This window comes from Hyperolius riggenbachi, chromosome 6, assembly GCF_040937935.1.
Source record: "Hyperolius riggenbachi isolate aHypRig1 chromosome 6, aHypRig1.pri, whole genome shotgun sequence".
NCBI lineage: Eukaryota > Metazoa > Chordata > Amphibia > Anura > Hyperoliidae > Hyperolius > Hyperolius riggenbachi.
The window spans coordinates 384,440,220-384,584,398 of NC_090651.1; the positions used below are offsets into that span (position 1 = coordinate 384,440,220).

Below are 144,179 nucleotides of genomic sequence, written 5' to 3' on the forward strand. Positions count from 1 at the left end.
ACGTTATTGCACGAATGCAAATGGTAACACTCGAAAAATTTGTGTTTTCATGCGAAAACGCGCTATAACGTGCAAAAAGCCGTGCTAACAGCCATGCTAACAGTTAGCACCATTTTGTGAATCAAGCCCCATGTATGGCACCAATATTTTATTTGGAAATAAAGGTGCATTTTTTCAGTTTTTTTGTCCATCACTATTTACAAGCTTATAATTAAAAAAAATATTAGTAATATACCCTCTTGACATGCATATTTAAAAAAGTTCAGACCCTTAGGTAACTATGTTTTTTTTGTTTGTTTGTTTGTTTTTTAGTTAAACATTTCATTTGAGTATTTTTTGTAGTGTGGGAGGTAAACAGTTAATTTTAAATGTAATTGTTAGTGATTTTATATAAAAAAAAATAAAGAATCTTTTAAAAAAATAAAATGTATGTAGATGTAGTTTTACAAGTTGGTCAATTTCACTCTTGCTTCCATGAAGTATAAGGAGGATACAAAACTTTTTTTTTCTTTAGAAAAATCACAGCTTTTAATAGAAGCCATCGGTCTTTCTAACAGGGACTTTCCAATTCTCCGGGCTAACGGATGGCTACACGGGAGCATGCGGGCGATCGGGCCGCAGGAGCGCGCAGCTGCAGCCTTTTGGATGTATCAAATACATCTAAAAGGCTAAAGTAGTTAATATTAGTCTTAGCAAAACTACAAGAGACATATGTGGTGACATTTTAACCCTGATAAGTTGTAGAATGGAGTTTAGAGAGTTTTAGGGTTGAGGGCGAGGCCCATGTCTTGTGTATTCTTTTTAGTCACAAACTGAATCCAAAGCAATTCAATTTTTGCATATTCTGTACCAAAATAAAAGACTTGTAAAATGAAAACAAAGTGACAGAATATAAGAGAAAAAAAAACATGTATTGTTGCCATAGGGACTTGGCTTTTTAAATATGTATGCCATGAGGGTATATTACTATTATTTTTGCAAATAAGTTCTCGTAATCATCAATGGTGTACAATGAGAAAGCAACAAACACAAAACAGAAAAAAGACACCTTTAATTTCAAATACAATATTGTCACCCATACATTGTGCTAGGAACATATTCTAAATGTTATAATAACCAGGAAGGATAAGCAAATAAAATTTGTGGGTTTAACTTATAGTTAGCACTGTTTATTGTAAAGCTATAATGGATGTAAATGGGGTAACAGTAAAAAAGGGCGCAGGAGGCTAGTGGACAAATCGGGCGCCGCCATTCACTCCCATAATAAATATTGTTTACTGGGCGCCGAACGGGAAAAAAGGGCGCCCGAGAATAATAACGTTTTCCAACGGCGCCCGAAGATTTTTCATGTTTTATAACTGCTTGTGATGATTTACGTTTCCTATTTCAATAAAACATTATTTTAAATGTTATCCCTTACTGTTTGTAAAACATTATTATTCACGAAACAAAGCGATCAGTACGTAATGTAAATTGTAATATATTTTATCCCTTACTGTTTCTAAAACATTATTCTACACACAATACAGTGATCACTAAGGAGGGTCTTAGGTTTAGGGACCATCAGGGGGGTCTTAGGTTTAGGTACCATCAGGGGGGTCTTAGGTTTAGGCACCAACAGGGGGGTCTAGGGGTTAGGGATAGGTACAGGGAGGGTTATTTAGGCACCAACAGGGGGGGTCTTAGGTTTAGGCACCAACAGGGGGGGTCTTAGGTTTAGGCACCACCAGGGGGGTCTAAGGTTTAGGCACCAACAGGGGTGTCTTAGGTTTAGGCACTACCAGGGGGGTCTTAGGTTTAGGCACCATCAGGGGGGTCTTAGGTTTAGGCACCAACAGGGGAGTCTTAGGTTTAGGCACTACCAGGGGGGTCTTAGGTTTAGGCACCAACAGGGGTGTCTTAGGTTTAGGCACCAACAGGGGAGTCTTAGGTTTAGGCACTACCAGGGGGGTCTTAGGTTTAGGCACTACCAGGGGGGTCTTAGGTTTAGGCACCAACAGGGGGGTCTTAGGTTTAGGCACCATCAGGGGAGTCTTAGGTTTAGGCACCACCAGAGGGGTCTTAGGTTTAGGCACCACCAGGGGGGGTCTTAGGTTTAGGCACCACCAGGGGGGTCTTAGGTTTAGGCACCACCAGGGGGGTCTTAGGTTTAGGCGCCACCAGGGGGGTCTTAGGTTTAGGCACCACCAGGGAAGTCTTAGGTTTAGGCACCACCAGGGGGGTCTTAGGTTTAAGCACCACCAGGGGGTCTTAGGTTTAGGCACCACAAGGGGGGTCTTAGGTTTAGGCACTACCAGGGGGGTCTTAGGTTTAGGCACCACCAGGGGGGTCTTAGGTTTAGGCACCACCAGGGGGGGTCTTAGGTTTAGGCACCACCAGGGGGGGTCTTAGGTTTAGGCACCAACAGGGGGGTCTTAGGTTTAGGCACCAACAGGGGGGTCTTAGGTTTAGGCACCACCAGGGGGGTCTTAGGTTTAGGCACCACCAGGGGGGGTCTTAGGTTTAGGCACCACCAGGGGGGGTCTTAGGTTTAGGCACCAACAGGGGGGTCTTAGGTTTAGGCACCAACAGGGGGGTCTTAGGTTTAGGCGCCACAAGGGGGGTCTTAGGTTTAGGCGCCACCAGGGGGGTCTTAGGTTTAGGCACCACCAGGGGAGTCTTAGGTTTAGGCACCACCAGGGGGGTCTTAGGTTTAAGCACCACCAGGGGGTCTTAGGTTTAGGCACCACAAGGGGGGTCTTAGGTTTAGGCACCACCAGGGGGGGTCTTAGGTTTAGGCACCAACAGGGGGGTCTTAGGTTTAGGCACCACCAGGGGGGTCTTAGGTTTAGGCACCACCAGGGGGGGTCTTAGGTTTAGGCACCACCAGGGGGGTCTTAGGTTTAGGCACCACCAGGGGGGTCTTAGGTTTAGGCACCACCAGGGGGGTCTTAGGTTTAGGCACCACCAGGGGGTCTTAGGTTTAGGCACCACAAGGGGGGTCTTAGGTTTAGGCACCACCAGGGGGGTCTTAGGTTTAGGCACCACCAGGGGGTCTTAGGTTTAGGCACCACAAGGGGGGGTCTTAGGTTTAGGCACTACCAGGGGGGTCTTAGGTTTAGGCACCACCAGGGGGGTCTTAGGTTTAGGCACCACCAGGGGGGGTCTTAGGTTTAGGCACCACCAGGGGGGTCTTAGGTTTAGGCACCACCAGGGGGGTCTTAGGTTTAGGCACCACCAGGGGGTCTAGGGGTTAGGGGTAGGTACAGGGAGGGTTACTTACTAATTTTTTTTTAAAAGTTATTATACATTTCACTTTTTAAATGGAAGATTAACGTTTTCACAATTGCCGATTTCATGAACATTATTTAATGATTTATACATTTATAAAAACGAATATTTAAATGAAATATAGTACATTATATTTTTAAACGTTATCCATGCTTATCGTTTAAAACCCCGCGCCCTTTTTTCCCAGCGTCCCTTTTTAACGTGCCCTGTAAATGGAGAAATAGTGTGTTTTTTCAATTATTTACCTTAATTTCCCTTTAAAATGCATAGAAAATAAGGTATTTACTATACAAAATTTTTACACTCTAAAAGCCTAATTTGTCCTGAAAACCAAACAAACAATATATAGCTGTGATAAAGAGTAATAAAGTTATTGGCAAATGAATAGGAGCAGCGCTGGTATGTGAAAATTGCTCTCGTCCTGAAGTGGTTAACCACTATGGAATAACAGCTACGTTTAAATAATGTTACAACTAATCAAAAAAACGTATTGCAATTCTCGATTTAAAAAAGAAATGTAAAGAATTGTAACGTTTGTGCCCACTATTTTCTTTTGGTGCTTTACAATAGCTCCATCTGGTGGTAGAATGGTGGCATGGCGCATTCATTTGCTAGTACTACTGTAATCTGTATCTGAATTCCAACACAGGATTCTAGCTAAAAAAAATACTGATGTTGCTCCGACAGAGAAACTAGTGAAAATAACATGATGAATAAAACTGTTTTTGTTTTTTTGTTTTTTTTACAACACTCATTTATAATTGATGTAGTCAGTGCTAGCCCATTGCAAATCTTTCCTCTCCCTGATTTACATTCTGTAATGTATCATAGATGGCAGCATCTTCAGTCCTGTCAGGTGCAGCTCTGCCGAATGTTTGTTTCTGAGAGTTCCGCAGCCAGTGAAAATAATGCCTTTTCTCCCAGAATGCCCTGGAAGGAGAGTTCCGTATAGCTAAATAGCCTAGGCTGTGTCATCACTGGGAAGGCGGGGCTACATACCAATCTACAGCAATACATAGATATAAGAGGTGTTTCTGATGCTGAAGCCAGGAGAATTACCATAAAATTGAGTACCCTAAATAATTTACTGCATTCTAGTATGTGTCACTACAAGGCCTCTTTACTGCATTCTGAAATATGTCACTACAGGGCCTCTTTACTGCATTCTGCTATATGTCACTACAGGGCCTCTTTACTGCATTATACTATATGTCCCTACAGGGCATCTTTACTGCATTTTAGTTTATGTCACTATAGGGCCTCTCCACTACATTCTTCTATATGTCACTACAGGGCCTCTTTACTGCATTCTACTATATGACACTACAGGGCCTCTTTACTGCATTCTACTATATGTCACTACAGGGCCTCTTTACTGCATTCTGAAATATGTCACTACAGGGCCTCTTTACTGCATTCTGCTATATGTCACTACAGGGCCTCTTTACTGCATTCTACTATATGTCCCTACAGGGCATCTTTACTGCATTCTAGTTTATGTCACTATAGGGCCTCTCTACTACATTCTTCTATATGTCACTACAGGGCCTCTTTACTGCATTCTACTATATGTCACTACAGGGCCTCTTTACTGCATCCTGCTATATTTTTCTACAGGGCCTCTTTACTGCATTCTGCTGTATGTCACTACAGGGCATCTTTACTGTATTCTGCTATATGTCACTACAGGGCCTCTTTACTGCATTCTGCTATAAGCCAATACAGGACCTCTTTATTGCATTCTACTATATGTCACTACAGGGCCTCTTTACTGCATTCTGCTATATGTCACTACAGGGCCTCTTTATTGCATTCTACTATATGTCACTACAGGGCCTCTTTACTGCATTCTACTATATGTCACTACAGGGCCTCTTTACTGCATTCTGCTATATGTCACTACAGGGCCTCTTTACTGCATTCTGCTATATTTCACTACAGGGCCTCTTTACTGCATTCTACTATATGTCACCACGGGGTCTCTTTACTGCATTCTACTATATGTCACTACAGGGCCTCTTTACTGCATTCTGCTACATGTCACTACAGGGCCTCTTTACTGCATTCTGCTATATGTCACTACAGGGCCTCTTTACTGCATTCTGCTACATGTCACTACAGGGCCTCTTTACTGCATTCTGCTATATGTCACTACAGGGCCTCTTTCCTGCATTCTGCTACATGTCACTACAGGGCCTCTGTACTGCATTCTGCAAGGCCTCTTTACTGCATTCTAGTACATTTCACTACAGGGCCTCTTTAATGTCATCTTGTCTGTTTTCCTGCAGATCACTAACTGTCCAGTGGGCTTCAGCCTTTATTCCTACAAGTTTTGGTAAAATATATTACCTTCTTAGAACCAGGGCCGGCGCTACAATTAAGGCAAGGGGGGCAATTGCCCCCAGGCCCCAGAGCCCAGCCCCCCCCCCCCCCAAGCCTCTCACATTTTAATCCATATAAATATGTAATTAGTCAGGCTGAGCTGCTGGGTACTGCGGCCGTTGGTGGGGGAAGCTGTGGCAGCTGGCTGGCAGGTGAAGGAGGAAGTCCCCCCGCGTCCTGTCCATATGCAGAGTGATTGCGAGCGGAAGCGACAAACTCACATATCAGCACTGCCGGGAACTTCCACAAGTCTTCTCCCAGCTGTATCAGTAAAGGACCCAGAAAACAGAGACAGCTACCACACTCCTGATTACAACCCCCAGCCAGGAGCTAGGAACACAGGCCTCAAAGTTAAGGCAAACAACATTAAAGCAGTACTCTGCAATGCCAGGTCCATAAACAACAAAACAGCAGTTATTCATGATCTAATAGAGGCTTCAGATCTGGCTTTAATTACAGAGACATGGTTGGATCAGAACTCAGGACCCACTCTTGTGGCTGCGGTACCAGACAATTACTCAGTTTTACACTGTGAAAGGCAAAACCGCAAGGGAGGAGGATTAGCTTTGTGCTTCAAATCCAGTTTGAATATTAAACCCCTTGCTGTAGCCCCCACCCACTCCTTTGAATGTCTGGCAGCCCAGCTCTCAGCTGAGAAAAAAATAAACATACTGCTTGTCTACCGACCCCCTGATGCTGGCTCAGCTTTTCTCAAGGAAATAGCAGAACTTGTATCTTGCATAACACTGAAACACCCTAGGTGGATAATTCTGGGAGACTTTAACGCACGGGTCGATACATACTCTTCCCAATTTGGAACTGAGCTACTTCTCTCCATGAATGAACTGGGCTTCTCTCAAGCCATCAACCTCCCTACCCACAAAAAAGGACACACTCTGGACCTCATTTTCCATTCAGAACTCCTAATATCCAATGTGGAAATTGATCCAGTAGTTTGGTCAGACCACCACACTGTCCACTTCTCCTTTACAGCACCGGCTACAAAACACCAAGTGAAAGAACTAATAAAATATCGTTCTTTGAAAGGTTTGACACCACAGCACCTTCAGAACAGCCTCAATCTAGGCGGACTGACAGATCACAACTTAGGCCTTGAATCCATGGTCCTTAAATATAACCACAATGTCTCAGCCGCTTTTGACGCCATAGCTCCATGAAAGATAAAACGTTCCGCACCATTACATCACGCTCGCTGGTTTGACAACTCTATAAAGGAATTAAAGAAACAGGGACGCAGACTGGAATGAAGGTGGCGCAAACACCAGTCCCCTGATGACAAACTTTCCCTAACTGCTCACCTCAAAAAATATCAAACGGCGATTAGCAAAAAGAAGTCCTTATTCCTGTCTCACGAAATTGCAAATGCAGCCAACAGACCTGCCCAACTATTCCGCACGGTTGACAGTCTCTGCAATCCATCTTGCAGGAAATCCAGCATCAGACCTTCACAGGAACTGTGCGAGAAATTTGCCCACTTCTTCTCAGACAAAGTCTCCTCCATACGATCTGCCATTCAATTCACAGCCCCAGAAACCCATGCAGAGCCATATAACAGGTGCAAAAATAGCCTACCACCATGGTCTGATTTTTAAGGTAATCACTGAAAAAGACATCTTGGACATCCTCTCAAACCTTCGCCAGACTGCTGCGATCTGGACCCTGGCCCCACTAAGTTCATGTTGAAATGCCCTGAACTTTTTACACCGGCATTCCACAAAATAGTCAACTGTTCCTTACAAGAAGGGTGGTTTCCCTCTACTCTGAAAGAAGCAACCGTCAGGCCACTACTCAAGAAACCATCCTTAGACCCAGATGCTCTAAACAGCTACAGACCTGTCTCTAACCTCCCCTTTCTGGGAAAAGTTATTGAAAAGGCTGTCTACCTCCAACTTGAAGACAGGCTCTCCAGAAACAACATCCTTGACCCTCTTCAATCTGGCTTCAGGAAATATCACAGCTGTGAAACAGCCCTCACCCAGATTTGCAATGATCTGCTCATTGCAAGAGACAAGGGTCAATGTTCCATCCTGATTTTGCTCGACCTCTCAGCGGCTTTTGACACAGTCGATCATGGAATCTTGCTCAACAGGCTACAAAAGTACTGTGGCATAGATGGCATTGTTCTCCAGTGGTTCAACTCCTTCCTGGCTGGCAGAACACAAAGGGTAGCCTTAGGGCCCTTCCTCTCCAACCCTGTACCACTAAAATACGGTGTACCTCAGGGCGCAATATTATCCCCTTTACTTTTCACCATATACATGCTGCCACTTGGAGAAATCATACAAAAACATGGCCTGACATATCATTGCTATGCTGATGACACCCAGCTATATTTGTCATTCAAACCTGGCATCACAGACCCTACTCCACAAATAAACTCATGCTTAGCTGAGCTTCAGGAGTGGATGAATATTAATTGGCTGAAACTTAATGCTGACAAAACTGAGGTACTTGTTATCGAGGGCCAGGGCTCAACAGCAAAGCAGCCCCAGTCTCAACCAACACCGCTAAGGATAGGGAGCTCAGACCTGAAAAACTCAGACTGTGTGCGCAGCCTGGGAGTACTGATTGATAGGAAATTAAGCTTCAGGAATCAAATCTCAGCTGTTGTGAAACATTCCTTCTTTCATCTAAGGAATATTGCAAAGATTAAACACCTAATTCCTTCAGAGGATCCTCCAACCCTAGTTCATGCCTTCGTCACATCAAGGTTAGACTACTGCAACGTCCTCTAAACAGGCCTGCATAAGAAAGACTTACGCCGCCTGCAATTAGTACAGAATGCCGCCGCAAGGCTGTTAACGAGCCAACCTCGCCATTGCCACATAACACCAACCCTGAGCTCACTCCACTGGCTACCAATAAAATGGAGAATTCTGTTTAAGATTGGCTTACTGACATTCAAATCCTTGCACAATCTGGGCCCTGGATACCTAAAGGACTTGTTGCAACTGCATCACACCCCCCACAATCTTAGATCAAAAGGACGCAAACACCATGGTCACCCCCAGAGTCCACCTCAAAACCTTTGGAGACAGAGCCTTTTGTCATGCTGCCCCTACACTTTGGAACTCCCTGCCACACCCAATCAGGACAGCTCCATCCCTGGAAGCATTTAAGTCTAAACTGAAAACCTACCTCTTTAGTCTGGCATTCATGAACATCTGACTATCTCCTCCGTAACACAACCCAGCCTGCAACGCTGTATTAATCTGAGACACAACTATGCGCTTTGAGTCCTATGGGAGAAAAGCGCTTTACAAATGTATTGTATTGTATTGTATTCTCCCCATCACCAGGCTTGCTTGCACAACAAGTAATCATGAGTGATTACTCATCAGAGCAAGCCTGCTCATCACACAGTTCTGTGTCTTCTCTCTGCTGCCCCCTAGTGGCACCTCTCATTACTGCACCACTAGAGGAGTCAGCGGAAGATAGGGAACTGTACGATGGGGAGAAGACTTGCAGAAGGTGGGTTATACTGTCACGTCCGCTGCCATTGCTCTGCATATGTGGAGGGGGGACTACTAAAACAGGAGCATCTGGCTTTACATACTAGGGGAGCCAATGGGGGCGTCTGGCTTTATACGGTGGCGTGGGCAGCACGGTGGCGTAGTGGTTAGTGCTCTCGCCTTGCAGCGCTGGGTCCCCGGTTCATATCCCAGACTGGGCACTATCTCATGGAGTTTGTATGTTCTCCCCGTGTCTGCGTGGGTTTCCTCCGGGCACACCTGTTTCCTCCCACACCCCAAAAACATACAGATAAATTGGCTTCCCCCCTAAAATTGGCCAAAGACTACAATAAATACACTACACAATATAGTCATATGCCTATGGGAGGGACTAGATTGTGAGCTCCTCCGAGGGACAGTTAGTGACAAGACTATATATACTCTGTGCAGCGCTGTGGAAGATGTCGGCGCTATATATATATATACTAAATAATAATATACTAGGGGAGACAATGGGGGTACAGCTTTGCTCCCTCCTCTGCAGAGTGGCGAGCAGAGCATTACCGATACAGCAGAAGAAACTCTCCGGCTTCCGACGTGCCAGCGTTAACGTCTTTCCGTAGCAGCGTCCAGCTTCCTCTCCCTGGCAACGAAAGCTCTAGTCATGTGACGCATGCATGTCTGCGTCACATGACATAAGCTGCCATTGTCAAACAGAGGAAGTGGCCGCTGCTGAAGAGAGAAGTTATCGCTGCTACGTTGGAAGCCGGTGAGTATCCTGTGCTGTAATTCTCTGCTCGCTATTCTGCAGAGGGAGGGAAGGGCTTTACTGGGCTGGGGCTGCCGTCCTGGACAAGGTCCCCTCGGCTATGACTACTGGCTGCCTGCAGTACATCAGGGAGGGAGGAAGGGAATGGCTTTACTGGGCTGGGGGCTGCCACTGGGGAACAAAATTTTAAGCCCTCCCTGAAAATAAGACCTAGCATGGTATTTGTGGCTGAAATTAATATAAGACAGTGTCTTATTTTCGGAAAAACACGGTATCTAATTCCTGGGGTCCCATCTGGTTATATATACCGGGGGGTTACCTAATCCTTGAGGCGAACATCTTGCTATCTATACTGAAGTGGAGGCTACCTACGGCAGCGCAGAGATGGAAGCGGGCCGGGGGTGGTCAGGAGGGTCCCCAAGTTACTTTTGCTCTGAGGCCCCATTGGAGCTAGAACCGGCCCTGCTTAGAACACCAGATATTTGCTAATATTGAACTCCACAGGAGTAAGAAGTTTGTCCCATGATACATTTCTTTATTGTCCCTGAGAAGACAGTCACATGACCAGAGTAGCTGGTTCTCAGCATGCCTATAGCCTACGTTACAGAGCTGTATAACGCACCATGCAGAGAGCAGATTCAGGCTTGGGTGGCCTTCATCAGTGAATATGGCTTCTAGGGGTTGGACGTAGGATGTGTTACAGAATTCCAGCTACATAATGGGAACCAGAAACAAGTGTTCCCCAACCCTGTCTTCAAGGCCCACCAACTGTGCATGTTTTGTGGAAATCCACAGAGGTAGTTAAAGTGAACCTTAAGTGAAAAAAAAACGAGTTCTACTCACCTGGGGCTTTCCTCAGCCCCCTGCAGCTGATCGGTGCCCTCGACGTGTCTCTCCGATCCTCCTGGTCCCGCCGGCGACCACTTCCGGTTTCGCCGTCAGGACCCGACAGGCTGGGAACGCGAGTGATTCTTCGCGTTCCCAGCCACAATAGCGCCCTCTATGTTGCTATAGCAGCTCTCTATGCTGCTATAGCAACATAGAGGGAGCTATTGTTGCTGGGAACCGATCAGCTGCAGGGGGCTGAGGAAAGCCCCAGGTGAGTAGAACTCAGTTTGTTTTTTTTCCGCTTAAGTGCCTCTTTAATCAGCTCTGCTGAGACACTAATTACCTCACCTGTGCATGTTTGGGGTTTCCTGCAAAACATGTACTGTTGGTGGCACAGGAGGACAGGGTTGGGGAACTCTGCTTCTAGAGCACAGGTGTCAAACACAAGGCCCCCGGGCCCGACGTGGCCCTCCTTGCCATTTTATGTGGCACTCGAGAGTTTCAAATGTGCATTCTTGTAAACAAAGGGGAAAATAGGCGCCCAACGTATGATAAAATTGCATCAAAACCACTAAAATGAAAGAAGTGTGAGGTGGCTTACCTCAATCAAGACAAATGTATATAATAAACAACGAACTATACTTTGCACTGGCAATGCATTTCGTGGGTCTTTGTCCCTTTCCTCAGGCCAAATACAGTGCCTAAGCAGAAGGCTTCATTGAGGCTTACTAAGGCACATTACACTTTTTTCATTTATTTTACCACATATCCTCGAATACAAGTCGACCTCGTGTATAAATCGACTCTAAAGGTGGCCACACACGATACAATAAAATGATCTAATTTTACAGCAATTCGATAAATATGATCAGATCTCCCCAAAAAATTGAAAGCTTTTTTTCATTCGACTAAAAAATCCGATCGGATTTCCTGGGTTTTTTTTTTCGATTTTTATCAATCCGGAATGCTGAAAATTTTTCTTCAATTTTTCTAAAGATTGTATGGTGTGTGTTAGATTGGCAGTTTATTTATATACACACTCTAGCAATTTTCGCAGAGTTTCCAATCATTTGTATCATGATTGGGGAAAAAAATGAACATACTGAACGTGTGTGGTACATTGGATATATTTTTGAAATGAAAAGCCGCATCTACACGCGTAGATGCGGCCGCGATGTTGCTTATCAATTGAGCCGCTGATGCGGCTCGATTGATAAGATCCGACAGGACGGATCTCCTTACCGCCGATTCCCTGCTCGCTCCCCGCGAGGGGACAATGGCAGGGAATCGAGCGGAAGAAAAGCGGCGCCGGCGGGGACGAGCGGGGAATCTAATCCGGCGCACGCGCGGCGAGCGGGGATGCGGCGGGGACGCAGAAGAGGCGATCCGGCAGCTAATCGAGGCCGCCGGATCGCGGCCGCATCTACTCGTGTAGATGCGGCTTTACAGTCAGAAAATTGATTGCAATTCTTAAATTGAACAGATATTTAAAAAATTGTATGGTGTGTGGCCACCTTAATATTTGACCTTCTTAAGCTGGAATTTTTAATTGATTTCAGTATAAGTCTACCCAGCAAAGTAAATGGCTGCACTTACAGCCTACACTGGGGACCAGGAAGAATTAACAGATGCACTTGGGGATCAGGAGGGATTACACTACATACAGGATCTTCTCAAATAATTAGCATATTGTGATAAAGTTCATTATTTTCTGTAATGTACTGAACAAACATTAGACTTTCATATATTTTAGTTTCAAATACACACAACGGAAGTAGTTCAAGCCTTTTAATTGTTTTAATATTGATGATTTTGGCATACAGCTCATGAAAACTCAAAATTCCTATCTCAAAAAATTAGCATATTTCATCCAACCAATAAAAGAAAAGTGTTTTTAAAACAAAAAAAGTAAACTTTCAAATAATTATGTTCAGTTATGCACTCAATACTTAGTCGGGAATCCTTTTGCAGAAATGACTGCTTCAATGCGGCGTGGCATGGAGGCAATAAGCCTGTGGCACTGCTCAGGTGTTATGGAGGCCCAGGATGCTTCGCTAGTGGCCTTAAAGGGAAGGTTCAGGGAGGGGATTAAAAAAATAAAAATAAATTTCCACTTACCTGGGGCTTCCTCCAGCCCGTGGCAGGCAGGGGGTGCCCTCGCCGCCGCTCCGCAGGCTCCCGGTGGTCTCCGGTGCCCGACCCGACCTGGCCAGGCCGGCTGCCAGGTCGGGCTCTTCTGCGCTCCATTTCCTGGCACTTCTGCGTCCCACGCCGGCGCGCTGATGTCATCGGACGTCCGCCGGGTTGTACTGCGCATGCGCAGAACTACTGCGCCTGCGCAGTACAGCCCGGCGGACGTCCGATGACGTCAGCGCGCCGGCGTGGGACGCAGAAGTGCCAGGAAATGGAGCGCAGAAGAGCCTGACCTGGCAGCCGGCCTGGCCAGGTCGGGTCGGGCACCGGAGACCACCGGGAGCCTGCGGAGCGGCGGCGAGGGCACCTCCTGCCTGCCACGGGCTGGAGGAAGCCCCAGGTAAGTGGAAATTTATTTTTATTTTTTTAATCCCCTCCCTGAACCTTCCCTTTAAGCTCATCCAGAGTGTTGGGTCTTGCGTCTCTCAACTTTCTCTTCACAATATCCCACAGATTCTCTATGGGGTTCAGGTCAGGAGAGTTGGCAGGCCAATTGAGCACAGTAATACCATGGTCAGTAAACCATTTACCAGTGGTTTTGGCACTGTGAGCAGGTGCCAGGTCGTGCTGAAAAATGAAATCTTCATCTCCATAAAGCTTTTCAGCAGATGGAAGCATGAAGTGCTCCAAAATCTCCTGCTAGCTAGCTGCATTGACCCTGCCCTTGATAAAACACAGTGGACCAACACCAGCAGCTGACATGGCACCCCAGAACATCACTGACTGTGGGTACTTGACATTGGACTTCAGGCATTTTGGCATTTCCCTCTCCCCAGTCTTCCTCCAGACTCTGGCACCTTGATTTCCGAATGACATGTAAAAGTTGCTTTCATCCGAAAAAAGTACTTTGGACCACTGAGCAACAGTCCAGTGCTGCTTCTCTGTAGCCCAGGTCTGGCGCCTCTGCCGCTATTTCTGGTTCAAAAGTGGGTTCATGCTTCCATCTGCTGAAAAGCTTTATGGAGATGAAGATTTCATTTTTCAGCACGACCTGGCACCTGCTCACAGTGCCAAAACCACTGGTAAATGGTTTACTGACCATGGTATTACTGTGCTCAATTGGCCTGCCAACTCTCCTGACCTGAACCCCATAGAGAATCTGTGGGATATTGTGAAGAGAAAGTTGAGAGACGCAAGACCCAACACTCTGGATGAGCTTAAGGCCGCTATCGAAGCATCCTGGGCCTCCCTAACACCTGAGCAGTGCCACGGGCTGATTGCCTCCATGCCACGCCGCATTGAAGCAGTCATTTCTGCAAAAGGATTCCCGACCAAGTATTGAGTGCATAACTGAACAAAATTATTTGAAGGTTGACTTTTTTTGTTTTAAAAACACTTTTCTTTTATTGGTCGGATGCAATATGCTAATTTTTTTAGATAGGAATTTTGAGTTTTCATGAGCTGTATGCCAAAATCATCAATATTAAAACAATAAAAGGCTTGAACTACTTCAGTTGTAGTGTAATGAATCTAAAATATATGAAAGTCTAATGTTTATCAGTACATTACAGAAAATAATGAACTTTATCACAATATGCTAATTTTTTGAGAAGATCCTGTACTGCACTACACTAGATACAGAGTTGCAGCCATCAACCCCTCCTGCCCCTCAAGTGCAGCCAATACCTCCTCCAGGCCCCCAACTGCTGCAATTATTCAATCCCCTTCCTGCAGCCCAGTATTCAGCTGCAGTTCCTGTCTCATCCACTGAACTGATTCGGTTCAGTGTGATGAGCCGGATCACTCAACTCACTTGGAAGAAACGACTCAAATGAACCGGACATCGCTACTTACACAGCACTTGGAAGGAGGTAAGTCCTGCCGCTGCCAGCCACCTGCAAACTTTAGTTCTGGAGGGGGAGAAGGAGGAAAGGGGAGCCCTGAGGGGGGGAGGAGACGTTCCCCGCTGTGCCCACTGTGACGCCAGTCGTCCAAAACGCATAAAAATCGCAGATCCAGCAGTTGTTTTTGATCACCGCAATCGATCGCACATCTATTGCAAGGCTCAGAATGACAAACTTAGGTTTTTAGATAGACAGTTCTGGGAAAGGTAATTAATTGCGTTTAGCACTTAGCTGTAACAAGCTGGTTCCCCGGCCCCCTGGAGAGCTAATGGCCCCTCTCAGAGGATATGTCAGCTGTTTCAGCTCTGATAAGGAGGCCTAGATTCAGCCAGGCAGGCTACAAATCCCCGGGAGGTCTTGACACTTTGCTCCCTGGTAAGGATCAAAGGGAAGCCAGTTGCCAGCACACACCCTGAATGACCTGAGGCTCATAGCATAATCCATAACTTCCCAGATCTGTCATATTTCTGGGGTTCCTGAGATGGCAGCTTCGCCAAATGTGGGGAAAGTGTAGCATGAGTCCCGGTGCTGGTTCTGTGAAATTCCCAGAACTCTGTCCCCTAAACTCTCATAGCAATATGGGTTTGAAGAGATGGGGGGTAAATTCTCATGATAGACCTGTCATATTTCATGTCCTAGGATTCGTAAAATCATGCTGAGTGTGAATATGCGGTATAGGTTTTAACTGCCCCCACGTGCACCCCAAGATGGGCCGACCTAGAATTCTGCCAGTCTGAGGGTCTGTAAGGATGGGACAGCCCCTGCTCCATGCTCCCGAGGCTGGACTTGTGCCTGTCATAGCCACTCCCTGCAGCGAGGGGTGATAAAACTAGTGACAGGCTGAAACGCAAGTGTCCTCCACCTTGAAACACCATCTTGATCACATCTGTGCCAGCTTGAGGATATGCTGGCATCCACCTGCTCTGAACTCTGAACTTTGAACTGAAACAAAAGGAACTCTACAAGTTTTTCCCACAAAAGGACATCTTTCCACGAATCTAAGAATTTTTTTATCCCTTTTAGTTTCTTTTATACTGTGTTATCATTTGTCTCTATAATTGTTGATTTTAACGATTTTCTGTATATATTAATTATTTATATTGCACGTAAATAAAGACTTTATCAATGTAGTTTACTGTTCCGCTACACCTGCTATACAGCCATACAAAGAAACTGAACTCAGGTCTCTGAGGAGTCGCTACTATTATTGATATCTAGACAGGATACAGCGTGTTTTAACCGTTTTATTTTCAGGATCAGTCAGTCAGTCGGTAGGGACAACTGGCCCATACCAGTGGTGGTGGCAGATATACCCTGAAATAGTGTGTAAAGTGTATTTCCGTAACCCACAGGCTCCCTTCTGCTTGGTCTGCGGCCAATTCCAAACGGTTTCTGCGCATTGACTGCGACCACAGTTTGCACGTTCTGTGCGCTGAAACTGTTTGGGAGGCATTTCACGTTCCAGCCACCAGGGCTCCTGTGACACCCACCAATCCCTCTTCTCTGCGCTGCCTCCCCTCCTTGTGGGGACATATAGCTACCTATTCTGGGGGCACCTATAGACCTGGCTATACTGGGGGCACCTATAGACCTGGCTACATATACTGGGGACACCAATACACCTGGCCACCTTTTCTGGGGACATTATACACCTGGCTACCTATTCTAGGGACAACTATACTTATAGCTACTTATACTGGGGACACCTGTAGACCTGGCTACCTATGCTGGGGGTACCTATTTTGGGGGAACTGCTGTCAGATTATCTGTATTTTTGAGGAACCGCTGTTAACAGATTAAGTGTATTTTGGGGAACTGCTGTCACATTGTGTATGTTTGGGGGACCACAGCTGCCAGATTACATGTATTTTGGGTGTTATGTGTATTTTGGGTGATCCACTGCCAGGTTTCGCGTACTTTGGGGAACTGCTTCCAGATTGTGTGTATGTTGGGGGAACTGCTGCTGCCACATTGTCTATTTTGGGAGAACCACTGCCATATTATCTGTATTTTGGAGAAACTTCTGCCAGATTATGTCTCTTTTTGGTGAAATGCTGTCAGATTACAACTAATTTTGGGGGATACACTACGGCAGAGCTCAAACTTCCCTGGCAGACCTTTTATACCACTGTTAAGGTCATGTATATTTGGCCCCACCCATGTCCACGCCCACAATATGCTTGACTGCACCCATTTTTGGCGCAGGGGGTTTTCGGGTGAGTCCACTCACCTCTTTTCCCAGGACTAGACCCCTGCATAGGACTATGGTAGGGATTAGATTGTGAGCCCCTCTGAGGGACAGTCAGTGACAAGACAATACTCTGTACACAGCGCTGCGGAAGATGCCGGCGCTATACAAATACTACTAATAATAATAATAATAAAAAAAGTATCACCACTTTAGTATTGTGGTTTCAAATGAAAAGAAACAGAAAGTGCCATCTAGTGGTAGAATTAAACAACTGATGTTGAATTATCTGACAGAAAAGCATACTGGGTTTTAGTATTTTTAGTATTAAGCATTTTCTTTCAGCAAATTTTTGCACTGAAAAATTGTATTATAAAGCAGAGCAATGTTTGTGAATGGGCTAGTTCCCATATAATGCGATTTTTCCTTTGTGGTTGTATGTGGGGGGAATACTGACAGCCTGCTGCCTCTTTTCGCATTCCCTAAGTAACATTGTGTGGGATTATTAGGCCCATTACAAAAAATGTCTGTGAAATTTTGCATTAAAACCCATATAAGACGCAATGCTGTTATTTTTCTCAAAAAACTTGCATGCGATTTTCCTTGTGCAAAAACACAACCGTAAAGTGGAAACATAGCTTAAAGAGTAACTGTTAGCCCCCAAAGTGAAATTTAAATCTGTACAGCAATGTTTTATTTAGTATTAAAGTGATCAAAAAAGCCAATGCGTTCTGCAAAAATCAATATAATTTTGCTACTATGTAGCCTTTTGCCCACGCTAACGACGCAAAGCCGCAGTGCCGGGCCGAGGCAGAGGCTGGAGAGGCTCCAGCCTCAGGGCGCAGTGGAGGAGGGGGCGCACAATTCATTTAGCGGTCATTCCCAATTGTGTTTGAAGCAGAAAGAAATAAGAAAAGGGGATACATAGCAGTGACTGCAAGCCAGATAACTAGATATTAAGGTGTTGGGGAGGTTGGGGGCCTTGTGGCACCTATTAGTCTAATAGCAATCAGTGTGTGACGGCTGGGGTGGGAGGGATGGAGGGGTGCCTCTTAGTGTAATAGCAATCAGTGTGTGACGGCTGGGGTGGGAGGGATGGGGAGGGGCCTCTTAGTCTAATAGCAATCAGTGTGTGACGGCTGGGGTGGGAGGGATGGAGGGGTGCCTCTTAGTCTAATAGCAATCAGTGTGTGACGGCTGGAGTGGGAGGGATGGAGGGGCGCACTTTGGTGTCTCAGCCTTGGGTGCTGAAGGACCTTGTCCCGCCTCTGCAAAGCCGCATATCAGATACTGATGACGAGCATGCAGAGCATGCCTGCCTATGTTTGCCCTCTCCCCCTCTCCCCCCTCTCCCCCCCAGGACCAGGTGCCGATCTATTTGCACCACAAACAGCTGACCGCTCTGACACGGAGACAGAGCGGCAGCACTTCCAGCCGGAGCACCGCAGAGCAGCCGCCGCCGTGCATCTCTCACATGTGATTCTCTCACATGTGACTCGGAGGCGGCTGCTCTGCAGTGGCTGCACTGGAAGTGCTGCCGCTCTCTCTCCCTGTCAGAGCGGTCAGCTGTTTGTGGTGAATAGATCGGCACCTGGTCCTGGGGGGGAGAGAGGGTTGGGCAGACATAGGCATGCTCTGCATGCTCGTCATCAGTATCTGATATGCGGCTTTGCGTCGTTAGCGTGGGCAAAAGGCTACATAGTAGCAAAATTATATTGATTTTTGCAGAACGCATTGGCTTTTTTGATCACTTTAATACTAAATAAAACATTGCTGTACAGATTTAAATTTCACTTTGGGGGCTAACAGTTACTCTTTAACAAATATGCTGTATTTGCAGACATGACGTCCCTTTAGGCGTGATTCCTTTCAAAGCCTGACACTGCCAAGGATATTTTTTTCTTCACTTATAGGACACCTGAAGTGAGAAGTATATGGAGGCTGCCATATTTATTTCCTTTTAAAGTGTAACTATTGGGCATAAAATCAAAGATTAAAGATTCATTTTTATCTGGTAAACAAGTAACAAGGATGTTAATCAGGCAATCCAAAAGTTAAAATCACTATTACTTTTCTTGTTGATAAATTATCATTCCCCAGTTTACCTCTTATTTGGTACACACAAAATTTGGTACAAAAAAGGAAGTTGCAGGGCATGCTGGGTTGTCCTTATTTGCTTCTCTACTTCCCCTCAGACTTAACTAATGCAGCCTGATTGGCTGAAGCCACTTTCCCTCCTGTTTTCCCCTCCCACACCTCTGTTCCTCTCTGATTGGCCAATATTTCTCATGCTGAGACAATGCGGTTTCTATAGTGGAGGACAGGCTATGCGTTAATTTGCATATATTCAGCAGTGTTGCTCTGGGAGACATCTCAAGCTCACTCCAACCTGAATTATCGCAAATTCTTTCTGTTTTAAGAAAGCAAACTTTTGTTTTTCATACACAATCAGGCAGAGGAGATAGGGCCTGTTCAGACTATCTGCGTATGAAGAATGCGTTTAAAATCAAAGAAACGCAAGTTGAAAAACGCATGCGTTTTTCTTGCGTTCTAATGCGTATTCTATTGCGTTTTGCACACACACGTGACCCAGGGGAAAAAAAAGAATTATGGGAACCGCAGAGGAAAACGGATGCTAAAAACGCAATAGTACGCGTTTTTGATACGCGTCCATAGACTTTCATTGCGTCCGTTTCTATGCGTGACGCACAGAACTGCGTGCAGCAATGCGGATAAGAAACGTATGCGTCTTATACGCATACATGTGAACTAGCCCATTCAAAAGCATTAGGAGCCGTTTCTATGCGTTTTTGGTATCCGGACACATTCCCTGAAAACGTCTAGGAACGCGCATAGTCTGAACAGGCCCTAAGGGAGGAAATTACATCAGAATTGGCTTTAAAATAGCCACACTGAAAATGGGAAATGCTAAGCAGGATTTTCTCTTTTTTTCGGCAGAAAAATCACTGAAATCAAAATGTGGACAGTGCAATAGATCTGTTATGCAAGTAGAGCAAGTATTTATCTACTTATATACAGGGCCGGATTTGTACTCTTTGCTGCCCAAGGCCATTATCACCAGCCGCCCCCCTTCAGTATAGGTAGCCAGATAACTCCTCCCCCTTTCCCTCCAGTATAGGTAGCCTGATGACCACACCCCTCCCTCCAGTATAGCTAGCCAGATAACTCCTCCCCCTTTCCCTCCAGTATAGGTAGCCAGATAACTCCTCCCCCTTTCCCTCCAGTATAGGTAGCCTGATGACCCCACCCCTCCCTCCAGTATAGCTAGCCAGATAACTCCTCCCCCTTTCCCTCCAGTATAGGTAGCCAGATAACTCCTCCCCCTTTCCCTCCAGTATAGGTAGCCTGATGACCCTTCCTTCTCCCTCCAGTATAGGTAGCCTGATGACCCCTCCCTCTAGTATAGGTAGCCAGATGAACCCTCCCCCTTTCCCTCCAGTATAGGTAGCCTGATGACCCCACCCCTCCCTCCAGTATAGCTAGCCAGATGACCCTTCCTTCTCCCTCCAGTATAGCTAGCCAGATGAACCCTCCCCTTTTCCCTCCAGTATAGGTAGCCAGATGACTCCCTTAATCCCCCCCCCCCCCCCTTCAGTATAGGTAGCCAGCTCACCTTCACACCGCAGCAGCCATCAGTGACACTCATTTCTCGGCTAGTCTCCAGTGCAGAAGCTTCCTCTTACTTTCCGTCTCTAATGCTGCCCCTAGTCCATAGCCACCAGCCACAATGCAAACGTGCACAGAGAGCAAGGTGGCTGCTGCACAGGTGGCTAGCAGCAGAGTACTGTGGTCAGGCACTCACCTGATCTCCCTGCATTGCACCATTTGCAAGCTTGCAAATGCTGCATAGGTTTAGCCTGCTGCTTTGGTGCCCTTGCTCTTGTAATTCCCTAGGCCATGGCCTAGGTGGCCTTGACCTAAATCCGGCCCTGCTTATATATGTGTTTTTTTTCTGAGATAGTATGGCTGACAGGTCCTCTTTAACAGTTACTGTTAAAAACAAAAAAAATTACAAAGTCTCAATGACCAGAGAGAGATCTTTATTGTTTTCTTGGGTCAGTAGGAGAGTCGTGGTTGCAGAGTGACTCGGAGCAGCATGTGGTGCTTGTCCATCCCGGGATGGGGACTTTTGGGGAGAGCCCTTCGCAGAAAGCCTCAGTGGCACACCCGCTCATCAGAACGTGGTCGGAGGAGGAGCCTGATGGGAGAAATAAAAATAATCAGAAACCAGGAGAGTCAAAGCAACCAGCAGACCCAACAGACCCACATTACAACATTCTGTAGGATTACCCTGAGCTGGAAGAGGCAAGAGAAATATTAGACCAGTGTCATAGCCATACAGGGTACACAGGTTGTGACCGCACAAGGGCCCCTGGATCTGAGGGGCCCACATGAGTCCCGCCTTCATTAGCTCTTTATTGGTCCTGTAGTGGTAATGATCACCCCTCTGTGTGCATTGAATAATGAAATTATTAACATTTACACTGGGGCCCATGGCTCTGTAACTGATCAGACTATACTGTATATAATAGAGCAAAGTCACATCTCCATGATATGTGCATAGCTTAGTGCCTGAGAGTACCCAAACATCCTCCCCCCCTCCCCCCCCATTAATACTAAATAATAAAGACCAGGACTGCTTATTAACGAATGGAATTATTTGTTAAGGCCAAAGCAGCCCTTACTTGTAATAACAAAATAATTCTGTATAAAATATATATAACTTTAATAAGTAGAACACCAATACTGTAAACATATTAAGGGCAACAGCTCCGGGATATACTTTATCAAACTTAAAGGGATACTGTAGGGGGGTCAGGGGAAAATGAGTTGAACTTACCCGGGGCTTCTAATGGTCCCCCGCAGACATCCTGTGTTGGCGCAGCCACTCCCCAATGCTTCGGCCCCGCCTCCGGTTCACTTCTGGAATTTCAGACTTTAAAGTCTGAAAACCACTGCGCCTGCGTTGCCGTGTCCTCGATCCCGCTGATGTCACTAGGAGTGTATAGCATAAGTCCAGTATGGTCTGTGCCTGCGCAGTACACTCCTGGTGACATCAGCGGGAGCGAGGACACGGCAACGCAGGCGCAGTGGTTTTCTGACTTTAAAGTCAGAAATTCCAGAAGTGAACTGGAGGCGGGGCCGGAGCATCGGTTAGTGGCTGCGCCAACACAGGATGTCTGCGGGGGACCATTAGAAGCCCCGGGTAAGTTCAGCTCATTTTCCCCCGACCCCCCTACAGTATCCCTTTAAGGAAGAACCACCTTTTGCAATGCAGCCTGCAGTATGCCGGCCCCCGCCGCATGGACCGGCTCAGGGACAGCTGCATGCTTGCTCCTCACCGTTTCTCTTAGCAGACGCCCTTCAATAACCTTCAAACCAGAGATGGGAAGATTTTTATTGCCACCACCATCATTAACTGTACCAATCTCCGGAGCCCTACACCCTGCCAGCTGCAATGACAAAACCACCACCAACATATAGACCCAGAAACACATAACAAAAATAGGGAGGGTGGGTGGGAAAACACGTCCGTCTGCCTCACTGTCCCCTGTGCGTCTGTTCCTTCCCCCACTGACGTCACTTCCTACTAGCGCGTCACTTCCCCCGCTCCCTCCACCGAGTGTCACATCTATAGCGCGCTCCCGGCCACTGCTGAAACCCAACCCCTCCAATACATTAACCCTCTACCTGCCAAGCTAGCCCTATCATGGTGGCCCTGCGCTCTATTGCGCTTCGCTGAGGTCGCTACAGGCCATGCTGGAAGGCTGGGATAAGACCTTTACTGCTCCAACACTATGGAGCTCCCTACCTCCACCCATTAGGGCAGCCCCCTCCTTCAACATCTTCAAGAAGGTCCTCAAAACTCACCTTTTTACTCTGGCCTACTACCCCTCACAAGTGCTCCAAACCCACAGCTGAACTCTGGTCCCCTACCTCTCGTGTCCCTACCTCTCCCTCTAGATTGTAAGCCTTTGGGCAGGGTCCTCCTCCTTTTGTGTCCTACCTGATCATGTAACTCCATTACTGTGCACCTATGCTATGGATCTGAGTGAAGCTAACTTGCCTAATCTCCATGCTCCCCTCCAGTGACTGGCTAAGCATTACCTGGTACTCATACTATGGTGTGTGATCTGGTCTTTCTTGTATTCCTGTATTGTCATATTGCTGTATGTCACCCTTCCCTAAACTTCATGCCCCATCCAGTGACTAAGCATTACTTTGTACTCATACTGTGCTGTGTGATCTCCATGCTCCCATCCAGTGACTAAGCATTACCTTGTACTCATACTGTGCTGTGTAATCTCCATGCTCCATCCAGTGACTAAGCATTACCTTGTACTCATACTGTGCTGTGTGATCTCCATGCTCCCCTCCAGTGACTAAGCATTACCTTGTACTCATACTGTGCTGTGTGATCCCCATGCTCCATCCAGTGACTAAGCATTACCTTGTACTCATACTGTGCTGTGTGATCTCCATGCTCCATCCAGTGACTAAGCATTGCCTTGTACTCATACTGTGCTGTGTGATCTCCATGCTCCCCTCCAGACAGTGACTAAGCATTACCTTGTACTCATACTGTGCTGTGTGATCTCCATGCTCCATCCAGTGACTAAGCATTACCTTGTACTCATACTGTGCTGTGTGATCTCCATGCTCCATCCAGTGACTGAGCATTACCTTGTACTCATACTGTGCTGTGTGACCTCCATGCTCCCCTCCAGTGACTAAGCATTACCTTGTACTCATACTGTGCTGTGTGATCTCCATGCTCCCCTCCAGTGACTAAGCATTACCTTGTACTCATACTGTGCTGTGTGATCTCCATGCTCCCCTCCAGTGACTAAGCATTACCTTGTACTCATACTGTGCTGTGTGATCTCCATGCTCCATCCAGTGACTGAGCATTACCTTGTGCTCATACTGTGCTGCGTGATCTCCATGCTCCCCCCCAGTGACTAAGCATTACCTTGTACTCATACTGTGCTGTGTGATCTCCATGCTCCCCTCCAGTGACTAAGCATTACCTTGTACTCATACTGTGCTGTGTGATCTCCATGCTCCCATCCAGTGACTGACTAAGCATTACCTTGTACTCATACTGTGCTGTGTAATCTCCATGCTCCCATCCAGTGACTAAGCATTACCTTGTACTCATACTGTGCTGTGTGATCTCCATGCTCCCCTCCAGTGACTAAGCATCACCTTGTACTCATACTGTGCTGCGTGATCTCCATGCTCCATCCAGTGACTAAGCATTACCTTGTACTCATACTGTGCTGTGTGATCTCCATGCTCCATCCAGTGACTAAGCATTACCTTGTACTCATACTGTGCTGTGTGATCTCCATGCTCCATCCAGTGACTAAGCATTACCTTGTACTCCTACTGTGCTGTGTGATCTCCATGCTCCATCCAGTGACTAAGCATTGCCTGGTACTCATACTATGCTGTGTGATCTCCATGCTCCCCTCCAGTGACTAAGCATTACCTTGTACTCATACTGTGCTGTGTAATCTCCATGCTCCATCCAGTGACTAAGCATTACCTTGTACTCATACTGTGCTGTGTGATCTCCATGCTCCCCCCCAGTGACTAAGCATTACCTTGTACTCATACTGTGCTGTGTGATCTCCATGCTCCATCCAGTGACTAAGCATTACCTTGTACTCATACTGTGCTGTGTGATCTCCATGCTCCATCCAGTGACTAAGCATTACCTTGTACTCATACTGTGCTGTGTGATCTCCATGCTCCATCCAGTGACTAAGCATTACCTTGTACTCATACTGTGCTGTGTGATCTCCATGCTCCCATCCAGTGACTAAGCATTACCCTGTACTCATACTGTGCTGTGTGATCTCCATGCTCCATCCAGTGACTAAGCATTACCTTGTACTCATACTGTGCTGTGTGATCTCCATGCTCCATCCAGTGACTAAGCATTACCTTGTACTCATACTGTGCTGTGTGATCTCCATGCTCCCATCCAGTGACTAAGCATTACCTTGTACTCATACTGTGCTGTGTGATCTCCATGCTCCCCTCCAGTGACTGAGCATTACCTTGTACTCATACTGTGCTGTGTGATCTCCATGCTCCATCCAGTGACTAAGCATTACCTTGTACTCATACTGTGCTGTGTGATCTCCATGCTCCATCCAGTGACTAAGCATTACCTTGTGCTCATACTGTGCTGTGTGATCTCCATGCTCCATCCAGTGACTAAGCATTACCTTGTACTCATACTGTGCTGTGTAATCTCCATGCTCCATCCAGTGACTAAGCATCACCTTGTACTCATACTGTGCTGTGTGATCTCCATGCTCCCCTCCAGTGACTAAGCATTACCTTGTACTCATACTGTGCTGTGTGATCTCCATGCTCCCCTCCAGTGACTAAGCATTACCTTGTAGTCATACTGTGCTGTGTGATCTCCATGCTCCATCCAGTGACTAAGCATTACCTTGTAGTCATACTGTGCTGTGTGATCTCCATGCTGCATCCAGTGACTAAGCATTACCTTGTACTCATACTGTGCTGTGTGATCTCCATGCTCCATCCAGTGACTAAGCATTACCTTGTACTCATACTGTGCTGTGTGATCTCCATGCTCCATCCAGTGACTAAGCATTACCTTGTACTCATACTGTGCTGTGTGATCTCCATGCTCCATCCAGTGACTAAGCATTATCTTGTACTCATACTGTGCTGTGTGATCTCCATGCTCCCATCCAGTGACTAAGCATTACCTTGTGCTCATACTGTGCTTTGTGATCTCCATGCTCCCCTCCAGTGACTAAGCATTACCTTGTACTCATACTGTGCTGTGTGATCTGGTCTTTCTTGTATTCCTGTATTGTCATATTGCTGTATGTCACCCCTAAGTATTGTCTGTAACCTAAACTAATGTCCAGCGCTGCGTAATATGTTGGCGCTTTATAAATACAATAAATAAATAATAATAATAAATAAGGAGCAAAAAGATGGAGCAAAGATTATGAGCAGATTAGGCTACATTCCCGCTGTACTGCATGATAAACTGATCATGTAAAAACTCGTCAGTTTTCTGTTTACAGTAAACGTGAACCAAAAAAAACAAAACAAAAGATATACTTACCAATGGAGAGGGAAGGCACTGCGTCCTATAGAGCCGAGTTCCCCAACCCTGTCCTCAAGGGCCACCAACAGAGCATGTTTTGTAGGAAACCACAAACATTCACAGGTGGGGTAATTAGTGTCTCAGCAGAGCTCATTTACCAGATCCGGACCGACGCAGTTGAAATCTGCGTCCTGCTTGTGGCTGTGCAGAACCAAGACGTAGATTTCAAACGTCGTCGACATGCGGTTCAGCCGCTCCCGCCAATCGTGCTGCTGTCTCCCCACCGCAGATCACTCGCCCTGCCGTCTCTATGACGGCAGAGCTGTGTGGGCTGGTCAGGAGCCAATTTCATTGGCTCCTGGCCCTGTCATTACTATAAGCCAATCCCATTGACTTACATTGATTGACAGCATCAGGAGACAATGAAAGCAGCACCAGACCTGCTCACACAGCTCTGCTGTCATAGCGACAGCAGAGGGAGGGACCTACGTCGGGGACAGAATGGCGTGACTGGCGGGAGCAGCGGATTATTGTGGAGATTCGTCAGTCTCTGGTCCTTCAGGAGGCAGAGACTGCTGGTACAGAAGTAGTTAACTACCTCTGTGGATTGCCACAAAACATGCAGTGTTGGTGGGCCTTGAGGACAGGGTTGGGGAACACTGATTTCCTGCCCCTCTCTTGGTCCCCGCATTCCAGCGCTGGCTCCCCCGGTAGTGGTATTCCATAGATCAGTGGGATATTGCTCTGTGTCACCTCACTAAGCCCGAGTGCTCCTGAAGGCGAGCGGCCCCATACTGCGCACACACAAGTACGCGCTCTCTCACGCTCTCTCTCACGCTCAGTCTGGAGCCACCTGTCTTCAGCAGCACTCAGGATAGCAAAAACTTCCAAAACTTTCCGTGGCGGGGGATTCAAACGGGGATGACATTGCTGAGACGCAAGGATCGTGTGAGGAATGGGAAGGCTTTAGGACCCAGAGTCTACCCTCTCCATAAGTATCTGGTTGTTTGGGGCTTTTTCAATTAGCATTAGCTTTAAAGCGGATCCGAGATGAAAAACTAACTATAACAAGTAACTTGTCTACATATCTTATCTAAAGTTTAGATGGTTTACACAGCAAATCTAGCTGCACACAGCTTCAGCGGTATATGATTATTTCTTCCTGTGATACAATGAGGGCAGCCATGTTCTGTTTGTCACATTACACAGGCAAGCTGCTCTGCATCTCCAGCCCTCAGCCTGTGAAAACTCCATTCCCCTCTCCTCCCCTCTGCCTCTGAAATCTCTGGCTAGTAGCACCTCCGCCTCCTCCTGCCCAGACTGAGCTCCCATAAGCCCTTGCTACATGGCTCTCAGAGTGCCTAGTCGCTGGAGAAGCTGTGGGTGAGACTTGTTTAGTGTACAGGGAATTAGGGTATTAAAACCATAAAAAAAGAGTATTTGGCTTGAGGAATGCCCTATAAACTATATGAAAGGAACACAATTATGCAATGAGTAAAAGTCTATCTCGGATCCGCTCCTTGCATTGATCAGATCCTTACATTGTGCATCAGATATCCACCTGGTTCCATCTGTTCTCTTTTCACATCACTTCCCACTTGGCAAAGCTGGTGGTTTCGGGCACTCAACGCTCAGCATCGAAACCAGGCGCCCCGTAGCAGAGATGTAATGCTGCGCTGGGCGCGTAAAAGTAATTTGGAGCATCAGCAATCGGCAGACTCTGAATTACACCTCCCTCTGAGCTGTGACGACTCGGAGGGGAATGACATTTAACGCCGCCGGGAAGTTTAGGGGCAGCAGAGAGCAGTGGCGTAGCTAAAGCGCTTTGGGCCCTGATGCAAGTTTTACAATGGGCCCCCCAAGCACTCTATACATAACAATTGATACGGCGCACCTAAACCTGCCAATGGCAGCCCCAGTGTCAGTGGCAAGAATGGGATGAGGAACAGCTTGTTACTGATTACCACTATTCAAAGCGTCTATGGAAGTGATTATTATGAGCACAGGACCAATAGAGAGCTAATTCTGCAGTTGAGGGAGGGTCCCTAGGGCCCCAATGCGGTCGCTACCTCTGCAACCCCTATTGCTACGCTCCTGGCAGAGAGAGCCCACTTGGTAACTGTCGCGTCACGTTTCAGTTCCTCTGCCCATGCCGCCAGTCAGTTCCTCTGCACGCTGGAATCCCCAGTATACCGATCCCAGAGCCCCATTAGAAGCAGAAGCAACAGCTTCATCTGGGGAATCCGGAAAAATCCTGCAGGACCTGAACTTCTGCGTGTCGGGATGGAAAGAACAGGTGTATTGCTATTGCTTTGCATAGGATCCGTTCCGTTCCCAGAACGGACTTACCTTTCAGTATCAGGTCATATTAGTACAATCCTATACTATAAAACCTCTGTGTCTCTGCGTCCCCTCCTGTGTGTGTGTGTCCGTGCTTTTGCGCTACTGCGCATTCACGTCACTTAGAGCTGGAGGAGTACGGGGCCAAGGGGGGTGGGCGTGTGTGCGGCCTGTGCATGAGGGAGAGTCAGTGCGGGGGGTCGCGGCCAGAGCCTAGCACATGTTTTTTAAACAGGCCTTTGGCTTAGTACATTATAAATACCCAGCGCAGTGCAGAGCCCTTCTCCTTTGATGGAGGAAGTGACTGATTTACATTGACATAAACAAAGGAACTTTTTGGGAACTTTACTAGAGGTAATTAAAACATACAAAACTGAGTGGAGCTGGTTTGTGAGGTGATGGAAGGTCTGGAGATAACAGGGCCTCTTACCCATAGTTCCCAACTGCCCCATTTTCGGAGGGATAGTCCCTCTTTGGGAGCCCTGCCCCTCTGTCCCTCTTTCACCCTCATTGGTCCCTCTTTCAGGACTTTGTCCCTCTTTCTATGTAAATATATATATTTCTCTACTAAAAAAGTGTTCAATTGACTGTAAACTTTATTCCCAACCTTTAAATTGATATATTACTTAATTTTAAAATGTTACTATGAAGGAAAATGAACCAGGATAAGAAGGACCAGTGAGGTTTGAATTATAAAACAACATATGTTTCTTATGAAATCTTTATGGTATGCGTGACTAGAGGCGTGGTGAGGGCGTGGCCAGGGTTGTGGCAGGGGCGTGGCTTAAGTGTCCCTTTTTCTCATCTCAAAAAGTTGGGAGGTATGCTCTTACCCATCAGATCCGCACAGCGATTCATCTTCCCCCTACACCGCATGGTGCTGACCTCTGCTGGAGAGGAGCGGTTGTGGCACTCTAATCCGTTCTCTGCTCCGGGGTCTTCCACTGCCAGGGGAGAGAAGCACACGCTCGGTTTATTTCCATAAATGTTCATTAGAAACTTGTTACTTTATGAAAACTAAAACTTTTGCCTCCACTAAATGATAGTGCTTATTGTCACGTGTGTGGACACCGTCAGGTTTAAAAGGAAGGAGAGGTCCACTTTATAGGACAACTCAAGTGAGAGGGATATGAAGGCTGCCATATTTATTACCTCTTAAACAATGCCAGTTGCCTGGCAGTCCTGCTGATCTCTTTGGCTGCATTAGTGTCTGAATAACACCAGAAACAGGCATGCAGCTAATCTTGTCAGATCGGACATCTGCTGCATGCTTGTTCAGGGTCTATGGCTAAAAGTATTAGAGGCAGAGGATCAGCAGGACAGCCAGGAACCTGGTATTGCTTAAAAGGAAATAAATGTGCCAGCCTCCATATACCTCTCAGTTCAGTTGTCCTTTAGGTGCCAAGAGTCTGTAAGCCATGTTGGGTTAAATCAGACAGTTGTGAGAATTCCTGAAATGTTAGTTATTTAACAGTTGTGTGGACAAAAAGATTGGAAAACCCCCTATTTCCGATCAAACAAAACTCCCACCATCCTCACAGCGGATACTGTTTTATCACAAATGCCTAGCTGTGACAGGTTCTCTTGAAAAGGACTGCAGTGTAGGATGTAGCCAAGGGTGGATCTAATGTCACCCTTCGGAGCTGAGATGATTAGCATAACGCGGGTGGCGGAATAACAGATGGCGTTCAGCAAAGGCACCTTGCGGGACACGAGATGTCAGTGTGTGCCGGAGACGCCAGTGACAGGTTCCCTTTAAAAGGTGAGAGGGGTTGATTTTAATTAGACGGTAGAGGTTGTGCCTTGAGCGGCTCGTGCCACCATGCATAATTCATGCATAGAAATGACGTTACCTGCGAAGCGTCCTCTATTGCACAGGCTGCCGGTACAGCAGTGCTGGCTGGAGGAGACAGTGACCGGCTCCTGCCCATTGCTGAAGGCCGAGAGCCCGGGACAGCATGGATAATTAATGGGCGGAAATGACGTTACCTGCGAAGCGTCCTCTATTGCACAGGCTGCCGGTACAGCAGCGGTGGCAGGGCTGTATTTAGGGTTTGTGCTCCCCTAGGCACCCCAAACCTATGATGCCCCCCCCAGGAGGAGGACGTTGGCGGCGAAAATTGGGCGTGGCCACATAATGCAGTGGGCGTGTCCATAACACAGTGGGTGTGGTCAATTAAAATTTCCTAGTAAGAGTGCAGCCCAAAGTCGGTGGAGCCATGTTTTCTCCCCAGGTATGAGTAAAGTGACCCTAAAAAAGCAAGTAGGAAATGTCCCCCCCCCCCAAACCCGCCCCCCCCACACACACACACATTAGCCAGTGTTCTCTCGCACAAAATAGTGGTAGGTATTAGATTGTGAGATCCCCTGAGAAAAGTCAGTAACATGACTACGTTCTCTTCAAAGTGCTGCAGAAGATGCCAGTGCTATATAAATACATAAGAATATGGTAGGACATTAGACTATGGTAGGATTAGATTGTAAGCTCCTCAAAGGATAGTCAGTGACATGACTACATACTCTGAAGTACTGCTGAAGATGGCAGTACAATATAGTACAGTAGTATGGCAGCACGGTGGCGTAGTGGTTAGTGCTCTCGCCTTGCAGCACTGGGTCCCCGGTTCAAATCCCAGCCAGGTGAACATCTGCAAGGAGTTTGTATGTTCTCCCTGTGTGTGGGTTTCCTTAAGACACTCTGGTTTCCTCCCACATCCCAACAACATACAATACAGATAAGTTAATTGGCTTCCCCTAAAAATTGGCCCTAGACTACGATACTTACATACACATATGACTATGGTAGGGATTAGATTGTGAGCACCACTGTAGGACAGTTCGTGACAAGACAATATATACTCTGTACAGCGCTGCGTAATATGTTGGCGCTATATAAATAACTAGTATAAGTACAGTCAGTGGCGGCTCCAGGGTTTTTTGGGGGGGTGCTATGCAGGGCTGGACCAGTTTTTGTGGCTATAACCTGCAGCGCGCGAAAAAAATGGGCATAGCCATGACCAGATGAGGGCGGAGCTAACTGTAATTTAAAGTGAACCCGAGGTGAGAGTGATATGGAGGCTGCCATATTTATTTCCTTTTAAAGGGACACTTAAGCCAAATAAAAAAAATAGTTTTACTTACTTGGGGCTTCTACCAGCCCTCTGAAGCTGTCCGGTGCCTACATAGACTCGCTCTGATGCTCCTGGCCCTGCCGGCAGCCACTTCCGGTTTTGGCGACAGGAGCAGACAGGCCGGGAACGCGAGTGATTCTTCGCGATCCTGGCCATAATAGCACCCTCTATGCTGTTATAGCATATAGCATATATCATATAACAGCATAGAAGGCGCTATTACGTCCAGGAATGCGAAGAATCACTCGCGTTCCCGGCCTGTCGGCTCCTGTCGCCGAAACCTTAAGTGGCTGCCGGCAGGGCCAGGAGCATCAGAGCGAGTCTACATGGGCACCGGACAGCTTCATGGGGCTGGTAGAAGCTCCAGGTGAGTAAAACTCATTTTTTTTATTTGGCTTAAAGGGATACTGTAGGGGGGTCGGGGGAAAATGAGTTGAACTCACCCGGGGCTTCTAATGGTCCCCCGCAGAAGTCCTGTGCCCACGCAGCCACTCACCGATGCTCCGGCCCCGCCTCCAGTTTACTTCTGGAATTTCAGACTTTAAAGTCTGAAAACCACTGCGCCTGCGTTGCCGTGTCCTCGCTCCCGCTGATGTCACCAGGAGCGCACGGCGCAGGCACAGACTATACTGGGTCTGCACAGTACGCCCCTGGTGACATCAGTGGGAGCGAGGACACGGCAACGCAGGCGCAGTGGTTTTCAGACTTTAAAGTCTGAAATTCCAGAAGTGACCCGGTGGGGCCAAAGCATCGGTGAGTGGTTGCGCGGGCACAGGATGTCTGCAGGGGACCATTAGAAGCCCCGGGTAAGTTCAACTCATTTTCCCCCGACCCCCCTACAGTATCCCTTTAAGTGACCCTTTAAACAATACTAGTTGCCTGGCAGCCCTGCTGATCTATTTGGCTGCAGTAGTGAACTGAATTACGCCAGAAACAAGCACGCAGCTAATCTTGTCAGTTCTGACAATATTGTCAGAAACCCCCGACCTGCTGCATGCTTGTTCAGGGTCTGTGGTTGAAAGAATTAGAGGCAGAGGACCAGCACGGCAGCCAGGCAACTGGTATTGCTTAAAATATTACTCTCACCTCGGGTTCGCTTTAAAAGTGCAACGCAAAGACAGTGGGCCCAAGTTTTGGTCACCCTTTCCCCAGAAAATTCACATAATTGTGCAGGTTTTCTCAAGAAAATACACGTAATGTGAACAGATTTGATCAGAAATACGAGCAATAATGTCAGCAGGTTTGATCAGAAATACGTGCAATAATGTCAGCAGATTTGATCAGAAATACGAGCAATAATGTCAGCAGATTTGATCAGAAATACGTGCAATAATGTCAGCAGGTTTGATCAGAAATACGAGCAATAACGTCAGCAGATTTGATCAGAAATACGAGCAATCATGTCAGCAGATTTGATAAGAAATACGTGCAATAATGTCAGCAGGTTTGATCAGAAATACGTGCAATAATGTCAGCAGATTTGATCAGAAATACGTGCAATAATGTCAGCAGATTTGATCAGAAATACGAGCAATAATGTCAGCAGATTTGATCAGAAATACGAGCAATAATGTCAGCAGATTTTATCAGAAATACGAGCAATAATGTCAGCAGATTTGATCAGAAATACGAGCAATAATGTCAGCAGATTTTATCAGAAATACGTGCAATAATGTCAGCAGATTTGATGAGAAATACGAGCAATAATGTCAGCAGATTTGATCAGAAATACGAGCAATAATGTCAGCAGATTTGATCAGAAATACGTGCAATAATGTCAGCAGATTTGATCAGAAATACGTGCAATAATGTCAGCAGATTTGATCAGAAATACGAGCAATAATGTCAGCAGATTTGATCAGAAATACGTGCAATAATGTCAGCAGATTTGATCAGAAATACGTGCAATAATGTCAGCAGATTTGATCAGAAATACGAGCAATAATGTCAGCAGGTTTGATCAGAAATACGTGCAATCATGTCAGCAGATTTGATCAGAAATACGAGCAATAATGTCAGCAGATTTGATCAGAAATACGAGCAATAATGTCAGCAGATTTGATGAGAAATACGAGCAATAATGTCAGAAGATTTGATCAGAAATACGAGCAATAATGTCAGCAGATTTGATCAGAAATACGAGCAATAATGTCAGCAGATTTTATCAGAAATACGTGCAATCATGTCAGCAGATTTGATAAGAAATACGTGCAATAATGACAGCAGATTTGATAAGAAATACGAGCAATAATGTCAGCAGATTTGATCAGAAATACGTGCAATAATGTCAGCAGATTTGATCAGAAATACGAGCAATAATGTCAGCAGATTTTATCAGAAATACGTGCAATCATGTCAGCAGATTTGATAAGAAATACGAGCAATAATGTCAGCAGATTTGATCAGAAATACGAGCAATAATGTCAGCAGATTTGATAAGAAATACGTGCAATCATGTCAGCAGATTTGATCAGAAATACGAGCAATAATGTCAGCAGGTTTGATCAGAAATACGAGCAATCATGTCAGCAGATTTGATAAGAAATACGTGCAATAATGTCAGCAGGTTTGATCAGAAATACGAGCAATAATGTCAGCAGATTTTATCAGAAATACGTGCAATCATGTCAGCAGATTTGATAAGAAATACGAGCAATAATGTCAGCAGATTTGATCAGAAATACGAGCAATAATGTCAGCAGATTTGATAAGAAATACGTGCAATAATGTCAGCAGGTTTGATCAGAAATACGAGCAATCATGTCAGCAGATTTGATAAGAAATACGAGCAATAATGTCAGCAGATTTGATCAGAAATACGAGCAATCATGTCAGCAGATTTGATAAGAAATACGTGCAATAATGTCAGCAGGTTTGATCAGAAATACGAGCAATCATGTCAGCAGATTTGATAAGAAATACGAGCAATAATGTCAGCAGATTTGATCAGAAATACGTGCAATAATGTCAGCAGATTTTATCAGAAATACGAGCAATAATGTCAGCAGATTTGATCAGAAATACGTGCAATAATGTCAGCAGATTTTATCAGAAATACGAGCAATAATGTCAGCAGATTTGATCAGAAATACGTGCAATAATGTCAGCAGATTTGATCAGAAATACGTGCAATAATGTCAGCAGGTTTGATCAGAAATACGTGCAATCATGTCAGCAGATTTGATCAGAAACACGAGCAATAATGTCAGCAGATTTGATCAGAAATACGAGCAATAATGTCAGCAGGTTTGATCAGAAATACGAGCAATAATGTCAGCAGATTTGATCAGAAATACGAGCAATCATGTCAGCAGATTTGATCAGAAACACGTGCAATAATGTCAGCAGATTTGATCAGAAATACGTGCGATAATGTCAGCAGATTTGATGAGAAATACGAGCAATAATGTCAGCAGATTTGATCAGAAATACGTGCAATAATGTCAGCAGATTTTATCAGAAATACGAGCAATAATGTCAGCAGATTTGACCACAAATACGAGCAATAACGTCAGCAGATTTGATCAGAAATACGAGCAATAACGTCAGCAGATTTGATGAGAAATACGAGCAATAATGTCAGCAGATTTGACCACAAATACGAGCAATAACGTCAGCAGATTTGATCAGAAATACGAGCAATAACGTCAGCAGATTTGATCAGAAATACGAGCAATAATGTCAGCAGATTTGATCAGAAATACGTGCAATAATGTCAGCAGATTTGATCAGAAACACGAGCAATAACGTCAGCAGATTTGATCAGAAATACGAGCAATAATGTCAGCAGATTTGATGAGAAATACGAGCAATAATGTCAGCAGATTTGACCACAAATACGAGCAATAACGTCAGCAGATTTGATCAGAAATATGAGCAATAACGTCAGCAGATTTGATCAGAAATACGAGCAATAATGTCAGCAGATTTGATCAGAAATACGTGCAATAATGTCAGCAGATTTGATCAGAAATACGAGCAATAATGTCAGCAGATTTGATCAGAAATACGAGCAATAATGTCAGCAGATTTGATCAGAAATACGAGCAATAATGTCAGCAGATTTGATCAGAAATACGTGCAATAATGTCAGCAGATTTGATGAGAAATACGAGCAATAATGTCAGCAGATTTGATCAGAAATACGAGCAATAATGTCAGCAGATTTGATCAGAAATACGAGCAATAATGTCAGCAGATTTGATCAGAAATACGTGCAATAATGTCAGCAGGTTTGATGAGAAATACGTGCAATAATGTCAGCAGATTTGATCAGAAATACGTGCAATAATGTCAGCAGATTTGGTCAGAAATACGAGCAATAATGTCAGCAGATTTGATCAGAAATACGAGCAATAATGTCAGCAGATTTGATCAGAAATACGAGCAATAATGTCAGCAGATTTGGTCAGAAATACGAGCAATAATGTCAGCAGATTTGATCAGAAATACGAGCAATAATGTCAGCAGATTTGGTCAGAAATACGAGCAATAATGTCAGCAGATTTGATCAGAAATACGAGCAATAATGTCAGCAGATTTGGTCAGAAATACGAGCAATAATGTCAGCAGATTTGATCAGAAATACGAGCAATAATGTCAGCAGATTTGATCAGAAATACGTGCAATAATGTCAGCAGGTTTGATGAGAAATACGTGCAATAACGACAGCAGATTTGATCAGAAATACGAGCAATAATGTCAGCAGACTTGATCAGAAATACGAGCAATAATGTCAGCAGATTTGATCAGAAATACGTGCAATAACGTCAGCAGATTTGATCAGAAATACGAGCAATAATGTCAGCAGATTTGATCAGAAATACGAGCAATAATGTCAGCAGATTTGATGAGAAATACGAGCAATAATGTCAGCAGATTTGATGAGAAATACGAGCAATAACGTCAGCAGATTTGATCAGAAATACGAGCAATAATGTCAGCAGATTTGATCAGAAATACGAGCAATAATGTCAGCAGATTTGATGAGAAATACGAGCAATAATGTCAGCAGATTTGATGAGAAATACGAGCAATAATGTCAGCAGATTTGATAAGAAATACGTGCAATAATGTCAGCAGATTTGATCAGAAATACGAGCAATAATGTCAGCAGATTTGATGAGAAATACGAGCAATAATGTCAGCAGATTTGATCAGAAATACGAGCAATAATGTCAGCAGATTTGATGAGAAATACGAGCAATAATGTCAGCAGATTTGATCAGAAATACGTGCAATAATGTCAGCAGATTTGATCAGAAATACGTGCAATAATGTCAGCAGATTTGATCAGAAATACGAGCAATAATGTCAGCAGATTTGATCAGAAATACGTGCAATAATGTCAGCAGACTTGATCAGAAATACGAGCAATAATGTCAGCAGATTTGATCAGAAATACGTGCAATAATGTCAGCAGATTTGATCAGAAATACGAGCAATAATGTCAGCAGATTTGATCAGAAATACGTGCAATAATGTCAGCAGATTTGATCAGAAATACGAGCAATAATGTCAGCAGATTTGATCAGAAATACGTGCAATAATGTCAGCAGATTTGATCAGTAATACGAGCAATAATGTCAGCAGATTTGATGAGAAATACGAGCAATAATGTCAGCAGATTTGATGAGAAATACGAGCAATAATGTCAGCAGATTTGATGAGAAATACGAGCAATAATGTCAGCAGATTTGATCAGTAATACGAGCAATAATGTCAGCAGATTTGATGAGAAATACGAGCAATAATGTCAGCAGATTTGATCAGAAATACGAGCAATAATGTCAGCAGATTTGATCAGAAATACGAGCAATAATGTCAGCAGATTTGATGAGAAATACGAGCAATAATGTCAGCAGATTTGATCAGTAATACGAGCAATAATGTCAGCAGATTTGATCAGAAATACGAGCAATAATGTCAGCAGATTTGATGAGAAATACGAGCAATAATGTCAGCAGATTTGATCAGAAATACGTGCAATAATGTCAGCAGATTTGATAAGAAATACGAGCAATAATGTCAGCAGATTTGATAAGAAATACGAGCAATAATGTCAGCAGGTTTGATCAGAAATACGAGCAATAATGTCAGCAGATTTGATAAGAAATACGAGCAATAATGTCAGCAGATTTGATCAGAAATACGTGCAATAATGTCAGCAGATTTGATCAGAAATACGAGCAATAATGTCAGCAGGTTTGATCAGAAATACGAGCAATAATGTCAGCAGATTTGATAAGAAATACGAGCAATAATGTCAGCAGATTTGATCAGAAATACGTGCAATAATGTCAGCAGATTTGATCAGAAATACGAGCAATAATGTCAGCAGATTTGATCAGAAATACGTGCAATAATGTCAGCAGATTTGATAAGAAATACGAGCAATAATGTCAGCAGATTTGATAAGAAATACGAGCAATAATGTCAGCAGATTTGATCAGAAATACGTGCAATAATGTCAGCAGATTTGATCAGAAATACGAGCAATAATGTCAGCAGGTTTGATCAGAAATACGAGCAATAATGTCAGCAGATTTGATCAGAAATACGAGCAATAATGTCAGCAGGTTTGATCAGAAATACGTGCAATAATGTCAGCAGATTTGATCAGAAATACGAGCAATAACGACAGCAGATTTGATCAGAAATACGAGCAATAATGTCAGCAGGTTTGATCAGAAATACGAGCAATCATGTCAGCAGATTTGATCAGAAATACGAGCAATAATGTCAGCAGATTTGATAAGAAATACGTGCAATAATGTCAGCAGATTTGATCAGAAATACGAGCAATAATGTCAGCAGATTTGATAAGAAATACGAGCAATAATGTCAGCAGGTTTGATCAGAAATACGTGCAATAATGTCAGCAGATTTGATCAGAAATACGAGCAATAACGACAGCAGATTTGATCAGAAATACGAGCAATAATGTCAGCAGGTTTGATCAGAAATACGAGCAATAACGACAGCAGATTTGATCAGAAATACGAGCAATAATGTCAGCAGATTTGATCAGAAATACGAGCAATAATGTCAGCAGATTTGATCAGAACTACGAGCAATAATGTCAGCAGATTTGATCAGAAATACGTGCAATAATGTCAGCAGATTTGATCAGAAATACGAGCAATAATGTCAGCAGATTTGATCAGAAATACGAGCAATAATGTCAGCAGGTTTGATCAGAAATACGAGCAATAATGTCAGCAGATTTGATGAGAAATACGAGCAATAATGTCAGCAGATTTGATGAGAAATACGAGCAATAATGTCAGCAGATTTGATCAGAAATACGAGCAATAATGTCAGCAGATTTGATCAGAAATACGTGCAATAATGTCAGCAGATTTGATCAGAAATACGTGCAATAATGTCAGCAGATTTGATCAGAAATACGTGCAATAATGTCAGCAGATTTGATCAGAAATACGAGCAATAATGTCAGCAGATTTGATCAGAAATACGAGCAATAATGTCAGCAGGTTTGATCAGAAATACGAGCAATAATGTCAGCAGATTTGATCAGAAATACGAGCAATAATGTCAGCAGATTTGATGAGAAATACGAGCAATAATGTCAGCAGATTTGATGAGAAATACGAGCAATAATGTCAGCAGATTTGATGAGAAATACGAGCAATAATGTCAGCAGATTTGATGAGAAATACGAGCAATAATGTCAGCAGATTTGATCAGAAATACGAGCAATAATGTCAGCAGATTTGATGAGAAATACGAGCAATAACGACAGCAGATTTGATGAGAAATACGAGCAATAATGTCAGCAGATTTGATCAGAAATACGAGCAATAATGTCAGCAGATTTGATGAGAAATACGAGCAATAATGTCAGCAGATTTGATCAGAAATACGTGCAATAATGTCAGCAGATTTGATCAGAAATACGTGCAATAATGTCAGCAGATTTGATCAGAAATACGAGCAATAATGTCAGCAGGTTTGATCAGAAATACGAGCAATAACGACAGCAGATTTGATCAGAAATACGAGCAATAATGTCAGCAGATTTGATCAGAAATACGAGCAATAATGTCAGCAGATTTGATCAGAAATACGAGCAATAATGTCAGCAGATTTGATCAGAAATACGTGCAATAATGTCAGCAGATTTGATCAGAAATACGAGCAATAATGTCAGCAGATTTGATCAGAAATACGAGCAATAACGACAGCAGATTTGATGAGAAATACGAGCAATAATGTCAGCAGATTTGATCAGAAATACGAGCAATAATGTCAGCAGATTTGATGAGAAATACGAGCAATAATGTCAGCAGATTTGATCAGAAATACGAGCAATAATGTCAGCAGGTTTGATCAGAACTACGAGCAATAATGTCAGCAGATTTGATGAGAAATACGTGCAATAATGTCAGCAGATTTGGTCAGAAATACGTGCAATAATGTCAGCAGATTTGGTCAGAAATACGTGCAATAATGTCAGCAGATTTGATCAGAAATACGAGCAATAATGTCAGCAGGTTTGATCAGAAATACGAGCAATAATGTCAGCAGGTTTGATCAGAACTACGAGCAATAATGTCAGCAGATTTGATCAGAAATACGTGCAATAATGTCAGCAGGTTTGATCAGAAATACGAGCAATAATGTCAGCAGGTTTGATCAGAACTACGAGCAATAATGTCAGCAGATTTGATCAGAAATACGTGCAATAATGTCAGCAGATTTGATCAGAAATACGAGCAATAATGTCAGCAGGTTTGATCAGAAATACGAGCAATAATGTCAGCAGGTTTGATCAGAAATACGAGCAATAATGTCAGCAGATTTGATAAGAAATACGAGCAATAACGACAGCAGATTTGATCAGAAATACGAGCAATAATGTCAGCAGATTTGATCAGAAATACGAGCAATAATGTCAGCAGATTTGATCAGAAATACGTGCAATCATGTCAGCAGATTTGATAAGAAATACGTGCAATAATGTCAGCAGGTTTGATCAGAAATACGAGCAATAATGTCAGCAGATTTGATGAGAAATACGAGCAATAATGTCAGCAGATTTGATCAGAAATACGTGCAATAATGTCAGCAGATTTGATCAGAAATACGAGCAATAATGTCAGCAGATTTGATCAGAAATACGAGCAATAATGTCAGCAGATTTGATCAGAAATACGTGCAATAATGTCAGCAGATTTGGTCAGAAATACGAGCAATAATGTCAGCAGATTTTATCAGAAATACGAGCAATAATGTCAGCAGATTTGATCAGAAATACGAGCAATAACGTCAGCAGATTTGATCAGAAATACGAGCAATAATATCAGCAGATTTGATGAGAAATACGAGCAATAATGTCAGCAGATTTGATCAGAAATACGTGCAATAATGTCAGCAGATTTGATCAGAAATACGAGCAATAATGTCAGCAGATTTGATCAGAAATACGTGCAATAATGTCAGCAGATTTTATCAGAAATACGAGCAATAATGTCAGCAGATTTGATGAGAAATACGAGCAATAATGTCAGCAGATTTGATCAGAAATACGAGCAATAATGTCAGCAGATTTGATCAGAAATACGAGCAATAATGTCAGCAGATTTGATCAGAAATACGAGCAATCATGTCAGCAGATTTGATCAGAAATACGAGCAATAATGTCAGCAGATTTGATCAGAAATACGAGCAATAATGTCAGCAGATTTGATCAGAAATACGTGCAATAATGTCAGCAGATTTGATCAGAAATACGAGCAATAATGTCAGCAGATTTGATCAGAAATACGAGCAATAACGTCAGCAGATTTGATGAGAAATACGAGCAATAATGTCAGCAGATTTGATCAGAAATACGAGCAATAACGTCAGCAGATTTGATGAGAAATACGAGCAATAATGTCAGCAGATTTGATCAGAAATACGTGCAATAATGTCAGCAGATTTGACCACAAATACGAGCAATAATGTCAGCAGGTTTGATCAGAAATACGAGCAATAATGTCAGCAGATTTGATCAGAAATACGAGCAATAATGTCAGCAGGTTTGATCAGAAATACGAGCAATAATGTCAGCAGATTTGATCAGAAATACGAGCAATAATGTCAGCAGATTTGATCAGAAATACGAGCAATAATGTCAGCAGATTTGATCAGAAATACGAGCAATAATGTCAGCAGATTTGATCAGAAATACGAGCAATAATGTCAGCAGATTTGATCAGAAATACGAGCAATAATGTCAGCAGATTTGATCAGAAATACGTGCAATAATGTCAGCAGATTTGATCAGAAATACGAGCAATAATGTCAGCAGATTTGATCAGAAATACGAGCAATAATGTCAGCAGGTTTGATCAGAAATACGAGCAATAATGTCAGCAGATTTGATCAGAAATACGAGCAATAATGTCAGCAGATTTGATCAGAAATACGAGCAATAATGTCAGCAGATTTGATCAGAAATACGTGCAATAATGTCAGCAGATTTGATCAGAAATACGAGCAATAATGTCAGCAGATTTGATCAGAAATACGAGCAATCATGTCAGCAGATTTGATAAGAAATACGAGCAATAATGTCAGCAGATTTTATCAGAAATACGAGCAATAATGTCAGCAGATTTGATGAGAAATACGAGCAATAATGTCAGCAGATTTGATCAGAAATACGAGCAATAATGTCAGCAGATTTGATCAGAAATACGAGCAATAATGTCAGCAGATTTGATCAGAAATACGTGCAATAATGTCAGCAGATTTGATCAGAAATACGAGCAATAATGTCAGCAGATTTGATCAGAAATACGAGCAATAATGTCAGCAGATTTGATCAGAAATACGAGCAATCATGTCAGCAGATTTGATGAGAAATACGAGCAATAATGTCAGCAGATTTGATCAGAAATACGTGCAATAATGTCAGCAGATTTGATCAGAAATACGAGCAATAATGTCAGCAGATTTGATCAGAAATACGAGCAATAACGTCAGCAGATTTGATGAGAAATACGAGCAATAATGTCAGCAGATTTGATCAGAAATACGAGCAATAATGTCAGCAGATTTGATCAGAAATACGAGCAATAACGTCAGCAGATTTGATCAGAAATACGAGCAATAATGTCAGCAGATTTGATCAGAAATACGAGCAATCATGTCAGCAGATTTGATGAGAAATACGAGCAATAATGTCAGCAGATTTGATCAGAAATACGTGCAATAATGTCAGCAGATTTGATCAGAAATACGAGCAATAATGTCAGCAGATTTGATCAGAAATACGAGCAATAACGTCAGCAGATTTGATGAGAAATACGAGCAATAATGTCAGCAGATTTGATGAGAAATACGAGCAATAATGTCAGCAGATTTGATCAGAAATACGTGCAATAATGTCAGCAGATTTGACCACAAATACGAGCAATAATGTCAGCAGATTTGATCAGAAATACGAGCAATAATGTCAGCAGATTTGATGAGAAATACGAGCAATAATGTCAGCAGATTTGATCAGAAATACGTGCAATAATGTCAGCAGATTTGATCAGAAATACGAGCAATAATGTCAGCAGATTTGATCAGAAATACGAGCAATAATGTCAGCAGATTAGATCAGAAATACGAGCAATAATGTCAGCAGATTTGATCAGAACTACGAGCAATAATGTCAGCAGATTTGATCAGAAATACGTGCAATAATGTCAGCAGATTTGATCAGAAATACGAGCAATAATGTCAGCAGATTTGATCAGAAATACGTGCAATAATGTCAGCAGATTTGATCAGAAATACGAGCAATAATGTCAGCAGGTTTGATCAGAAATACGTGCAATAATGTCAGCAGATTTGACCACAAATACGAGCAATAATGTCAGCAGATTTGATCAGAAATACGTGCAATAACGTCAGCAGATTTGATGAGAAATACGAGCAATAATGTCAGCAGATTTGATGAGAAATACGAGCAATAACGTCAGCAGATTTGATCAGAAATACGTGCAATAACGTCAGCAGATTTGATGAGAAATACGAGCAATAATGTCAGCAGATTTGATGAGAAATACGAGCAATAATGTCAGCAGATTTGATCAGAACTACGAGCAATAATGTCAGCAGATTTGATCAGAAATACGTGCAATAATGTCAGCAGATTTGATCAGAAATACGAGCAATAATGTCAGCAGATTTGATCAGAAATACGTGCAATAATGTCAGCAGATTTGATCAGAAATACGAGCAATAATGTCAGCAGGTTTGATCAGAAATACGTGCAATAATGTCAGCAGATTTGACCACAAATACGAGCAATAATGTCAGCAGATTTGATCAGAAATACGTGCAATAACGTCAGCAGATTTGATGAGAAATACGAGCAATAATGACAGCAGATTTGATCAGAAATACGAGCAATAATGTCAGCAGGTTTGATCAGAAATACGAGCAATAATGTCAGCAGATTTGATGAGAAATACGTGCAATAATGTCAGCAGATTTGATCAGAAATACGAGCAATAATGTCAGCAGATTTGATCAGAAATACGAGCAATAATGTCAGCAGATTTGATGAGAAATACGAGCAATAATGTCAGCAGATTTGATCAGAAATACGAGCAATAATGTCAGCAGGTTTGATCAGAAATACGAGCAATAATGTCAGCAGATTTGATCAGAACTACGAGCAATAATGTCAGCAGATTTGATCAGAACTACGAGCAATAATGTCAGCAGATTTGGTCAGAAATACGTGCAATAATGTCAGCAGATTTGGTCAGAAATACGAGCAATAATGTCAGCAGATTTGATCAGAAATACGAGCAATAATGTCAGCAGGTTTGATCAGAAATACGAGCAATAATGTCAGCAGATTTGATGAGAAATACGAGCAATAATGTCAGCAGGTTTGATCAGAAATACGAGCAATAATGTCAGCAGATTTGATGAGAAATACGAGCAATAATGTCAGCAGATTTGGTCAGAAATACGAGCAATAATGTCAGCAGATTTGATCAGAAATACGAGCAATAATGTCAGCAGATTTGATCAGAACCACGAGCAATAATGTCAGCAGATTTGATCAGAACCACGAGCAATAACGTCAGCAGATTTGATCAGAAATACGTGCAATAATGTCAGCAGATTTGATCAGAAATACGAGCAATAATGTCAGCAGATTTGATCAGAAATACGAGCAATAATGTCAGCAGGTTTGATCAGAAATACGAGCAATAATGTCAGCAGATTTGATGAGAAATACGAGCAATAACGTCAGCAGATTTGATCAGAAATACGAGCAATAATGTCAGCAGATTTGATGAGAAATACGTGCAATAATGTCAGCAGATTTGATGAGAAATACGAGCAATAATGTCAGCAGATTTGATAAGAAATACGTGCAATAATGTCAGCAGATTTGATGAGAAATACGTGCAATAATGTCAGCAGATTTGATCAGAAATACGAGCAATAATGTCAGCAGATTTGATCAGAAATACGAGCAATAATGTCAGCAGATTTGATCAGAAATACGAGCAATAATGTCAGCAGATTTGATCAGAAATACGAGCAATAATGTCAGCAGATTTGATGAGAAATACGAGCAATAATGTCAGCAGATTTGATCAGAAATACGAGCAATAATGTCAGCAGATTTGGTCAGAAATACGAGCAATAATGTCAGCAGATTTGATGAGAAATACGAGCAATAATGTCAGCAGATTTGATCAGAAATACGAGCAATCATGTCAGCAGATTTGATCAGAAATACGAGCAATAATGTCAGCAGATTTGGTCAGAAATACGAGCAATAATGTCAGCAGATTTGATCAGAAATACGTGCAATAATGTCAGCAGATTTGATCAGAAATACGAGCAATAATGTCAGCAGATTTGATCAGAAATACGAGCAATAACGTCAGCAGATTTGATGAGAAATACGAGCAATAATGTCAGCAGATTTGATCAGAAATACGAGCAATAACGTCAGCAGATTTGATGAGAAATACGAGCAATAATGTCAGCAGATTTGATCAGAAATACGAGCAATAATGTCAGCAGATTTGATCAGAAATACGAGCAATAATGTCAGCAGATTTGACCACAAATACGAGCAATAATGTCAGCAGATTTGATCAGAAATACGAGCAATAATGTCAGCAGATTTGATGAGAAATACGAGCAATAATGTCAGCAGATTTGATGAGAAATACGAGCAATAACGTCAGCAGATTTGATGAGAAATACGAGCAATAATGTCAGCAGATTTGATCAGAAATACGAGCAATAATGTCAGCAGATTTGATCAGAAATACGAGCAATAATGTCAGCAGATTTGATCAGAAATACGTGCAATAATGTCAGCAGATTTGATCAGAAATACGAGCAATAATGTCAGCAGATTTGATCAGAACTACGAGCAATAATGTCAGCAGATTTGATCAGAAATACGTGCAATAATGTCAGCAGATTTGATCAGAAATACGAGCAATAATGTCAGCAGATTTGATCAGAAATACGAGCAATAACGTCAGCAGATTTGATGAGAAATACGAGCAATAATGTCAGCAGATTTGATGAGAAATACGAGCAATAACGTCAGCAGATTTGATGAGAAATACGAGCAATAATGTCAGCAGATTTGATCAGAACCACGAGCAATAATGTCAGCAGATTTGATCAGAACCACGAGCAATAACGTCAGCAGATTTGATCAGAAATACGTGCAATAATGTCAGCAGATTTGATCAGAAATACGTGCAATAATGTCAGCAGATTTGATCAGAAATACGAGCAATAATGTCAGCAGATTTGATCAGAAATACGAGCAATAATGTCAGCAGATTTGATCAGAAATACGAGCAATAATGTCAGCAGATTTGACCACAAATACGAGCAATAACGTCAGCAGATTTGATCAGAAATACGTGCAATAATGTCAGCAGATTTGATCAGAAATACGTGCAATAATGTCAGCAGATTTGATCAGAAATACGAGCAATAACGTCAGCAGATTTGATCAGAAATACGTGCAATAATGTCAGCAGATTTGATCAGAAATACGAGCAATAATGTCAGCAGATTTGATCAGAACTACGAGCAATAATGTCAGCAGATTTGATCAGAAATACGTGCAATAATGTCAGCAGATTTGACCACAAATACGAGCAATAATGTCAGCAGATTTGATCAGAAATACGAGCAATAATGTCAGCAGATTTGACCACAAATACGAGCAGGCCCACGGGTGCCTCTTAATAGATACGGCCCTGAGCGGTGGCTGGAGGAGACAGTGACCGCCTCCTGCCCGTTGCTGAAGGCTGAGAGCCCGGGACAGGATGCATAATTCATGGGCGGAAATGACGTTACCTGCAAAGCGTCCGCTATTGCACAGGCTGCCGGTACAGCAGCGGTGGCTGGAGGAGACAGTGACCGCCTCCTGCCCGTTACTGAAGGCCGAGAGGCCGGGACAGCATGCATAATTCATGGGAGGAAATGACGTTACCTGCAAAGCGTCCGCTATTGCACAGGCTGCCGGTACAGCAGCGGTGGCTGGAGGAGACAGTGACCGCCTCCTGCCTGTTACTGAAGGCCGAGAGCCCGGGACAGCATGCATAATTCATGGGCGGAAATGACGTTACCTGCAAAGCGTCCGCTATTGCACAGGCTGCCGGTACAGCAGCGGTGGCTGGAGGAGACAGTGACCGCCTCCTGCCCGTTACTGAAGGCCGAGAGCCCGGGACAGCATGCATAATTCATGGGAGGAAATGACGTTACCTGTGAAGCGTCCGTTATTGCACAGGCTGCCGGTACAGCAGCGGTGGCTGTAGGAGACAGTGACCGCCTCCTGCCTGTTACTGAAGGCCGAGAGCCCGGGACAGCATGCATAATTCATGGGCGGAAATGACGTTACCTGCAAAGCGTCCGCTATTGCACAGGCTGCCGGTACAGCAGCGGTGGCTGGAGGAGACAGTGACCGCCTCCTGCCCGTTACTGAAGGCCGAGAGCCCGGGACAGCATGGATAATTCATGCATAGAAATGACGTTACCTGTGAAGCGTCCTCTATTGCACAGGCTGCCGGTACAGCAGCGGTGGCTGGAGGAGACAGTGACCGGCTCCTGCCTGTTGCTGAAGGCTGAGAGGCCGGGACAGGATGCATAATTCATGGGCGGAAATGACGTTACCTGTGAAGCGTCCTCTATTGCACAGGCTGCCGGTACAGCAGTGCTGGCTGGAGGAGACAGTGACCGGCTCCTGCCCGTTGCTGAAGGCTGAGAGGCCGGGACAGCATGCATAATTCATGGGCGGAAATTACATTACCTGTGAAGCGTCCGTTATTGCACAGGCTGCCGGTACAGCAGCGGTGGCTGGGGGAGACAGTGACCGCCTCCTGCCTGTTACTGAAGGCCGAGAGCCCGGGACAGCATGCATAATTCATGGGCGGAAATGACGTTACCTGCGAAGCGTCCGCTATTGCACAGGCTGCCGGTACAGCAGCGGTGGCTGGAGGAGACAGTGACCGCCTCCTGCCCGTTACTGAAGGCCGAGAGCCCGGGACAGCATGGATAATTCATGCATAGAAATGACGTTACCTGTGAAGCGTCCTCTATTGCACAGGCTGCCGGTACAGCAGCGGTGGCTGGAGGAGACAGTGACCGGCTCCTGCCTGTTGCTGAAGGCTGAGAGGCCAGGACAGGATGCATAATTCATGGGCGGAAATGACGTTACCTGTGAAGCGTCCTCTATTGCACAGGCTGCCGGTACAGCAGTGCTGGCTGGAAGAGACAGTGACCGGCTCCTGCCCATTGCTGAAGGCCGAGAGCCCGGGACAGCATGGATAATTCATGGGCGGAAATGACGTTACCTGCGAAGCGTCCGCTATTGCACAGGCTGCCGGTACAGCAGCGGTGGCTGGAGGAGACAGTGACCGCCTCCTGCCCGTTACTGAAGGCCGAGAGCCCGGGACAGCATGGATAATTCATGCATAGAAATGACGTTACCTGTGAAGCGTCCTCTATTGCACAGGCTGCCGGTACAGCAGCGGTGGCTGGAGGAGACAGTGACCGGCTCCTGCCCGTTACTGAAGGCCGAGAGCCCGGGACAGCATGCATAATTCATGGGCGGAAGTGACGTTACCTGTGAAGCGTCCGTTATTGCACAGGCTGCCGGTACAGCAGTGCTGGCTGGAGGAGACAGTGACCGCCTCCTGCCCGTTGCTGAAGGCTGAGAGGCCGGGACAGCATGCATAATTCATGGGCGGAAATTACATTACCTGTGAAGCGTCCGTTATTGCACAGGCTGCCGGTACAGCAGCGGTGGCTGGGGGAGACAGTGACCGCCTCCTGCCTGTTACTGAAGGCCGAGAGCCCGGGACAGCATGCATAATTCATGGGCGGAAATGACGTTACCTGCGAAGCGTCCGCTATTGCACAGGCTGCCGTCACAGCAGCGGTGGCTGGAGGAGACAGTGACCGGCTCCTGCCCATTACTGAAGGCTGAGAGCCCGGGACAGCATGGATAATTCATGGGCGGAAATGACGTTACCTGCGAAGCGTCCGCTATTACACAGGCTGCCGATACAGCAGCGGTGGCTGGAGGAGACAGGGACCTTCTCCTGCCCGTTACTGAAGGCCGAGAGGCCGGGACAGCATGCATAATTCATGGGCGGAAATGACATTACCTGCGAAGCGTCCGCTATTGCACAGACTGCCGGTACAGCAGCGGTGGCTGGAGGAGACAGTGACCGCCTCCTGCCTGTTACTGAAGGCCGAGAGCCCGGGACAGCATGCATAATTCATGGGCGGAAATGACGTTACCTGCGAAGCGTCCGCTATTGCACAGGCTGCCGGTACAGCAGCGGTGGCTGGAGGAGACAGTGACCGGCTCCTGCCCATTACTGAAGGCTGAGAGCCCGGGACAGCATGGATAATTCATGGGCGGAAATGACATTACCTGCGAAGCGTCCGCTATTACACAGGCTGCCGGTACAGCAGCGGTGGCTGGAGGAGACAGTGACCGGCTCTTGCCCGTTGCTGAAAGCAGAGAGCCCGGGACAGCATGGATAATTCATGGGCGGAAATGACGTTACCTGCGAAGCGTCCGCTATTACACAGGCTGCCGGTACAGCAGCGGTGGCTGGAGGAGACAGTGACCGGCTCTTGCCCGTTGCTGAAAGCAGAGAGCCCGGGACAGCATGGATAATTCATGGGCGGAAATGACGTTACCTGCGAAGCGTCCGCTATTACACAGGCTGCCGGTACAGCACCGGTGGCTGGAGGAGACAGTGACCGGCTCTTGCCCGTTGCTGAAGGCAGAGAGCACGGGACAGCATGGATAATTCATGGGCGGAAATGACGTTACCTGCGAAGCGTCCGCTATTGCACAGGCTGCCAGTACAGCAGCGGTGGCTGGAGGAGACAGTGACCGGTTCCTGCCCGTTGCTGAAGGCCGAGAGCCCGGGACAGCATGTATAATTCATGGGCGGAAATGACGTTAGCTGCGAAGCGTCCGCTATTACACAGGCTGCCAGTACAGCAGCGGTGGATGGAGGAGACAGTGACCGCCTCCTGCCCGTTACTGAAGGCCGAGAGCCCGGGACAGCATGGATAATTCATGGGCGGAAATGACGTTACCTGCGAAGCGTCCGCTATTGCACAGGCTGCCAGTACAGCAGCGGTGGCTGGAGGAGACAGTGACCGGTTCCTGCCCGTTGCTGAAGGCCGAGAGCCCGGGACAGCTTGGATAATTCATGGGCGGAAATGACGTTACCTGCGAAGCGTCCGCTATTACACAGGCTGCCGGTACAGCAGCGGTGGCTGGAGGAGACAGTGACCACCTCCTGCCCGTTGCTGAAGGCCGAGAGCCCGGGACAGCTTGGATAATTCATGGGCGGAAATGACGTTACCTGCGAAGCGTCCGCTATTACACAGGCTGCCGGTACAGCAGCGGTGGATGGAGGAGACAGTGACCGGCTCCTGCCCGTTGCTGAAGGCCGAGAGCCCGGGACAGCATGTATAATTCATGGGCGGAAATGACGTTACCTGCGAAGCGTCCGCTATTACACAGGCTGCCGGTACAGCAGCGGTGGCTGGAGGAGACAGTGACCGGCTCTTGCCCGTTGCTGAAGGCCGAGAGGCCGGGACAGGATGAACTGTTGCTGCAGCTCTTTATCATGGTGTGATGGATGTCTGTAATAACCAGAGAGATAGAAAACAATATAAGAACCAGATTGGCACAGCTGGGGACGCTACATCAAAAGAAAAACGCAATTTACAGAAAATAACCAATTCTATAAATATCGTATTAAAAAGAAACTACAGTAGAAAAGTACAAAAGAAAACAAAAGCAACATATTGGACGGCTGCATAATGACGATGGGAGTTAGAGAAATGAACCACAATACATTTGTCATACGCCAGCCGCATTTAAAAGCCAAATAAACCGAAAGCTGAGCAAAGTCATTTCTCAAAGCAATAATATTGATTAGTTTAAAGTGAAAATAAATGTATGAGATAGTGAGTTGTATGTGTACTACGGGTAATAAATACAACATTAATAGCAAAGAAGAGAGTCTATTTTTTTGGCCTACAAACTATACACAAGTCCTTCCCAACCTACATCTCTGACCTGGTCAGCAGATACACACCTGGCCGTCCACTTTGCTCCACCAACAACCTTCTCCTAACCACCCCACACATCTTGCACTCCCATGCTTGACTACAGGACTTCACTAGAGCTGCCCCCATCCTGTGGAACTCTCTCTCACTGCCTATCAGGCTTGTCCCATCCTTCAACACCTTCAAACAGGCCATCAAAACTCACCTCTTAAAGGAAGCCTACCCCACCTCAACGCTGCCCTAACTCTCTCTGCCGAGAACCTCTCGACCCAGCCCCCCTCCTATCGTGTCACCACCATCTCCCTCTAGATTGTAAGCCTTTGTTAGAGCCCTCTTCTCCTTGTGTATCATACTTGAGTGTGCACTCTACCCAGAGTAATGTGAACTTGAATTATTGGGACTACTACTGCAGTGTATGATCTAGCATTGTATTACTACCGGTATTGTGTTGTTTCTTATTACTTAGTATCTGTATTGTGCTGTCAGTATTCTGTATTGTGCTGTCAGTGTTGTGTATTCATCTGCAGATCAGACAATCATCTGCAGATCTGAAGATCTATTGTAACGATTGTGGAACTTTCTCCGTGATCAGCGCACAACGCGTGCGCTGACACGGCGGAAATCCTCCACAAGCGTATATTTGCAGGCACCCAGCAAAAGGTGCTACGCACCCGTAGAGGGAAATTCCTGTCGGCAGATGGCGCTGAGGAGTGCAGAGGAACCAATCCTCTGTACCTCCACAAATGCCAGACAGGAATTGTACGAAGCGCAGAACGCAATCGCAAGAGAGGCGATTGCGAATGAGAACGAGCAAAGGGACAGGTTGTATGTGTGTGCGCCAATTCAGTCACCACCCCGCGACCGCGCACACACAACAGCAGATATGAAATAGGAACGCGATCGCAAGAGGTGCGATCGCCAGACGTGACATAAGGCAGATCAGGACAGAATACGAGGTTAGCAAAGGCTCAGCAAATAATACAATGAGGAGATACGGAAAATAACAAACGCTAGCTAACCGTGAACACCGCACTCATTTGCAACAGTGCACGCGGTTATGCGCGGTCTCCACGTGTTAAGCACAATAGAGACAAGCACGCCTAACTAACTAACAGACAAACATGAAACAGAGGACGCGAGCGCTTGCTTAACGGTTACCTCACCGAGCCTCCAGCAAGCGTAGCGGACAAGACAGACACACGAAAACAGGGACAAGCGAGAGATAGGATCCACAGCACTAGCGAAAAGTGGCTAGCGCGATCCAGGTACAGAGTAGCAGAACAGAAGGATCCCCAGCGCTAGCGAAAAGTAGCTAGCGCGATCCCAGGAGACAGAACAGAAGAGATAGCTGGTAGCAACTGCTGCACCAGCTATACTCCAAGAACAGAGATCAGAACCATTTCCTGTCGACCACCGATGGGACAGGACAATGGCAACAGGCAAGACAAGACAGAACAGGCAATACAGATAATACAACCTGACTGGGCTAGAAGGGGAGCCTAAAGCAACCCCCAGGAATTAACTATACTAGATAGCAATGGCTGACACTCCAGCAGTGTCCATCAGGAACAGACCATGGAGGGGAAATGACCAGCAAAGCCTTCTGGGAAACATAAAGCTCTTATAGTGCCAGTCATCAAAGAAGGCAGGTAGGGGATTTGCATAACGAATGTATGCAAATTCCCCAGCAAGAGAACAGACCAGAAACTTGCAATGGAAAGACAGGTCTCTGTTCCAGAGTCCTGCAGCCCACAGACTAGAGGAATGGACAAACAGCTGTCTGCCTGTGCAGCCAGCTGAGCGGATCATCACATCCATCCTGGTGGATCTGATCTGCAGGTGATTGTCTGTTAAACAAGGTGTGAATGGGATCTGCAGATCTCATAGACTATGAATGCATTTTGCAGGAACAGATCTTTTGCAGATACTGATCTGTTGCATGTGTACAGCATCTGTGTGTGCAGGGTCTTGCAAAGGATTTTATCTGATGGGGAGTTCAGCTCCATATAATAGACTGTGTAGGTGTGGCTCTCATACTACATGGAAGGGGGTAAGATTTCTGTCTGATGGGGAGTGCAGCTCCATAGAATAGACTGTGTAGGTATGGCTCTCATACTACATGGAAGGGGGTAAGATTTCTGTCTGATGGGGAGTGCAGCTCCATAGAATAGACTGTGTAGGTGTGGCTCTCATACTACATGGAAGGGGGTAAGATTTCTGTCTGATGGGGAGTGCAGCTCCATAGAATAGACTGTGTAGGTATGGCTCTCATACTACATGGAAGGGGGTAAGATTTCTGTCTGATGGGGAGTGCAGCTCCATAGAATAGACTGTGTAGAGTATGGCTCTCATACTACATGGAAGGGGGTAAGATTTCTGTCTGATGGGGAGTGCAGCTCCATAGAATAGACTGTGTAGGTGTGGCTCTCATACTACATGGAAGGGGGTAAGATTTCTGTCTGATGGGGAGTGCAGCTCCATAGAATAGACTGTGTAGGTATTGCTCTCATACTACATGGAAGGGGGTAAGATTTCTATCTGATGGGGAGTGCAGCTCCATAGAATAGACTGTGTAGGTGTGGCTCTCATACTACATGGAAGGGGGTAAGATTTCTATCTGATGGGGAGTGCAGCACCATAGAATAGACTGTGTAGGTGTGGCTCTCATACTACATGAAAGGGGGTAAGATTTCTGTCTGATGGGGAGTGCAGCTCTATAGAATAGACTGTGTAGAGTATGGCTCTCATACTACATGGAAGGGGGTAAGATTTCTGTCTGATGTGGAGTGCAGCTCCATAGAATAGACTGTGTAGGTATGTCTCTCATACTACATGGAAGGGGGTAAGATTTCTGTCTGATGGGGAGTGCAGCTCCATAGAATAGACTGTGTAGGTGTGGCTCTCATACTACATGGAAGGGGGTAAGATTTCTGTCTGATGTGGAGTTCAGCTCCATAGAATAGACTGTGTAGGTGTGGCTCTCATACTACATGGAAGGGGGTAGGATTTCTGTCTGATGGGGAGTGCAGCTCCATAGAATAGACTGTGTAGGTATGGCTCTCATACTACATGGAAGGGGGTAAGATTTCTGTCTGATGGGGAGTGCAGCTCCATAGAATAGACTGTGTAGGTATGGCTCTCATACTACATGGAAGGGGGTAAGATTTCTATCTGATGGGGAGTGCAGCTCCATAGAATAGACTGTGTAGGTGTGGCCCTGATACTACATGGAAGGGGGTAAGATTTCTGTCTGATGGGGAGTGCAGCTCCATAGAATAGACTGTGTAGGTGTGGCTCTCATACTACATGGAAGGGGGTATGATTTCTGTCTGATGGGGAGTGCAGCTCCATAGAATAGACTGTGTAGGTGTGGCTCTCATACTACATGGAAGGGGGTAAGATTTCTGTCTGATGGGGAGTGCCGCTCCATAGAATAGACTGTGTAGGTATGGCTCTCATACTACATGGAAGGGGGTAAGATTTCTGTCTGATGGGGAGTGCAGCTCCATAGAATAGACTGTGTAGGTGTGGCTCTCATACTACATGGAAGGGGGTAAGATTTCTGTCTGATGGGGAGTGCAGCTCCATAGAATAGACTGTGTAGGTGTGGCTCTCATACTACATGGAAGGGGGTAAGATTTCTATCTGATGGGGAGTGCAGCTCCATAGAATAGACTGTGTAGGTGTGGCTCTCATACTACATGGAAGGGGGTAAGATTTCTGTCTGATGGGGAGTGCAGCTCCATAGAATAGACTGTGTAGGTGTGGCTCTCATACTACATGGAAGGGGGTAAGATTTCTATCTGATGGGGAGTGCAGCTCCATAGAATAGACTGTGTAGGTGTGGCTCTCATACTACATGGAAGGGGGAAAGATTTCTGTCTGATGGGGAGTGCAGCTCCATAGAATAGACTGTGTAGGTGTGACTCTCATACTACATGGAAGGGGGTAAGATTTCTGTCTGATGGGGAGTGCAGCTCCATAGAATAGACTGTGTAGGTGTGGCTCTCATACTACATGGAAGGGGGTAAGATTTCTGTCTGATGGGGAGTGCAGCTCCATAGAATACACTGTGTAGGTGTGGCTCTCATACTACATGGAAGGGGGTAAGATTTCTGTCTGATGGGGAGTGCAGCTCCATAGAATAGACTGTGTAGAGTATGGCTCTCATACTACATGGAAGGGGGTAAGATTTCTGTCTGATGGGGAGTGCAGCTCCATAGAATAGACGGTGTAGGTGTGGCTCTCATACTACATGGAAGGGGGTAAGATTTCTATCTGATGGGGAGTGCAGCTCCATAGAATAGACTGTGTAGAGTACGGCTCTCATACTACATGGAAGGGGGTAAGATCTCTGTCTGATGGGGAGTGCAGCTCCATAGAATAGACTGTGTAGGTGTGGCTCTCATACTACATGGAAGGGGGTAAGATTTCTGTCTGATGGGGAGTGCAGCTCCATAGAATAGACTGTGTAGGTATGGCTCTCATACTACATGGAAGGGGGTAAGATTCCTGTCTGATGGGGAGTGCAGCTCCATAGAATAGACTGTGTAGGTGTGGCTCTCATACTACATGGAAGGGGGTAAGATTTCTGTCTGATGGGGAGTTCAGCTCCATAGAATAGACTGTGTAGGTGTGGCTCTCATACTACATGGAAGGGGGTAAGATTTCTGTGTGATGGGGAGATCAGCTCCATAGAATAGACTGTGTAGGTATGGCTCTCATACTACATGGAGGGGGTAAGATTTCTGTCTGATGGGGAGTGCAGCTCCATAGAATAGACTGTGTAGGTGTGGCTCTCATACTACATGGAAGGGGGTAAGATTTCTGTCTGATGGGGAGTTCAGCTCCATAGAATAGACTGTGTAGGTATGGCTTTCATACTACATGGAAGGGGGTAAGATTTCTGTCTGATGGGGAGTGCAGCTCCATAGAATAGACGGTGTAGGTGTGGCTCTCATACTACATGGAAGGGGGTAAGATTTCTGTGTGATGGGGAGATCAGCTCCATAGAATAGACTGTGTAGGTATGGCTCTCATACTACATGGAGGGGGTAAGATTTCTGTCTGATGGGGAGTGCAGCTCCATAGAATAGACTGTGTAGGTGTGGCTCTCATACTACATGGAAGGGGGTAAGATTTCTGTCTGATGGGGAGTTCAGCTCCATAGAATAGACTGTGTAGGTGTGGCTCTCATACTACATGGAAGGGGGTAAGATTTCTGTGTGATGGGGAGATCAGCTCCATAGAATAGACTGTGTAGGTATGGCTCTCATACTACATGGAGGGGGTAAGATTTCTGTCTGATGGGGAGTGCAGCTCCATAGAATAGACTGTGTAGGTGTGGCTCTCATACTACATGGAAGGGGGTAAGATTTCTGTCTGATGGGGAGTTCAGCTCCATAGAATAGACTGTGTAGGTATGGCTTTCATACTACATGGAAGGGGGTAAGATTTCTGTCTGATGGGGAGTGCAGCTCCATAGAATAGACGGTGTAGGTGTGGCTCTCATACTACATGGGAGGGGGTAAGATTGGTCTGTCATTTTCCAAAGACTTTTAGCTCACGTTTGTATGTAACATTATTATCACCTTCTTACGTCACGTTTGTCCTGATTACACACACTGGGTCCCCCGGTTCAAGTCCCATCCAGGGCTCTAGCTGCCTGGGTTACTCCGGGCATACTATTCATAAAAGAGGGTGGACCCTACAAAAGCCAATCCAAATGAATTTATTACTTTTCAAGGGGAATATTCAATTGCTGCCATTCTTGCACTGTTAAGGACACAAGCTTAAAACCTGGTACAGTTGGTTATTGGGTGACTGGGGTTCAAAATCAGAAAAGAGGGTGGAGCCACAAACAACCAATCAGATTTGTTACATTTCAATGAAAATTATTGATGCCAAACAATGCAAAGCTCACAAACTAGGTCATTGGCGTCAATTCACCAGAGGTTACCAACCTATTTATCTCTTGGGAGGTAATTTACTTCCTGTGATATCTCCAAATAGCAATTCTCCAGAAGTATAGGGGAAAATATCGACAGAGAGAAATGCAAGAGATAAATGTGAGATAAGTATGAGATAAATAAGTGATAGTTAGTAGTTAGTTTTTCTCCAAATCACAATTCACCAGGGAAGAAAGGGGGTGTGGCCATTCGTTATTTTTTCATCTCTTTATCCCCTGAATGAACCTGGAGATATCGTGGTTTTCACACAGCAGCTGCTGCTGTGGAAGATGGAGCCTTTTGTGCTTACTCTGTTAGGCCTGGTGCACACCAAAAACCGCTAGCAGATCCGCAAAATGCTAGAAGATTTTGAAACGCTTTTTCTTATTTTTCTGTAGCGTTTCAGCTAGCATTTTGCGGTTTTGTGAAGCGTTTTTGGTGTAGTAGATTTCATGTATTGTTAAAGTAAAGCTGTTACTGAACAGCTACTGTAACAAAAAAACGCCTGGCAAACCGCTCTGAAGTGCCATTTTTCAGGGCGGTTTGCGTTTTTCCTATACTTAACATTGAGGCAGAAACGCCTCCGCAATCCAAAATCTGCAGCAGCCCGGGAGTATGCGTTTCTGCAAAACGCCTCCAGCTCTGGTGTGCACCAGCCCATTGGAATACATTACCCAAGCGTATCCGCAGCCGCAAGCGGATCACAAAACGCAGCCGATCCGCTCTGGTGTGCACTAGGCCTTAGAGCTTGCTTCTATTATGAGGAGACGAAGGCGCAGGAGGAGGGTCTGTTTAATCGCCCCTCGTATTTTTAGTGAGAGAACAGTTCTTGATAATTTTACTGAGACAGAGGTGGTGAAGAAGTTCAGACTCACTCGTGATATGATCCGGCAGTAAAAGGCGGGAATACTCTGGTCAGGTAGTGGTAAAACTCCGCCTCTTACCCACAATGCTTCACTTTCAAGCTTACAGAGAGGAAAAGTATCCCATGTAAATCATTAATACCGATTACCTAACTCTCTGCTTTCTCACACATTCCTCATGCATATCTCTCCATTATCCCCTGCTATCAAACACTTTTCTCTCTGTCCTCTCACACTGGTGAATTGACTCCAGAGTGTTAAAATACCTCATGAGATAAACTACTTACCTTTTTTCTCTTAGTAAATCCTCTCTGGTGAATTGACGCCAATGAGTCATTGTGTGTTAGGGTTAGGAAGAGTGGGCGGAGTCAACACCAGCCAAATACATACCCGGGCAACGCCGGGCAATCAGCTAGTACATAATAATAATATGGTAGGACATTATACTATGACTATGGTAGGATTAGATTGTGAGCTCCTCTGAGGACAGTCAGTGACATGACTATGTACTCTGTAATGTGCTGCAGGAGATGTCAGTGCCATATAAACACATAATAATAATATGGTAGGACATTATACTATGACTATGGTAGGATTAGATTGTGAGCTCCTCTGAGGACAGTCAGTGACATGACTATGTACTCTGTAATGTGCTGCAGGAGATGTCAGTGCCATATAAACACATAATAATAATATGGTAGGACATTATACTATGACTATGGTAGGATTAGATTGTGAGCTCCTCTGGGGACAGTCAGTGACATGACTATGTACTCTGTAATGTGCTGCAGAAGATGTCAGTGCTATATAAATACATAATAATAATATGGTAGGACATTAGACTATGACTAGGGTAGGATTAGAGTGTGAGCTCCTCTGGGGACAGTCAGTGACATGACTATGTACTCTGTAATGTGCTGCAGGAGATGTCAGTGCTATATAAATACATAATAATAATATGGTAGGACATTAGACTATGGTAGGATTAGATTGTGAGCTCCTCTGGGGACAGTCAGTGACATGACTATGTACTCTGTAATGTGCTGCAGGAGATGTCACTGCTATATAAATACATAATAATAATATGGTAGGACATTACACTGACTATGGTAGGATTAGATTGTGAGCTCCTCTGGGGACAGTCAGTGACATGACTATGTACTCTGTAATGTGCTGCAGGAGATGTCAGTGCTATATAAATACATAATAATAATATGGTAGGACATTAGACTATGACTATGGTAGGATTAGATTGTGAGCTCCTCTGAGGACAGTCAGTGACATGACTGTGTACTCTGTAATGTGCTGCAGGAGATGTCAGTGCTATATAAATACACAATAATAACATGGTAGGACATTAGACTATGACTATGGTAGGGATTAGATTGTGAGCTCCTCTGAGGACAGTCAGTGACATGACTATGTACTCTGTAATGTGTTGCAGTAGATGTCAGTGCTATATAAATACATAATAATAATATGGGAGGACATTAGACTATGACTATGATAGGATTAGAGTGTGAGCTCCTCTGAGGACAGTCAGTGACATGACTATGTACTCTGTAATGTGCTGCAGGAGATGTCAGTGCTATATAAATACATAATAATATGGTAGGACATTAGGCTATGACTATGGTAGGATTAGAGTGTGAGCTCCTCTGAGGACAGTCAGTGACATGACGACTATATACTCTGTAAAGTGCTGCAGAAGATGTCAGTGCTATATAAATACATAATAATAATATGGTAGGACATGACTATGTAAGTGCTGTGGAACATGTCAATGGTAGAAAAATTCTAAAAATTGTAAAAACATTTGAATATTTTCTTGTACTCTGCAGCGTGCTATACCTCGATATTACCAGTAGGTGGTGCTATGTCACAGTACATCACTGGCCTAATTGCAGCAAGCTGATCTGTCACAGGCATCCTGGATATGGTGAGTAGTAAAATGACTGTTTTTTTTCCCATTCTTTATTAGGCCTTCACATTCCTGTCAAGGCATAAATACAGCAGCTCATTTTCCTGCATCTTTCTAACATTTGCCATCCAGCAGCAATTTCTGAGGTAATGGCAATAGGTTATTATGGAGGTTTAGACCACTTTGACACCATCTTGATCCACCATTACTAATACACTGCTACTCTGGACAAGGCAGAGAGTGTTATTAAAGGTGATTTATGTGGCCGAGAAGCACAACTGAAGGAGTAAATATGTGTACTGCGGCTGCCAGGAGCGCGGTGACCTCTAAACACTGCCGACCTCCCCAGGGGCACAAGACCTGGCGCTGTACACACAGCTGACTTTCATGGGAGAAACAAGACTATAATATCAAATAAGAACACACCAGCTAGACGGAATACATGCAGCATCTTTCCAGCATTGTACAGCTTTTGGGGTGACCAGGCTGTAATCCAGAGGAGTAATCATCACATAACAGTAAACCCCCAATTCTCAAAAGACTCACAAAACTACAACCGCCCCAGAGCCCCTGCCACCCAAAGCCTGAGCCCGGCCACTGCCATCCAAACCTGCATGTGTGCACACTACAACCGCCCCAGAGCCCTTGCCGCCCAAAGCCTGAGCCCGGCCACTGCCATCCAAACCTGCATGTGTGCACACTACAACCGCCCCAGAGCCCCTGCCGCCCAAAGCCTGAGCCCAGCCACTGCCATCCAAACCTGCATGTGCGCACACTACAACCGCCCCAGAGCCCCTGCCGCCAAAAGCCTGCGCCCGGCCACTGCCATCCAAACCTGCATGTGCGCACACTACAACCGCCCCAGAGCCCCTGCCGCCCAATGCCTGAGCCCGGCCACTGCCATCCAAACCTGCATGTGCGCACACTACAACCGCCCCAGAGCCCCTGCCGCCCAAAGCCTGAGCCCGGCCACTGCCATCCAAACCTGCATGTGCGCACACTACAACAGCCCCAGAGCCCCTGCCGCCCAATGCCTGAGCCCGGCCACTGCCATCCAAACCTGCATGTGCGCACACTACAACCGCCCCAGAGCCCCTGCCGCCCAAAGCCTGAGCCCGGCCACTGCCACCCAAACCTGCATGTGCGCACACTACAACCGCCCCAGAGCCCCTGCCGCCCAAAGCCTGAGCCCGGCCACTGCCATCCAAACCTGCATATGCGCACACTATAACCGCCCCAGAGCCCCTGCCGCCAAAAGCCTGAGCCCGGCCACTGCCATCCAAACCTGCATGTGCGCACACTACAACCGCCCCAGAGCCCCTGCCGCCCAAAGCCTGAGCCCGGCCACTGCCATCCAAACCTGCATGTGCGCACACTACAACAGCCCCAGAGCCCCTGCCGCCCAATGCCTGAGCCCGGCCACTGCCATCCAAACCTGCATGTGCGCACACTACAACCGCCCCAGAGCCCCTGCCGCCCAAAGCCTGAGCCCGGCCACTGCCACCCAAACCTGCATGTGTGCACACCACAACCGCCCCAGAGCCCCTGCCACCCAAAGCCTGAGCCCGGCCACTGCCACCCAAACCTGCATGTGCGCACACTACAACCGCCCCAGAGCCCCTGCCGCCCAAAGCCTGAGCCCGGCCACTGCCACCCAAACCTGCATGTGTGCACACTACAACCGCCCCAGAGCCCCTGCCGCCCAAAGCCTGAGCCCGGCCACTGCCATCCAAACCTGCATATGCGCACACTATAACCGCCCCAGAGCCCCTGCCGCCAAAAGCCTGAGCCCGGCCACTGCCATCCAAACCTGCATGTGCGCACACTACAACCGCCCCAGAGCCCCTGCCGCCCAAAGCCTGAGCCCGGCCACTGCCATCCAAACCTGCATGTGCGCACACTACAACCGCCCCAGAGCCCCTGCCGCCCAATGCCTGAGCCCGGCCACTGCCATCCAAACCTGCATGTGCGCACACTACAACCGCCCCAGAGCCCCTGCCGCCCAAAGCCTGAGCCCGGCCACTGCCATCAAAACCTGCATGTGCGCACACTACAACCGCCCCACAGCCCCTGCCGCCAAAAGCCTGAGCCCGGCCACTGCCATCCAAACCTGCATGTGCGCACACTACAACCGCCCCAGAGCCCCTGCCACCCAATGCCTGAGCCCGGCCACTGCCATCCAAACCTGCATGTGCGCACACTACAACCGCCCCAGAGCCCCTGCCGCCCAAAGCCTGAGCCCGGCCACTGCCATCCAAACCTGCATGTGCGCACACTACAACCGCCCCAGAGCCCCTGCCACCCAATGCCTGGGCCCCTGCTGCCCAAAGCCTGAGCCCGGCCACTGCCATCCAAACCTGCATGTGCGCACACTACAACCGCCCCAGAGCCCCTGCCACCCAATGCCTGGGCCACTGCCACCCAAACCTGCATGTGTGCACACCACAACCGCCCCAGAGCCCCTGCCGCCAAAAGCCTGAGCCCGGCCACTGCCACCCAAACCTGCGTGTGCCATCCCTACATAGCTAACTGCCTGCTGCTCTCTAATACTGATCAGTGGTGGCCACGCCTACATAGCTAACTGCCTGCTGCTCTCTAATACTGATCAGAGGTGGCCACGCCTACATAGCTAACTGCCTGCTGCTCTCTAATACTGACCAGAGGTGGCCACGCCTACATAGCTAACTGCCTTCTGCTCTCTAATACTGATCAGTGGTGTCCACGCCTACATAGCTAACTGCCTTCTGCTCTCTAATACTGATCAGTGGTGGCTGCTAACTGATTGGAGCTAAAGCATGCAAGGTGGCTCTGCCTCCCTGCCACTGTTGCCCTAGTCCAAGGAGGTACAGACCCTCTGGATCACACCCCCACTGCACGTCCCAATCACCCACGTCCCCTCCCCCCAGCATGCTGGAAAAATTAAGTGCTGGAAGGGGGGGGGGGGGGGGAGGGGGCCACAGATGATCGGGGACATGGATTGGAGAAGGTTAAAAATATCCTTCGGAGCTGCAGATCACAAACAGATGAATGAACATTTCCTAAAAGCACTTTATATTCCTTTTAGGTGAAACGCTACATAAAATATTCATTTCATTGTTATCAATGTTTAAAAACTCTGCAGATGGCACAGACTGGCTGCAGCTGCATTCTTGGTGGGTTTCAGCCTAAGATTATTCCATGTCTGGTCCAGGGGGGGGGGGGGGGGGCAGGGGTTTATTAGGCATGAGAGTTTCCTGTCCAAGTTACCACCTCTTAGAAGGATTCATTATGACGATCAAAGTGCCCAAAGATCTAGCCATGTATGGGGAGATCGACCAAGAGACAGATCTCTCTAATCTGATCAATACATTTGTCTGATTTTGGGAATAAGCGCATCCAAGGACACAGAGAGGATGGATTCCTAGAGATCACAGAACCATCGCTGATCCCATTCACAGATCACAAAGCATAGATCCTGTGCTCCTGTGCTCACAAGTATTATCTGTCTTCAAATTCCAAAAGTACAGTTGACCTGCACTGTAAGCTGCCATTGCATTGTATTGCATAGCTGCTGTATTTAAATATTTAAAACTATCTAAAGATCACTTCACAGCTCTTTTTGCTTTTCAGCTCTGTACAGCTCAGTTCCAGCAGTTTGCTAATGCTTTCTATATTAATCTGGCAAAGGAATGCACACAAAAGACAATGTTATCACCTCTTAGGCCAGAAGCTTTCCACTGAAGAAGAAAGTGCTGTGTTTAACAGTTTGAATGCTGTACTGCTACAATTTTTTTCGGTGGTAGTAAGTTTGAGGCCTCTTGCACACTACATGCGATTCTGATTTGCAGTTTTTAATCAATTTTAACATTCAATTCTGGTTTATGATTTTTAATCAGTACTGCATGCTGCGTTTTACTTTTAGTTTTAATAACATGCAGGAAAAATCAGTATCGCAAATCGGAATTGCAAATCGGATTTGTAGTGTGTAGGGCTGTAAATCTTTTAGAGCAAATAAGAAATGCTGAGTTTCGTAGCACTTTCAGGAGGATGGGGGAAGCCTCTAACTATGCACGGGCTTCCCTCTGCTCAGGTAAGTATCTTTTACCTTTTGCACCTGCTTCAGGTCCACTGTGAGGTTACATACCATGTCCGTGTGCCGTAGTGATAGAAACTTCAATGCAAGTTGTCTGGGCGGCCTCACATCTCAGGTAGGGGAGGCCGCTGCCCTCGCAGGAAGATGGAGGTCCCTGACATGCCAGACACTCTGTACGGTGGTACTCTCCCAGATCTGCAACAATAATGGGGAGAATTACAGATGGTTAATCCTCCAGCATGACTTCTCTACACCCAGCATTCTGTAAGGTAAAACAGGAAGTAGAGGTGACACGTGATCATGTGATCTACAAACAGCATCCTGTAAGGTAAAACAGGAAGTAGAGGTGATAGGTGATCATGTGATCTACATGCAGTATCCTGTAAGGTAAAACAGGAAGTAGAGGTGATAGGTGATCATGTAGTCTACACGTAGCATCCTGTGAGGTAAAACAGGAAGTAGATATGGCACGTGATCATGTGATCTACACACAGCATCCTGTAAGGCAGGGATGTCTTCCATATCCCTCTCACTTCAGCTGTGCTTTAAGGTAAGGCCTGCAGTGCTCAATTCCTGTGTGTCCTAAAAGGGCAAACAAGACAAGTTTGCAATTGTCTCTGCCCGCCATCCCGATGATGACTTATGATCTTGCTTTTTGTACATAGGCTGGAGGAGACAAGATAACCTTTCCCTGTAAGGAGGCAGTGATGTCACTGTTGAAAATGTTGAAAAGTTAAAATGATAATTTAGAAAAATGATAATTGTCAAAACGAATCTCATAGTGATATCTTTCAAACCACCAATTGTGAAAATGAAACATTTCAGTTTGACGGGTGCAGCGCTTGGCTCTTAAATCATCCAGTTTTGCGCCCAATAGACGATATTTAACATTAGAGTAAATAGTGGCGCCTGATTTGTCCACTTCTCATATGCACCCAATTTTCCTGCCTCCGCGATACACACGTGTCAGGGGGTGGAGTCAGAGAGGCATACAGACACACAGTACACACAGTATCTCTCTGTTGGGGAATCGGCCCTCACCTGGCATCAAGTCTTCATTGCAGAGTTCTGAGTCGCAGCAGAGGACAGACACACTGTTATCGATGCCTTTCACAGCGTCGGTGGTGGTTTGATTACACCTTTCCCCCGTGGAGCAGCCCTTTTCCAACACTTCACCATTCAAATCACCTAGAGGAGGAAACAATCCTTATATAACCATACAAGGCACAGGGGAATCACCAAATATATACAATATAGCAGGGGCATTGCTAGGATCCTAAGAGATCCACGGCACTGTTGGGCCCTCCAGCCCAAAAATTGGTGCGGCCATACACCAAAATGTGGGTGTGGCGATGGGTGGAGCCAAATTTACAAGCACTTAACAGCGGTCTAAGGCCTGGAACCCACTAGGGCGCTTTTTTGAGCGTTTAGGGAGCACTTTAAATCACTATCGATTTTCCTAAACGCTCAGCCAATGTAAATAAATGTAACAAATTCCACAGTAGCGATTGCGATGAGCAATATCGCAATCGCAGGGCATGCAGCATTTTGGGAGCGTTTGCGTTTCAGTGTACAGTATTGAAGCGCTGGCAAATCGTTCATGAATCGCTACACATAGCGATCTGTGTGTGATTTTAAACTACTGCAAACTGTAAAAAATATTAAAATAATTTGAAAGGACCAATCAGAATTGAAAACGCGACACAATCGCTGACAAAAAGCTTACACTTTTTAAAATCACTCCCAAAAGCGCCAGAAAACTCTCATGGAATCACTTAAAAACCGCTAATTAAAAATGCTAGCGATTTGTGATTTGTAGTGGGTTCCAGACCTGAGTAGGCCTGTCCAGCGATATGTTGTATGAGGCCCTTCTCTATTAACCTTCCTGGCGGTAAGCCCGAGCTGAGCTCGGGCTATGCCGCCGGAAAGCACCGCTCAGGCCCCGCTGGGCCGATTTGCATAATTTTTTTTTTGCTACATGCTCTGCGTGTGCAATGCGATCGCCACCGCTACCCGCCGATCCGCCGCTATTCGTCGCACCGTGGCCGCCCCCCCCCCCAGACCCCGTGCTCTGCCTGGCCAATTAGTGCCAGGCAGCTCTGTGGGGTGGATCGGAGTCCCCTTTGACGTCACGATGTCGATGACGTCATCCCGCCCGTCGCCATGGCGACGGGGAAAGCCCTCTAGGAGATCCCGTTCTATGAAGCAGCGGCTATCATGTAGCGAGACCTTGCAACGCGTTTCACGGGCCATACATCCCGCTTCCTCAGGCAAAATACAGTAGGAGTCACAGCATCTGTATGATATCAGCGAGCTCGGCGCCTCTGAGAGAGTTATGGTGATGTGTTGGGGTAAAAGAGCGGGGCGGTAAGGAAGAGGTACCGGTGAATGGAATTGTGCCCCCAGCTCCTACAAACGCATTTTAACTGGGCCAGGGTTGACCCTGGCCCAGTAGTGTATCTGGCTGGCCTCTCTCTGTATACATGCACGCAGCACAGCGTCACCACGTGGCACCGTCTTCTTCTTACTACAGTGCACTTCATATAACTCTGACAGATGACTAAGAGAGTACAGCGCCACCTGGTGACATGGTGCTTGCCTGCTGCTGTGCATGAATGCATACAGAGAGGCCAGGCCCGCGGAACAGCTCAGAACGTCTCACAGAACGGTGGTTGAGGACCCCTGCACTAAACTGCTGTAAGCAGAATTACATGCTTAAAGTCTTACGCATGGCGTGTAGAGTGTGATGTATTTCATGTAATGCATTGCATTCTGCTCTACTCATCATGTAGTAAGACTTTCCCAGGGGCGCCTCTAGCCATTTTGTCACTCTAGGTGAGAAAACCTGTGGTGCAGGTACAGGGGGACAAAAGAAGGAATGAGGGCCAGAAGGAGGCACAGAAGAGGACAGAAGGAGGCATAGGGGTACTGAAGGAGGCACACGGGGTTAGAAGGAGGCAGACTTGGCTCAGGGGGACTGAAGGAGGCACATGAAGACAGCAGGAGGCACAAAGGGAGGCAGAAGGAAAAACAGGGGCACAGATGCAGCAGAAGCAAGTAAAAGAACACCCATGGGGGTGGGGCTTAGTCAGGGGTGGGGCTTAATTCAGTAACATGGCGCCCCCAGGGCCAATGGCACTCCAGGCAATGGCCTGTACTGCCTATGCCTAAAGGCTCCCCTGTCCCCTTCCACTGACCCGTTCCATCGCTGTCTCCTCTGCAAAACCATGGACCATTCTCGCGCATGCGCAGTAGCACCAGCTGCTTCAGGCGAAAAAGCCAATGCCTGGTCGGGTCTGTGGCTGCGCATGCTCAGACTGGCCGCACATCAGGGATCTCAGCGCTGGAACGCCTGATGGAGGAGGACCGGTAAGTATCGGATTCTTCCATTTGCAGTCCTCACAGTTTTACTTAAAGTGAACCCGAGGTAAGATTTTTATGAAGGCTGCCATATTTACAGTATGTAAAGAGTGCATGTCTATACAGCCTTCACCCCTTGCCACGTGTAAACTAAATGAGCAGTGGCCACATTTTTTTCTGTATTCCTGATAACAGCCAGGTGTCCACTTCTGATGGCGTCTCCGGCTCCTCAGTGTCTGATCACAGCGTGCTGGCAGTAGCTCTGGCCTGTGATTGGTCAGAGGTGGGTCAGAGGCGGGTCTTACCGTTGTATGATATGTGGGAGGAGCTGCAGTAGTGTTGAGTGCTGTCACATGTAACGGCATGCTGTGCCTTCTTGGCGTGGTCCGGCATGCCCTTAAACTGAAAGCATTGGAAGCTGGAAGCTGTAATGACAAGAAATGTGAAATTAAATATTTATACCTCAGTATCCCTGCTGTACAAAGACAGTCACGGGACACATAGATGTTTGAGTGGGTAGCCAGCTGCAAAAATCTGTCAGTGCTTCCCCAGCCTCTGTTAGTGCGTCCCCACCTCTGTCAGTGCTTCCCCGCCTCTGTCAGCGCTTCCCCAGCCTCTGTCAGTGCTTCCCCGCCTCTGTCAGTGCTTCCCCAGCCTCTGTTAGTGCTTCCCCGCCTCTATTAGTGCGTCCCCGCCTCTGTCAGTGCTTCCCCGCCTCTGTCAGTGTGTCCCCTGCCTCTGTCAGTGCTTCCCCTGCCTCTGTCAGTGCTTCCCCGCCTCTGTCAGTGCTTCCCCGCCTCTGTCAGTGCTTCCCCAGCCTCTGTCAGTGCTTCCCCGCCTCTGTCAGTGCGTCCCGCCTCTGTCAGTGTGTCCCCTGCCTCTGTCAGTGCTTCCCCAGCCTCTGTCAGTGCTTCCCCGCCTCTGTCAGTGCTTCCCCAGCCTCTGTCAGTGCGTCCCCGCCTCTGTCAGTGCTTCCCCGCCTCTGTCAGTGCTTCCCCTGCCTCTGTCAGTGCGTCCCCTGCCTCTGTCAGTGCTTCCCCTGCCTCTGTCAGTGCTTCCCCGCCTCTGTCAGTGCTTCCCCAGCCTCTGTCAGTGCTTTCCCGCCTCTGTCAGTGCGTCCCCGCCTCTGTCAGTGCTTCCCCTGCCTCTGTCAGTGCTTCTCTGCCTCTGTCAGTGCTTCCCCTGCCTCTGTCAGTGCTTCCCCGCCTCTGTCAGTGCTTCCCCGCCTCTGTCAGTGCTTCCCCAGCCTCTATTAGTGCGTCCCCGCCTCTGTCAGTGCTTCCCCGCCTCTGTCAGTGCGTCCCCTGCCTCTGTCAGTGCTTCCCCTGCCTCTGTCAGTGCTTCCCCGCCTCTGTCAGTGTTTCCCCAGCCTCTGTCAGTGCTTCCCCTGCCTCTGTAAGTGCTTACCCTGCCTCTGTCAGTGCTTCCCCTGCATCTTTCAGTGCTTCCCCTGCCTCTGTCAGTGCTTCCCCGCCTCTGTCAGTGCTTCCCCAGCCTCTGTCAGTGCTTCCCCGCCTCTATCAGTGCTTCCCCAGCCTCTGTCAGTGCTTCCCCGCCTCTATCAGTGCGTCCCCGCCTCTGTCAGTGCTTCCCTGCCTCTGTCAGTGCTTCCCCTGCATCTTTCAGTGCGTCCCCTGCCTCTGTCAGTGCTTCCCCTGCATCTTTCAGTGCGTCCCCTGCCTCTGTCAGTGCTTCCCGGCCTCTGTCAGTGCTTCCCCAGCCTCTGTCAGTGCTACCTTACCTCTGTCAGTGCTTCCCGGCCTCTGTCAGTGCTTCCCCAGCCTCTGTCAGTGCGTCCCAGTCTCTGTCAGTGCTTCCCCGCCTCTGTCAGTGCGTCCCCACCTCTGTCTTCTTTCCCAGCCTCTGTCAGTGCGTACCCTGCCTCTATCAGTGCTTCCGGCTTCTGTCAGTGCTTCCCCAGCCTCTGTCAGTGCTTCCCAGCCTCTGTCAGTGCTTCCCCGCCTCTGTCAGTGCTTCCGACGCCTCTGTCAGTGCGTCCCCCGCCTCTGTCAGTGCGTCTCCGCCTCTGTCAGTGCGTCCCCTGCCTCTGTCAGTGCTACCTTGCCTCTGTCAATGTGCCCCCGCCTCTGTCAGTGCGTCCCCCCCTCTGTCTGCTTTCCCAGCCTCTGTCAGTGCGTCCCCGCCTCTGTCAGTGCGCCCCCGCCTCTGTCAGTGCTTCCCCCGCCTCTGTCAGTGCGTCCCCCGCCTCTGTCAGTGCGTCTCCGCCTCTGTCAGTGCGTCCCCTGCCTCTGTCAGTGCTTCTTCAGCCTCTGTCAGTGCTACCTTGCCTCTGTCAATGTGCCCCCGCCTCTGTCAGTGCGTCCCCCCCTCTGTCTGCTTTCCCAGCCTCTGTCAGTGCGTCCCCGCCTCTGTCAGTGCGCCCCCGCCTCTGTCAATGCTTCCCCAGCCTCTGTCAGTGCGTCCCAGCCTCTGTCAGTGTGCCCCCGCATCATTCTCTAATATTAGCAGTTTACAAACTACACTGTGTATTTTCAGCTATGAAACAGAGCAGAGATAATGACCCTTTGAACTTCCCTGAAGTTGTCTTTCACTGTTTTATTTGATGTATAAGTGTTTCAGAAAATAGGACGGTCTCCGACCTAAGTTAGTCGGAGAGCTCAGAGAAGCTTTTTTGCATAGATAACAATTGAGTTTCTTAACTCTTCCTTTACTGGAAACAATATGAGACTCATATCTGTGGTGCTAATGTTCCATTTGTTATCAGTACTACACATAGAAATCATTATATCATACATTTATTTTCACTTCAGATTCCCTTTAATTACAGATTGCGAGACAACAAACATGACAAATGCCAAGGGGGTGAATACTTTTGCAAGGTCGTGTGGGAGGAGCCGTGTAATAAAATGAGCCTTTTACTGAGTATAATAATAATACAGTGATAATAAACTCTGAATAATGCTTCTCATCAGCAGCGTAGCAGCAGTATTAGTCTGGGTGGAGTGTGGTAGGTGGTGGAGGCTTCCTATGTGAGCAGCTATAGAATGAGGTCAGCGGAGGCAGAACATCCATTGCGAGTCCTTCCTATCGCTGCTGTGCATTGTCACTGTTTTCATAGACTCATTAGTCACATAAACAGCTATAACTGCCAGTCAGACTGAGCATAGACACAGGACAGCAGCAACACAGTCATTTATCTATAAAGCACACCTGACTCAAACTGCAGCAACAGGAAGGAAATACAGCAAAGTCCCTGTTATCTGAAACACAGACAACTGGAAGTCTCAACTAACCGGCATGCCTGAGGGGACAACTGGGACTTTCTTTGGAGGGTTTGCAGGTATTTAAACTTTTCTCTGGGGTGTTTGCAGGTATTTAAATACTCACTGAGCCTCCAGCGATGTCTTGTAGCATTACTGTAGCTCCTAGCCAGAGGCAGGACAAGGTCCTCCAGCACCCAAGGCTGAGACACCAAAGTGCGCCCCTCCATCCCTGCCACCCCAGCCGTCACACACTGATTGCTATTACACTAAGAGTCCCCCCAGGGCCCCCAACACCTTAATCTCTAGTTATCTGGCTTGCAGTCACAGCCATGTCTCCTCCTTTCTTATTTCTCTCTGCTTCAAACACAATAGAGGAATGATAGCTGAGTAAGTTGTGCGCCCCCTCCTACACTGCGCCCTGAGGCTGGAGCCTCTCTCACCTCTGCCGCGGTCTGGCCCTGCGCCCCTCCTACACTGTGCCCTGAGGCTGGAGCTTCTCTCGTCTCTGCCTTGGCCTGGCCCTGCGCCCCCTCCTACACTGCGCCGAGGCTGGATCCTCTCTCGCCTCTGCCTCGGCCCCACCCTGCGCCCCCTCCTACACTGCGCCCTAAAGCTGGAGCCTCTCTTGCCTCTGCCTCACCCTGCACTCCTCCTACACTGCACCCTGAGGCTGGAGCCTCTCTTGCCTGTGCCTCGGCCTGGCCCTGCTCTCCCCTCCTACACTGCACCCTGAGGCTGGAGCCTCTCTCGCCTCTGCCTCGGCCCGGCTTTGCTCCTAGCAGGCTCCTAGCAGCTTCAAGCATGTCACGTGACCCAATAGAGGCATTTATACTTACCTGGACATTCCTCCAGCCCCATGTAGGCTGTGGGTTCCCTCGCCGACCTCCCAGACCGCTCTGTTCCTCCACTGTCATCCTCCAACAGGCATGCGCAGCCTGGCCATGCATACGCCCCTATTGCAGGCCCGGATTTACATTACAAGAGCCTATAGGCACAGATGTCCTGGCAGCTTAAAGAGACTCTGTAACATTCAAAAGATCCCCTGGGGGGTACTCACCTCGGGTGGGGGAAGCCTCCGGATCCTAATGAGGCTTCCCACGCCGTCCTCTGTCCCACGGGGGTCTCGCCGCAGCCCTCCGAACAGCCGGCGACTGTGCCGACTGTCAGTTCAATATTTACCTTTGCTGGCTCCAGCGGGGGCGCTGTGGCGACTTTCCCTTCCGAACTACACGGAAATACCCGATCTCATTCGGGTCCGCTCTACTGCGCAGGCGCAGGAAACTTGCGCCTGCGCAGTAGAGCGGACCCGACGGCGATCGGGTATTTCCGTGTAGTTCGGAGCCGACAGCCGTCAGAGCGCCTGCGCAGGAGCCAGGAAGGTAAATAATGACGTCACCGCTGCCCGGACTCCACGGAGGGCTGCAGCGAGACCCCTGACGGATGGAGGACGGCGTGGGAAGCCTCATTAGGATCCGGAGGCTTCCCCCACCCGAGGTGAGTACCCCCCAGGGGATCTTTTTATGTTACAGTTCCTCTTTAAGGTGGGTAAACACATCAGATAAAAGTCTTTGGAAAATGAAAGATCACAGACCAATTTTACCCCCTTCCATGTAGTATGAGAGCCATACTCTACACAGTCTATTCTATGGAGCTGTACTCCCCATCAGACAGAAATCTTACCCCCTTCCATGTAGTATGAGAGCCACACCTACACAGTCTATTCTATGGAGCTGCACTCCCCATCAGACAGAAATCTTACCCCCTTCCATGTAGTATGAGAGCCACACCTACACAGTCTATTCTATGGAGCTGCACTCCCCATCAGACAGAAATCTTACCCCCTTCCATGTAGTATGAGAGCCACACCTACACAGTCTATTCTATGGAGCTGAACTCCACATCAGACAGAAATCTTACCCCCTTCCATGTAGTATGAGAGCCACACCTACACAGTCTATTCTATGGAGCTGAACTCTCCATTAGATAAAAATCTTTGCAAGATGCTGCACACATGCAACAGATCAGTATCTGCAAAAGATCTGTCCCTGCCAAAGATCCGTTCCTGCAAAATGCATTCATAGTCTATGATATCTGCAGATCTCATACACACCTTGTTTAACGGACAATCATCTGCAGATCAGATCCACCAGGATGGATCTTCAGATCTGCTGATAATTGTCTGATCCTATAAAAGCGAAAATCATACACCATTCCAAACATTTTTTACAAATCAATAACTGCAAAGTGGGGTGTGCGTAATTATTCGGCCCCCTGAGTCAATACTTTGTAGAACCACCTTTTGCTGCAATTGCAGCTGCCAGTCTTTTAGGGTATGTCTCTACCAGCTTTGCACATCTAGAGACTGAAATCCTTGCCCATTCTTCTTTGCAAAATAGCTCCAGCTAAGTCAGATTAGATGGACAGCGTTTGTGAACAGCAGTTTTCAGATCTTGCCACAGATTCTCGATTGGATTTAGATCTGGACTTTGACTGGGCCATTCTAACACATGGATATGTTTTGTTTTAAACCATACTTTTGCAAACCACTGTAAGTATACTCTTTCCTACACGAGGGTCACCCCGGATGTTTCCTTCTTTCTCTCCCTGATCCATGTTTGACAGTCTTTGTTCCTGCCACGATCCGAGGAGCACACGTCTGTGCAGGTGGACGCGAGGTCACTGGAGGAAGGGTGAGAGACATATTGTTTGCTTGTTGCCACATACACGTTTCTTTGCAATTCTGTAAGAAGGGAGTGCCACTCAATACATCTAAGTCTCACAAGTTATTGGTATATGTTTTGTTTTAAACCATACTTTTGCAAACCACTGTAAGTATACTCTTTCCTACACGAGGGTCACCTCAGGAGGAATTCTGAAACTTTATGAATAAGCAGCGGTCGCTACCTGTAACTCTTACTTCCTGGAAGCTTTGTAGACTGCAATTGTAGAGGATAGTGAGGTCAGGAGCACTTACCCAGGCACAGGAGGGCGCTGTGCAGCGCAGCGAGGAGAAGCAGCCGCATGGTACTGTGCAGGTGGTGTCTGTGACTGAGATGCGGAGCTGTGCAGGTTGTGTGACTGAGATACCGTGTGTCACCTGATCACACAAGTGATGCTGCCTATAAACTGGTCCATCTGCTCCTGGGAGGGGTGACAGGCAGGGCGAGGGTGCTTCTGCTGATACCTGCACGTCCAGGCACGACATTCCCTAGGGACATTCAATAAGCAGGTTAATGACAGTCCACGCATTCACCTGCATTATACGGGTTACCCTGGAGTCTATTGAAGGGCATCCAGAACTAATATTTCACTTACAGATGGAGCCTGTGATTGTCATTCCTTCATAATGTCTTCATTGTATGGTCCTCTCTATAAAGAAACATGAGCAGTAAACCTGGTTTATGATGGGCAGACTGTGTGGGTGGAGTTATGTACTCACCAGGTTAGTAGCGTTATCTGACCCTAAGATCACCTAACTCAGCCATATTATTACAGCTGGATTATGAGTTTTGTTTGATCTTTTCCTGTTGTTGCCTTTAATGGTAACTTTAACCATTTTTTGTGCATTCTAATAAATCTGATTGATTCTACACAACAAGCCATTAGCGGTACAGTAACCTCCTCCCACTGGTGTCAATCTAACGTAGAGGGCATGATGACATAAAAAAAACAATAACCAGCGGTTCTGTGTAGGCTGCTTTATTTAAAAGTATAAAACCAAAATAACACATAAAACCATAAAAAGAGCACTTATATACGGGGCGCAGACAAACCAAGACGCGTGTGTGTACTGGCCAATCAAATGAAAGGTGTTGCTCGTCTCCATAATGTATGGCAAGCTTTAATCTCCATTCTCCTCACACATGCTGTACAGTGGTTTGCTAAAGTATTCGGCCCCCTTGAAGTTTTCCACATTTTGTCACATTACTGCCACAAACATGAATCAATTTTATTGGAATTCCACGTGAAAGACCAATACAAAGTGGTGTACATGTGAGAAGTGGATCGAAAATCATACATTATTCCAAACATTTTTTTACAAATAAATAACTGCAAAGTGGGGTGTGCGTAATTATTCAGCCCCCTGAGTCAATACTTTGTAGAACCACCTTTTGCTGCAATTACAGCTGACAGTCTTTTAGGGTATGTCTCTACTAGAGATGGCCCGAACCTCCGATTTTCAGTTCGCAAACTTCCGCAAAAGTTTGGTTTTCGCGAACGTTCGCGAACCGCAATAGACTTCAAGGGGAGGCGAACTTTGAAAACTAGAAACACTTATGCTGGCCAGAAAAGTGATGGAAAAGATGTTTCAAGGGGTCTAACACCTGGAGGGGGGCATGGCGGAGTGGGATAGATGCCAAAAGTCCGGGGGAAAAATCTGGATTTGACGCAAGCGTTTTAAAGGCAGAAATCACATTGAATGCTAAATTGCAGGCCTAAAGTACATCTTGCATGTGTATACATCAAACAGGGAGTGTAATTAGAGTACTGCTTCACACTGACACACCAGACTCACTGTGTAACGCACCGCAAACAGCTGTTTGTGTTGTGACGGCCGTGCCGGACTGGTGCGCAACATGGCGAGATTGCTCCTCCTCACTCAGTGATGTCAGGTAATGTCTGACTGCCTTATCAGCTTTCGATGGTTCTTTCTCTACCATTGTTAAAGCTTACATCTATTTTTTTTAAATTACATTTTCTGCTGGCTCTTCAGTACCTGTAACAAGAATCTGTTATGGAGGGCAAGTCTGCCATTGTGAGTGACCACAGGTAATGGCCGGGGAATCAGGGTTCAATTCCGGTCCGGAGTAGGAGCCTGAGAAATGGCTACCACCACACATCCAAGGAAGGCAGCAGGCATGGCATGCACGTCCCGAGGTAGTGACCAATAATAACAATACCGGAGGACTTTCGAGGCCCTGCTGTATATGAGATGAATCAACTTTAAATCCTTTAACGGGAATCCGTTATGGAGGGCAAGTCTGCCATCCATTCAAGTGCAAGGTATGTACTGACTGCCAGGTATAATACAATGTGCAGTCACAGATGCAGTGAAAGGTATGCAGTGACTGCAAACAGCCGTTTGTGTAGTGACGGCCGTGCTGGACTGGTGCGCACCAGACGCGAGTGCAGGTGATGGCGGCTTTCCAGCCCATATGTTTGCCCGGCTGAGGTAGCTGAATAACAAAACAGTGACTGTCCAGCTGATCAAATTTGGTCTGACCACAATGAAGCAACGACCTTATTATTGTGGGTGTCCCACCCCCACCTGAGACACTCATATAGCCGGCGGTCATTGCTTCATTGTGATACGCAAGCCCCTTCACCGCGGCAAGGTAATGAACATGAAGGGGGATGGGCACATGCACATGCTTTTGTTTTGTTGTTGCAGCTGCAGTGCAGCCAGATAAATTAGGCAGGCATGTGCACGCCCCAGAAAAATTAGTATAGCGGCCGCTGCTAACAGCGGCCTTAAAAATTCTGGAATCCGCCTAGAGTCCTGGACCCTGGTGGTGGTGGCGGAGAAGGCAGTCACACGGCGTGTAGGCAGAGATGCTGTGTGTGGGGACTGACTTAGTCTTCGGGCGGCCAATAGCCCTCCGGGATCCATGCCTCATTCATTTTGAAAAAAGGCCAGGTGCTGAACACTTTTGTGACTTAGGCGACTTCTCTTCTCAGTGACAATGTCTCCAGCTGCGCTGAAGGTCCTTTCTGACAGGACGCTTGCGGCAGGGCAAGACGGAAGTTGAATAGCAAATTGTGACAGCTCTGGCCACAGGTCAAGCCTGCGCACCCAGTAGTGCAAGGGTTCATCGCTGCTCACAGTGTCTACAGGATCTTCTAAAAAAATTAGCATATTGTGATAAAGTTCATTATTTTCTGTAATGTACTGATAAACATTAGACTTTCATATATTTTAGATTCATTACACACAACTGAAGTAGTTCAAGCCTTTTATTGTTTTTCTTATTGATGATTTTGACATACAGCTCATGAAAACCGAAATTTCCTATCTCAAAAAATTAGCATAGTTCATCCGACCAATAAAAGAAAAGTGTTTTTAAAACGAAAAAAGTCAACCTTCAAATAATTATGTTCAGTTATGCACTCAATACTTGGTCGGGAATCCTTTTGCAGAAATGACTGCGTCAATGCGGCGTGGCATGGAGGCAATCAGCCTGTGGCACTGCTCAGGTGTTATGGAGGCCCAGGATGCTTCGATAGCGGCCTTAAGCTCATTCAGAGTGTTGGGTCTTGCGTCTCTCAACTTTCTCTTCACAATATCCCACAGATCCTCTATGGGGTTCAGGTCAGGAGAGTTGGCAGGCCAATTGAGCACAGTAATACCATGGTCAGTACACCATTTACTAGTGGTTTTGGCACTGTGAGCAGGTGCCAGGTCGTGCTGAAAAATGAAATCTTCATCTCCATAAAGCTTTTCAGCAGATGGAAGCATGAAGTGCTCCAAAATCTCCTGACAGCTAGCTGCATTGACCCTGCCCTTGATAAAACACAGTGGACCAACACCAGCAGCTGACATGGCACCCCAGACCATCACTGACTGTGGGTACTTGACACTGGACTTCAGGCATTTTCGCATTTCCCTCTCCCCAGTCTTCCTCCAGACTCTGGCACCTTGATTTCCGAATGACATGTAAAAGTTGCTTTCATCCGAAAAAAGTACTTTGGACCACTGAGCAACAGTCCAGTGCTGCTTCTCTGTAGCTCAGGTCAGGCGCTTCTGCCGCTGTTTCTGGTTCAAAAGTGGGTTCATGCTTCCATCTGCTGAAAAGCTTTATGGAGATGAAGATTTCATTTTTCAGCACGACCTGGCACCTGCTCACAGTACCAAAACCACTGGCAAATGGTTTACTGACCATGGTATTACTGTGCTCAATTGGCCTGCCAACTCTCCTGACCTGAACCCCATAGAGAATCTGTGGGATATTGTGAAGAGAAAGTTGAGAGACACAAGACCCAACACTCTGGATGAGCTTAAGGCCGCTATCGAAGCATCCTGGGCCTCCATAACACCTGAGCAGTGCCACAGGCTGATTGCCTCCATGCCACGCCGCATTGAAGCAGTCATTTCTGCAAAAGGATTCCCGACCAAGTATTGAGTGCATAACTGAACATAATTATTTGAAGGTTGACTTTTTTTGTTTTAAAAACACTTTTCTTTTATTGGTCGGATGAAATATGCAAATTTTTTGAGATAGGAAATTTCGGTTTTCATGAGCTGTATGCCAAAATCATCAATAAGAAAAACAATAAAAGGCTTGACCTATTTCAGTTGTGTGTAATGAATCTAAAATATATGAAAGTCTAATGTTTATCAGTACATTACAGAAAATAATGAACTTTATCACAATATGCTAATTTTTTGAGAAGATCCTGTACATCCACACTTAAGGCCAGGTAGTCGGCTACCTGCCGGTCCAGGCGTTGGTGGAGGGCGGATCCGGAAGGGCTAAGGCGAGGCGTTGGACTAAAAAATGTCCGCATGTCCGACATCACCATGAGATCGCTGGAGCGTCCTGTCCTTGCCTGTGTGGACATGGGAGGAGGATTACTGGCAGTGGTACCTTTATTGTGTTGTGCTGTGACATCACCCTTAAACGCATTTTAAAGCATAGTTGCCAGCTTGTTCTGCAAGTGCTGCATCTTTTCCGCCTTCAGGTGATTTGGTAGCATGTCCGCCACTTTGTGCCTATAACGAGGGTCTAGTAGGGTGGCCACCCAGTACAGCTCATTCCCCTTGAGTTTTTTTATACGGGGGTCCCTCAACAGGCTGGACAGCATGAAAGACGCCATCTACACAAAGTTGGAGCCAGGCGTACTATCCATCTCCTCTTGCTCTTCCTCAGTGATGTCAGGTAAATCCTCCTCCTCCCCCCAGCCACGAACAATACCACGGGAACGTTGAGCAGCACAAGCCCCCTGCGACGCCAGCTGCGGTTGTTCTTCTACCGCCGCCTCCTCCTCCAAAGAAACACCTTTCTCATCATCCGAGTCTGACTCCTCTTCCCCACACGTCTCTTCGTCCTCCTCCCCCCTCTGTGCTGCCGCAGGTGTTGAGGAAACATCTGGTTCTGATGAGAATTGTTCCCACAACGCTTCCTCCCGTAACTGTTCCTTTTCATGCTCCTCCACAGCTTGATCCACCACTCTACGCACGGCACGCTCCAGGAAGTAAGCGTACGGGATCAAGTTGCTGATGGTGCCTTCACTGCGACTCACCAGGTTGGTCATCTCCTCAAACGGCTGCATGAGCCTGTATGCATTTCGCATGAGTGTCCAGTTATTGGGCCAGAACATCCCCATCTCCCCAGATTGTGTCCTTTTACTGAAATTGTATAGGTACTGGGTTACGTCTTTCTCCTGTTCTAGCAGGCGAGAGAACATAAGGAGGGTCAAATTCCAGCGAGTCAGGCTATCGCACATCAGGCGTCTCACTGGCAAGTTGTTTCTCTGCTGAATATCGGCAAAGTGTGCCATGGCCGTGTAAGACCGCCTGAAATGCCCAGTTACCCACACAACTTCCTGGCCTGCTTCAGGACGTCCTCTAAGCCTGGATACTTTGACACACATCTTTGAATGACTAGATTCAGCACATGTGCCATGCAGGGTACATGTGTCAGCTTTCCCAAATTCAAAGCGGAAATTCGATTGCTGCCACACCACGTTGCCGATCTCCAGCTGGTGCGGGGTCAGCCACTGATCCACCTGTTTGTTAAGAGCAGCCAGGAGAGCTGCTCCAGTCTGACTCTCCGCTTTGAGGCAAGACATATCTAAGATGGCGTGACACCATCGTACCTGGCATGCAGCATAGGCCCTGGGGAGATGGGGCTGTGTAGCTGGAGAGGAGATCGCGGCACCAGCCAAGGAGGAGGAGGAGGATGACGACAGCGAAGAGGATGTAGCAGGCGGAGAGGAGGTGACAGGAGGCCTGCCTGCAAGCGTGGAGGTGTCATAAGTCGGTCCTCTGCGCAGCCACGTACTCCCTGCTTGCCAGCGGTCACCAGGTTGACCCAATGGGCTGTGTAAGTAATATAGCGTCCCTGGCCGTGCTTGGCAGACTAGGCATCCGTGGTCAGGTGGTCCCTTGACCCAACGCTGTGTGCCAGAGATGACACCACTTGCCTCTCAACTGCACGGTACAGTTTGGGTATCGCCTTTTTAGAGAAATAATTGCGACCTAGTATCATCCACTGTGGTGTCCCAATGGCCACAAATTTACGGAAGGCCTCAGAATCCACCAGCTGGTATGGTAATAGCTGGCGAGCTTACAGTTCAGCCAAGCCAGCTGTCAGACGCCGGGCAAGGGGGTGACTGGCAGACATTGGCTTCTTCCGGTCAAAGATTTCCTTCACATACACCTGGCTGCTGTGGGCAGAGGAGCAGGAACCGCTCAAGGGCAGAGGCGGAGTGGAGGAGGGTGCCTGTGATTGTGAAGGTGCAAGGGAGAAAGAGGCTGAAGATGATGCACCTGAAGGAGGACGTGGAGAAGGAGGGTGGCTTTTCTTTTGTGTGCTGCTTTTCCTCAGGTGTTCTTCCCATTGCTGTTTTTGCCTTTTCTCCAGGTGCCTTCGTAAGGCACTTGTCCCTACGTGGGTGTTGGCCTCTCCACTGCTCAATTTTTGGAGGCAGAGAGAACAGATGGCATTGCTCCGATCTGAGGCAGACACATTAAAAAATGTCCAAACCGCTGAGCCCCCCTGGGGTGATGGCACTATGGTGACATCAGCAGCTGACGTTGAAGGGCATGTTGGCTGGCTGTACATAGGTGGCGATACATGGCGCCGGACACTGCCACCAGCTGTTTCTGATGACAAGCTCTCCCTGCTTCTTTCAGGAACTCGTCTCCTCCTACTCCACTCTGACTCCCCCTCTGAACTGTCCCCCTGTTCATCTCCTCTATTGGGAACATACGTGGCATCCGTATAATCGTTATCATCAGAATCATCCTGCCCAGCTTCGCTTGTCTCAGACACCTCCAAAACTACACCAACAGCATGTACTTCATCCTCCTCCTCCTCACACGTTACGTCCATAGTGTCGCCTAACTCACACATATGAGGTGGTGTAACTTGCTTAGCGTCTTCATCTGGTTGTAAAAATAATGGCTGTGAATTAGTGATTTTCCCACCAAATAACTCCTGCGAGGTGTCAAATGGAATGGATGTGGTGCTAGTAGTAGCGCTGGTGGCTTCGGAATATGAGGTGTTCTGTGTTAAATTGTCAACCACATCCTGACAATCTTGGGAGTTGATGGGACGTGCCTTCTTCTGAGCACTGTACTTTGGTCCAGGGCTGCATGAAATCACATCAGCACGACCTCGTACAGACCTGCCGGGTGGCCTTCCTCTGGGTCTGCCTCTACCTCTGCCTCTACCTGTTTTATCCGTTTTGACACTGACTTGACTAATACAATGTGCAGTCACACAGGTGCAGTTAACAGGTATTCACGGAGTGGTATATCACACTGTGTGCACTCACGTAGGTAGGTGGGTGCACTGAACACAACAGGTAGATATATGCAGTGATGAGGTGGGTGCACTGAAAACAACAGGTAGGTATATGCAGTGATGAGGTGGGTGCACTGAACACAACAGGTAGGTATATGCAGTGATGAGGTGGGTGCACTGAACACAACAGGTAGGCATATGCAGTGATGGATATTATAATGTGCACCTGTCACACACAGACAGGTACCAGACAGGCACAGTGACACTGCGTGCACTCACGTAGGTAGGTGGGTGCACTGTGAACAGCAGGTAGGTATATGCAGTGATGGGTATTATAATGTGCACCTGTCACACACAGACAGGTACCAGACAGGCACAGTGACACTGCGTGCGCTCACGTAGGTAGGTGGGTGCACTGTGAACAACAGTTAGGTAGGTATATGCAGTACTGGGTATTACAATGTGCACCTGTCACACACACAGGTAGTAGTCACTGAATGTGCTGGGCCTGGCAGTGGCACACACACAGTATGAATTAGTAAGGCTGTCTAGGCAACACAAGTGTTCGATCAGTGGGACACACACAAAAAAAAAATAGATCACAAGAACAAGATTAGCTCTCAAAAGAGCTGTTGTGGGGTGCTATTTTTAGCAATAAGAATCAGCAAGGAGCAAGCTAAGAAGCTTACAAGAGCCTAACTAATCTTTCCCTATGAGAGTCTGCAGCAGGTTTCCCTTCTCTAATTACTGCAGGCACACGAGTGAGTGAAAAGCCAGACGCTGCCTGCCTTTTATAAGGGGGGGCTCCAGGAGGGAGTGTAGCCTGATTGGCTACAATGTGCCTGCTGACTGTGATGTAGAGGGTCAAAGTTGACCCTCATGATGCACTATGGGGGCGAACCGAACTTCCGGAAAAGTTTGCGGTTCTCCGCAATCGCGAAGTTCGCCGGCAACCCGTTCGGGCCATCTTTAGTCTCTACCAGCTTTGCACATCTAGAGACTGAAGTCCTTGCCCATTCTCCTTTGCAAAACAGCTCCAGCTCAGTCAGATTAGATGGACAGCGTTTGTGAACAGCAGTTTTCAGATCTTGCCACAGATTCTCAATTGGATTTAGATCTGGACTTTGACTGGGCCATTCTAACACATAGATATGTTTTGTTTTAAACCATTCCATTGTTGCCCTGGCTTTATGTTTAGGGTCATTGTCCTGCTGGAAGGTGAACCTCCGCCCCAGCCTCAAGTCTTTTGCAGTCTCCAAGAGGTTTTCTTCCAAGTTTGCCCTGTATTTGGCTCCATCCATCTTCCCATCAACTTTGACCAGCTTCCCTGTCCCTGCTGAAGAGAAGCACCCCCCGAGCATGATGCTGCCACCACCATATTGGACAGTGGGGATGGTGTGTTCAGAGTGATGTGCAGTGTTAGTTTTCCGCCACACATAGCGTTTTGCATTTTGGCCAAAAAGTTCCATTTTTGTCTCATCTGACCAGAGCACCTTCTTCCACATGGTTGCTGTGTCCCCCACATGGCTTGTGGCAAACTGCAAACGGGACTTCTTATGCTTTTCTGTTAACAATGCCTTTCTTCTTGCCACTCTTCCATAAAGGCCAACTTTGTGCAGTGCACGACTAATAGTTGTCCTATGGACAGATTCCCCCACCTGAGCTGTAGATCATCAGCATTTCTGATCAGCGCTCTCCTTGTTCAGCCTGTGAGTTTAGGGTGGACGGCCTTGTCATGGTAGGTGGTTTACAGTTGTGCCATACGCCTTCCATTTCTGAATGATCACTTGAACAGTGCTCCGTGGGATGTTCAAGGCTTTGGAAATCTTTTTGTAGTCTAAGCCTGCTTTAAATTTCTCAATAACTTTATCCCTGACCTGTCTGGTGTGTTCTTTGGACTTCATGGTATTGTTGCTCCCAATATTCTCTTAGACAACCTCTGAGGCCGTCACAGAGCAGCCGTATTTGTTATGACATTAGATTACACATAGATGCACTGTATTTAGTGATTAGCACTCATCAGGCAATGTCTATGGGCAACTGACTGCACCCAGACCAAAGGGGCTGAATAATTACGCGCACCCCACTTTGCAGTTATTTATTTGTAAAAAAAATGTTTGGAATGATGTATGATTTTCGATCCACTTCTCACGTGTACACCACTTTGTATTGGTCTTTCACGGGGAATTGCAATAAAATTGATTCATGTTTGTGGCAGTAATGTGACAAAATGTGGAAAACTTCAAGGGGGCCGAACACTTTTGCAAACCACTGTATGAATGTATAGCTAGGTCGCAGCGCTGTACAAATGTTTATTGCTGTTTCTTATGTTTATTTCAGCCTGCCAGCTCTGATCACGGCTGGCAGGCTGATGACGGATGCCCGCTCTGTTTATCTGCAGGGAACGCGTGCACTAATCCCTTTGACGCCAATTGGCGTTAGGCGGTCCTCAGAGAGCCACTCTCCCACCGCCCATCAGCGTTAGGCGGTCGGGAGAGGGTTAAGATAATGCACTACTTTCGTCTTCAGCCAGCAGCGCTCTTTGTGCTGTAAATTCTTGGAATGCTTTGATCTCTCTCTCCAAGCAGAAAACAAAGAAACTGAAAGCAGAAGTCCTCTTTTATTGTCTCACACTGCCCCCTAGTGAAAAGTGACCATAAATACACATTACAGCAGTACTAATTAGAAGCTAGGAAATGTAACAAAAAGAAGAAATAAAAATAAAACATGCTAAAATAAATTGGCCTATAGCATTTTCAAGCCTCTAAATAAATTGGCTGCCAAAGGGTTAATATGACAGGAAGCAGGTTGTTGTCAGAGTTACATGATGCGGTTCCAATAAGCTGCGGTTCTGGAAGGCTGGTCTGTAATGAGCCTATATATACGGAGCTCCAGCGGCAGGAATCGCGGGAAGTGGTACCTTAGGGCCTGGCGGTTTTACTGCAGCGCAGTATATTTTATTGCGGTATTTTTGCTGCTTCCTGCGTAGCCGGATCGTTCTTCAGCAGGTCGTGTGGCTGATCAGAGTGTTCAGGGACATGATTGTTTCATCCTCATATCATTTTATGAGGCTTCGTATACGAGCTGTGGAGTATGTAGACAAACCTGACGATACTTACGCCCACACACTAACCCTACTGCTCATCTTCTTATATTAGCTCTAAAGGTAACCATACACCATGCAATCATTGTAGACCTTACAGTGAATTCTTAAACTCCATCCAAAATCCCTTTAAAATAGTGAGGACATGTACACTCAGAGTTGGATTTGTGTATTGATTATCCTACTGGCCAGCTGCCCAATCGCAAGGTGTTTGGGTGAGTTTAGCAGCACATGATCTGCACAATGGTTGATAAAAATCTTTCCTCTTCCTGATTTACATCCTGACATTTATCACAGGTGGTGACCTCTTTAGTTCTGTCAGGTGATCTGTATAGAATGTTTGTTACTGAGAGTTCTATGCACAGAGGGAGACGCTGTTTGCTTGGCAGTTGGAAACAGTTGTTATTTCCCACAATGCAACAAGGTTCATAGACAGGAAACTTTCAGGACCATGGTCATGACATCACACTATGGGAGGGGTTTCACCACAATATCAGCCATACAGATTCCCTGATGATCCATTTGAGAAAAGATAAAGATTTCTCATGGGAAAGGGGGTATCAGCTCCTGATTGGGATGAAGGTCAGTCAGGGCAGTCTCCAGTACTCTAGCTCATGTCCTGCCGTCAGATCATCTTTGCCAACTGCATTGCTCCCATCCTTACCCCACCCGCTGCTCCGGAAGGCAATGATGCAGGGCCCTATTACTCCTGGCAGCCTGCAGACAGTGCTCTCTGTGCAGCTGTTTCCTGTACTATCATAGTGTGTGTGTCCGCACTATTACTCCTGGCAGCCTGCAGACAGTACTCTCTGTGCAGCTGCTTCCTGTACTATGATAGTGTGTGTGTCCTCGCTATTACTCCTGGCAGCCTGCAGTACTCTCTGTGCAGCTGCTTCCTGTACTATGATAGTGTGTGTGTCCTCGCTATTACTCCTGGCAGCCTGCAGACAGTACTCTCTGCGCAGCTGTTTCCTGTACTATCATAGTGTGTGTGTCCGCACTATTACTCCTGGCAGCCTGCAGACAGTACTCTCTGTGCAGCTGCTTCCTGTACTATGATAGTGTGTGTGTCCTCGCTATTACTCCTGGCAGCCTGCAGTACTCTCTGTGCAGCTGTTTCCTGTACTATCATTGTGTGTGTGTCCTTGCTATTAGTCCTGGCAGCCTGCAGTACTCTCTGTGCAGCTGTTACCTGTACTATCATAGTGTGTGTGTCCTCGCTATTACTCCTGGCAGCCTGCAGTACTCTCTGTGCAGCTGTTTTCTGTACTATCATAGTGTGTGTGTCCTCGCTATTACTCTTGGCAGCCTGCAGACAGTACTCTCTGTGCAGCTGTTTCCTGTACTATCATAGTGTGTGTGTCCTCGCTATTACTCCTGGCAGCCTGCAGTACTCTCTGTGCAGCTGTTTTTTGTACTATCATAGTGTGTGTGTCCTCGCTATTACTCCTGGCAGCCTGCAGTACTCTCTGTGCAGCTGTTACCTGTACCATCATTGTGTGTGTGTCCGCACTATTACTCCTGGCAGCCTGCAGACAGTACTCTCTGTGCAGCTGTTTCCTGTACTATCATAGTGTGTGTGTCCACGCTATTACTCCTGGCAGCCTGCAGACAGTACTCTCTGTGCAGCTGCTTCCTGTACTATCATAGTGCGTGTGTCCTTGCTATTACTCCTGGCAGCCTGCAGTACTCTCTGTGCAGCTGTTTCCTGTACTATCATAGTGTGTGTGTCCTTGCTATTACTCCTGGCAGCCTGCAGACAGTGCTCTCTGTGCAGCTGTTTCCTGTACTATCATAGTGTGTGTGTCCCCGCTATTAGTCCTGGCAGCCTGCAGACAGTGCTCTCTGTGCAGCTGCTTCCTGTACTATCATAGTGTGTGTGTCCGCACTATTACTCCTGGCAGCCTGCAGACAGTACTCTCTGTGCAGCTGTTTCCTGTACTATCATAGTGTGTGTGTCCGCACTATTACTCCTGGCAACCTGCAGACAGTACTCTCTGTGCAGCTGCTTCCTGTACTATGATAGTGTGTGTGTCCTCGCTATTAGTCCTGGCAGCCTGCAGTACTCTCTGTGCAGCTGTTACCTGTACTATCATAGTGTGTGTGTGTCCTCGCTATTACTCCTGGCAGCCTGCAGTACTCTCTGTGCAGCTGTTTTCTGTACTATCATAGTGTGTGTGTGTCCTCGCTATTACTCCTGGCAGCCTGCAGTACTCTCTGTGCAGCTGTTTTCTGTACTATCATAGTGTGTGTGTCCTCGCTATTACTCCTGGCAGCCTGCAGACAGTACTCTCTGTGCAGCTGTTTCCTGTACTATCATAGTGTGTGTGTGTCCTCGCTATTACTCCTGGCAGCCTGCAGTACTCTCTGTGCAGCTGTTTTCTGTACTATCATAGTGTGTGTGTCCTCGCTATTACTCCTGGCAGCCTGCAGTACTCTCTGTGCAGCTGTTTTCTGTACTATCATAGTGTGTGTGTCCGCGCTATTACTCCTGGCAGCCTGCAGTACTCTCTGTGCAGCTGTTACCTGTACCATCATTGTGTGTGTGTCCGCACTATTACTCCTGGCAGCCTGCAGACAGTACTCTCTGTGCAGCTGTTTCCTGTACTATCATAGTGTGTGTGTCCTCGCTATTACTCCTGGCAGCCTGCAGTACTCTCTGTGCAGCTGTTTCCTGTACTATCATAGTGTGTGTGTCCTTGCTATTACTCCTGGCAGCCTGCAGACAGTACTCTCTGTGCAGCTGTTTCCTGTACTATCATAGTGTGTGTGTCCTTGCTATTACTCCTGGCAGCCTGCAGTACTCTCTGTGCAGCTGTTTCCTGTACTATCATAGTGTGTGTGTCCTTGCTATTACTCCTGGCAGCCTGCAGTACTCCCTGTGCAGCTGTTTCCTGTACTATCATAGTGTGTGTGTCCTCGCTATTACTCCTGGCAGCCTGCAGACAGTACTCTCTGTGCAGCTGTTTCCTGTACTATCATAGTGTGTGTGTCCTTGCTATTACTCCTGGCAGCCTGCAGTACTCTCTGTGCAGCTGTTTCCTGTACTATCATAGTGTGTGTGTCCTTGCTATTACTCCTGGCAGCCTGCAGTACTCTCTGTGCAGCTGTTTCCTGTACTATCATAGTGTGTGTGTCCTCGCTATTAGTCTTGGCAGCCTGCAGACAGTACTCTCTGTGCAGCTGCTTCCTGTACTATGATAGTGTGTGTGTCCTCGCTATTAGTCCTGGCAGCCTGCAGTACTCTCTGTGCAGCTGTTTCCTGTACTATCATAGTGTGTGTCCCCGCAGTATTACTCCTGGCAGCCTGCAGACAGTACTCTCTGTGCAGCTGTTACCAGTACTATCATAGTGTGTGTCCCCGCATTATTACTCCTGGCAGCCTGCAGACAGTACTCTCTGTGCAGCTGTTTCCTGTACTATCATAGTGTGTGTCTCCGCATTATTACTCCTGGCAGCCTGCAGACAGTACTCTCTGTGCAGCTGTTTCCTGTACTATCATAGTGTGTGTGTCCTCGCTATTAGTCTTGGCAGCCTGCAGACAGTACTCTCTGTGCAGCTGCTTCCTGTACTATGATAGTGTGTGTGTCCTCGCTATTAGTCCTGGCAGCCTGCAGACAGTACTCTCTGTGCAGCTGTTTCCTGTACTATCATTGTGTGTGTGTCCTCGCTATTACTCCTGGCAGCCTGCAGACAGTACTCTCTGTGCAGCTGTTACCTGTACTATCATAGTGTGTGTGTCCGCAGTATTACTCCTGGCAGCCTGCAGACAGTACTCTCTGTGCAGCTGTTTCCTGTACTATCATAGTGTGTGTGTCCTCGCTATTACTCCTGGCAGCCTGCAGACAGTACTCTCTGTGCAGCTGTTACCTGTACTATCATAGTGTGTGTGTCCGCAGTATTACTCCTGGCAGCCTGCAGACAGTACTCTCTGTGCAGCTGTTACCTGTACTATCATAGTGTGTGTGTCCGCAGTATTACTCCTGGCAGCCTGCAGACAGTACTCTCTGTGCAGCTGTTTCCTGTACTATCATAGTGTGTGTGTCCTCGCTATTAGTCCTGGCAGCCTGCAGACAGTACTCTCTGTGCAGCTGCTTCCTGTACTATCATAGTGTGTGTGTCCTTGCTATTACTCCTGGCAGCCTGCAGTACTCTCTGTGCAGCTGTTTCCTGTACTATCATAGTGTGTGTGTCCTCGCTATTACTCCTGGCAGCCTGCAGTACTCTCTGTGCAGCTGTTTCCTGTACTATCATAGTGTGTGTGTCCTCGCTATTACTCCTGGCAGCCTGCAGACAGTGCTCTCTGTGCAGCTGTTTCCTGTACTATCATAGTGTGTGTGTCCTTGCTATTACTCCTGGCAGCCTGCAGTACTCTCTGTGCAGCTGCTTCCTGTACTATCATAGTGTGTGTGTCCTTGCTATTACTCCTGGCAGCCTGCAGTACTCTCTGTGCAGCTGTTTCCTGTACTATCATAGTGTGTGTGTCCTCGCTATTACTCCTGGCAGCCTGCAGTACTCTCTGTGCAGCTGTTTCCTGTACTATCATAGTGTGTGTGTCCTCGCTATTACTCCTGGCAGCCTGCAGACAGTGCTCTCTGTGCAGCTGTTTCCTGTACTATCATAGTGTGTGTGTCCTTGCTATTACTCCTGGCAGCCTGCAGTACTCTCTGTGCAGCTGTTTCCTGTACTATCATAGTGTGTGTGTCCTCGCTATTAGTCCTGGCAGCCTGCAGACAGTACTCTCTGTGCAGCTGTTTCCTGTACTATTATAGTGTGTGTGTCCGCACTATTACTCCTGGCAGCCTGCAGACAGTACTCTCTGTGCAGCTGTTTCCTGTACTATCATTGTGTGTGTGTCCGCGCTATTAGTCCTGGCAGCCTGCAGACAGTACTCTCTGTGCAGCTGTTTCCTGTACTATCATAGTGTGTGTGTCCTCGCTATTAGTCCTGGCAGCCTGCAGTACTCTCTGTGCAGCTGTTTCCTGTACTATCATAGTGTGTGTGTCCTCGCTATTAGTCCTGGCAGCCTGCAGTACTCTCTGTGCAGCTGTTTCCTGTACTATCATAGTGTGTGTGTCCTCGCTATTACTCCTGGCAGCCTGCAGACAGTACTCTCTGTGCAGCTGTTTCCTGTACTATCATAGTGTGTGTGTCCTTGCTATTAGTCCTGGCAGCCTGCAGTACTCTCTGTGCAGCTGTTTCCTGTACTATCATAGTGTGTGTGTCCTCGCTATTACTCCTGGCAGCCTGCAGACAGTACTCTCTGTACAGCTGTTTCCTGTACTATCATAGTGTGTGTGTGTGTCCTCGCTGTTAGTCCTGGCAGCCTGCAGTACTCTCTGTGCAGCTGTTTCCTGTACTATCATAGTGTGTGTGTCCTCGCTATTAGTCCTGGCAGCCTGCAGTACTCTCTGTGCAGCTGTTTCCTGTACTATCATAGTGTGTGTGTCCTCGCTATTACTCCTGGCAGCCTGCAGTACTCTCTGTGCAGCTGTTTCCTGTACTATCATTGTGTGTGTGTCCGTACTATTAGTCCTGGCAGCCTGCAGACAGTACTGTCTGTGCAGCTTTTTCCTGTACTATCATAGTGTGTGTGTCCTTGCTATTAGTCCTGGCAGCCTGCAGACAGTACTCTCTGTGCAGCTGCTTCCTGTACTATCATAGTGTGTGTGTCCTCGCTATTAGTCCTGGCAGCCTGCAGTACTCTCTGTGCAGCTGTTTCCTGTACTATCATAGTGTGTGTGTCCTCGCTATTACTCCTGGCAGCCTGCAGACAGTACTCTCTGTGCAGCTGTTTCCTGTACTATCATAGTGTGTGATTTATCTCACAGCTCTGGGCGAGTCACCTGCACACCGCCCTGATCTTGTCCTGTATGGGGAAATATCACTGCTGGAGCTGGGAGGATGCCCCTAACTTTACACCGAAACTCTTACTCATTGCAGCTAATGTTTCCTGTCATAGGGGGACCTTTTCTATGGAAAACAGATGAGATATATATTTATGATGAAAGCCTCCAGCCACAGATCTATGTATAGAAACAAACATCTCTCTACAAGCCGGGTCTGAATCTAGATCTGAATCTGCTATCTTTTAGTGTAATCAGAAAGGTGTCCATGTCACAGCTGGAACTCCCATCACGGAACAATACCATTAAAGGACACCTGATGTGAGACGCACAAAATGGCTGCCATATCTATTTCCTGTTAAAGAGAACCTGAGGTGTTTCCTTGGAGGGCAGATAAGACAGAGAGGCATGTTCTCTGCCTCATGACATGTCTCTGTGTCCCCCAACCGCCGCTCTCTGCCCCCTCCCCCCACAGCCGCACTATAGACCCCCGGAGGGTATGTACCCTGTATTTACCTTCCGCTATCTCGGAGGGTAAAAACAGGAGAGGGGTTCACTGTTCCAAACGCCCACTAGGGGCGTTCCTGCAGGCTTTCCCCAGCTACCATTGGACTGCTCTCTCACCCTGGCCACGCCCCCTGCCGCTTCCCCGCCTCTTTACATGCTGTGAGAGAGAGAGAATCAATCTCTTCTTTCAGTGTCGTTACCCGTTTTTTAAAAATTTTATGAGCCCACCTCGGGCTCTCTTTAAACAATACCGGTTGCTTGTCAGTCCTCCTGATCTCTTTGGCTGCAGCAGTGTCTGAATCACACACCTGAAACCATACTTCAGAACTTTTGGAGCCAGGAGAAAGGGACACTAAGACCCACCCCTGCCACAACTTTATCCATGTCCCAATTTTATATGGGATGTCCCCCCCCCCCCCATAAAGTTCCTTGATCTCTGCTGTCGTGTCCCCCCCCCCCCCATATACCGGTAGCTTCCCTGATGCCTAGTAGTTTTCCACCATCCCTCTCCAATAATAGTTCCCTGGTTGTGTTAGTGGTCTAGCCTGTGCCCCTCGGGATATAAGGCAGAATATGGGCACAGCAGCAGTAGTAGCAATGCCTCTTTCACCTCTTCTGCCGAGCTACAGCGATGTGTCCCCCCCTGTCACCAGTGCTCAGCTCTCCCTCTAGTGCCTGGCATCTCTTCTTGCACTTGTGTAATCACATGACATGCAGGAAGAGATGCCGGGCACTAGAGGGCGAGGTGAGCACCAGTGACAGGAGGAGGCACATTTCTGGACTTCGGCTCTGTATTATATGCTGGGGAGCACAGGACAGTGCCGGGACATGGTAATGAACAATTAAAGTGTGTACACATGCTAGATTTGTGCTGCCTGAAACTATTGTTCTTGGTGGTTCTGGGCGACAGTTTAGTAAATGTATAAGAGTCCCTCAACATCATCTGCCTCACCTTCGGCAATCCACCAAGTTGAAAAAATATCTGCAGACAGACGCTATTGTAGTTCCCATTGCAAGATGGCTCCAGCTTGGGATAAATTGTCACCTGAAGAGATCACGAATGAACGTTTCAGGTGATGTCTATCCAAGTGTGTAGCTTAAGACATATATAGAAGTAGAGCCTGCATATTTAAAGTGTAACAAAGTTTAGCTTAGCATAAGTTTTTATAATTATTCAGTATGTAAAGTATTACTCTGTGCCTGTAATGATAGTAACCTAGCTGCAGCGTGTGCTGATCTCTGCTACCTCTGGTATGTGCAGTATAAGCTGTTACTCTGGGCCTGTACTAATAGTAAACTAGCTGCAGTGTGTGCTAATCCCTGCTGCCTCCCATATGTACAATATAAGCTGTTACTCTGTGCCTATACTGATAGGAAACTAGCTGCAGTGTGTGCTGATCTCTGCTACCCCCAGTATGTACAGTATAAGCTGTTACTCAGTCCCTGTGCTGATAGTTATCTAGCTGCAGTGTGTGCTGATCTCTGCTATCCCCAGTATGTACAGTATAAGCTGTTACTCTGTGCCTGTACTGATAGTAAACTAGCTGCAGCGTGTACTGATCTCTGCTAGCTCCAGTATGTACAGTATAAGCTGTTACTCTGTGCCTGTACTGATTGTAAACTAGCTGCAGTGTGTGCTGCACTCTGCTACCCCCAGTATGTACAGTATAAGCTGTTACTCTGTGCCTGTACTGATAGTAACCTAGCTGCAGCGTGTGCTGATCTCTGCTACCCACAGTATGTATAGTATAAGCTGTTACTCTGTGCCTGTACTGATAGTAACCTAGCTGCAGAGTGTGCTGATCTCTGCTACCTCCAGTATGTACAGTATAAGCTGTTACTCTGTGCCTGTACTGATAGGAAACTAGCTGCAGCGTGTGCTGATCTCTGCTACCCCCAGTACGTACAGTATAAGCTGTTACATTCTGCCTGTACTGATAGGAAACTAGCTGAAGAGTGTTCTTGATGATGTCTAGAAGCACATCTTCTCTGCTTTTCTATTCTCTTTATTCTTCTTTAGCAGTCGCTGCTTCCCACTCTCAGCAGATGTATAGCAGCGTTTCAGCTCACACTGAGGACAGGCAATACAGCGGATAAGTCATGTTATTAGTGTAAATAGTGAGTCAGGTGTCAGTATTATAAATCCCGACACATATTACTAACCAGAGCCTTATGCTGTAAAACATTTTAGTCACACTTTATGCATAAACACGACGCTAACACTTAATGTTATGTTTCCATTAAGAAATTGTCCTATAAAATTAACCTTTATTTCAATATAATTCACATTCTAATAAAACAATAAAAACATGATAAAGGCTTATTTCCACAGCTCCAAACACCCGTTAAAAAAAAGACTCCCATGATGCAGTGCATGTAAATGAGAGTGATTGCAGCAGATCTGGGAAAGGGCGATGTGACATCATCACAGTGCGCCTGGCACCACAACCGCGAAATGCGCACCTCACACCCAACAACAACACTGCTGAGAAACAGGTTTCAGGATAAATTAAATAAAAGTTTGGGCCAAAGTGCTATACAGTCACATTACTCGCCTAGAGGCTAGCAACATGTCTGTTGCTATGGAGAGGGCAGATGAATACACATCTGTTGCTATGGAGGGGACAGAGGGATAGTGGGATATGCATCTGTTGCTATGGAGGGGGCTGAGGGATACACATCTGTTGCTATGGAGAAGGCAGAGGGATACATATCTGTTGCTATGGAGAGGGCAGAGGGATACACATTTGTTGCTATGGAGAGGGCAGAGGGATACACATCTGTTGCTATGGAGAGGGCAGAGGGATACATATCTGTTGCTATGGAGAAGGCAGAGGGATACACATTTGTTGCTATGGAGAGGGCAGAGGGATAACATCTGTTGCTATGGAGAGGGCAGAGGGATAACATCTGTTGCTATGGAGAGGGCAGAGGGATACACATCTGTTGCTATGGAGAGGGCAGAGGGATAACATCTGTTGCTATGGAGAAGGCAGAGGGATAACATCTGTTGCTATGGAGAGGGCAGAGGGATAACATCTGTTGCTATGGAGAAGGCAGAGGGATACATATCTGTTACTATGGAGAAGGCAGAGGGATACACATTTGTTGCTATGGAGAGGGCAGAGGGATAACATCTGTTGCTATGGAGAGGGCAGAGGGATACACATCTGTTGCTATGGAGAGGGCAGAGGGATAACATCTGTTGCTATGGAGAAGATAGAGGGATACACATCTGTTGCTATGGAGAGGGCAGAGAGATACACATCTGTTGTCATGGAGAAGATAGAGGGATACACATCTGTTACTATGGAGAAGATAGAGGGATACACATCTGTTGCTATGGAGAAGGCAGAGGGATAACATCTGTTGCTATGGAGAGGGCAGAGGGATACATATCTGTTGCTATTGAGAGGGCAGAGGGATACACATCTGTTACTATGGAGAAGATAGAGGGATACACATCTGTTGCTATGGAGAGGGCAGAGGGATACACATTTGTTGCTATGGAGAGGGCAGAGGGATAACATCTGTTGCTATGGAGAAGGCAGAGGGATACATATCTGTTGCTATTGAGAGGGCAGAGGGATACACATCTGTTACTATGGAGAAGATAGAGGGATACACATCTGTTGCTATGGAGAGGGCAGAGGGATACACATTTGTTGCTATGGAGAGGGCAGAGGGATACACATCTGTTGCTATGGAGAGGGCAGAGGGATAACATCTGTTGCTGTGGAGAGGGCAGAGGGATACACATCTGTTACTATGGAGAAGATAGAGGGATACACATCTGTTACTATGGAGAAGATAGAGGGATACACATCTGTTACTATGGAGAAGATAGAGGGATACACATCTGTTACTATGGAGAAGATAGAGGGATACACATCTGTTACTATGGAGAAGATAGAGGGATACACATCTGTTACTATGGAGAAGATAGAGGGATACACATCTGTTACTATGGAGAGGGCAGCGGAATACATATCTGTTACTATGGAGAAGGCAATCATTTTATTGTATCGTGTGGGGCCACTTTTGGGCCTCTTGCACACTCCATGCGATTCCGATTTTTTTATACAATCCGATTTTCGATTCTGATTAAAAAACTGCACAGCATGCAGTACTTTTTTTTTTAAATCGGAATCAAAAATCGGATCGTATAAAAAAAACCGAAATCCCATGTAGTGAGCAAGAGGCCTAATATTTTTGAATTGCAACCAATGTAGTGCCTGATCTGCGTTTGTGTTATCCGGTCATTTCTGTACAGCGCTGCGGAAGAAGATGGTGCTATATAAATACTAAATAATAGTAATTTCAGCACTTAGCGGAGTGCCGCCTTAGGTTTCCCAGCTGGATGTTTATTTCAGCGCCTCCTCCTTTATGGCGCCCCTCTCTAACTAATAAGCACGCCTGGTAAAGGGAATATGCGATTATTCTCTGCTTTCCGCAGGGGAACGCTTGTCTGCGCTCATTCTCTCACTTTCTCTAAGTCTCGGCGTGAGATCCGCCGCACATCAGCCAGGAAAACAGCTTTCATTCCGCAGCACTTAACAAGCCCCAACTGAGTTTATTAAAAGAGGAAAAAAAGCTGTTAAAATATTCACAAGTATAAAACTTTCCAGAGTTTATCTCGGAGTAAAGTTCTAACCTGGGGGGAGATATTTCTCCACACGCAGTTGACTTCCTGTCCAATAACCCTCTTACAGCTGCCCAGGCCTCAGTGCGCTGGGCAGGGGGAAGCATAGAGCGGAGAGGCAGATGGTAGATGAGACCCGCAGGATGTGCCCAATACACAGGACCCCCTTCCCTCGCCGCCCCCCCAGAGTTAGATCAGTTAGCGCAATTAATCTTCAAACACAGTTTCTCTTCGCTTACTGTATAATTTCCTCTGAAAGATTGCTGGAAACATTTCAGCTATTAAATTCACTGTGTACCACTTGGTGAGTTTAAATGGACGCTCTCACCAGGGGTTATTTACAATCCTTGCTAAGCAGGTGGCGGTGAGTTCTATTGTTTTCAATTTATGTTGAAATAATTATTCTTAAATTATACCCGAGGTGACATGATGAGATAGACATGGGTATGTACAGTGCCTAGCACACAAATAACTATGCTGCGTTCATTTTTTCTTTCTCTCTCTGAAAGAGTTATATATCAGGTATGTAAGTGGCTGACTCAGTCCTGACTCAGACAGGAAGTGACTACAGTGTGACCCTCACTGATAAGAAATTCCAACTATAAAACACTTTCCTAGCAGAAAATGGCTTCGGAGAGCAAGAAAGAGATTAAAAAAAAGGGAATTTCTCATCAGTGAGGGTCACACTGTAGTCACTTCCTGTCTGAGTCGGGACTGAGTCAGCCACTTACATACCTGATATTTAATTATTTCAGGCAGAGAAAGAAAAAAAGGAACACAGCATAGTTATTTGTGTGCTAGGCACTGTACATACACATGTCTATCTCATCATGTCACATGTCACTTCAGGTATCCTTTAAAGGACACATCCAGGCTAAAAAATAAACAAAAATCAACTTATCTCGGGCTTCCTCCAGCCCCTTGCAGCTGTCCTGTACCCTTGCCATAGCTCTGCTCCCAGCTGGTGGCCCGGGGTCCCCTCCAGTCTCAGAGGCCTAGTTGCGCTCCACCATGCAGCTCACATAGTTGACGACATCCGGACTGTACTGTGCAGGCGGAGCAGTTCTGCACCTTCGCAGTACAATCCAGATGACGTCAGTGCGACTTCATAAGCTGCACATTGGAACGCAAGTAGATGCCGTCCTGGCGAGGTCGGCATCTGCACTGGAGGAGACCGGGAGCCCCCGGAGCTGCGGCGTGGGTACAGGAGAGCTGCCAGGGGCTGGAGGAAGCCCAAGGTAAGTTGATTTTGTTTATTTTTTAGCCTGCACCTTCCCTTTAAAGGGAACCTGAACCAAGTGAAATTATTTAAAATAAACACATGCTGTACCTGCAATTGATTACATACTTACCTCACCATCAGTTCCAGTCAGCTCACCACTTTCTTCTTACAATTCCTTACATTTCTAAAAAGATTTTGTCAGAACTGAAATATAAGTTGCTGTCAGTTATAAATGAAAGAACAACTGATGTGCAAGGTAATGTCCATGTTTCCCTATGGCTGAAGTGGGTGATATTATAGTTTAACCGTATGCTGACCAGGAAGCTGTTATGGGGTAATGGCCATTTTCGAAACGCAAGACAGAGAATTTCTTTAAACCAAACTCAAGCTTTGAAACATTAAAAAGCTGGATATTTTCGTAAGAGGAGAGAAGCCTCTGGAAGCATTGTCGCCTTGCAGTGCTGGGTCACTGGTTCAAACCCAGGCAGAGCGCAGAGTTTGTATGTTCTCCCTGTGTCTGTGTGGGTTTCTTCCGGGCACCCCGGTTTCCTCTGAGCACTCCAGTTTCCTCCCACGTCTCAAAAACATACAAATAAGTTAATTGGCTTCCCCCTAAATTGGCCATTTTGTCTTCCTTTTCTAACTTTCATGTTCACTCTATCTTTTCACTCTTTTCTAGCTCTTCTTACTTAAAAAACAACTGTCAAAGAAACAGTTTTTCTGTAAACCCCACATACTTTTTAGCCAGCAACACTAGAATGCTTTTCCGAAGTCTCTCAGCACAGCCTGTGTGGAAAAAAATGCCATGTTTACCAGCAGTATGTAACAATTGTGTCAGCAATGGGGGAGCGGGGTAGGCAGAGCTGTAACATGTAGCTAGGATACACTTCTCCATGGCTGCAAACTGTTTACTTTACACTGTTGAGACAGAGAAAGAGAGAGAGAGGGAGAAGGGGGGGGAGGGGGGGGGGGTCAGGCACAGAGCTGCAGCTGATGATTAATGACTCACTATTTGAAGCTATATTTCTGCTTTCTATTATTCTGAACACATTTTACTCACAGTATTACTGCCAGTGAGGACTGTTTCTGTATGCTGGATGTGCTGCATACATTCCTAGTAATGCCCACAGTAAGAACTCTTCTGTTTTTCTTCACACAAATGAAAAGATGAAGAAAAACCTTTGTATTGCTATTTGCTAGTAATTACTGGAAATATATGTGGCATTTAGGATTTTAGCTAACCTTGGTAGTTGTCCTTTAACTGCCTTTTCTTTCTCTTTTTTAGAATGGTGTACAGAGGATCAGTCCCACATGATACAGCCACAGAAGCTTTGAGATACATGTGCTCCCCCTGCTGGACAAAGTAATCCTCTGCGCTACAGCTCAGCGTACACACTATGATTATGGCAATGACTCGCCCAGTAAGTGTTACTCTAAACCGATCAGCTGATGGCACATGTAACTTTTAAATCACTCTGTCACTTTCCCTCTACCCCTTGCCCTGGAAGTAGGACTTGTTAGCGTGAAACGGCCGTAGGGCGTCCTCTGCCTTGTTCCCACCTCCACCACCTTCTGCTGAGCTTTTGACCAAGGTTAGCTAATCCCGGCTCAAGCCAGTGTGTAAGACAGTGAGGAGTCTTTGGGCAAGGCTGCCTAATGATCCTGTTCGCCCATGGAGTATGCCCTCAGTGGTCCGCCATCAGAAAAGTTCAATATACAGTGGGATGCGAAAGTTTGGGCAACCTTGTTAATTTTCCTGATTTTCCTGTATAAGACGTTGGTTGTTACGATAAAAAATGTCAGTTAAATATATCATATAGGAGACACACACAGTGATATTTGAGAAGTGAAATGAAGTTTATTGGATTTACAGAAAGTGCGCAATAATTGTTTAAAGAGAACCAGAGACGAAGCACCCTCTTGTATTTTACCTTATAAATCAGTGGGAACATGACAGTAAACACCTAACCTGCTCTTTGTTTCATTGTTCTCTGTTTAAAGAGAACCCGAGGTGGGTTTGAAGAATATTATCTGCATACAGAGGCTGGATCTGCCTATACAGCCCAGCCTCTGTTGCTATCCCAAACCCCCCTAAGGTCCCCCTGCACTATGCAATCCCTCATAAATCACAGCCACGCTGCTGACAAACAGCTTGTCAGAGCTGGCTGTGTTTATCTCTATAGTGTCAGTCTGCTGCTCTCCCCGCCTCCTGCAGAACTCCAGTCCCCGCCTGCATCCCTTCCCTCCCTGCTGATTGGAGGGAAGGGACGGGGGCAGGGACCGGAGCTATGCAGGAGGCGGGGGAGCAGCTGAGACTGACACTACAGATGTAAACACAGCCTCACAGCGCAGCTGTGATTTATGAGGGATAGCAGAGCGCAGGGGGACCTTAGTGGGGTTTGGGATAGCAACAGAGGCTGGGCTATATAGGCAGATCCAGCCTCTGTATACAGATAACATTCTTTAAACACACCTCGGGTTCTCTTTAATGTGACTGTTATCACCTCTGATAAGAATCCCTGACTGAGCACTCAGTCTAGCTTTGCTGCAGAAAGATTATAGCTGAGTCTGTCTTCTCTGGTGTCTTTTCAAGCCCAAGCCTGCCCCCTTGTGGCTCTGCTATAATGACTCGGCTATAATTATTCCCAGCAAAGCCAGACTGAATGCTCAGTCCGGGATTCTTATCACAGCTGATAACAGACACTTTTAGTAGTGAGGATGAAACGGAGAGCAGGGTAAGTGTTTTCTCTAATGTTCCTACTGATATAAATGGTAAAATACATGAGGGTGCTTCTTCTCTGGTTCACTTTGAACAAAATTAGGCAGGTGCATAAATTTGTAATTTTATTGATTCCAAAACCTTTAGAAATAATTATTGGAACTCAAATTGGCTTGGTAAGCTCAGTGCCCCTGACCTACCTACACAGGTGAATGCAATGATAAAAAAAAGTATTTAAGGGGGTGAATTGCAAGTTTGCCTCCTCTTTTAAGTTTCTCTGAAGAGTAGCAACATGGGGGTCTCAAAACAACTCTCAAATTACCTGAAGACAAAGATTGTTCACCATCATGGTTTAGGAGAAGGATACAGAAAGCTGTCTCTGAGATTTCAGCTGTCTGTTTCTACAGTTAGGAACATACTGAGGAAATGGAAGACCACAGGCTCAGTTCAAGTTAAGGCTTGAAGTGGCAGACCAAGGAAAATCTCGGATAAACAGAAGCTATGAATGGTGAGAACAGGCAGAGTCAACCCACAGACCAGCACCAAAGACCTACAACATCATCTTGCTGCAGATGGAGTCACTGTGCATCATTCAACCTTTTGGCGCACTTTACACAAGGAGATGCTGTATGTGAGAGTGATGCAGAGGAAGCCTTTTCTCCGCCCACAGCAAAAAGAGAGCTGCTTGAGGTATGCTAAAGCACATTTGGATAAGCCAGCTTCATTTTGAAATAAGGTGCTGTGGACTGATGAAACTAAAATTTAGTTATTTGGGCATAACAAGGGGCGTTATGCATGGAGGAAAAACAACACAGCATTCCAAGAAAATGCTGTAATTTCTGCAAAAGGAGTATCTACTAAATATTGATTTCATTTCTTTTATGTGGTGCCCAAATTTATGCACCTGCCTAATTTTGTATAAAGCTAATGGGAACCGAAATTTAAATAATAAAGTCAGATACTCACCTAAGGAGAGGGAGGCTCTGGGTCCCATAGAGCATCCCCTCTCCTCTCCCGGTCCCCGCTGTTGCGCTGGCTCCCCTGTAGCGGTATTCGACCGTTTCGGTCAAATACTGCTGTTTCCCCGCCAAAGAGACGCTTCGGAAATGCTTCGGAAGCCCGAGTGCTCCCGAAGACGGGCCGCTCTACACTGCGCATGCGTGCGCGCCCTCTATGACGCACTCGCGCATGCGCAGCATGGAGCAGCCTGTCTTCGGCAGGACTCGGCTCCCGAAGACTTCCGAAGTCCCCGCGGCGGGGGATTTGACCGGGAGAGCCAGCGCGTGCTGCGCTGATGTCACTGATTCCTGGACATTGGAGGGCACCGGGAGAGGAGAGGGAAGGCTCATTAGGACCAAGCCTTCCCTCTCCTTAGGCGAGTATCTGACTTTTTTTTAATCTAAATATGGATTCCCATTAGCTTTAAACAATTATTGCACACTTTCTGTAAATGCAATAAACTTCATTTCACTTCTCAAATATCACAGTGTGTGTGTGTGTGTGTGTGTGTGTGTGTGTGTGTGTGTGTGTGTGTGTGTGTGTCTCCTATATGATATATTTAAAGGGGCACTATGGCGAAAAATTATAAAATTTAAAATATCTGCAAACATAGACAAATAAGAAGTACATGAGCCATAAATTTATTTTCTCCTATGTTGCTGTCACTTACAGTAGGTAGTAGAAATCTGACAGAAGTGACAGGTTTTGGACTAGTCCATCTCTTTATAGGGTATTCTCAGCAAGGCTTTTATTCTTTTTAAAGATATTCCCTAAAAAGGATTTAAACAATGATGTTGGCCAGCTTCCCTGCTCCCTACACATTTTTTTGTCAGTTGGACAGAGCAACTGTCTTTTACTAAGTGCTTTTGAAAATAATAAATCCCCTATAAAGAGATGGACTAGTCCAAAACCTGTCGCTTCTGTCAGATTTCTGCTACCTACTGTAAGTGACAGCAACATAGGAGAAAAGCAATTTATGGCTCATTTTACTCTGGAAAAAATGTACTTCTTATTTGTATATGTTTGCAGTTGCACATATTTTAAAATTTTTCGCCATAGTGCCCCTTTAACTGACTTTTTTTTATTGTAACAACCAACAATTTATACAGGAAAATCATGAAAATTAACAAGGTTTCCCAAACTTTTGCATCCCAGTGTAAATGTTATGTGTCTTGTGTTCATCAGGTTTTGTGCCTCCTTAGCGGCTTAACTACAATTCATGGCGGCCCCAGCCAAACATTGATTGAGCCACCCAATGGTCACACCCCTTCCCTTTCCTCCCCTTAGTGACCTGCACAGCCTGGGGGCCCATCTCACAAGGGTCATAAAACAAGTGTGGACATCGTGATCGTCACTCCCGTAACAAGCGTAGCCACAAAACCACCTGATCTGAAGTATAGTTCCCTGTATCTGAGGAAGGGAAGGTTAGTAGTTGCCCCACCCCCACCTTTATGATTGTAACAATAAAACCACTTTAGCAGTAGCAGATGGCCCTTCCTAGGAGAACTCACGGAGAAGCATGTGATCAGTTTGATCAGCTGATAGATTTGTAAGGCTCTGATTGGCTGGTCATGATCATGTAATAAACCAGGAAGTCATCAGAGGAAATCAGAACCTTACAAATCTATCAGCTGATCAAACTGATCACATGCTTCTCTGTGAGCTCTCCTAGGCATGGCCATCTCTGTTCAGTAGTGCCGGCTTGCCACTGTTTTCCTTTGCAAAACAAGTATCTAACTACACCCCCTCCCCCCCCCCCAGCAAACTGTGGTAGCATTTGCCTCCACCAGCAGGGAGTGGCCGTGGTCCCCACAACTAGACTAGTGCCGGGGGCTTTAGGAGCTGGGGCTTTGCAGTGTTGGAAGCAGAAAGGGACAGGTTAGTTAAGTATAAAGTCCACAACCAATATTCAAAACAGAGTATGCACATAACACTTGAGTTGTATTGATCAATGTAGATTGCGCACAACATAATTTGGCATACAACCCCCTCCTCAGGTAGCTTGTTCTGATTCTGGTTCTCTTGTATGGCATGTGCCAGGTCTCAGCTTGATGAGGTCATCCATTCGGGACCCAGTACCCAGGAGACAGGCATCAGAACAAGTCACAGGAGAGAGCCAATCGCTGCAGGAATTAGGCTAAAGCTGACCACTAACAGTCCAATTTCTAGCGAAAAATCGTTCGAGTGATCAGAAATTCTGATCGGAAGTGAAATATTGTAATACATCGTTCATTACACCATCAACGAACCAATATTTGCTTCCTATCTATCACAACCAACAAGAAAATCCAAATTTTGGTTCGACGAAAATTCATCCGGACGACATTTTTTTCACTCGTTCATAATCTATTGTCCACCAATGGAGATTATTTACAACCAATCCGATCAGAATTTCTGATCGCTCAAACGATTTTTCGCTAGAAATTGGACCGTTAGTGGCCACCTTAATAGTGCCCATACATGACACAATAAAAACGTTTGATTTTCCCATTTATTCGACCAAAACAATCAAAAATGAAAAAAATTGTACCATGTATGGGCACCATAAGACTAGAGATACTTACCCAGCATTGCTTCCTGCAACCTTTGCCAAGGGGTAGGGGAACAGGGGGAGAGTGGATCAAGACCCCGGACTGCTAGAACGCACGCTGTGCTCATCAGCTCTGTAGACGAGACACCCATGTCCATCTACCAATACTGGTGGCAGAGCGGACGCATATATACCCTAGTGCCTGGCCTGCAACAATTGGTTAAAGAGGACCTGTGACAAAGACAGCACAAGGATTAATACTTACCTGTGGTAAAGTCCCCGACCGAGCCAATCGGGGGCTACTGTGCATGCGCCGCCTTGGCCATGCTCCCATGACAAGTCTGCAGGCAGAGAATGCCACCGGCTATGAGAGCACAACCAAGGCAGCACACGGCTAGGGTTGTAGTAGTCCCCGGCTATTGGGACTGACAGAGGGAGAATGAAGGGGATGGACACAGAGGGAGCCCTCATGCTACAGGGAGCTGGAGAAAGGCAAGTATAGATAATTGTGCTGTCTTCTCACAGGTCTAGCCAATAATACCTGTAAGGAAAGACATAATAGCATACACATGTGTGCCATAAAGCATACAGTACCCTCCCATAAACAAGGTGAATCGTGGATAATTACATAATGCCCACATGGCTCCGCCTCAATCCCCCCACGTTTAGAGCCTATAGGCAGGCATCTCATCTTCTCCGGGACCATAGGACCTCTATAAACAGTCCATTCCTGCTCCTGGAGGTCACACAGTCTACTCTACCAATCCAGCCTCTTCATGTAGCAGTTATTGTTCGCGGTCTCTGTCTCTTTTCAATTTGGGCAAATGATCGATCACCTGCAAGGCCCCGCGTTTCAGCAAACCAATATGTTTTACCATTGGGGTAACTGCATAGCTCCCAACTGTCCCTCTTTTGGAGGGACAGTCCCTCTTTGGGAGCCCTGTCCCTCTGTCCCTCTTTCCGCCTCATTTGTCCCTCTTTCAGGACTTTGTCCCTCTTTCTATGGAAATATATATATTTCTCTACTAAAAAATTAGTTTGACTCTAAACTTTATTCCCATCCTTTAAATTGATATATTGCTAATTTTAAAATGTTACTGTGAAGGAAAATGAACCAGGATAGAAAGGACCAGTGTGGTTTGAGTTATAAAACAACATATATTTTTATTATGAATCTTTATGGTATGTGTGACTAGGGGTGTGACGGGGCGTGATCAGGGGTGTGGCAAGGGCATGGCTTAAGTGTCCCTCTTTCTCATCTCAAAAAGTTGGGAGGTGAACAGAGGCGCCAGAAGGATAAAAGTACATAAAATTTTTAAAAAATTGCTGGGAGGAAGTGGTGGACTCGCCTCCATTAAAGCAGACACCAAGGACTGTAAATATATAGATATACACATTTATTGAAAATACCCCAAAGATGCAACGCGTTTCGCGGGCACAGCCCACTTCTTCAGGCAATAAGCAGGGGATAAACAACAGCAATTCAGTTATAGCAAGCAGAGCGCCTCAAAAAGTTGGGAGGTATGGATAACTGTGTTAGGACTGGAACCGACTAGAGCGCTTTCTTGAGATAGCGATTTTCCTAAATGCTCTGCCAATGCAAATAAATGTAACAAATTGCACAGAAGCTATTGCCATTAGCAAAATCGCCATCGCAGGAAATGCAGCATTCTGGGAGCGTTTGTGCTTCAATGTAAAGTCTTGAAGCGCTGGCAAACCGCCCATGAATCATACATATAGCGATTTGTGTGTGATGTTAAATGACTGCAAACTGTAAATAATAATAATAATCATAATTTGAAAGGACCAATCAGAATTAAAACTGCTAATCGCAAATCAGTATCACAATCGCTGGCAAAATAAGCTTACACTTTTTAAAATCGCGACCAAAATCCCCGGAAAATGCTCATGAAACCGCTTACACAACCCTCCTTAAAAATGCTAGTGATTTGTAGTGGGTTCCAGGCCTTACAGGCATCACCAGAGTAATTACGCATAGCCACGTTATATTCCTGAATTCAGTATTTCACATTCCTGATAGTCTTCCCCACATAGATCCGCCCCCCTGGCACTCCCGTGTATTAATCACATGGTCGCTGTAACTGATGGGAATCTTCAGACCTTGATGTGATCTCCCTTTCAGGAGAAGCTGAAGTGAGAGGAATACGAAGGCCAGACCTGTATTTAGGGACAGGCAACACGGGTGACCGCCGGGGGGGGAGGGGGGTGAGTGTCGGAGCGCAGAGAAGCAGGCCCGTGCAGAGTGCGCAGCGGCATGACTCATCTCTCCAGGATCCAGAGCCCAATCTCCCTCCTGGCATCCCAATCTTTATGGCTCCTCCAGCATTACATAGAGACGGACGCCGGTGGAACCATAGAGTCTGGGAGGCTTAGGAGGACGATGGGTTACATGCATTGCTGGATCCTGGAGAGTAAATCACGTAATAGTAGGAGGCGCCCAGGTTCCTCAGGTCAAGTACAGGCACCCTAAACTGGAGAGTGCATATTTTAGGCACTGCACTTGACCTGAGGAAGCGGCTCACGCCGTGAAACGCGGTGTCTTTATAAAAGTGCTCAATAAATATCCTTCTATTTAATCAAGGCCTACTAAATTATTAAGGTAGGACCAAATTGTATTATTTTTTATCACAGTTCTAAATATTGTTTTTACGTACTGAAGCAACCTGGGCGCCTCCTACTATGACGTGATTGACCCATTACCCCCTGCTAAGGGAGCCAACCCCCCCCCCCCGGTGGGCTCTTTAAGGAGTTGTGACCTTCAACCAACATATACAAGGCCGAGTGGGGATGGTAGTTCTCCGTATGCTGTTGTAGAGTGGTCGCCTCAAGTCGCAACCCAGCTTTGTGAGTATAACTGTGTCGTTTTACATACTCCTTTCTTCTAAACCAACAATAAAACACCAGATTGGGCTCCTGGTCACCCTTTGTCTTTTTCTCTTCTCTACAAGGTCCTGGAGAGGTCACTCCACCGCTCGCTGCATAATTAGCATGATGGGGGGGTATTTATGGGCACCTAATATTTGGGGCCACCAGTATAGGGGGTGACATATGGATACCTATACTGGGGGGCTGCCTCTTGCTACCTAATACAGGGTGCCCCTCTAGCTGCCAACTACTGGGGAGTACCACTGGCTACCTAATACTGCGGCCCCTCTGGTGGCTACCAAGTACAAGGGGGTACTTCTGGCTAGTCATACTGGGGGGGGGCTACCTATTACGGTGGGTACCGCTGGCTAATGAATTGCAACAGTCTGTAAATGAATCTCTTATGGGTAAAGAGATTCTTGCTGTTGCGCTACCTTCTTTCTTTTTTGAAAGTATAATTTTTATTGTCATTTTTTAACAACATTTACAAAAGAAAACAACAACAACAAAATTGCTGTGATTGCAAAACATTATCGTACAGTGGTTCTAGGCAGTTCCAATATCTCCGACTATAGTTATTATGCAGAATTGTTAAAAAAGGGATATATCATCTGAGTAGCTCAGTGATCATAATTATCAAAGGCTCTTCCTGTCTGAATGCCCCTCCCCCGCTCGTATTGTTGCGTTGCCTTGCGTGCAGAAAGAGTAACGCAATGCAAAGAAAGTGGCCTAGTGTAAAAGGGGCTTCAAGGATGCCCAATATGCCATTTGCCTGTCATTATTGTTTAATAGTAATACATTTATTTAAAAGTCGTTGCTGTGACTGTAGGAAAACTGGCAGGCCTATTTCTGCCGCTGCCCGTTATCCCGCTCTGCCCTCCGCGACCGGCGGTCCGCTGTTTATCGGGGAGGACAGGAGGCGCGTGTAAGCGCTGGCGGGATTAGCTTGAATAAATAACAATAAGCCAGCAGACTAGAACAAATCCGCAATGAAATAATATAAAATCAAGCAAATAAATGGCGGCGGCGGAATTCCCCGGCAAACGCAATGTTATATTTATTTATGGACTATCTGCAAAGGTTACCGAGATGTCCACGAGACGGGCTGCGCCGAACCAATGTGTGGCGTAAGCATTTACCGACAAGGACTGCCAGTCTCTAGCGGCGACGTCATCCGTATATCGTACTTCACTCCTGAGTCACATGGCAGACGCAAAACATACCCCAACTGATGCACGTCATCACGAGATAAACATGGGTACATATACAGTGGAGTCTGATGTATCCCACACAGGCGAGGATTGCCTGATATGTATTCTTACCGGTTGTAACTGGTGTTAAATTAACACTAACCTCCTCACCAGAGCAGGATCATCCACCAGGCAACCTAGGCAGGTGCTTGGGGCCTGGTGAGTGTCTAGGGGCCCGCCAGCCACCTCAGACCTCTCTCCACTTCAGCTTACCAACTAAACCACCAGGGGGCCCCAATTCTACTACCTTGCCTAAGGCCCCATTATATCTTAATCCATCTCTGCTCCCCCCAATGGAATAACCATAGAGTGGTGCCCAGCGGAAGCTACAGTGGGATGCAAAAGTTTGGGCAACCTTGTTAATTGTCATGATTTTCCTGTATAAATCGTTGGTTGTTACGATAAAAAAATGTCAGCTAAATATGTCATATAGGAGACACACACAGTGATATTTGAGAAGTGAAATTAAGTTTATTGGATTTACAGAAAGTGTGCAATAAAATATTAGGCAGGTGCATAAATTTGGGCACCACAAAAAAGAAATGAAAGCCATATTTAGTAGATCCTCCTTTTGCAGACATTACAGCCTCTAAACGCTTCCTGTAGGTTCCAATGAGAGTCTGGATTCTGCTTGAAGGTATTTTGGACCATTCCTCTTTACATAACATCTCTAGTTCATTCAGGTTTGATGGCTTCCGAGCATGGACAGCTCTCTTTAAAGGGAACCTAAACTGAGAAGGATATGGATTTTTCCTTTTAAAATAATACCAGTTGCCCGACTCTCCTGCTGCGCCTGTGTTTCTAATATTTTTATTATCATTATTATTTTTTATGAAATATATTGAGTCTATCTAATATACATTTTTCTGTGTACATCTTTGCACAACGGTTATTGAAGATTTATTAGTGCAGGTGTATAGATTATTATTTTTGGGACCCCAGACCCATGTCGCTGTTGTTTTTACATGTTTTTAATCATTTGGATAATCAATAAAGATGGATTTGTTCATATTTGCTATATTATAGTCCTGAGTGGTGCTTGTATGGCCCCCTTTTCTTCTTGTTTAGTTGTTCACTGCCTATTGGCTTATAGCACGCTCAGGTACCAGACATAATAATTCTTTAAGTGGTGCTATGTTCCATTCTATGTGTTCAAATCTCTAATATTTTTAGCCACAGCCCCTGAACATGCATGAAGATCAGGTGCTCTGACTGAAGTCAGACTTGATTAGCTGCATGCTAGTTTCAGGTGTGTGATTCAGCCACTATTGCAGCCAAAGAGATCAGCAGGGCTGCCAGGCAACTGGTATTGTTTAAAAAGAAACATCCATATGCCTTTCAGTTTAGGTTCCCTTTAATTCACACCACAGATTTTCAATTATATTCAGGTCTGGGGACTGAGATGACCATTCCAGAACGCTGTACTTGATCCTCTGCATGAATGCCTTAGTGGATTTTGAGCAGTGTTTAGGGTCGTTGTCTTGTTGAAAGATCCAACCCCGGCGCAGCTTCAGCTTTGTCACTGATTCCTGGACATTGGTCTCCAGAATCTGCTGATACTGAGTGGAATCCATGCGTCCCTCAACTTTGACAAGATTCCCAGTCCCTGCACTGGCCACACAGCCCCACAGCATGATGGAACCACCACCATATTTTACTGTAGATAGCAGGTGTTTTTCTTGGAATGCTGTGTTGTTTTCCCTCCATGCATAACGCCCCTTGTTATGCCCAAATAACTAAATTTTACTTTCATCAGTCCACAGCACCTTATTCCAAAATGAAGCTGGCTTGTCCAAATGTGCTTTAGCATACCGCAAGCGGCTCTGTTTGTGTTGTGGGCGGAGAAAAGGCTTCCTCTACATACAACATCTCCTTGTGTAAAGTGCGCTGAATGGTTGAACGATGCACAGTGACTCCATCTGCAGCAAGATGATGTTGTAGGTCTTTGGTGCTGGTCTGTGGGTTGACTCTGACTGTTCTCACCATTCGTCTCTTCTGTTTATCCAAGATTTTTCTTGGTCTGCCACTTAGAGCCTTAACTTGAACTGAGCCTGTGGACTACCATTTCCTCAATATGTTCCTAACTGTGGAAACAGACAGCTGAAATCTCTGAGACAGCTTTCTGTCTTCTTCCCCTAAACTATGATGGTGAATAATCTTTGTCTTCAGGTCATTTGAGAGTTGTTTTGAGACCCCCATGTTGCTAGACTTCAGAGAAAATTAAAAGAAGAGGGAAACTTACAATTGACCCCCTTAAATACTCTTTATTATCATTGCATTCACCTGTGTATGTAGGTCAGGCCAATTTGAGTTCCAATAATTAGTTCTAAAGGTTTTGGAATCAATAAAATGACTCTTATTGCAACCTACAGGAAGCGTTCAGAGGCTGTAATTTCTGCAAAAGGAGAATCTACTAAATATTGATTTCATTTCTTTTTTGTGGTGCCCTAATTTATGCACCTGCCTAATTTTGTTTAAACAATTATTGCGCACTTTCTGTCCTCCGTTCGCGGCTCCGATGCATCATGTGACCCGATGGGTCAGGTGACAGGCCGGGGAGCCGTACAAGGACCCCACAAAAAACCTGGGAGCTGCGAGAAGTGAAGAGGACGGCGCCTGGAGGATTCCTAAGTAGCTTCTGCTGGGCACCACTCACTAATATAGTTAGGAACACCCCCCCCCCCCCATGCCCTCCGCCAGGCATGCCTGTTAAGACTGGCAGGTAACCGGGACTCTACTGTAATACCAACCCTACTCAGAGCTCGCCTGTGGTCTCCTTTTGATTTATTTATCGCAAGGGTTAATGAACCAGTGCTTTATCAGTGCAACGGGACTGCAGGAGAAGCTCTCCGGATAATTAATTAGGGGTCATAAAACATCTTTGCGGTTGTGCAAACACTTCTGTGGCATGTCAGATCATTCAGTGACCTCAGGGGACACCTGCATGAACGTTAGATTCTGGGCTGTGTTGGACAAGTATAGGACAATAGTGTCAACTGTAGGGATTGGGACTCAATCCTTTGGGATTCAATTCAGGACAGAGAGCTGCACAGGCACGTTGCTAGCGAACAGGCTAGTGATGCATTCTGTTGCTATGGAAAGGGGAGGAGGGATGATTCGAAGCAGTTACCACCGGGAAGGGTAAGGATGAGAACAATGCACTCGGCTGAGACAGCGCCAACTACCTTAGAACCGTTTAAAGTGGGAATATACTTACAAAACTAGAATTTCAGTAACTACTCAGTTACATAAAAGAACATTTGAAAACATTACCAAGTATTTCCTGAGTGTAAAATGATTTCTTTTCACAGCAAAGAGCAGTACAGGATTACTCTAGTCATCGGCAAACTTCTCCCTGTGCCTGTGTTTTCACTCTGCCCCCTCCTTCTGCTGAAGTGGCTCAGCTGTTGCCAGGGCGATGTGTATTCGCAGCAAAGGTGGTGGTGGTGGGGGGGGCAGAGTAAAAACAGGCACAGGGAGAGTCTTGCCTTTGCCATTGACCAGAGAGATAAGCCAGCTTCTACTGCTCTCAGCAGTGAAAAAATATCTTGCACGCTGGGAATGCTTTCAATTGTTCTTTTATGTAACTCAGAGTAGTTACTGGCATTTTAGCTTTGGGAGTACTATCCCACCTTAACCATTTCCCACCCGCCCTAGGACTTATTAAAATGGGCCAGCACACACTTCCCCCCCGCAACAAGCGTGCATGTGGGTCCAAATGGACTTCTATAAAACGTCCTGTTTGCACTAAGTGGTTAAAGTTTGTACGAGACTTTTGTACGCCTCAACACTTTAAATGTTGCTCTCCTGCCATGAGACTGCCTCATGTACAGGATGAGCTCTGTTATTGGCTGCACTGCTGGGCTTGTTTACAGGGAGGGTGGTTAGGGTTAGTAGGCATCGGCGTGCATGTGAAGGGGGTGTGTGTGTGTGTACAGTGTGTGTGTGTGTGTATGTGTGTGTACAGTGTGTGTGTGTGTGTACAGTGTGTGTGTATGTGTGTGTGTGTACAGTGTGTGTGTGTGTGTGTGTATAGTGTGTGTGTGTGTATGTGTGTGTGTGTGTACAGTGTGTGTGTGTGTACAGTGTGTGTGTATGTGTGTGTATGTGTGTATGTGTGTGTATGTGTGAGTGTGTGTGTGTGTACAGTGTGTGTGTGTGTGTGTGTGTGTGTGTACAGTGTGTGTGTGTACAGTGTGTGTGTGTGTGTGTGTGTGTGTGTACAGTGTGTGTGTGTGTACAGTGTGTGTGTGTGTGTGTGTGTGTGTGTGTGTGTGTAGTGTGTGAGTGTGTGTGTGTGTGTACAGTGTGTGTGTGTGTGTGTGTGTGTGTGTGTGTGTACAGTGTGTGTGTGTACAGTGTGTGTGTGTGTGTGTATAGAGTTCTATGTGAGAGTAAGGTTAGGTTTAGCTGTAGTAAAATGTCAGTATTATTTATCAATATTTTCTTATCGGAATTACCAATATAAAATAGTAGAATATCGTTAATGTTACTGATATATTCCACTATTGGCTATGTTTGGATACTCTATCATTATTGCACCTTTATTTTGCATACACAAAGAAAGAGTGAGAACAGCATAGCATGGCATTTGTTTTTTATAGCTTTATTCGTTGCATGGCTTGCAATATCATATCAGTACAAATACAACACACATATATACCGTAATAAGTTAACAGATTATGGAACATTTCAGGTGAGATAAACTGCTGAAATAAAATGGACAGATTGATGTATGGACTTCACAGCGCCACTGATATAAATTATAATGCAAACAGCAGCGTGCAAGAACCTGTAGTGACCAATCAAAACCAAGCAACAGCTGCAGAGCACCCAATCATCATGGCAGATACATAAGCCACACCTCCCATCCTCTGGGCAGGTCTAAGGGGCACAACACTCTCACTCCCAGCACTAGTGATTCCTATATGTTAGTGGATGGGCACCTGACATGGCAAAACGATCGATCCCTCTCTGATAGGAATCTAATCAGAGACAGATCTTTTCCTTCCACACACACTGCATGTAGATTTTTCAATAGATTTCAGGACGACATGAAGCCCTGGCCACGCCTTCCCATATTATGCACTGTCCCTGCACCAATGCAGAGGCCAGGGAGGGCTCATGTGGACTCAGGAAGGATCAGGTCCTCGTGCATCCTTGTCATGCTCTTGTCGACGGGAGCATTCTGCACATGTGTGGTTCTCAGAAGAATTGTACTGCACAACATGCAAAGAACTCCCAGCAGTGGGAGCACAATGAAGGAAGACCCGAAAATCAGCCCGTGTATGTACAATAGCCAACGACTGGCGATCTAATCACATATCTTTCGGGGGAGGGGCAGCACAACCGAGGGCGATCCGGAGGACAGTGTGGGACCTCAAAAACTACGGTGGGCTGGGAGAAGCCCCAAGTAAGTAAAAATCTACTTTTTTGGTACTATTCAGGCGTGCTTTAAACCAAACTATTATAAATAAATCAGAAAATCGATATTATTAAAGCAGATCCGAGATGAAATACTTTGGGCTTGATTCACTATGCGGTGCTAACCTACTTAGCACGTCTAAAGTCTTTAGGCGCGCTAACCAGGGTGATCTCAATCAGATCGCGCGCTAAGTACCGCGCGCAAAGTTTTACACGCACAAAGTCCTATGTGCGCGCTAAGTCCCATAGGCTTTAATGTGCACTGCACGCGGAGTGCCCTGCGCTCTGTGCTGTGCGCGCGTAAAGTTTTACGCGCATAAAGTTTTGCGTGCGAAATGCTCGTTTAGATGTGCTAAGGGGGTTTTCACAGGCATGCTAACAGTTAGCACCGCTTTGTGAATCAACCCCTTAGTATAAGAAGTAACTTGTCTATATATCTTATCTAAAGTTTAGATAGTTTACACAGCAAATCTAGCTGCAAACAGCTTCAATAGAATATGATTATTTCTTCCTGTGATACAATGACGGCAGCCATGTTGTTTGTATACATTACACAGAGGCAGGCTTATCTGCACCATCAGCACTCAGACTGAAAAAAACCTAATCTCCCCCCTCCTCCCCTCTGCCTCTGAAATCTCTGGCTAGTAACCTCCTCCTGCCCAGACTGAGCTCCCATGAGCCTTTGCTACTGCCAAGGCTCTCTGAAAAGCTGTGGGCGTGGCTTGTTTCGTTTATAGGGAATTAGAGTATTAAAACAAAAACAAAAAAGTATTTGGCTTGAGGAATACCCTGTAAACAATAGGAAAGGAATACAATTATGCAATGAGTAAAAGTTAATCTTGGATCCACTTTAAGACAAGGCCATCTAAAGCGGCAGCTGTTCCCTGGATATGGGGCTGGTGCAGTCTCAGCAGAGACCTCCAGTGCAGTGCGGGTAAAAGCGGTTACACTAGGTATTCATCTATTGGAGTGTGTATCAGGCTTTTGTATTTCCATCAGGCTTAAGCCTGGTACACACTTTCAAATATGATTGGTCAATCACTGACCAATTTGACCACCTCCATGTAGTATTAGGGTTTATCTACACAATCTGTTCATAGTATTCAAAAACAGTTATAGTTTAGAGGGCATTCCTCAAGCCAAATACTTTTTTTGTTTTGTTTTAATTCTCTAAATCCCTCTAAACTAAACAAGCCTCGCCCACAGCTTCTCCAGCACCTAGGGACATGTAGCAGGCGCTTATGGAAGCTCAGTCTGGGCCAGAGGAGGAGGTTACTAGCCATTGATTTCAGAGGCAGAGGGAGGAGGAGGAGAAGGGACTGAATTTACACACAGGCAAGCTGATAGCATCTCCAGCCATCAGCCTGTGACAAACAGAACATGGCAGCCCTCATTGTATCACAGGAATAAATAATCATAAATTTTTGAAGCTGTTTGCAGCTGGATTTGCTGTGTAAACTATCTAAACTTTAGATAAGATATATAGACAAGTTACTTGTTATAGTTAGTTTTCCAACCTCGGATCCGCTTTATGAAAAAGTTGATAAAAAATAAAATTATTTCCCGGGAGGTGATCAACACAAAAATCAATGCCTGGATATTTTGGCAGTAAGAGTGGGATGTATAAACACACTATCATCACAAAGAAATGATGAATGCTCTTTATTCCATAAGCCAATACAAACGCATTCGCTTGGATGGCAAACCTGTTAAGGTGGCCATACACTGGTCGATTTGCCATCAGATTCGACCAACAGATAGATCCCTCTCTGATCGAATCTGATCAGAGAGGGATCGTATGGCTACCTTTACTGCAAACAGATTGTGAATCGATTTCAGCCTGAAACCGATTCACCATCTGCTGAGCTGTCGCCCCCCCCCCCCCCCCCCCACACACACACCTGCATACATTACCTGTTCCGGCCGGCGCGAGTCCCCTGGTCCCCGCTGTCTTCTTCTCCGCTGCAGCCGGTCCGGAACCCAGCGCGGAAAGAAGACAGCGGGGACCAGGGGACTCACTCCGGCCTGAACTGTAATGTATACCCACTGTATTGCGTCGGTCGTCTGGCATTCGAACACCGCTATCGACACACTCCCGACACGCCGGCGATCGAGAGAAATCTTCCGCACGGACGGATCGACGGGAACAATCGACTTTGGACGGAAATCGATCGTTCTGTCAGCGGTGTGCGCGGCGATTTCACAGCCGATTCGATCACTGTGATCGAATCGGCCATATATCGGCGGGAAAATCGTTAGGTGTATGGGCCCCTTAAGAATTAAAAAAATAAACAAAAGAAGACAGTATTGCAGAGTTCCCCAACCCTGTCCTCAAGGCCCACCAACAGTCCATGTTTTGCAGGAAACCACAAACCATCACAGGTGAGGTAATTAGTGTCTCAGCAGAGGTGATGCACCCAGAGGTGGGCCTTGAAGACCGGGTTGGGAAACACTGCGGTATTGGATGCATAACAAGAAGATTTAGAGTTATGCAGATGGAGTAGACCCCCATTTTACAATAAAAATAACTTAAGTTCTTAACATGCCATGTGATCTACCAACTGACCAATCGCTGCTAGCCCCACCCACTCAGCCCAGCATCTCTTTACTTACTAAGGGTAAGCAAAAGGGATGGTTAATGAGATGCAAATAATGTGGAGTAGATGCAGGATCATGCAGATTCTGTATGAAAATGTGTGCATCTAAGATAAGTGGGTCAATCGAATCCCGCCAAGGTGGCATTCCATTGGTCCATTTTCAAGCGACATACATTTGCATAGAGAATTTGCATAATCCTGCATCAACTCAGAAATCTCACACACTATCCCTAGTGGACAACTCCTCAATAAAATCAGCAACAAATTTTGACTTTTTCCAATGACGGCAATAAATGTTCACCCTGGTATCTAGTATCTGTCACCCGTGCGGTGTCTTGAAGTATCCCTTCTCTACTGTGCTATAAAGCTGCAATCTTTGGGAGGACCCTTCAAGCACCTTTATAAACACAAAACAGCAGGGATAGCAATAAGTATTATTAATATCAGAAGTAAACAAGGAGAGTTAGAACCTCTGACAGATTTATAACAGACAGAAAAGTGAACAAAAGGTTATGGTTACCATAGAAGCGGGATGTGGGGACAGTTACTTAATGGATACATGTTTTTAGTGACAGCTGTCAAAGGTGGGGCTTTCCACTCATTTACTGGCTCGACGATAGGAAGTTTGTGAATTTTATCCTATAGGGACAAAGACAGGCGTGAAACCCAAAAGAGGTTCCAAATTTTAAGTCCATGCAAAGTTGTGGTTGGAAATGCAGTGTAAAGGAGCAGTCCAACCAGAGCCATTAGCCAGCATCGGGTGGAGGAGAGTGTGGGCGGTTGCACCTTACATACCTGTCCAGGAACGGACATTGGATTTAATAGCCTAAAGAGAGGACCTCGAGGCTATTACACATGTCCCACCACATTCCTCCTCTGCAGATTACTGCTGGTCCTTTCAGATGATTGATTACATTGACTCCTATGGAAGCCTGTAGCCCACTGACTGATTGGATATAGAGGACACCAAAAACAGGAAGTGTGGCATTTATACTAGTAATGCTCTGGACACCATCAAGTGGCCTCCACCAGACAGACAAATATGAAACCTGTGTGTGAACTCGACTCCACCCACACTAATACATTTCCTAGCATTTAAGGTGGCTTTCCTTGCTGTTCTCTGGATGGCTTGGTGCATGGTGGATCTAGACCAGGCATGGGCAAACTTGGCCCTCCAGTTGTTACAGAACTACAAGTCCCACAATGCATTTGCCTTTATAAGTCATGACTGTGGCTGTCAGACTCCTGCAATGCATTGTGGGTAACAGCTGGAGGAAGTCTGCCCATGCCTGATCTAGAACATGGCTCTCGTAGATTCCCATAAGAAGTCTAACATCACTGTCTGCGGACGGAACTACAGCGTACTTTTAATAAACAGAATCCTCCTTTAACAAAGGTGATCCTTTGGCCACCCCGGCAGGATAGCACTTCAGCCACAGCTTTTTAGCCCTCAGAAATTAGAAGTCTAGATTGTTTTTATTTAGCAGCAATAATTACTGGATGCATGAGCAGCGCTATTTACAGTAATTTAAGAGCAACACCACCTAAAACGGATAACACCATTTTGGACGGAGGGGCCAGTTTTTGACTCCTTCATGCAACTTCCACAATACTCTAAGGGCTTTCTGCCAAGCTACTGTTGTTATTGCGCTACATTCTCTTTGTCATACCACGGGGGTCTTCAGAGCCCAGGAGGCAGAGGGTCTGTATTAGGTGTTCTCTAGAGAGGTCAGGCAGATGATTCAAGTAGCTTGGATGAAAAAGTTACAGCTAGCTTTTGTGGCCATTCCAGGGTAGGATTAGATTCCCTTCCAAGGTCCCGAATAATGAGAAGAGCAGGAGGGGGATCATATCCTATCCAACTCAACATCAAACAGAGAAATCCATTTTATGGTGGAGCTGCTCACTAACATGACGGTGACTGTGCCCTGGCAAGCACCCGCTGGGCATCCTCTGACATGGCCTGCAAGCAACGGGTAAGTACTAAGTAACTGGCATGGAAAGCAATTCCCCCAGCAGCTAAAGGGCCCAACAGAGGGAACTTGTGCAAGAATACACCTGCAACCTCCAGACCTATACCAGTGGCAGAGCCCAACATTTTCCCTACAAGCTCCCGTGTTACCCCTTTCCCTACAGGGCTCTGGATCTCTAACATAAGTTTGGGAACCGGAACCCCCGACTTGTGGGACAGGTTGGCTAAGGAGTCAGCATCCAATCCTAGCTCTTGGCGATAAGTATCTAAACGTGCAGTCAGTAAGGACATGTCACATGCAATGCCCACACCAGGGACCGGTACACTGGCCACCAGACTGGACAGTAAGGCCACCTTCCATACTTCCTGAGACAAAGCTTCTTTCTTCTTCTGAATGACTTCTTCAGAGAGGTTCGGGAGTGAAAGGATGAAGGCCCGTAGCTTCTGGCTTGAGAGGTTTTTCTCCAGGAAAGTCAGGAACCTATGGAATTCAGAACCAGGAATTTTACAAGGAGAAAGGACAAAAATATCGCTGTCTCCTGCTCCTTCTTGTTCATCACCTTCATCAGACTCCTGGACAAAGGCATTTTTCTTTCCTTCCTTCTTTAGTTCAAGAACTAGAGGTTTGTAGCTAGCTGAGGCCTCTTGCCACGGTGTAAGGAACAGAAGCAGGAAGTCATAGTGGCTCATGTGCACACTTTCTAGACACTCCTTCGGGTCTGACTCTAAACTCTCCGTCATCGGAAGATCCCACAAGCTGGCCTTGGGGTATTTTAGACAGGGATATTCGATTGGGTTTTCTGGATTTCCGCTATGGGCTGCTCCGTCTTCTCCATCACTTAGTCCTCGAAGGGCATTTAGAATAGAGTGACGGAAGCTGGGGTCACCACCCATCAGGGCGAGCTCAAATCTAGTGTCTAGGAGAGAATCCAGGCTGCTCTGGATGAACCGGACCATCTCAGAGATTCCACCTCTCTCTAGGGCAGATTGCAATTCTGCTATTTCTTCATATCCGATCACTTCATATCCTTGCTGGACGAGACAGAGAGGTCTGTAACAAAACAAAAGGGAAAAAAGAAAAAAAACATGATAAATAAAATAAAGGAGGAGCAATAAAATAAGTCTGACGTTTTGAAGATTCGCAAACACATACTGGTGGGTAAGGCAACCTACTAGAGAACATGGCTCGGTAAAAGTCCTCCTAGGAGAACATGTGACTAAGCTATGGTCCTTAGAATAATTCATAAAGGACCTCATGCACCAAACTTCCTTCGTACCTTTAAAGGGTACCTAAGATGCGGTGGAGAAAAAAAATTATGCACATCTGGGGCTTTCTCCAGCCCCTTCATGGCTGATCGCTCCCTCACCCTCCTCCTCCGCCACCTGGATCTTCCAGAATTTGCCCCCGAAAGTCCTCCAGCTTGCACAGTGTGGCCACGTTCCTGTGGGCGGGAGTGTTCTGCGCCTGCGCAGTACTACTGCACGACAGGGCCACACAGCCTGGTTGCGCAATTCCCTCCTAGGCCAGGGGACTTTCCGGGGTGGATTGCAGAGGATGCAAGTGGCCTTGGAGGACGGCAAGAGATCGTTAAGCCTGGAGGGCGCTGTAAGAAAGCCCAGGTATGTATAATTATTTTCTCTCCTGCACATCTCAGGTTCCCTTTCACACCTGATTTGTCTTATATTTTTAGGTTTTTGCAGTCTCATGCATAAGGGCCCAGGCCCACTCTCACTTGGCTCCACAATACAGGTGGTTGTGCTGTAAGGAAGAACCACTCAGACGCCATTTTGTTTTCTGAAGAGGTCCTGTCTAAATCTGTAGCCATTTTGCTGCTGCGATGCCATTTTGTCTCTTTTTAGGCTAACTAGAGCAAGCCATGTTTTTAGTTTATTATACAGTTACAGATTATTGATAGTTTGAGTCATAGGCACGTGGTATTTGGAACAATGGCATGAAGTCGTATCATTGTTCTCGTTACACATTAGCTGCAGCACTGCGACCCATTGCTTTGAGAATTGGATACTTGAGTAGATCACTTGATAGGTGATCACCTGATAGACACCCTGTCTTAAGTTAAAGGACCACGATCGCAAAATGTATAAAAAAATGTAAATGTATAAAACTAAAAATGGCTGATACATAAGAGAAAGAAAGTAAAAAGAGTAAGAGTTAGGAGTTAAAAACAAATCACTCCTGCGGTGTATATTAACATGACATTCTGCATGAGATGCTGTTACCAATCGACTTCTAGGACGCTTTACTGCCTGCCGTGGGGGAGAATCCTTCTTTTGATGCAAGAAAGGATTCCCCTCTCCTTGAGCTGACGGTGACAATGACATATACAGCTCCTGAGCATGGTCGTAAAACTCTAATCTGCTTTCTTGAAGAGATGCAGAAACATTATAGCTAATGAAGGACTCCTCTTCAGTTTCAGACAGGCACAGCAGAGGGCAACAGGACTGTAGACAGTGGCAGTGCTACACTGGGGAAATGGCCACCCTGGGAATCACTGTGCCCCCTCTGAGTGCCCCCTCCCCCCCAGTAACATATAGTTAATTATCTCCAGGCTCCAGCAGAGTAAACTGTACAGGATAGAATCTGTAAAAAACTCTCCATGTAAGCTTGAGTCTATGTAGGTGTTAAAGAGGAACTCCAGTGAAAATAATGTAGTAAAAAAAGTGCTTACCATAATTATGTATAAATGATTTAGTCAGTGTTTGCCTAGTGTAAAATCTTTCCTCTCCCCGATTTACATTCTGACATTTATTACATGGTGACATTTTTACGGTGGGCAGGTTATGTAGCTGCTGCTGTACACACAAAGGAAAAGAGACGGCACACTACTGGCTGCAAACTTTTGCTGTATTAGGAGGACAAACACTACATGTTACGGATCCAACGATCCTTCATCAGCTGCTAGCTGTTTAGGCTGTTGGAGACAGCTGTAAACAGCTAATTTCTGTATGTGAACATTGTCACATTGTAACAAACTGCCAAAAGTACCACGGTACTCAGAGCTTCTTGTGGGAGGGGTTTCAGCACAAAATCAGTCATACAGCACCCCCTGATGGTCTGTTTGTGAAAAGCAATATATTTCTCATGTAAAAGGGGGTATCAGCTACTGATTGGGATAAAGTTCAATTCTAGGTTGGAGTTTCTCTTTAACCTCCTTGGCGGTAACCCCAAACGTAGTTCGGGGTAAGCCGCGCAGGAGGTTTTCTCCGGCCCTGCTGGGCCGATTTGTTTAATTTTTTTTTTTTGCTGCACGCAGCTAGCACTTTGCTAGCTGCGTCAGCACACCGATCGCCGCCGCCCCGCGCTCGATCGTCGCTATCCGTCGCGCCGCGCGTCCCCCCCCCCCCCCAGACCCCGTGCGCTGCCTGGCCAATCAGTGCCAGGCAGCGCTGAGGGGTGGATCGGGACTCCCAATCACGTCCCGACGTCGGTGACGTCATCCTGCCCCGTCGCCATGGCGACGGGAAGCCCTCCAGGAAATCCCGTTCTTTGAACGGGATTTCCTGATCGGAGATCGCCGAAGGCGATCAAAGCGGGCGGGGGGATATAAGGAAAAACAAAACAAAAAAAAACTGCTGCGCTGCCTCCTGGCGGAATTTTTTATACCGCCAGGGGGGTTAAGTAGACCAAGGGTCTTATCTATTAGCCATAAATACCCCACGAACCTTGCAAGATCCCTTGTAATTAGTGTATCTAGATGACACTTATATGTGAAAAAAAAATCTCTCTACTGATTTCCGATTGTATGTTCTAACATTGTCAGTCAACAGGAATAGAGTCTGAAGAACATTAACTAGCTGAAAGCTTACGGTTTTTCTTTGTCAGACAAAGACTATGGGCTGGAATGATTTGTCTGCCATCTGTCCACACAGGAGCAGCTTGCTAGCAAGTAAGAATTAAAGCATGCCAGCCAACTAGCTAAGTGCATCTGTAGGTAACTTTTCTTCCATAATAGCACCATCATTTGGACATTCTGCTCTGCTCAAAAGCCTCTGAGTTCTACTTGTGATGTTTACATTTGCTTCCCATCACTGCACTAACTAGCCAGCCTTCATTTTATCACCTTAGTAAGGCAAAAAATATCTAAAGCTCACCATACAAGCATTGGTTTTGATCACCAGTCAGCCATCGTGCCCCCATTGGGTATATGGAGGCTTTCATATTTATTTCCTCTTAAACAATACTAGTTGCCTGGCTGTGGGAGTCTATGGCTAAAAGTATTAGAGGCAGTGAATCAGCAGGACAGCCAGGCGATCTAAATTGTTTAAAGTAGGAATTGTCAATGAGATGCAAATTAGTTTGAATTCATGCAAAATTATGCAATTGTTTATGCAGCTTGGAAATAGACCAATAAAACAATCACTGCAGGATTTGAGTGGTCTATTTTCAAGCTGTATACATTTGCATAAAGGTTTGAACTAATTCATATCTCACTGACCATCCCTACAGAGAAGTCGTAGTTGAAGGATTTATCTACAGACTCCTCAGCCCTGGTCCTCAAGTCTCCACGAAGCTCATACCTGCCACATTCTCTCGACGTCCTCTCCACCTCCGCCTTCAACTTCGGCATGTCTAATTTTTGTGGCTCGAAGCTCGACACCAAGAACAGTGGAGGGGCCTCTTCTTCGGTCATTTTGTTGAATGGGTGAATGGTGACCATGCGCGATGCTGACAACACTTCCACTCTGCTGTACTCCTCCTTCATCCTTCTCTTCAGGGTGTGCAGGTCACAGTCCACCTTGGTGCGGACGAGGCAGAGTCTTTTCCCTTGGGAATGAGCACTGCTAGCAAGGTCAACATGGGCCTGGGAGAACTGCCCGTCAGTGACCAGGAGGAGGAGGTCAGCCTCAGAGATCCACTTCTCAGGAGAGCCATCTTCTAGGGGGAGCTCCCAGAGGGTCAGACCTGGGTGGGAAGGGTGTAAATACAGTAATGGCCCATCAGGCCGGGTGGGGTGGAGGAAGGCAGCTCTTGAATGTTGGCCATTCTCTGTGAAACCCAGAAGAGCCTGTATGAGAACAGTCTTACCAACCCCTGGACCTCCCGCCACAGCCACAGAGAAGTCCCAGCAATCCTCCAGAGGGGACTCTTCAGGACCATCGCGCTCCTCCTTATTGGTCAGGACTATCTCCACTTCATGTTCCTCAAGGCTCAGCTCACTGAAAGTTTCCATAATCTGAAAGATAGAAGTTCACAAAAGAAAACTTTAAAGAAAAACACACAAAAAAACCCAATAATAACTTTGCCACTTCTAAAACATTACCGGCAACCAGTGCTGGTCCTCTACGTAGAGCAAGCAAGTCGCCTACAGCCTAGCAGCATGTCAGTACAGTGCTCATTTCAAAAACTGTAACCCTGACTGTAAAGGTGGCCACACACCATACAATTTTTTTTAAATATCTGTTCAATTCAAGAATTGCAATACATTTTTTGCTAGGGTGTGTATATTAATAAATTGGCAATCTAACACACACCATAAAATCTTTAGAAAAATTGAAGAAAAATTTCCAGCATTCCGGATCGATAAAAATGGGAAATCCGATCTGATTTTTCAGTCAAATGAAAAAAAAAAAGCTTTTGATTTTTTTCGGGAGATCCGATCATATGTATCGATTGGCGTAAAATAGGACATTTTATTGTATCGTGTATGGCCACGTTTAATGATTGTAAAGGAAGACAAGACTTGTTCCGATATTGAAAGCAGCTGCAATTGTATCTATGAAAAAAAATCAGTCATGCCAACCGACTGGTTCTTTAAGGAAACCAGAAATAAAGTCATCTTTCAGGCCTAGTCTATTCAAAAATACAATTGCTCACTAAAAATTGAAGTTAGTGAAAAGCTTAAAAGGAGGCCAAACACCATACAATTGTTTTAAAACTTTTTTTTTGAACAATCAATATAGTGAACAGGTATTTCTTTGTTTAAAACAATGTGAAATAAGTTTTCTCCTTAAAGAGACACTGAAGTGAAAAAAATATATGATATAATGAATTGGTTGTGTACTATGAATAATTACTAGAAGATTAGCAGCAAAGAAAATATTCTCATACTTTTATTTTCAGGTATAGTGTTTTTTCTAACATTGCATTATTCTATAATATGTGCAGATTACACAACACTCAGCATTCAAAATGATTCTTTCAGAGCAGTCTGTGAACTAATGACCTCTCCTCTAGCAGAGAAAAAGTAAACAGTTCACTTACAGTTGAGATAATAAAAGTCAGAAAACAGCCCTCTCCACGACTAACTTAGTCGGAGAGCTTAATGGCTTGTTTGCATAGAGATAACAACTGGAGTTTCTCAACTCTTCCTGTACTGGAAACAATTAGACTGATGTATCTGATCTTAATGTTTTATTTCTTAGCTGTACTACACATACAAATCATAATATCATCATTTTTTTTTCGCTTCAGTGTCTCTTTAAGGCTACTTGCACACCAAGACGTTGCGTTAGGTGCTACGTTAAGGTCGCATAACGTGCACCTAGCGCAACGCCTGGTGCTCTCTGGTGTGGACGTCGGAGTGAGCCGCGTTGTGCAGCTCACTCTGGCGTCCGTGATGCGTACTCTTGGACGCATGCGGCATCACCTAGTCCCGCCGGCCAATCACCGCACAGAGCGGCCGCTCCAGGAAGTAAACACTGCATGTCACAACGTGCAGTGAATATTAATTAGCCATGTGCCTGGCCGCTCTCCGCTCCTCCCCAACATGACTGAGCATGTGCAAACAGTCTAACGCGGCTTAAGCCGCTGTAACGCCGTAGCATGCTGCACTTTCGGCAGAACGTGCAGCGTTACATGTAATGCAACGTGGGCAGTGTGAACAGCCCACTTGTGTTACATTGCTGTGCGTTGGGGGAGCGTTACAGGCTGCACTAATGTGTGCCTGTAACGTCCCTGTGTGGAAGCAGCCTAAAGGACAACTGAAGTGAGAAGTACATGGAGGCTACCATATTTATTTCCATTTAGGCTTAGTTTCGTGTCAGATTTTCTCTCAGAAAATTTGCATTCATTTTGCAGCTAATGTTAGTGAATGGGGCTGTTTCCATTCAATGCGAATTTTCGTTAGCGTTCGTATGTGTGGAAAAATCTGAGGTCCTGTATCATTTTTTTGGACATTGTGTACGATTCGCGTACAATGCTTTGTATAGGCAAGAGGAATTTTCGCGCTATTTGCACAAAAATTCCCATTAGATCCATGGTTACAGGAAGTTGTCAGCAGTCATGACTAAGCTGTTACTAGGCAGATTATGTTATATTTAACTAATGCAAATTTTCGCGTATGAAAATTTGCATAAAAACATGTAAAAATGTACATGCAGATTTTCACCAATCAGAAAAATCTTATACGATTTTTTTGCAGGCGAAATATGTCACACTACAGTGGAAACGTAGCCTAAACAATACAAGTTGCCTGGCTGTTCTGCTGATCTATTTGTCTGCAGTAGTGTCTGAATCACACATGAATTGAAACAAGCATGCAGATAATCTTGTCAGATCTGACAATAAATGTCAGAAACACCTGATCTGCTGCATGCTTGTTCAGGGGCTATGGCTAAAAGCATTAGAGGCAGAGGATCAGCAGGATAGCCAGGCAACTGGTATTGCTTAAAAGGATATTACTATGACAGCCTCCATATCCGTCTCACTTCAGGTACAATATTTTCCTCAGATGCCATGAATCCATTTTACCACCCGGGCCTAATACAAAGACTAATTTCTCTGTTGGAGGCAGAATGGAAAAACAAGAGAGGAGAAAATAACATGATTTTGTAAAATGCTGCATGAAATAAAACAAGCAGTTTACAAGCAAATAAGAACGCTATTGAGCAAGAGGCAGGGAGTAAATACAACTAAATAAATGCGATTATGTTTCATAAGGTGCACAGAAATCAAACAAAGCTCAGCTATACGATTTCTCGATGAGGTACGGGAGAGATGGGCAGAGGGGGTCTCTGGTTTTTTGCCAAAGCACGACTGTGTAATTTAATTTGCAGAATTTAAACGGTAATTTCCTCTTGCAAATAATGGAGATGACTATAATCAAATTTAATATGCACAATGATGACAGTGATCACGTGCCTGGCGCAGCAATGTATGAAATGCAGAGAGCGTATGAGATAATTAGAGCCCATACCAGCTTATTACAGCTTAAGGGTAGTAGGTAAATAAGAGTATTGTACAAGGTTTATGGGAGAACATTGCAGGACAGGGAAGACGAGGGCAGAGTACTGCAAGGAGATCTTATAGGACTGGAGGCAGGGAGGTATACGGGAGAGGAGAGCAGGATAGGAAGGAGGGAGATATGGGGATATTACAGGTGCTGGGAGGTACTGACTATGTGAGAAGGGTGAAAGATATAAAAGGAGTGATATAGGGATATTATAGGCTGGGTGTGGCATATGGGAGGAGTGAGTGCAGGATATGGAGGAGTGATATGGGGTTATTATAGGCTGGGTGTGGTATATGGGAGGAGTGAGTGCAGGATATGGAAGGAGTGATATGGGGTTATTATAGGCTGGGTGTGGTGCAGTATATGGGAGGAGTGAGTGCAGGATATGGAGGAGTGATATGGGGATATTATAGACTGGGTGTGGTATATGGGAGGAGTGAGTGCAGGATATGGAGGAGTGATATGGGGATATTATAGGCTGGGTGCAGTATATGGAAGGAGTGAGTGCAGGATATGGAGGAGTGATATGGGGATATTATAGGCTGGGTGTGGTATATGGGAGGAATGAGTGCAGGATATGGAGGAGTGATATGGGGATATTATAGGCTGGGTGTGGTATATGGGAGGAGTGAGTGCAGGATATGGAGGAGTGATATGGGGATATTATAGGCTGGGTGTGGTGTATGGGAGGAGTGAGTGCAGGATATGGAGGAGTGATATGGGGTTATTATAGGCTGGGTGTGGTGCAGTATATGGGAGGAGTGAGTGCAGGATATGGAGGAGTGATATGGGGTTATTATAGGCTGGGTGTGGTATATGGGAGGAGTGAGTGCAGGATATGGAGGAGTGATATGGGGATATTATAGGCTGGGTGTGGTGCAGTATATGGGAGGAGTGAGTGCAGGATATGGAGGAGTGATATGGGGTTATTATAGGCTGGGTGTGGTATATGGGAGGAGTGAGTGCAGGATATGGAGGAGTGATATGGGGTTATTATAGGCTGGGTGTGGTGCAGTATATGGGAGGAGTGAGTGCAGGATATGGAGGAGTGATATGGGGTTATTATAGGCTGGGTGTGGTATATGGGAGGAGTGAGTGCAGGATATGGAGGAGTGATATGGGGATATTATAGGTTGGGTGTGGTATATGGGAGGAGTGAGTGCAGGATATGGAGGAGTGATATGGGGATATTATAGGCTGGGTGTGGTATATGGGAGGAGTGAGTGCAGGATATGGAGGAGTGATATGGGGATATTATAGGCTGGGTGTGGTGCAGTATATGTGAGGAGTGAGTGCAGGATATGGAGGAGTGATATGGGGTTATTATAGGCTGGGTGTGGTATATGGGAGGAGTGAGTGCAGGATATGGAGGAGTGATATGGGGATATTATAGGCTGGGTGTGGTGCAGTATATGGGAGGAGTGAGTGCAGGATATGGAGGAGTGATATGGGGTTATTATAGGCTGGGTGTGGTATATGGGAGGAGTGAGTGCAGGATATGGAGGAGTGATATGGGGTTATTATAGGCTGGGTGTGGTGCAGTATATGGGAGGAGTGAGTGCAGGATATGGAGGAGTGATATGGGGTTATTATAGGCTGGGTGTGGTATATGGGAGGAGTGAGTGCAGGATATGGAGGAGTGATATGGGGATATTATAGGCTGGGTGTGGTATATGGGAGGAGTGAGTGCAGGATATGGAGGAGTGATATGGGGATATTATAGGCTGGGTGTGGTATATGGGAGGAGTGAGTGCAGGATATGGAGGAGTGATATGGGGATATTATAGGCTGGGTGTGGTGCAGTATATGTGAGGAGTGAGTGCAGGATATGGAGGAGTGATATGGGGTTATTATAGGCTGGGTGTGGTATATGGGAGGAGTGAGTGCAGGATATGGAGGAGTGATATGGGGTTATTATAGGCTGGGTGTGGTGCAGTATATGGGAGGAGTGAGTGCAGGATATGGAGGAGTGATATGGGGTTATTATAGGCTGGGTGTGGTATATGGGAGGAGTGAGTGCAGGATATGGAGGAGTGATATGGGGATATTATAGGCTGGGTGTGGTATATGGGAGGAGTGAGTGCAGGATATGGAGGAGTGATACAGGGATATTATAGGCTGGGTGTGGTGCAGTATATAGGAGGAGTGAGTGCAGGATATGGAGGAGTGATATGGGGATATTATAGGCTGGGTGTGGTGCAGTATATGGGAGGAGTGAGTGCAGGATATGGAGGAGTGATATGGGGATATTATAGGCTGGGTGTGGTGCAGTATATGGGAGGAGTGAGTGCAGGATATGGAGGAGTGATATGGGGATATTATAGGCTGGGTGTGGCATATGGGAGGAGTGAGTGCAGGATATGGAGGAGTGATATGGGGATATTATAGGCTGGGTGTGGCATATGGGAGGAGTGAGTGCAGGATATGGAGGAGTGATATGGGGATATTATAGGCTGGGTGTGGTATATGGGAGGAGTGAGTGCAGGATATGGAGGAGTGATATGGGGTTATTATAGGCTGGGTGTGGTGCAGTATATGGGAGGAATGAGTGCAGGATATGGAGATATGATATGGGGATATTATAGGCTGGGTGTGGCATATGGGAGGAGTGAGTGCAGGATATGGAGGAGTGATATGGGGATATTATAGGCTGGGTGTGGTATATGGGAGGAGTGAGTGCAGGATATGGAGGAGTGATATGGGGATATTATTGGCTGGGTGTGGTATATGGGAGGAGTGAGTGCAGGATATGGAGGAGTGATATGGGGATATTATAGGCTGGGTGTGGTATATGGGAGGAGTGAGTGCAGGATATGGAGGAGTGATATAGGGGTATTATAGACTGGGTGCAGTATATGTGTATACAGCAGGCAGGGTATACAAGAAGAATGATGGGGAATATACATGTATAGTACAGGCAGGATGATGGGAGGGATAGTACAGGCAGGATGATGGGAGGGATAGTACAGGCAGGATGATGGGAGGGATAGTACATGCAGGATGATGGGAGGGGTAGTACAGGCAGGATGATGGGAGAGATAGTACAGGCAGGGTGATGGGAGAGATAGTACAGGCAGGGTGATGGGAGGGATAGTACGGGCAGGATGATGGGAGGGATAGTACAGGCAGGATGATGGGAGGGATAGTACGGGCAGGATTATGGGAGGGATAGTACGGGCAGGATGATGGGAGGGATAGTACAAGCAGGATGATGGGAGGGGTAGTACAGACAGGATGATGGGAGGGATAGTACAGGCCGGATGATGGGAGGGATAGTACATGCAGGATGATGGGAGGGATAGTACGGGCAGGATGATGGGAGGGATAGTACGGGCAGGATGATGGGAGGGATAGTACGGGCGGGATGATGGGAGGGATAGTACGGGCGGGATGATGGGAGGGATAGTACGGGCGGGATGATGGGAGGGATAGTACGGGCAGGATGATGGGAGGGATAGTACGGGCAGGATGAGGGGAGGGATAGTACGGGCAGGATGATGGGAGGGATAGTACAAGCAGGATGATGGGAGGGATAGTACAGGCAGGGTGATGGGAGGGATAGTACAGACAGGATGATGGGAGGGATAGTACAGGCAGGATGATGGGAGAGATAGTACAGGCAGGATGATGGGAGGATAGTACAGGCAGGATGATGGGAGGGATAGTACAGGCAGGATGATGGGAGGGATAGTACAGGCAGAATGATGGGAGGGATAGTACAGGCAGGATGATGGGAGGGATAGTACAGGCAGGATGATGGGAGGGATAGTACAGGCAGGATGATGGGAGGGATAGTACAGGCAGAATGATGGGAGGGATAGTACAGGAAGGATGATGGGAGGGATAGTACAGGCAGGATGATGGGAGAGATAGTACAGGCAGGATGATGGGAGGATAGTACAGGCAGGATGATGGGAGGGATAGTACAGGCAGAATGATGGGAGGGATAGTACAGGCAGGATGATGGGAGGTATAGTACAGGCAGGATGATGGGAGGGATAGTACAGGCAGGATGATGGGAGGGATAGTACAGGCAGGATGATGGGAGGGATAGTACAGGCAGGATGATGGGAGGGATAGTACAGGCAGGATGATGGGAGGGATAGTACAGGCAGAATGATGGGAGGGATAGTACAGGAAGGATGATGGGAGGGATAGTACAGGCAGGATGATGGGAGAGATAGTACAGGCAGGATGATGGGAGGATAGTACAGGCAGGATGATGGGAGGGATAGTACAGGCAGGATGATGGGAGGGATAGTACAGGCAGAATGATGGGAGGGATAGTACAGGCAGGATGATGGGAGGGATAGTACAGGCAGGATGATGGGAGGGATAGTACAGGCAGGATGATGTAGCAGGCACAGAGGTATATAGCGTGATCAGGCTGTATATTTTATATATAGGGGGTAGTACAGGCAGGATGATGGGAGTGCAGCAGGCAGAGAGGTATGTAGGGAGAAGCAGGGGGGAGATCAGGCTGTATATACAGGGGGTACAGCAGTCACAGCAGAGGGGTGACATATAGGTGTAGTACAGGCAGGATGATGAGGGATAGTACAGGCAGAGGTATATAGGGAGATCAGGCTGTATATACTGGGGGTACAGACACAGCAGAGCCCCCCTCCCCTGCTCACTGGTGTCTGGGTGCAGCTGGTGTCCGGCTGGGTGGCCCGGGTGGGAGTTGGGCCCGGATCTCCTCCTCTGCAGGCAGCGCAGACTCTGGGGCTCCGGCCTCCTCCTCCTCCTTCTCACGTGTTCATGTTTTCCTCCCAGCTCTCTGCAGTGTCATCCTCTCTCCTCCTCCTCCATAATACCCCGGCCTGGGCTGCCTCTGCTAGACAGCGCGACCCGGCCTCCTCCTCTGCCCAGCAAGGTGAGTATACCGAGCCCCACCCTGCATACCCCCATATCGCTGCACCCTCCGTATCACTACAGCCCCCCATATCACTGCAGACCCCATAGTGCTACACCCAGCCTCCTCCTCTGCACAGCAAGGTGAGTATACCGACACCCCATATCACTGCAGCCCCCCATAGTACTGCAGACCCCATAGTGCTACACCCAGCCTCCTCCTCTGCACAGCAAGGTGAGTATACCGACCCCCCCATAACACTGCAGCCCCCCATAGTACTGCGCCCAGCCTCCTCCTCTGCACAGCAAGGTGAGTATACAGACCCCCCATTATATCCCTGCAGCCCCCCCCCACCCTGTCCCCCCATAATGTAGCACCCCATAGTACTGCATCCAGCCTCCTCCTTTGCCCAGCAGGCGAGTATACTGACCCCCATTATCACTGCAGCCCCCCCCTCGCCTCCTCTGCCCAGGTGTGCCCAGCAGGCGAGTATACAGCCCCCCATCTTATTGGAACATTTGCATGTGAGAGTGCGAAGGGTTAATAGATTTTTGGTGGGATTCTATGTCCTCCTGTGTTATGTCTGCGCTCCCCATCAGTCACCACATCAGGGGTGGCATATAGCGAGTGGTGAGGGGTGTCTCTGTCCCCCTGTCTCCCCATCACTAGATCAGGGGTGGCATATAGCAGGTGGGGGTCTCTGTCCCCCTGTGTTATGTCTCCCCATCACCAGATCAGGGTCAGAATATAGCGCATCAAGCAGGTGTAAAGTACGGCCTGCGCAGTACCATGCAGCCACTCACGTGTGGCTTTTTCTGCTGCGCACAGGCCGCTCTGTGCTACTGTGAAGGCGTGAACACTCTGGCACCTGCGCGGTCTGGCTGTGCTTGTACACGGAGGGGAGGTGTGACAGTCCACTGCTAAACACGGCGCAGTCTACTAAACGTAGCGCCTGCTTGTAGAGCTATATAGGGTACTAGCAGACCAAAGCCCCTTTAAAAACGGGCTCTAGGTCTGTGTTTCTTACTGCCACCATCGCATGTTACTGCACGGGCGCTCCCGCCGCACACGTGCGAGCGCACACCCGGCCGCTGCTCACACGCCCGCCCGGCTCTCTGGCCCTGTCCTCCTGTCTCTATGAGGCTGGGTCCGTGCTGCGCTCATGCGCAGTAGCAAAGAAGCACAGACCAGCTACACAGGGACAGCGTGATGCAGGGACACAGGGAGATTATTATAGAGGATGGCAACGAGGAAAGGCAGACCTGGTTCCCTATGACTGGCTCAGAAATTGTCTTGTGTGTTTATTATTTCTGATTCAGTCGGTAATCTTTCCACATCTGTCTTCCAGGAAGGAGCAGACATGGCGGATGTGGAGATAGCCACAGAGGCGTTGCCAGGACATCCCGAACTGCTGGCTCATCCAGAATCTCTCAATTTCAGCATCGCCATCATTGGACCCAGGAGATCAGGAAAAACCACTCTGGTCCGATCTCTCTGCCACCAATCAGAGCAGTTCAGTCCTAAATTCCTGGACTCGTATTTCAGAGGAGATGAGACGACTCATGAGGTCACGTGCCATACTTACCCTTCTCTGCCGAACGTGACCCTCCTGGATTACCCGGGGTACCAGCCCGGAGACTCGCCCATCGTGTTTCTGGAGGGGGTGAAGCCCGACTCTGTGCAGTGTCTGGTGCTGACGGTGGGGGAGACCATTTCTGAGGCCGATCTTCAGCTTCTGGGGGTCCTGAAGCAGTTGGGGAAGCCGTATTGTGTTGTGCAGACCCACGTGGACCTGACCTTGCATACGGAGAAGAGGCAGCAGGGGAAGAATTACTGGAGAGGCCAGACCCTGCTGACCCTGAGGGGGAAAACAGAAGAACAGCTGGGCGGAAACCTAGGTGGCAACGTATTTGTGGTGTCTGCTCTGGAACCCAAGAAGTTTGACTTCCCAGAAATGGTGGACTACCTGGAGAAAGAGCTGCTGCAGTGGAAGAGGTGAGAGATGGACCCCACACGCCCTTCTATGAAAGTTCGGAAATGTGTGTCTGTGTGGTAAGAATGGGAATTGGCAGCTGCCTTAAAGAGGAGCTGTTAGCCATACTATCTCAGAAAAAAAAAAAAAAAAATATAGATAGATAGATAGATAGATAGATAGATAAAAAATGGCTCTACTTACATAATGTGTATTGCACTGCCCACATTTTGATTTTAGTTATTTTTCTACAGTAAAAAAAAGAGAAAATCCTTCTTAGCATTTCCCATTTTAAAGCGGAATATAACCCTGCATTTCAACTTTGCTCTAAAACATTATTTACAGTATATTATATGCAACCAGCATTTTTTTTTTTTACTAGACCAGCATTGGAAGGGTTACACAGGGCTTTAAAGTTCCTTTAGATTTCTGCAGGCATCCGAAGCTGAAAAGAGATACATTTTGTTTACAGAAATGTATCTAAGTGTTTAATGTGACTCATCTCTCTGACTGAGAAGGAGCTTGGAAGACTGCCAAAGAGTGTGTAACTGTTTATCAATAGATACATAGAATGTAACAATCTGAACTTCTGCATATCTCTCCACGGAACTTGAAACGTCTGTGTTTAACCCTTCCAATGCTGGTCTAGTAAAAAAAAAATGCTTTTTGCATATAATATGCTGTAAATAATATTTTAGAGCAAAGTTGAAATGCAGGGTTATATTCCGCTTTAAGTGTGGCTATTTTGAAGCCAATCCTGATGTCATTTCCTCCCTTACTCTCCTCTGCCTGATTGTGTATGCATCGCCCACCCTCCACTGTAGAAAGTGCATTGTCTCAGAATGAGGTGTGGGAGGGGAAAACAGGAGGGAAAGAGGCTTCAGCCAATCAGGCTGCATTAGTTAAGTCTGAGGGGAAAGTAGAGAAGCAAAAAAGGACAACCCAGCATGCCTTGCAACTTTCTTGTGCGTACCAACATTTGTGTGTACCAAATAAGAGTCAGGTTAACTGGGCATTTTAACTTTTGGATTGCCTGGTTAGCATCCTTATTACTTGTTTACCAGATAAAAATAAAGAATTGATTTTATGCCCGACAGTTAGGGTGCGTTTCCACTAACGCGAATTCGCATGCTTTCCCCGCATGCAAATTCGCATAACCAATAAAAGTAAATGAGCCTGTATCCACTTGTCAGGAAAACGGAGCGTTTTCTTGTGCAGAAAAAATCTGCTCAGCAGAGTCATCCGAATTCGGACACCACACATACCGCATGCGATTCGCATACAATGTATTTAATAGGGAATTCGCATGGAGGTTTTGTATGCGAATTTTCATGCGAATTCGCATACGATTTCGCATGAAATCAATGAAAACGCACACAGGCACTGCCATGGTTAAATTCGCACACAGCGTCATCCATGCGAAATCGTATGTGAATTTGCGGTAAAATTTACATACAACCGCATGCAATTTCGCTCCTGCATGCGAATTCGTCCGCGGAGAATCCGCTGCGATTTCCCCACCGCACTAGTGGAAACGCACCCTGACACTGTAAAGCAGTATTGTCAGCCATAAAATCAAATTCCATTTACCAACTGATCTGTGTTTATTATGTAGTCTACATCCCGACCCTGCATTGCAAGCATTCCAATATAATCATAAATGTTTCTGCTGTAATTAATCTTATCTCAGTCAGCCTAGCTTTATTCTGGTACATTGCTACGGAAAGGGATGCTTGTTATCTCCCCCTCCACTTTCCTGCTCCTCCCTGATTGGCTGAGGGCAGTTCAGTGTGACAGATGCTGAGAAGGGAAATACACCTGACCCCTGAGCAGAAGCTGCTCGAATACGATCTATGCTGTGCAAACTAGATAAGACAGCGCAGTTTTAGTACAGAGCTCAGTTGGGAGGAGGGCTAACAATTCATACACCATTTCAATCAGGAGAAAAAAAAAGAGTAAGGGAGGAAATGACAACAGGATTGGCTTCAGTCAGAGGCAGTAAAGATGGAAAATGCCTGGAACAGTTTTCTCCTTATTTACTATATAAAATTCACTGAAATCAAAACGTGGACTGTACAATACATGTACAATGTACAAATATTAATCTACTTATATATGTGTGTTTTTCTTCCTGGGATAGTATGGCTGTCCCTGCTGCTTTAAATGATAACTGTAGCTACACCGGATGCTGGCTGGTGCTGTACTATACTTTCTGCTCAAACTTGATGAACTGATATCTTTTTTTCAACCCAACTACCTAGAGTAGGTTCTCGGTTATCCAGCACAGGCGTGGACTGCCTGATAGGTGTAATTTGCGGTTGCTTGAGAGTTCAAGTAACTAGGGGTCCCAACATAACTTTAACACCCCTCCCCTAAGCAAATGCAGAGCAGCATGCAGTGGAAACCACTTAGCAGAGCTCCGGGCACTGTTCCTCTTCACCTCTTGCAGGTGCCGGCAGCTCTACTGTATCCAATGTGGATCAGGTGGAACATTAGGAGCTGTAGAGGATGCAGTAAAGCAGCTGGCAGCTACAAGAGGTACGGTATCCGGAGCTCTGGTAAGTAGTTTCCACTGCATGCTGCTCTGCAGAATGAGGGAGAGAGGCACGCCCCCATGGCTCCCCCCGTTTACTGTCAGATGGTAGAGTCCCGGGTAACTGGGACTCCTGTATGTAACCTGAATATATACAGTTGAGGATTTGTCCGATGGGCAGATTCCACCGAGAGACAAATCTCTCTCTAGCCGAATATGATGAGAGGTCTGTCAGCTGCCCATACACCGCAGACGGATTCCCCATCAATTTCAGCATGAAATCGATCAGGAATCGGCCTTGTGACGCCGCATCCGAACGCCTCGCTGACGAAGTCCACCCTAATGCTTAATGTGCATCCCCCCCCTCCAGTGCCCAGCGCAAATGATACATTACCTGTCCGTGGCCTCCGCTTGCTCCAGGCTCCCTCCGCTGTCCTTACAAGCGCTCCATGTCACGCATTGCGCCGTAACGTCGCAGTATGAAAGTCACGGCGGTGGGTGCGGTAAAAATACCGCACCGCCTCAGTGTGAAAGGGCCCTGAGGGTATTAGAGGTCAAAGAGGACCTTTAGTGAAAATAACATAATGAAGTCTATTGTTTACAATATTCATTCAGGGCCCTTTTCCACTCGCAAACGCAAATCACCTGCGCTTGTGATCGCGCAAACTGTTTTTCCACTATTGTCGTTCAGCTCACAGCTGGGAACGTAGTGTGATTGCGACAAGAATCGCGCTGGACGGCGATGGCGAATCGGCAAAAAATGAAACGCGAACGAAGCGTGGTAGTGGAAAAAGAGCTCCGCGATTTACATGTTATCACGGTGCTCTAGCGATCGCAAAACTGCTGCGATCTGCTTTTTTAATCGGATCGCAGCCAGTGGAAAAGGGCCCTTATTTAGTCAGCGTTTGCCTATTGTAAAATCTTTCCTCTTCCTGATTTACATTCTGACATTTATCACTGGTGGAGACATCTTTAGTCCTGTCAGGTGATCTCTGCGAAATGTTTGTTACTGAGAGTTCTATGCACAAAGGGAGATACTACTTACTTGACAGTTGGAAAAAGCCGTTATTTCCCACAATGCAACGAGGTTCACAGACATCAAACTGTCAGGACCATGGTCATGACATCACACTATGGGAGGGGTTTCACCACAATATCAGCCATACACTTTATCCCTTACAAGTGAACCAGCAATGCAGACTCCTTACTTTTTCATCCTTTTATGCTCCTGTGTTAGCTGTGTCCCTAATACAGATCTCTTATCTTTATTTGCAGGCCAGTTAGCCCCAGTGGAGATCCTCAGAGTCAGGAACTGGCATCAGTCTTCGAGGTGCAATGTGATCAAGAGGGACTGTCTGAATTCTGCTCCCTCCTCAGCATCTTCATAGACAACCCTCCTCCAGTGGCTGCTGTGGTGGGCGTGACGGGCAATGATAAAGATGGCATCCTTTCTGCCCTGTGTGAACCCTCACTAGCAGGACTTGTCGTAAGATCCCTTCCAGGTCCGGGGACTCCTCCCATGTCTGTAGAACAGTACCTGCAGAACCTGCAGTCAGAAGCTTGTGATGTCTACTTGATTGTGGGCTCTGGGATGGACAACAGTTCTCGCGCCACCCTCGTTGAAGCCTTGGTTGCTGCTGGCAAGCACTGTATGCTGATTGGTGGAGAAGGGGAGAGGAAACATAAGCAGGAGGCCAAAGCTCAAGTGGAAGGCGGTAAGAAGACAAAAAGCCATGGGACTGATTTTCCAGGTCTGAGGGTGGCTTTGGAAAAGGGAGCTCCTCAGCTAGTCAGAGAGAGGCTTTTGCATTCAATCCCATCTATAATCGTCCAACTGGTGAGGCGGGAGCGAAGGAGGCTGATGATGGGCATTTATGACACCTGCCTGGATGTTTGTACCAAGTCATCTCAAGGACAGCTCCCCGAAGCACTGTCCATCCTCCTATCTGCACTTACATCATTCCGTGTCCGCTACGGCCTAGATGACGACTCGTTGTCTTTGATATCTCAAGTGACGGGCTGTAGCTCTGAGGATTTACGCACCGAGGTGCAGTGCCCGCTGGCGCAAGACCCAAGTCCAGATCAACTGCTGCATTTGGCATCTCAGCCTCTTTCTTTATCAGAGCTGGTCTGGAGCTACATCCCGCACTGGGGAGGAGGAGAGGAGGCCCCCACCAAATTGTCTCCTGACCGCACCTACCGGCTGCTGGTGGAGGCCGTCTGGGGGATGGCGGAGGATGCCGAGAGGGTGCTGCTCCATGGGTGCACCAACCAGAAGGTGGCAAAGGAACAGACTGCTTTCTGCCACTGGCCCTGCGTGTGATCCTGAAGACCTCTCCTGGGCCTCCGCTCTGCTGGGTCCCTGTAGTTGCACACCATTACACATGTATGCTTGGTGCATCTTTGTCTAGGTGGGAAGCATGGCACTGTCCTTGACGACAAACTATGTGATAGTTAATATCTACAATACATTACAATCAGTTTTTTGGGTGCAAATTGTGTTCTCAACCTAGAAGTACACAGTGAAAAAGTCTCTATATCTGTGTGTGGTCAGTTTTAGCTTTTTTACAAAAGAAAATGACCCCTCCCGTAAAGAGGATAGTCTAGGATAGACTTTCTGTAAACAAGAAGATTCAACCTACATGAGAAGGGAGGCGGTTCCTACAGGACAGCACTCTAGTGGGGGGTTCTACTTGTAGACATGAATCTGCCTCTTTAGCAGGGGGATGATATCTGCAGACAACGGCGATATCTGTAAGCAAAGGAGGAAAGTCTTTTTTTCCTCATCTGTTTCACTTAAAGTGGATCCGAGATGAAAAACTAACACTAACAAGTAACTTGTCTATATATCTTATCTAAAATTTAGATCGTTTACACAGCACATCTAGCTGCAAACAGCTTAAACAGTTTATGATTATTTATTCCTGTGATACGAGAGCAGCCATATTCTGCTTGTCATCATTACACACAGGCAAGCTGCTCTGCATCTCCATCCCTCAGCCTGTAAAAAAAACTCTACTCCTCTCTCCGCCCCCTTGCCTCTGAAATCTCTGGCTGGTAACGCAGACTCCTCCTCCTTTGGGAACAACCTCCTCCTCCCCAGACTGAGCTCCCATGAGCACTTGCTACATGGGACTCAGAATGCCTAGGCGCTGGAGGAGCTGTGGGCGAGGCTTGTTTAGTTTATAGAGAATTAGGGTATTAAAACCAAAAAAAAGGTATTTGGCTTGAGGAATGCCCTATAAACTATATGTAAGGGGCACAATTATGCAATGAGTAAAAGTTTATCTCGGATCCACTTTAAGGGACCTTTTCTTTTGGGTAAGAAGACCTGGTCATCAACTATTACTGTACGGTAAAAACTAAACAACTCTTAGAAATAATTAAGACTGATGATTCTTGGTGGTTATGGATTCAACCCCCAAGACTCTGTAATGAGAGAGCAGGAGCGCAATGGTGCTGTATCGTTTAGGTTTGGTGGAAATTCAAATAGAATAATAAGTTATACTCACAAGGGTGAATTGCACTCCTACAGCCATCTTTTGAGCCTATGGGAAAACGAAACGGCTCCCACTCTGTGCCCCAGGTCTGATTACGGTTTAATTTGAGAATGAAAAGCATGAGTAGTTTGATCTTTCCTCCTTCAAAGAACCAACCACCAGGTAGAAATCATTTTTATTGATGCACATAAGACCAAGTGCATCAATAAAAAAATATTTCTACCTCACGTGGTTTGTTCCTTGAAAGAGGCAAGATCAAACGACTCCTGTTTTTATGTTCTCAAGTTAGACCGTAAGTATTATAGGGCACCCCTTACAGTTTTCTCTTAGAAATATAACGGCCATTGCTTCATCAGACAGAAAACCTGTTGTGTTTGTAGCATTGATCTGATCCATAAAGCCCGAGGAACATAAGGGAACGTGAGTGGCCCAACAAACCTGGATCTGATTACATTTTATTCTGATGTTAATTGGCAGGAGTTTGCAACCCTGGCTTGAGTCTTATTGGACCATAATGAGAAGTGTGGCAAGCTGTGTGATTGGGCCTGCCTTTGATTGCTTGTGGGCCCTGCATGGGGCCCCCTCGTGTAAACGAAGGGATAGAACAGTAAGGTTCATTTTACACTGTGGCGTTGCAATTAGCTGTTTTACCCCAAGAGGCCGCTAAGTCAATGAAAGTCTATGGAGATTTACACACATACGCAATGCGAGGTGCCAAGCTGGAAGTGGTTAATTCGTCGCATGGCTGCCGCAGAGTCATGCGTGCGTTACCGCATGATCCGTGCCTACCGTATAGATTATGCAGTAATGCAAGTCTATCGCGATGCAGTGAGTCTGAACGATTGAGCCTGGCGCACATGCACAGACTGACGGGAATCCCAGTGATGTTCTTCCTGTCCCGCAGGAAGTACTTCACTGAGCGGGGGCGGGCTTATGTATATTACCCTGTTGGCAATCCCAGTGATGATCTTTCTGTCCAGCAGGAAGTACTTCACTGAGTGGGGGCGGGCTTATGTATATTACCCTGTTGAAAATCCCAGTGACAGACTTCCTGTCCAGCAGGAAGTAATTCACTGAGCGGGGGCGGGCTTATGTATATTACCCTGTTGGCACTGTCTGCCGCAGGGTAATGTTAAAGGGGCTTTGGTGCGTTGCGGTTGTTCTGAGGCAGCCTCTCTCGCCGTGGGAAATTCTCACCAGTGTAAAACTGACCTCAGCATTTACGACTTTTCTTCCCAATGAGACAAAAATTACTCTTTACAAAAGTTAGCTACCCATTGAGCCCAGTTACCGAAGCTGTCAGTAGCTTTTCTCTAATTGTTTGCCCTGTTGCTGACCAAAAATCCAGTTAGTAGTTTTTGATTGGTTGTCAACATGGACCAATTAGATGCTGGCTTCCCAAAGACTTTCAAAGATTAAAAATACTATAGTTTAAAATATATCAAAGGGGGGGTGTTGGATGAACCACCTCCCAAGTAACGACAAATCGCACTGATTCACATCAAGGAAACAGTTTTATTCTTACTCCACAACAATCACTTGCAACGCGTTTCACGGGTCTTACGCCCGCTTCCTCAGGCACATAAAAATCGGAGTAACTCAAATGTCAGGGAGCGGGTATGGCACCTCTGTGCGATTTGTCGTTACTTGGGAGGTGGTTCATCCAACACCCCCCATTTGATATATTTTAAACTATAGTATTTTTAATCTTTGGGCGCCTCTGTAATCCTGTTTGAATACGATTGTATCCACCACCTTCTTCTATCTATAGAGAGCGACCTTTTAGCCTGAGCGGGGACAGGTCTAAATTCCCCGCCTGCGATAACAGTGGTTGCCTAGGCCGGCAACCTACACTTGTGAGTATTCTTCCTTCAAAAGTTCTCCCGTGGTATAATAACAATAACACACTATTGGGGCTCTCGTTTTTTCCCTTTGTTTTCCCAAAGACTTTGCACAAGGTTTCATGAATCAGAAGGCCGGCCTTGGTTAGTGAGCTGGCAGCTGTGTGATTGCAGCCACAGTTCTCACTGCAGGTCCAAAACTGGTAAATCCAATGCACTAACCATTCAGCAGTCCTTACCATGGTCTGCTATGATGCAGCTAATTGACACAAGCATTTCCCACCTAATAACACACCATTTCAAAGTAAGGATAAAGGGGAAAGAGGCGCCCAGAGAAGATGAAATGCGTTAAAAACAAATAAAATTTAAAAAGTGAGGTGGCGTTACCTCAATGAAGACAAATTCACGTATTCCTCAGGCCAAATAGCAATGCCTTATAGTGCTGTAGCCACAAATAATGAGCCTTATTTGTGGCTACAAGCACTATTAGGCGCTGCTATTTGGCCTGAGGAAGTGGATATGCACCCACGAAACGCGTTACCAGTGCAATAAAATTCTATTAATGCGTGAATTTGTCTTCATTGAGGTAAGCCACCTCACTTTTTTCATTTTATTTGTTTTTAGCGCATTTTATCTTCGCTGGGCGCCTTTTTCCCCTTTCTCCTGTGCCTCCACTTTCCTTTCAGATGGGGATCATCCCTCTTTAACCAATTTAGGTCATTTGAGGTTTGCTTTTTCCCAAGAGTGCGACCATCACCAGCTCCGTCTGGTCCCCCGAGTGGAGTCGGGTTATACATCTCCACCTGCTTCTAGTGGGCGGCTGCCCTTCTGCAACCCACCTGTGTGAGTATAATACATTCGCATATATTACATACTTCTGGTACTGTGACATGCTGCACCATCTGGGCTCCTGTTGTCTTTGTGGTTTCTTTCTGCAGGGTGCCATTTTTATTATCCCTACTTTTTGTTCAAAGTAAGGTGGGGATTGCTGGACCACTTGGGTTCCCCAGTGTTCTCCAGCCTTTCTTGAGTCCTTGCCAAGTATGTTGACAACCAATTCAGATCACCTGCTTCTGTTCCTTAACCCAGAGAGTACTCGAAGCAAATGTAGTAGCCCTCACTACGGTGTGATATGACTCCGGGTTACAAACACTCGCCACATAATGGCAGCCTAGAGGCTGAAGAACCTAAGTTTATAAATCCAGTTCACACGTGTTCTTGGGGAAATAAGGCCCATTGTCTTTTCAGTCACAGGTCAGCTGAAGATTAGCAGACAAATGCACGCAGAATGCCGGTGGCCACTGTAAGAAGAACTTGACGTAAGTTCCCGGTGGTGAACAAGTCTTTATTAATTGCTGTCTGTATCGCCATCCAGTGACCAAGCATCAGTGGTGTGAAGGTGTGTAGGCACTTATGCCGTACAGACCGTTCATACTTGAGGTCTATCATAGATGGGTGGAAGAGGAACGCAAGGCAGATGTCTGCAGAAGATCGCACCTGAGTACAGAAACACCCACAATATTTGTTGAAAGTATACATTTATTTATGTGATTAAGATGAGAGTCTAGCTTATATTTATTTTGCACCTGTGAAATATGAGAAAGTTTACTTATTTGCACTGTAAATATTAATTTAGCAATATTTTTCTGCCTGGAACTATCGATGAGCTCCAGACAAATCTCGATGTGTCTTCATTCAAAACCGAGTCATATTTTAAAGGGAAACTCTAGCCCAAAAGCACATATAGATGAAGTATTGTGTTATTCCTATAGTGATTTATAGCAGCAGTTTGTATAGTTAACCACACATTAGAGGAACGTGGAGCTCGCCAATGTTGACTTTTCAAAGATGATTTTATCCATAGAGATAATCTGTCCTGTCTATCTGTCCTGATGTATAGATATCTTTCCGACCTCTGTCCAGATCCATAGATATCTCAAACATCTGTCCTGATCCATAGATATCTCTCCAACGTCTTTCCTTATCCATAGATATCTCTCCAACGTCTTTCCTTATCCATGAGTATCTCTCCAACGTCTTTCCTTATCCATAGATATCTCTCCATCTGTCCTTATCCATATATATATCTCCAACATCTGTCCTTATCCATAGAGATAATCTGTCCTGTCTATCTGTCCTGACCTATAGATATCTTTCTGACCTCTGTCCAGATCCATAGATATCTCTCCAACGTCTTTCCTTATCCATAGATATCTCTCCAACGTCTTTCCTTATCCATAGATATCTCTCCAACGTCTTTCCTTATCCATAGATATCTCTCCAACGTCTTTCCTTATCCATAGATATCTCTCCAACGTCTTTCCTTATCCATAGATATCTCTCCATCTGTCCTTATCCATAGATATCTCTCTATTGTCTGTTCTTATCCATAGATATCTCTCCATCTATCCTTATCCATAGATATCTCTCCAACATCTGTCCTTATCCATAGATATCTCTCCAGCATCTGTCCTTATCCATAGATATCTCTCTATTGTCTGTCCTTATCCATAGATATCTCTCCAACTTCTGTCCTTATCCATAGATCTCTCTCCAGCATCTGTCTGTATCCCTGCATGGCGCCACACATAGCTATAGATACAGTAAATGTCTTTAGCCATAGATAACATATCTGTTCACTTCCACAGATACCTCATCATATCCACAAATATTTATCCATAAACTGATTACTATAACCATAGATATATGTACATATCAATAGATTAAACCCCGCAGATATCAGTCTTTGTCCATAGATAAGTTCATATATTGATAGACATCAGTCTATATCCAGGAGCATCTGTCTATATCCATATATATCTCCTCAATATACCTCCCCCATACCCATAAATATCTCTCCATACCCAAACACACACACTATTTATGTGCCAATATGCATACATGCCTCCTCAAGTCCATCATTTGTCCGTATCCATGGCTACTCCTTTTGTTTACATTACACATCATAATACACAGTCAAGTGCACTTGTTCTTCTTCTTGCCCTGTCAGAAGTGATGGCCATGTCTAGAAGTCACAGAGAAGCATGTGATCAGTGTGGTCAGGTGATGGATATGTAAAGGTGCCCATACACTCGTCAGATTGGCAGCAGACAGATAAGAAATGCATCTGATGATCTATCTGATGCGTTTTTAGAACATTTTTTACCAGGATAGAATTCCAATAGATTTCAGTTTGAAATCTGTTGAAATTCGATCTGATGGCATTTTTTTGCCATCAGATTTCCATTAAGGCCAATGCAAACTGATAAGCAATCTCATCAGATCGACCTAAATTTTCCACCCTGCTAGTTCGATGGAAATCCATCGAAATCGATCGAAATCGGCCGTCGATCGGTCGATTGGACAACCGATTTGCGATCGATCGATCGATCGATCGCGATCGATCGGTCGGCCAGAAAATCGGCTGAGTGTATGGGCTGCTTAAGTCTCTGATTAGTGATGGTCGTGTCTAGGACAAGTCACGGAGAAGCATGTGATTTGTTTGATCAGCTGATGGATTTGCAAAGCTCTGATCACATGATCATGACAAGCAAATCAGAGACTTGCATATCAATCACCTGACCAAACTGATCACATGCTTTGCCATGACTTCTCCTAGGGCTGACTCACACTACAAGGGCTTTTTTTTAAACACAAGAGGTTTTAAAAGCTCTTGCTAATGCAATGCTATGGGGGATTTTTCCTAAATCGCATCGCTCCAGTGTGAGCACACACATAGGATAACATTAGCAGGAGCTTTTACAATCACAAAGCTCCTGTAGTGTGTACCAGCCCCTGGACATCACTACCTGTCTGCCTTTTTCCCAATAAGCGATCCATATTTTGTGCATTATTGATGGTGGCAACTTTGCCTTCCAGGTGCTTTTCTATAGATGGGGTGAGAATTTGGAAAGAGAAAAGCAGGTTAAGAAAATCTGAGTCGCACTTTTTACGAAGAACCAACCACATAGTCTGAAGGACAGGATCCCCTTCCAGGAATAGCTTCACAGGACGAGAGCGCGCCCCTTTACAGTGCCCATTAAAGTGAATGGGAACCGCATTTTTAAAAAAATGAAGCAAATACTTACCTAAGGAGAGGGAAGGCTCTGGGTTGTATAGAGCCTTCCGTCTCCTCTCTCGGTGCTCTCTATCCTGGGCTGGCTCCCCCCGTTTCAATCCCCCGTTGAAAGGGTATTTGGAAGTCTTCGGGAGCCGTGTCCTCCTGAAGAAGTGCGGCTCCATACTGCTCAGGCGTGAGCGTGCAAGACAGCGTGCCTGCGCAGGCGCAGTACAGGGCCGCCCTTCTTCAGGAGCACTCGGGCTCCCTGAAGACTTCTGAAGCCTCCATCGGCCGGGTAAAGCAGTATTTGTCTAATTTAGTCAAATACTGCTACCGGGCGAGCCAGCACTGGAACGAGGGGACCAGGAAAGGAGCCGGAAGGCTCTATAGGACCCAGAGCCTTCCCTCTACTTGGGTAAGTATCTATCTCATTTTTTTTAAATGCGGTTCCCATTCACTTTAACAGCACGATCGATCAGATTGGGTACTGTTAATGATGTCAATTGACGATGAACAATC

General features: G+C 46.3%; 3 protein-coding genes across 4 annotated transcripts; 1 reads left to right on the forward strand and 2 right to left on the reverse strand.

Annotated features, from left to right (window-relative positions):
* Positions 1–20,991: 20,991 nt before the first annotated feature.
* Positions 20,992–73,655, reverse strand: LOC137523115 (urokinase plasminogen activator surface receptor-like). 2 transcript variants are annotated; one of them, XM_068243338.1, is made up of 7 exons: positions 73,519–73,655; positions 67,626–67,745; positions 65,002–65,148; positions 64,012–64,155; positions 50,581–50,727; positions 29,248–29,358; positions 20,992–21,166 (listed from the first exon to the last, which is right to left on the reverse strand). In XM_068243338.1, exons 1-7 carry the CDS (start codon positions 73,565–73,567, stop codon positions 21,009–21,011), a joined length of 876 nt encoding a protein of 291 aa, XP_068099439.1. In that variant the 5' UTR covers positions 73,568–73,655; the 3' UTR covers positions 20,992–21,008. The 2 variants fall into 2 exon arrangements, with proteins under 2 accessions (XP_068099439.1, XP_068099438.1); XM_068243337.1 differs by lacking the exon at positions 50,581–50,727.
* Positions 73,656–97,637: 23,982 nt separating this feature from the next.
* LOC137521989 (uncharacterized) lies at positions 97,638–137,631 on the forward strand. Its single transcript, XM_068241977.1, has 3 exons — positions 97,638–97,754; positions 131,103–131,749; positions 135,535–137,631. The coding sequence occupies exons 1-3, from the start codon at positions 97,731–97,733 to the stop codon at positions 136,580–136,582; spliced, it is 1,719 nt and encodes a 572-aa protein (XP_068098078.1). The 5' UTR covers positions 97,638–97,730; the 3' UTR covers positions 136,583–137,631.
* Positions 114,151–129,679, reverse strand: LOC137521988 (interferon-inducible GTPase 5-like). Its single transcript, XM_068241976.1, has 3 exons — positions 129,537–129,679; positions 121,247–121,902; positions 114,151–117,761 (listed from the first exon to the last, which is right to left on the reverse strand). Exons 2-3 carry the CDS (start codon positions 121,897–121,899, stop codon positions 116,645–116,647), a joined length of 1,770 nt encoding a protein of 589 aa, XP_068098077.1. The 5' UTR covers positions 121,900–121,902; positions 129,537–129,679; the 3' UTR covers positions 114,151–116,644.
* Positions 137,632–144,179: the final 6,548 nt, after the last annotated feature.

Coding starts and splice junctions, on each gene's coding strand:
- LOC137523115 (XM_068243338.1), bottom strand. CDS start 73,567: ATGCGGCTGCTTCTCCTCGCTGCGCTGCACAGCGCCCTCCTGTGCCTG. Junction 64,156..65,001: donor CAATGAAGACTTGATGCCAG/GTGAGGGCCGAT, acceptor TTATTGTTGCAG/ATCTGGGAGAGTACCACCGT. Junction 21,167..29,247: donor TCGCTGTGCGGATCTGATGG/GTAAGAGCATAC, acceptor TTCTCCCATCAG/GCTCCTCCTCCGACCACGTT.
- LOC137521989 (XM_068241977.1), top strand. CDS start 97,731: ATGATTATGGCAATGACTCGCCCA. Junction 97,755..131,102: donor TTATGGCAATGACTCGCCCA/GTAAGTGTTACT, acceptor TCTGTCTTCCAG/GAAGGAGCAGACATGGCGGA. Junction 131,750..135,534: donor GAGCTGCTGCAGTGGAAGAG/GTGAGAGATGGA, acceptor CTTTATTTGCAG/GCCAGTTAGCCCCAGTGGAG.
- LOC137521988 (XM_068241976.1), bottom strand. CDS start 121,899: ATGGAAACTTTCAGTGAGCTGAGCCTTGAGGAACATGAAGTGGAGATA. Junction 117,762..121,246: donor ACGTCGAGAGAATGTGGCAG/GTATGAGCTTCG, acceptor GTTTTGTTACAG/ACCTCTCTGTCTCGTCCAGC.